At 41.5% G+C, this 144,179-nt stretch overlaps 2 protein-coding genes across 5 annotated transcripts in view; both read right to left on the bottom strand.

The window, feature by feature from the left end:
- Positions 1–6,412: 6,412 nt before the first annotated feature.
- CLCN4 (chloride voltage-gated channel 4) lies at positions 6,413–60,974 on the bottom strand. Of its 4 annotated transcripts, XM_075853966.1 has the most exons (14): positions 60,751–60,974; positions 58,795–58,925; positions 58,394–58,549; positions 56,794–56,945; positions 52,407–52,506; positions 48,991–49,178; positions 46,288–46,410; positions 40,749–40,955; positions 40,581–40,661; positions 36,020–36,565; positions 21,969–22,155; positions 19,217–19,615; positions 11,252–11,468; positions 6,413–9,156 (listed from the first exon to the last, which is right to left on the bottom strand). In XM_075853966.1, the coding sequence occupies exons 4-14, from the start codon at positions 56,935–56,937 to the stop codon at positions 9,066–9,068; spliced, it is 2,283 nt and encodes a 760-aa protein (XP_075710081.1). In that variant the 5' UTR covers positions 56,938–56,945; positions 58,394–58,549; positions 58,795–58,925; positions 60,751–60,974; the 3' UTR covers positions 6,413–9,065. The 4 variants fall into 4 exon arrangements, with proteins under 4 accessions (XP_075710081.1, XP_075710082.1, XP_075710084.1 ...); XM_075853967.1 differs by lacking the exon at positions 58,795–58,925; XM_075853969.1 differs by lacking the exons at positions 58,394–58,549; positions 58,795–58,925.
- Positions 60,975–84,356: 23,382 nt separating this feature from the next.
- WWC3 (WWC family member 3) overlaps positions 84,357–144,179 on the bottom strand; it is a 174,170-nt gene continuing 114,347 nt past the window's right edge. Inside the window, exons 7-23 of the mRNA XM_075853971.1 lie at positions 138,917–139,066; positions 136,485–136,558; positions 117,585–117,827; positions 113,646–113,735; positions 112,665–113,230; positions 108,280–108,397; positions 107,593–107,667; positions 106,297–106,383; positions 102,497–102,689; positions 101,421–101,585; positions 94,845–94,996; positions 92,561–92,723; positions 91,141–91,305; positions 90,162–90,254; positions 86,830–87,060; positions 86,441–86,568; positions 84,357–85,067 (exon numbers count right to left, since the gene is read on the bottom strand). Coding sequence (XP_075710086.1) covers positions 85,001–85,067; positions 86,441–86,568; positions 86,830–87,060; positions 90,162–90,254; positions 91,141–91,305; positions 92,561–92,723; positions 94,845–94,996; positions 101,421–101,585; positions 102,497–102,689; positions 106,297–106,383; positions 107,593–107,667; positions 108,280–108,397; positions 112,665–113,230; positions 113,646–113,735; positions 117,585–117,827; positions 136,485–136,558; positions 138,917–139,066 — 2,760 coding nt within the window. The 3' untranslated portion in view covers positions 84,357–85,000. The remainder of the gene's footprint in view (positions 85,068–86,440; positions 86,569–86,829; positions 87,061–90,161; positions 90,255–91,140; positions 91,306–92,560; positions 92,724–94,844; positions 94,997–101,420; positions 101,586–102,496; positions 102,690–106,296; positions 106,384–107,592; positions 107,668–108,279; positions 108,398–112,664; positions 113,231–113,645; positions 113,736–117,584; positions 117,828–136,484; positions 136,559–138,916; positions 139,067–144,179) is intronic.

Here is a 144,179-nt window from a genome sequence, read left to right on the forward strand (position 1 = left end):
CTGACATCATTGTCGATGTATGGACAGCGATGTCAGAGGCTTCCCCAGAGTCCCAGAGCAGAGCCTATACTAGCGCTCTGCCCGGGACTCCGCTCTGGGGAAGACCCTGACACACTGTCCATATATGGGCAGCGATGTCAGGGAATTCCACAGAGTCCCGGAGCAGAGCCGATACTAGCGCTCTGCACGGGACTCCGGCTCTGGAGGAAGACCCTGCCACACTGTCCATATGTTGACAGTGATGTCAGGGAATTCCACAGAGTCCCGGAGCAGAGCCTGTACTAGCACTCTGCCTGGGACTCCGGCTCTGGGGAAGCCCCAGACATCGCTGTTCATTTGTGGACAGCGATGTCAGGGAATTCCAGAGTCTCGGAGCAGAGCCGATACTAGCGGCTCTGTGTCCCGCGGGCCGCAGATGACAGCGCCAGGGGCCGCATGCGGCTCGCGGGCCGCGTGCTTGAGACCCCTGATATAGAGGATGGGATTAATAGCACTATTTCTATTTTTGCAGATGACACCAAGCTATGTGGCATTGTTCAATCTATGGAAGATGTTCGTAAATTACAAGCTGATTTTGACACACTGTTTGGGCATCCACTTGTCAAATGAGGTTTAATGTAGATAAATGTAAATTTATGCATCTGGGTACCAGCAATCTGCATGCATATTTCCTAGGGGGAGCTATACTGGGGGAGTCACTTGTTGAGAAGGATCTGGGTGTACTTGTAGATCATAAACTAAATAACAGCATGCAATGTCAATCAGCTGCTTCTAAGGCCAGCAGGATATTGTCATGTATTAAAAGAGCCATGGACTTGCGGGACAGGAATATAATTTTAACACTCTACACAGCATTAGTGCGGCCTCATCTAGAATATGCAGTTAAGTTCTGGGCTCCAGTTCATAGAAAGGATGCCCTGGAGTTGGAAAAAATACAAAGAAGAGAAACGAAACTAATAAGGGGCATGGAAAATCTACGTTATGAGGAAAGATTAAAAGAACTAAACTAATTTAGCCTTGAAAAGAGATGACTAAGGGGGGACATCATTAACTTATACAAATATATGAATGGTCCATACAAGAAATATAGTGAAAACCTGTTCCATGTAAAACCCCCTCATAAGACAAGGGGGCACTCCCTCCGTCTGGAGAAAAAAAGGTTCAATCTCCAGAGGCGACAAACCTTCTTAACTGTGAAAAATGTGAATCTGTGGAATAGCCTACCGCAGGAGCTGGTCACAGCAAGAACATTAGATGACTTTAAAAAAGGCTTAGAGAATTTCTTGGTTGAACTTGATGGACATATATCTTTTTTCAACCATATTAACTATATAACTATGATATGAATACTCATATATATGAGTCTGAATCTATGTCCGTAAATTGCTATATTGTATTTTTTGTCTTAAGAGGTGATTTTCCATGTTGTAACAGTATGGAGACGTGCTTATTTAAGTGCCTATAAGTATCAAAAACATATGACCAAACTTATCTCTGAGAAAGAAGACCGTACGGATTTTGAAACACATGGGAGTTTGTACTATTTCACTCTTCTTACTACTGCTGTGACATCACAGCTATAATCTGCACTGACTGCACATGGGACTTCAATGGCCGTGGTGTTTTCCCAAAGCGAATTCTTGCTCTTTCTATCAGGGCCGGCGTCAGCACCCGGCGAACCCAGGCAAGTGCCGGCGCCCACTACCCCTGGGGGGCCCACTCGGCCGCCGGGTGCTGTCGCTGCCGTCGTCACGGCATCACTGTCCATATACACCATCTCCGGGAAAGCCCCTGACATCACTGTCCATATATGGACAGTGATGTCAGAGAGAGAGAAGGAGTCCGATGCATAGAGCTAGCGGCTCTGTTCCGGCAGTCCGTCTCTGGGGAAGCCCCTGACATCACTGTCCATATATGGACGGTGATGTCAGATGGAGAGAAGGAATCCCAGGCAAAGCGCTACAAGGGGCTCTGCTCCGGGACTCCGACTCTGGGGAATCCCGTGACATCACTGTCCACATATGGACAGTAATGTCAGGAGGAGAGAAGGAATCCCAGGCAGTGCACTAGTGGCTCTGCTTTGGGACTCCGTCAATGGGGAAGCCCCTGACATCACTGTCCATATATGGACAGTGTTGTCAGGAGCAGAACAGTGTCCCATTTAGAGTGCTAGTAGCACTCTGCCCGGGACTTTGGCTCTGGGGTAACCCCTGATATCACTAGCAATATATGGACAGAGATGTCAGGGGTTTCTCCTGAAGCGGAATCCCCAGCCAGAGCATTGGCAATGCTCTGGCTGGGGATTCCACTCCTAGAGGGAACCCCAAATCGCTACCTACAGGGGGAGGCTGTGTGGTACTACCAGGGAGTGTGGCTGTGTGTCACTACCAGGGAGGGGGCTGTGTGGCACTACTAGGGAGGGGGGCTGTGTGGCACTACCTGGGAGGAGGAGGCTGTGTGGCACTACCTGGGAGGAAAGGGCTGTGTGACACTGCCTGGGAGGTGGGTGCTGTGTTGCACTACCTGGGAGGTGTGGGCTGTGTGGCACTACCTGGGAGGTGGGGGCTGTGTGGCATTACCTGGGAGAGGGGCTGTGTGGCACTACTTGGGAGGGGGGCTGTGTGGCACTACCTGGGGGGCTGTGTGGCACTACCAGGGAGGGGGCTGTGTGGCACTCTCTAGGAGAGGGGCTGTGTGGCACTATCTACAGAGGACACTAAATTTATGGGGGTACAAACTTGGGGCCTAATTTGTATATGGGGCATAAACAGGGCCTAACGTCTATATGGGGGCACAATGTGATGTTTCCTGCAATTTTACTGCCGCCGTGAGTTCCCCGCAAAGGGGCCTACAAAGTCTGTGTCACCCAAGGGCCCACATAAACCTGGAGCCAGCCCCGGTTTCTATACTCCTCCATTCCTCTGGATTATCCAAGATACACTAGCACCACAACACAAATCGCTTTTTTTTACAGCGAATTTGCCAGTTCAGGTTCTTTCAACCAAGTTCCAAATCACCCAGCTATGAGTACATTAGTTGTTTTTCCCCATTGCTTCAGTTAGGCCCCATGCACACGACCGTGCATGTCCACGATTGACAGCCGCCTGCATTTTTTTACAAAGTATAGGAGCACGGCCCATAAAATACGAAAAATAGGACATGCTCCATAATTCCCGGCATGGTTCTACGGCACGTAGCATCTACGGAAAGGTGTCCGCAACCAATAGAACCGAATGGGCCCGTAAAACCACGGACTGTGGTACGGTCCATGGTTTTACGGTCATGTGCTTGGGGCCATACTGCTTGCTTATTCTGGCTTTTTGTGTCTAGGGACTGGTCTTGTAGCGATGTTGTTTTAAGGCAGCGCAGTACCTGTAGTTGTTCTTAAAAGTAAAATAGACCTTTCACACTGTAAATCATTAAATCCTAAGTTGTAAAAATTTACTAAAATGTACTCCATAAAATAATTGATTCTTATCACCAATAAATAATGAATTAAATGACTCATCTTCTGTCTGTAGGGACTCTAGATTTGTCAACACTAGAAAGTTATAGGCAGGGGCTTGAAAAATAATCAAGGTGCTCCATGGTAAAATATGCATGGGACTGTTCAACATACACATATACATACACACAACACATATATACAGTACATACTCATCATATCCGCACACACATAAATTCACACTATAAATAAACATGATAAAAATAATGTAACAGGATCAGTGCCACAGGATTGGAGGATGGCCGATGTTGTACCAATATTTAAGAAGGGTAAGAAGGTGGAACCGAGTAACTACCATCCAGTAAGTTTGACATCTGTGGTATGTAAAGTATTTGAGGGTATTCGAAGAGATGAACTACAAAAGTATATAGCAGAGAAAAGTCTAATTACTGATAACATTCATGGGTTTATGAAAAACAGGTCATGCCTAACTAACATGCTCGGTTTCTATGAGGAGGTAAGTGCAAATCTGGATGTTGGTCATGTGACTGATGTGATTTATTTGGATTTTGCAAAAGCGTTTGATACTGTTCCACACAACAGTCACAGACATAGGGACTGGGGGAACGTGTATGCAAGTGGGTAAAGAATTGGTTAAGGGACAGAAAACAAAGAGTCGTTATAAATGGAACTTACTCAAAATGGGTTGAAGTCAGCAGCGGGGTACCACAAGTATCGGTGTTAGGCCCAATTCTTTTTAATCTCTTTATTAATGACCTTGTGGATGGGATTGATAGCAAGGTGTTAGTTTTTGCTGACAATACAAAACTTTGTAGAATACTTAAAACTCAGCTTGACTTTAAAATATTACAGAAAGACCTAGATAAGCTGGCAGCAAGGGCAAAAACATGGCAAATGAAATTTAATATTGATAAATGTAAAGTAATGCACTTAGGATGCAATAATAGCATTAATTCATTTAAACTAAATTGAATAAAACTGGGGATAATGAAAGAAGAGAAGGACCTGGGTATTCTGGTAACAAATAAGATAAGCAGCAGCACTCAATGTCAGGCAGCAGCTGCAAAAGCAATTTTTGGGATTTTGGGGTGTATAAAAAGAGAGATAAAAACCTGTGATTCAAATGTAATATTACCACTCTATAAATCCCTTGTAAGGCCACATCTCGAATATGGAATTTAGTTTTGGCCTCCACATTGTAAAAAAGACATAGGAGAACTGTAGATGGCTGAATGGCGGACAACAAGATTATTAGATGGGATGGGAGGTGTCGCTTACAATGAAAGGCTAGAAAAATTGGGCTTGTTCAGCTTGGAAAAAAGACGTCTTAGAGGGGATCTTATTAATATGTATAAGTATATGTGTGGTCAATACAGAGAACTAGCACATGATCTGTTCCTTCCAAGGACTCTACAAAGGACAGGGGGACACCCATTGCGTGTGGAAGAAAGACGTTTCAGACATCAATATATAAATGGCTTCTTTACAGTTATAGTGGTCAAACTATGGAATGCCCTTCCCCAAGAGGTAGTGATGGCAGATACTATGTCAGCATTTAAAAAAGGCAAGATGAATATTTATTTAATTGAGGGTTATAGTTAACCCCTTTGGGACGATACCATTTTTTGATTTTTATTTTCCTTTTTCACTCCCCGCATTCCAAGAGCCATAACTTTTTTATTTTTTCGTCAATAGAGTGGTATGAGGGCTTATTTTTTTGCGGGAGGAGATGTAGTTTTTATTGGTACCATTTATAGTTACATATTTCGTACTGGGAAACTGAAAAAAAAATTATTTGCGGGCTAACGTTGGAAAAAACTGTGATTCCTCAATTGTTTTTTGGGTTTCGTTTCTACGGCTTTCACCATGCGGTAAAAACAACAACTTATCTTTATTCTGTGGCTCAATATGATTACGTTGGTACCAAATTTGTATAGTTTTTTTTTATATTTGACTACTTTTATTGATAACAAACTTTAAAAAAAAAAAAAAAGATTTTTTGTATCGGCACATTCTGAGAGCCATAACTTTTTTCTTTTTTCACCGATTGAGCAGTGTGATGGCTTATTTTTTGCAGGATTACCTGAAGTTTTTATTGGTATCATTTTCAATTTTTTACACAATTTTTACACAATTTTTTACACACTTTATTAGCCCCCCCAGGGGACTTGAACCAGCGATCGTTAGCCACAGGCAGGGCTTAACCGAGGCAGAGTGAAGGCAGCCCTGGTGGCCCTTTATAGGCCCCTGGGCTGCCATAACAGCTGTCGTCACTCCCCAATCTCACAGCGGGGGGGGGGGGGCAATGAGCTGTCGGAGGGGCGCACACCACTTTTCAACGCCCCAGATGCTGCGGTCGCGATTAATCAAACATCACCCCCCCCCCCGCACCAGGACGTAGTGGCACGTCTGGGTGCGCAAAGGGGGTTAATCAAGCAATGAATGACGGGTAATTTATTGAGACAGGTTGATCCTGATGGACCTATGTATTTTTTCAACCTATGTAACTATGTATACGTTACCTGTGGACAAGCACTTACAAGCCTCTCCCGAAGACCACATTCTTAAGTAATTCTAGATTGTCTCGAAAAGATTTCAATGTATACACACACACATAACAGTACTTTTGCAGCAAGTTGGATGATGGCCTGGCTGGTACTAGTGACTTTACCGAAATCACTGATGTCACTTCCTGACCTATGAGATGGTCAGCCAGCCAAGAATCCTGATCAGCTGAACCAGTAGTCAATGACGGCAGAGCAGAAAGTGACCTGCTCCACTGGAAGCTTCAGATGATAGGTCCTCCTGTAGCCACATCACGCTTGAAAGGTGGAGATCAGAGGCGTAACCAAAGTTTCTGGGCCACATGCAAAACCTGTAACAAGGTCACCCACATAATGGGCCATTTATAAAATCTATATTCAGGGTCCAGACATTTCTAGAGCATTAGAGAGTCCAAACTTTTTATGTTTATTGGTGATATTTTAATCATATTTGTCTTAGGAGCTTCTTTTAATTGGGCAGAGCATAGACTATTCGAATTTATGAGCGCCAGGACACAAAACATACAAACGCTTGGTTAGGAAAAGGTGCTTGAAGATGTAGCTCATTTTAAATAATACCAAAAACTAACAGAAAACAAAACAAAATATCAATGTGCAGGAAAAGGGTATAGATAATATATACAAAAAAGTATACATCTACTTCTGTATGCTTATGCCGGAGTCTGGATGTACACAACCATTGGTGTCAACCCCTCCAGCCACAAACATATGCACAGAGAATTTTTTTTATAGAGTGCAGAATACAATGATATTGCCCTGCAGCCTAAACAGTTAATCCCATTTAAGTCAATGTTGCATTAAAGCCTATTACCACTTGCTACATAAAGTCTCCCTGTACAGTTCAGTTAAAAAAACAACACATGACCTAAAAATTTTCTTGTTTGTGAACATTTTACCTTTTGTCTTGTATGTTTTTATCCCAATGATGCATGATTTTTTTGTGTAATCCTCCTCTGCTTTTTCTTCCCTAACTTAATGGGACCAACAGTAAAACAAGACTCCTGTGCATGAAGAGACATTTTTCCCTGACCATTTATGCAGATCTGACCACATATACTCAGATCGCGGTCAACTGGTCACCCAAACAACCTCAATGTTGCCTGGGGCAATGTAAATGATCACAGTCTGCAAAATACTGTGCATTGAATATTTACATAACTTTATATTAGCGCGCTTGTCAAATGTGGTTTACTCTGTTATGTGGGCAGCACTGTGATTGCGGTCATGGGGGCTCTGTGGATATCATTCTAAAAGCTTTGTGACGGTAATTATAGGGGCACACTGGTTGTCATTATAGGTATAATGTGTTTATTATGAAGACACAGTAGATGCTCTTATGAGGGCACTCTGGCTGTCTGTGTTATGGGGTTACTGTGCCTGGTTCAGTTATGGGGGCATTGTGCTTGGTTTAGTTATGGGGCACTGTGCCTGGCTCAGTTATAGGGGCACTGTGCCCGGCTCAGTTATGGAGGAACTTTGTGTGGCTCAGATATGGAGGCACTGTACCTGGCTCAGTTATGGGGGCCTGTGTGTGTCTGGCTGAAATGGGATCACTGAGGCTGGCTCTGTTATAGAGCACTATCACTGACTCTGTTATGAGGGCACTATGGTTGTGATAATGATGGTATTGTGGGTGTTATCTTATGGGGCAATATGACTATTGTTATTGGCGCACCGTGGCAAGACCCCTTTCATTTGCACTGTGGCAGGACCCCTTTTATTTGTTTAAACATTACTTGCTTACTTTACTAGAATGTTTAAAAGACTCCTGAATTAACATAAGAAATTGTCAAGGGTCACCATTGTGTGGATACCATGAAGCCCTACTTTACGTATGTCAGCACTGTTGACTTAGTTCAAGTTTGTCAATAGGCTTGTATTTCTAAGACATGGAATTGTAGAGGCATGGTAAGAATAATTGGGGCAGGACATATGTGTGAAAAATGTGTTCATTTTTGGCACACTGGTTAGAGCCTAACTTGTAGGCAAACTTCTAGGCTATGGCTCACTTGCCTCTATTCAACTGACCTGAGATTGTTTCATCTCCATCTAATTCACAATAGAGATGCAAGAGTGTAAAATCCAGTCAGCTCAATGTGAACATCGCACACAAACTCTGCTCTTCTCTATAAATTTCCCAATGTACAACCTGAAGAAAAGACCAAGCGGTGCCTTCCAAAACATGAACTCTTGAATTACAGACTTGTAGGTTATATAGAGGCTGGTGTTCTCTTGCAATATATTTCACATAATCTGAAGGTTTAAGTGCACATCTAACATCAATATGTCTCGCCATCTTTTTGTAATAGTGTTTTGTTTAATAAAAAATTATTTGAGATCCTCAAAATGTTAGTGAGAAATTCACATCCACTCACATACATGCAATATAATAAAATAAAACGGAGCCTCTTGCGTTACGTGCAGTTGTCAGTGACCATAATTGAATGCATGTTTTATATCATTGTTAGGGCACGTTCAGACGTGGCAGAATTTTTCCACTTCAAATGTTGGTGCAGATTTGGGGCAATTACGCAACGAATCTGCACCAACATTTGCATATTTGACAGGTAGTTCAGACGTTGCAGAAAACACAGCGGACTTGCCACAGATTTCAGTTTTTGCATTGCAAAGGCTGAAATCAGCAGTGAAATTCCGCTTCTTCTCCGCAACAGACAGTGTATACTGCGGAGGGAAAATTACGCACTGCAGCCTATGGTCCGCAGCGAAGTTTTCCGCAATGTCTGCACGAAAATAACTAAAAAGGTGTGGAAACCAATGGACAAACTGTCTGCTAAGGATTTCCACTGGGGACTGTCCGCAGCGGAATTCCAGAGCAATTCCGCCACGTCTGAATGTGCTCTTAGGCTTCCACTCATATATTCATCTTTTATTGAGACCTGGTGAGGGGTGTTATAGTTTTCCAATCTCAGTCTCAGTCCAATTTCTATTTTTGCACCTCTTCATTAGAATGAGAGAAAAGCTTCCAGATTCATCGAGCACTTTGCAGAGCGTTCCTCACATATCCAATATACAGTCTAGTTGAACATGATGGATTCTGGGTCTTGGTTAGCCATCTGAGCCATGTGTCTTAAAACATCCTTTTTCGTTATAATACCCAGAAGCCTCCTGCAGGAAAGAACCAGGAACAAGATATAAAAGATCATTAGAAAACTGTTCTCTACATTTCATTTTACTGCGCACGTGGCCCCAGTAAATCACACAAAATCTGTCTCTGTGCTTCAATAAAACAGTGAGAAACAAGGAGCAATAGACATGATGTGTTATTTGTTCATTCCCATTTAGATTCGGGAAATTTGTGCAGATGTGGTGCTGAAATGACTGAGCGCATTAAAATCGGTGCTTTCTTACAATCAACACTCTTCCACGGCAGGTCATACATCGCGGTTTTTTATAACCTTCTGAAAAACAATATATTTTTTTAATTAAGAGGACTCCCAAGGGCATACGGAAGGGTGGCATGTTTCACAATAACATAGGTGTTAATACTTTATATGAGGAATGTGTTGAAGCATTTAGGAAACTCAGCTGCCTCCTTTTTTAAATGAAGCTTCTTATTAGCATTTTGCCATATAAAATACAAGAACAAGATACTTTTATGAGCAGCTCTGTTATTTCTGGGTATATAGAGGGTTTCCACTTTATAACATCCGCCAGAAGCTCAGAATGTAAGTAAAAGAGATTGTGCTGTCTAATGCGGGTGACATGCAATAAAGTATTACTAGGTATACCCGGAAGAAAGAAAATATATGAGATAAAGGGTTAAGAAACAGGACAATATTCTACATATGTAGAATTGGTTTATGTTCTGTTTTAAATCCATTCATTGATTATGAAAGATTATAAAATATTTATTCATGAAATGATGGATTTATTTCTTGTAATCCGAGATGGAACTATTATTCTCAAGAAACTAATTATTTTTAAAGGGAACCTGTCATGTGGTACATGCTGTCCATTCTATTCCATAGAATTTAATAGATATTGACGTTCGCCAACCCCTTCGCTTTAAACTAACTAGTATAGATAATAGTCACGAGTAAGTGTGGTAAACATATATAATCTTAGACTAAAATTATTAAAGAAAACCTGTTACGTGGTATACGCCTTCCGATCTGCAGGAAGCATGTTATAGAGCAGGAGGAGTTGAGCAGATTGATATAAAACTTTGTGGGGAAAAATCTGGATAACCTGTATTTTTGGTATATAAATCCCTGCTCACTCTGGGATTAAGAGTCCAGTGGGCGGTCCTAGTCAGTGATTGACAGCTGTTTCTGTATGCACATTCATAAAGGGAAGGCTGCCAATCAATGGTTGAGACTGACCAATGGACTCATCAGCAGGGATTTATATTAATAAAATACAGGATAAACTGTAACTAAACACTCAACAAACTTTTGACATGTCATAGTGTCATGTCAGAAGTTTTGATTGGTGGGGGTCCAAGCACTGAGACCCCCTCCACCAATCGCTATAACGAAGTGCTCGGACCCCCACCAATCAAAACTTCTGACATGTCACTATGACATGTCAGAAGTTTGTTAAACATTTAGCTACACTTTAGACTGAATATTTACCCACAAACACACACACACACACACACACACACACACACACACACACGTGTGTATATATATATATATATATATATATATATCTATCTGCTTAACTTCTCCTGCTCTATAACATGCTTCCTGCAGATAGGAAAGCGTATACCACCTAACAGGTTTTCTTTAAAAATTTTAGTCTATGATTATATATGTTTACCACACTTACTCGTGACTATTATCTATACTAGTTAGTTTAAAGCGAAGGGGTTTGCGAAGGTCAATATCTATTGAAATCTATGAAATATACAGAAATACTCAAGAATATGCAACCTAGACATCGCTATTCTTGGGATTAATGGGATTTCCAATCAGGCCCCCCCTGATCAGACATTCATGGCAAATCTAATAGTTATACCATAAATGTCATACGGTTACGCAAGGATACGGTTATTAAAAAAAAAAATAGCAACACATATTAAAACATGCATGCTTGTTCCATCAGAAGGGGGATACAAGCTAAACATTGTGTCACCTTAATTGGACATAAATAAAATTCCATATTGTAAGGACACTTTAGAATTGTAAATATATAATATTGGATCCATATTGTAAATGTCATTCAGAGTTTAAATTCCACTTAAAATGATTCTTACCCACTCCGAGTAACAAGACATTGCCTTAGTCCAAGTTTTCTAAAGATGTCCACCACAGTCTCCATGGGTGTGTGGTCGGTGACAGTGAATGGACTTAAGTTGAGAATGCGTCTCAGTTTAAGGGGATAAGGGCTATTAGCTGGAAGTTCTGGCGGATCTTCTGTGAAATATACAATCGAGTTGCTCACCACTCCTTCTTGCCTCTGTCTGGCATTCTCTAAAAAGTAAACACATTAACCTTTAAGTATCATTTATTGAACATATTAATGAACACACAACCAAGTGAGTAATTTTGTAACTAATTCCTCATGACATGGTAAGAATTTAGATGTAACATCACTAGGTAGTGTCTTTACTTCCAACAGCTATCCGATTAGCTAGAAATGCTGTAATTGTAATAGAATATTTCAGTACTTCTATATTTAAAGAGGTTATCCATCTATTTTTTTTATTTTTTTTAGAAAAATCTCATTAATAAAGCAGTCAGCCTTATTATTCAGATGCTTGTAAATATATGTTTATGTGGAGAACCTCTTTAAATATTATCAATATTTTAATATATGATCTACTGTAATACAAATCTACAACTTACTTTATTCGCTTCATTCAGACGAACGGGAATTACGTCCATGCAACGCGCGTGATTTTCACGCGCGTCGCACGGACCTATATTAGTCTATGGGGCCGTGCGGACATGTGCGTGATTTTTACTCAGCGTGAGTCCGCTGAAAAAAAGTCACGACATGTCCCTTCTTTCTGCGTTTTGCGCGAATCCCGCACCCATTGAAGTCAATGGGTGCGTGAAAACCATGCATGCCGCATGGAAGCACTTCCGTGCGAACTGCGTGATTCGCGCAACAGCTGTCAAAAGGATGAATGTAAACAGAAAAGCACCACGTGCTTTTCTGTTTACAAACATCCAAATGGAGTGTCATAATGATGGCGGCTGCGCGAAAAGCACGCAGCCGCGCATCATATGCTGATGCCCCACGGAGCTGTTAAGTGGCTTTTGCGCACGCAAAACGCTGCGTTTTTGCGTGCGCAAAAACGCCACGCTCGTGTGAACCCAGCCTAAGACTCACTTTAAACTTTAAAGAAAGCCCCAAGGCCTCATGCACACGACCGCATCTGTGTGCACGGTCCGTGATTATGGCACGAACGGGCAGGGGACTGTCATCCACAGGCCGTCCGCAATCACGGACACACAAAATGTGCATTGATTTCAATGAGCCCGGACCACAATTGCGGACCGTATATATTTTGATATGTCCTATTTTCTTTGCGGTCCGGGCTCCGGGCAATGCGCGGACCGTGGAAACCACGGTAGTGTGCATTGGCCCATAGCTTAGCATGTTCTTTTTACTATCAGCAATTTATATTCCACAATTGCGGATAATATACGGCCGCAAATGTACGGTCGTGTGCATGAGGCCTATGAGCTTGGAGAAATTTTCCTTCTTCACATTAACAAATCCTACCTGTATCATGTACACAATCATGTCTACTAACTTATACGATCTGACTGCAGGTAGTCTATGTTAGCCTTCATGAGAAAAGAGTCAATTAATAGTTTGATAGATGAGATTGACCAGGCATATAAATTGGCCTTTTTTCAGCATTGTGATTGATACTGTAGCAGATGTGAATGGCGTCGGAGAATAAACATCAATAACTATATTTTTCTACTTATCAAGACAAAGAAAATAAGGCTGTGAACCTTTTATTCTCACCAGCTGCATGAGATCTTAGTCATTGAGTTTCCTTCTTTACAAGCAACTTTTGGTGGGAGACACGCTATGAATTATTTCATTTCAGAGACCTGTCTGCCTAGTATATGTGGGTAGATTTTAAAGTCTAACACAAGTTAAATACTAAAAACTTTATTTTGGAACATGACTAAGGCCATGTTCAGACGTGGTGGAATTTTTCTGCTGTAAATGTTGGTGCAGATTCGGGGCAATTACGCAACGAATCTGCAGCAACATTTGCATATTTGACAGGTAATTCAGACGTTGCAGATATCACAGCGGGCTTGACACAGATTTCAGTTTTTGCATTGCAAAGGCTGAAATCCGCAGTGAAATTCCGCTACTTCTCAGCATTCTGCACCGCAGCCTAAATTCTGCACAGTTATTTTCTGCAACGTCTGAACTAAGTTTCCTAAAAATGTATAGAAACAAATGTAAAAAATGGCTGCAGCAGAATTCCACTGCGGACTGTCCGCAGCGGAATTAAACAGCAATTCCGCCACGTCTGAATGTGCCCTAAGGGCAAAGCCCCACGTGGCGGAATTGCTCTGGAATTCCACTGCGGACACTCCGCAGCGTTAATCCGCAGCGGACCCATTTCTCCATTGCCTTCCACTTCTTTTTAGTAGGCTTCGTTTAGACGAGGCGGAAAATTCCGCTGCAGAGCATAGGCTGTGGTGCGGAATTTGGTGTCCGCAGCATACAATGGATGTTGCGGACCTGTGGCGGACTCATTACGGAAGTTCTCCATTGACTTCAATGGAGATTCTAAATTCCGCAATGAAGTCCGCAGATGTCATGTATATGTTATGTGCGCTGCGGATGCGTATTGGTTTTTTAACATGACATTTCTTCATTCTGGGTGGACCTATGTATTTCTAGGTCTACAGCCAGACTGAGGAAGTCAATGGTGCACCCGTAATTATGGGAGCGTTGCTAGGCGACGTCAGTAAATAGTCACTTCCAGGGTGTTGAAAGAGTTAAGCGATCGGCAGTAACTGTTTCAGCACCCTGGACAGTGACTACCGATCACAATATACATCAACCTGTAAAAAAAAGAAGTTTATACTTACCGAGAACTCCCTGCTTCTTTCTCCATTCCGGCTTCCCAGGATGACGTTTCAGTCTAAGTGACGGCTGCAGCCAATCACAGGCTGCAGCAGTCACATGGACTGCTGCGTCATCGAGGGAGGTCGGGCTGGATGCCGAAAGAGGGACGCGTCACCAAGACAACGGCCGGTAAGTATGAAATTCTTTTACTTTCACTAGGGAAAGTGCGGTCCCTTCTCTCTATCCTGCACTGATAGAGAGAAGGGAAGTACTTTCACCTCAATACGCAACGGCCAGTCCGCATCAATTTACTGCACATTTTGGGCAGATCCGCCACAGAATCTGCAACGCAGATTCTGTGCGGCATTGATGCGGACAGTTGCGGAAGAAAACCGCCACGTGGGGCAATGCCCTAAATCTCCCATCCCTCTGTCCATATCGGACTAAGAAAGCTGCTGTGAAACATGTTGGGAAATCCCACTAATCAGCTTTTGTTTACCACCCATAAAGGAACTTTGGGGCCAATCAGCAGATGCCCTTGTGCCCACTAGGATGTTTTTACAACATTTTATTAATACCCTAATTTAAATAGTTTGTCTTTGTGGCAGATCCTATTTACCTTTGTACAGAGGTACAACACTGAAGGTCAGAAATGTACTAATTCATTACAGAGGTATACAGCTTAAGGCCCTGTTGCCTGCACTTGTTGCGATTTTTGTGGCGTTTGCCGGCCTTCGCCATTGAGCGCCGCAGGCAAAAAATGCAGTGAAAACTGCTTTCTCTGCCGTCCATTGATGTCAATGGGAGGTCAGAGATGGAAAGGCCTGAAGAAAGGGCATGACGCTTTTTTTTCCAGCGAGCGTGTTATTCCGCTCGCGGGGAAAAGACTCCTCCGTTCTGCGTGAACAAGGGCTAAAGGGGTATTCCCATCCTGGCTATCATAGTTAAATTACAAAATAATGTAAATAGGTGCATTTTTGCAATTACCTTTTTTTTCAAATTTGCAGCACTAGTGAGAAATCTATTCCTGTCCAAACCATGTTCCCACCGCTGTATACCCTGTGTCTCCTATGGTAAAAACCACTACCATGGTCAAGCTGCGATGGCCGCGCGTGCGCAGATGTGCCTGTAAATTTCTTTGTTTCAGGATTACCTGCACATGTAGAGTAGCTCCCAGCCCGGCCACCTTTCTACTCCTTAATGGAAGTGAATAGGACAGTACCCGGGCATGCACAGTAGCCCTGTAGCTGTCCTGTTCTGTGCGTTAGAAACCCGCTGTGCCAGCAACTCTCTTTATAGTTGCTGCCTAAACTCTAGCTACTGCCCCTGACGCTGGTCTTATGTATTCTGCTGGGACTTGATGTGCAGACAGCGCTACAGAAGACAGCTTGGCTGCACATACACTCCAGCTCTTGCTGCAGCTATAAGGCGGTATAGTAATGATATTTTACCTGATCAGGGAAATAGAATCTAACAGCTCTGGGCAATCTAGGTGAAGCTGGGCAGGGAGCTTCTTAGTTTTGTCAACGCGCACTTCGCTGGCTTCCTGGCTTCATCCTCGGCTGTCAAGAATAGCCCTTATAGGGGCGGACACAGGGCTGTCCTCTATTTATTTTTATTTTTTTTATATACAGTAACAATTCAAAAGGAGAGGGCAAGGAGGGACATCGGGGAAACCGGGCTTACTAAAGCAGGGGATGTGGCTAGGATCTGCTATTCATGACACTGATAGTAAAGTGAATACATAGTAGCATCGTGAACTTAGATGACTTGTCACATGATGGGAGGGTATTGGACTGCCCACAAAGCTGGAGAAGCCGGGGAAGCCGGGGAACAAGGAGTGGGGATGGCGTGACACGGACATATAATACAGGGGTAAAAGATTTGATTGGAGACATGTAATACCTTTAAAAAAACGTTAACTTACAGTATTGTAGGGAAAAAAATGAAAGTGTGAAATGGAAAAATCCCTTTAAGGCCTCGTCCACATGTACATGACAGAGCCATGTGCAGGAGGCTTTATGGTGGCACAAGAAGTCCATACCCATGTGCTGCCATATAGTGCTCCATGCGGCTGTGCTTTCTGGGATTATATATGATGGAGCATGACGCAAAATTATTTTTAAGTTCCTCCGTAATAAATTGGAGGCGTATAGAGTTACAGTAAGGCCTCATAGAGGTGTATGGGTGTCAGACTAAGTCTTAGTATAGAGTCCTTAGTTTAATTACCTGAATCTTTGTATTCAATATGTTTTTATGTGGAAAACATATGTGGAACAGTGACTGTGCCCATATTTTTTGTCGCCCAGCTTTATGAGAAGCAGATGAAATGTTTAAAGAGGCTCTATCACCAGTTTCATACTTCCCTATTTCCTACCTAATCTAATAGGCGCTGTAATAAAGATAACTACTGTGTTGTTGTTGTTGTAGTTTTTTTGAAAAAACATTTATTAGTGACAAAGTTATGAGCATTTTAACATTTACGCAAATTTTTTTGTAAAAGCCTAACTGGGACTTTCTTACTTTCTTACTTTAACCAAGTGGGCGTTGTAAAGAAAAGTGTATGACGCTGACCAATCAGCGTCATACACTTCTCTCCATTCATGTCCAGCCTTAGTCACAGCACAGCGTGATATCGCAAGATCACACTGTGCCGTCACTTACTCCCACAGTTCCTTCACCGGAGCGACGGGAGAATGACCAGACATCGCCTCCAGCCAGTAGGCGGCTGGAGGCGATGTCTGGTCATTCTCAGGTAGGAGATAGGGAAGTATGAAACTGGTGACAGAGCCTCTTTTAAAAACAAATTACAGAGTACGAGAAGCAAAATTTTTATATTTACACATGATAGTTTTAAGTCACAGACAACTACTGGTCACTATTAGGGTATGTGCACACGACAAGGCCAAATATGTCTGAAATTACAGAGCTGTTTTCAGGAGAAGACAGCTCCTGAATTTCAGACGTTTTTGCAAGTACACTGTCAATGAAAAACAGCTCTAATTACGTCCCAAGAAGTGTCCTGCACTTCTTTGACGCGGCCGTAATTTTACGCGCCGTCTTTTGACAGCGATGCGTAAAATGACAGCTCGTCTGCACAGAACATCGTAAGACCCATTGCAAGCAATGGGCAGATGTTTGCCGAGGTATTGGAGCAGTCTTTTCAGGCGTATTTCGAGGCGTAAAACGCCTCCATTACGTCTGAAAAGAGGTCGTGTGCACATACCCTTAGAGCCACTGCCTAGTACTGCAAGTAATAAATACTAACAATTTGCTTTAATGGCGTTGAGTTTTTGCACAGGATTTTGAACATTCTAGCAAACATTTGCGGTGCAAGCAATGCTATTCATATGAATTTGATCTACTCTGTAAACACTAAATGTCCTGATTAAAAGAATTTCAGAGAAAAAACTTCCTGGCAGCCACTTCCCAGCAGCCTGTCTGAGATCAAGTGGTTTCTTGTGTATGTTTATAAAATTATGATACATTTGGAGAAAAATGGTTTAAATGTTTTAAATGTTTGGTGCTTTTTCCTCTTTGATTGTGGTATGTTATTGTGAAATGAAACAAGATACCTGGTGTGACCTTATGGGCTTTATATAGTAAATCTGTGGCTAAATTAGAATTTTACGTTTTGCCAGTCTCCTTACAGGAACAGTTTATATTTTTTTCTATGGAATGGGTAGATACTGAAATAACAAGCTTAAATATTTAACCATTTATTACTACAAATGTGTTGTTTAGGATTACAAAAACATGGCTGCTTTCTTCCAAAAACAGTGCCACAACTGTGCACAGGTTGTGTGTGGTATTGCAACTCAGCCCCATTCACTTTATTGGAGCTCAGCTGCAATACCAGACACAACCTATAGACAGCTGTGGTGTTGTTTCTAAAAAAAAAAAAAAAAAAAAAGCAGCCATGTTTGTTTCATCCTGTACAACTTTTTTAACATGATAAGCACAAAAAAATAAAGGATATTATAAGCAGTCTACAAGTCTAAAGCTTGGCATAGACATGAGATATGTGTGGGCTGAGCAACTGTTCTCCCCTCACTCTGCCACTTTATTGGGGTATACAATATGATCAGAAGGATTGGAATGCAATCTATCCAATCACTGTTTCCCAATTGTAGGCTTTAGTAATTACAGCTCTGAAGTCAGCAGGATTGTCAATTCAGCTCTAAGCTATAATACAAACTGTAACTCAGCATCAGTAAAAAATAAGTGACGCAATGTATTAACACAGTTACTAAACAATTTGAGCTGAATTATTTGATATGCAGGGCTGGATCAAGGTTGGTGGACTCCCGTGGGCAAAAGTTTTGGTAGTGTCATATAATGCATGGATAATTTATGCTGTACTTAAACATTAGATTATTGTCGATGCATCCCACTGATGTCAACAGGAACTAACAAAAATCGAATGTGTATAAGAGCCACTATCCCTGATGTCCGCGGTAGGGCAAAATAAGGTTAGGCATGTTACATTTAATGCCTCATCCTTTGTTCAACCAAGGGAGAAGTCCTACTAGAAATGCATGATAGCTGCTAATTCCCTCTCCCCTATTGCAATAAAACATATTATGCTCTGATACTAATCTGTTTAGCTGAATTCCTGCACATCGGTATAGGCTGTGTATAAGGAGCTCAAGACTTTCTGCTTAGTGTTACCTTCTTGTGGCAGAAACCTATCCCCAAGGTTACTGTGTCCCTCAACAAGAAAGAAGCTTATGGCAAGTGCTAAAAATTCCGTTATAATGACATAGAAAGACGTATCTTGACTCGTATCTTGATTTGTTTGGACAACACTCCACAGTCCTGCTATTCCCCTCTATCACCACTTTAAAAAGGCAAAATATGATGCATACCAGCAGATAATGTTGAGGACCCTCTTACAACATTGTTTATTTTCCAATGCAGTGATATATCTGACCCACTGCATTTCTCCACTCAAGTAAAATCTTTCATAATTTAGAAAAGTAATTTGCACTTTTTCTACAACAAATAGAAAAAATTTGAAGAATAATTAAAATGATGCAAATTCCTTAATTTAAATAAATGCTAATGTATTTAATGTTTAAGGAGTAAATTACTCAAGGATAAAAAATAGAGATATAAACAAATAATGAAAAAAACAAACATGCAAGATTATAAATCCCAAACTTACTGATCGCAATTATGAGTTCTCTTCTTTGGGCAAAGCCAATCAGACGTTCTGAGTCTCTGCATACCACAACAGGGAAACCATTATAATCTGTGTCTTTGATTAGAGTTTCCACATCTTCTACTGTCATATTGTCCTGAGTAAGAACAGAGAGCGGCGGCTCACCACGACGAGGTCTCATGACATCTGTTGCTAGAGTTCTGTGGGTGAATTCATCCTTTACATCTAAAAATGGGTATCCATTTAAATGGATGTGTGCTTCATAAATTCCTTCTTTCCCAAATGCATCTGCAACCCATTTACTTGTTACTGCTGCCGCCATTAATGGTACTATGTACTCCAGACCACCTGTCAACTCAAACATGATGACAACCAAGGAAACAGTCATCCTAGTAACACCACCTGTAAATGAAAATAATACTACGATGGATATTGTGATTTTTACAACAAAGACTGATTATTGTTTAACAGCGCAATAACACAACACACAAAGATTTTCTAATTTTGGTCATGGATGAACTCAATAACAATCTATACTTCATTGCATAAGACTAAACAAACATAACTCATGATCTGCATCATTAAAGGCATTTTTTTGGACTTCACGGCAACCCTTAGGGTATGTGCACACGGTAGCAGGCTTTTACGTCTGAAAAGACAGACTGTTTTCAGGAGAAAACAGCTGCCTCGTTTCAGACGTAAATGCTCCTCCTCCTATTTTGCGAGGCTTCTCTGACAGCCGTAAATTTTGAGCTGCTCTTCATTGAGTTCAATGAAGAACGGCTCAAATTACATCTGAAAGAAGTGTCCTGCACTTCTTTTGACGAGGCTGTATTTTTACGCGTCGTCGTTTGACAGCTGTCAAACGACGATGCGTAAATGACAGGTCGTCGGCACAGTACGTCGGCAAACCCATTCAAATGAATGGGCAGATGTTTGCCGACGTATTGTAGCTTTATTTTCAGACGTAAAACGAGGCATAATAGGCCTCGTTTACGTCTGAAAATAGGTCGTGTGAACCCAGCCTCAGGGATAGCGGTCTAATTTTACTGATACTATTAAAACCCCGTCCAGTGCTTTCATTACTTCCCTCTACCTTTTAACACTGAGTGGCATGTCTAAAAAGATCTAATGGTTTTCAATGAACATCCCTTTTGCTTTTGCCTCCCAAAACTGCGCAACACTGAGGTTTTGTGCAGAAAAAACTTGCATGAAAAGTTTATCTGTCCAGCCGTTGTTTTTGATGGGTGGGCTCAAGGGAATGATTTGGAGATGTCGTTCCCATTCGACAAGGCTGTTACAAAGGCAGAATGAACTTATTTAAACGTCTGGCAAGACCTAAGGAACATAGATTTCATTTCGAACCTACTCTTCAGAAAGTATTTGGGAAACTTCTTACAATGATTACCCTATGTACTATAAGCTGCTGTTTACCGACATAAAACAGTCAATAGTCTTTTGCAAGACAGCAATGAAGCCTTACAGAATCATTCACCATACGTATCGCATCTTATCTGGTCTTGCAGCTAAAGGGGGAAATGCTAATAATAACAGGAAATTGGAAAAAACTATTTGTCTTTAATATATTCTGAAGTGGAGGCCCTACGTGAATATATCTTTTCATTAACTCAGTAGAGAATGCTATGTTGTTCATCATATTGCTGCTATTGTTTAGAATTACTGTTGTACTAGCGTCTGGGTATTGATTTCCCATGGTTTACCTCTTTTATTGTTTCACAGTTTCTCTTTTCACCATCTGCAATATCTACTTTACACTTTGGGAGCTGAATTACCAAAACAGAGAAAACCCAGCACGATGTGACATCGTGAATATAGCAAAACTCCAGGAAGAGTCACTTTGTGATTTGGCTTGAAAAAACATGTTCTGCTTCTACAGACATTTCAATATCAGCGTTGAAGCTTATTAGAAGTCACCCCTTGTCTTGAATTTCTAAGACTCAGTTAATACAACCATAGTTATTAAACACCATCATATGTTAAACATCATATATTACAATTATTGGAGTAGTTGGTCCTAATACTGAATGGTAAACTGCTAAATGGCAGGTTCCTGTAACCAATCACATAAATTTACTGATTGAAATACTCATTTAGTAGACATGTTGTAGAAAGGTTGCAATATGGAGGATGGTTATTTGTTTGACTTTTTTTAAAATCAAGACTCAATAAATATATTATTTGCTTAGTTTAACGCCTCATGCACAGGGCCGTATAAAGGCTCTGTGTTGTACGAAGCTGTAATATAGCGTCTTCTGAGGTACATGGGGCCCCACTGTGCCTCAGTATATCTCTGAATTCATATGGAAGCTTTTTTCTGTAGGATTCAATACAAATTTGACAGGGAAAAAAAATCATGGCATGTACCATTGGACGCCATGCTCTTTAGCAATACAGTAACTTGCAGTGTGGTCTAGTCAAAGTCAATGGACCTCATGTATGAAAAGAAGTGCAGGCAAGAAGGTGGGGGTGTTCTCAATAGCAATTAGATTTCAGTTTTTCTTTTTTTAAAGGAGGACAAAAAAATCGGAGCAGTGATCAGATTGATTGTTATGGGATTAACCCAATGTTCTTGTCAGTACTAGTCTTTATACATTTTCATTCTATGAAAATGTGTGTTGTCTTAATAAATTGGTTAGAATATAGAAATGAGCAGGGAAAAGGGAGGTGCACACAATTTTCAGAGTATGCGCAAAATTGTGCAGAAATACAGCAGTAATGCTGTACAGGTCTTTACCTAGGCACGCTGCTGCTCCCACCATGGCATAGAGTCCTGGAGTGACACAATCTGCTCCTGGTCTGCACCAGTTCCTAAAGATAATCCAGTCATGGTGGTGATAGGCCAACTGCTCAACTCCGACACCGACTATGCGACCGGCTATAGCTCCCACTGCTATGCTTGGAATAAATAAACCAGACGGGATCTACACAAATAAAGAAAAACAATTGCTTAGATAAACTACAATGTATGTAACAATAATATAACATGTAAACCAAGGCTGGATAAATCTCAGATGCCAAGTCAACTTTTTGGGTACTTTCCTGTAGCTGTCTATGTAAGTTCTTTATTGCTGGGCCACTAAAAAAAAAGTCACGTTGGCTCCTGAAATGTACAGTACAATATCAGTATTTCACAAGTTACATTGCATTTTATTTAATAAAAATAAAATAAAAAAAATAATAAAAAAACATTATATATATGTATATGTATATATGCACGAGAAAAAAAGATTGCAGATGGAGTTTTGAAATGTTTTTTCTTGTATGGTATTTTGAGCTGTGGATTAAGCTCTAGTTGCTCTGCACCCACCACTTTATTACATGGGTGCTGCTTCATTTGTATATTTCTGGTTTTATATGTATATTTACGGGAAGGTGTCCGGGCCGTAGAAAGCTTCAGTAAAAAATAGGGCATGTCCTACTTTTCAATTTTTACCGTGCTTCCATACTTTATAATGGGAGCATGGCCCGCAAATCGTGCCCATAATCACGGACTGGGATTATGGGCACGGTCGTGTACATGGGGCCTTAGAAGACAATAACTTTGCCAGAAATGAACTTTTTAAGCTGTTTATTTTCAGTAGATTTTGCACATTAGATAGCAGATGTTTGTCATTTATGTACAGTGTTTGTGCTGCATGATCTTTTGTATTCGTAATGTGACTTTTAAAGATGAATTTATGCTCATTTTTGGCAAAATGATAGTAGAGGTAAGCAAAATGATTTCTTGTTAGACACTATGGGGGTGAAACCAGAGATTTAAAGTCTCTCCCTCTCTCTCCACTCTATCAGAAGCAAAGTAGAAGCATATGCCTATGTTCTTAACTAAACTAGCCACATCTTTTCCTAATGTGCTTAAAGACTTCAGAAAACTCTTGGAACTATCCACTTTCAACATTATTTCTAAATCCCGACTATTGAATAGCTTCTTCCTTTCCTGATCCATAATTTAGTTTGTTTTTCCTGTAATCACATGGTTTTCTTCTAGGTTACTCTTGTCCTGCCACACTGACAACTTGAGTAGCCTCATGGACTTCCTACAATATTGGCTCTAGTGTGTGGTTTGATAAAGGGAAACATGGGACACTGATTGGTTTAACCCCATGAAGCAAAAGCCATCTTGTTTTTTTTTTTGTTTTCGTATTTCACTTCCCTCCTTCCAAGAGCCATAACTTTTTTATTTTTCCGTCAATGTGGTGATTTGAAGGTTTATTTTTTTTCGGGAGGAGTTGTAGTATCTATTGCCACTATTTAAAGTATCATATAATGTACTGGTAAACTGAAAACCCCCCCCGCTAAGACAGCATTAGTAACGTCAAAGTGACAGCAACATATATGCCTATGGGTAAACAGATGTTAGCAGGTGGTAATAAACAGCCTGTTTAAAAACATACTGTACTGTCACATTTTTTATGCTTTTTAAAATTAAAAAAACTTTCTAAAAATTATCCCTTTTTGGTGGCAGATGCCTGCCGGGGGTTAATACACACACGGTGGTATTGGAAAAAGCAATAGCTTTTTAAAAAGCGATCCAAAAATGATCTCTTTTGGTGGCAGGATGCCTGCTGATATTTATACACACATGGTGGTATTCGAAGACACAATGGCTTTTTAACATGCGGTCCAAAAATTATTCCCTTTTTTGGAAGCAGTTTCAGGTTTGTTATATTTATCAAGGTCGGGTTCCCAGAAGCAGTGCAGTATGGAACATGATGGACAAGGTAGGAGATGTGTGGCAGTGTAGGGGTAGTACTAGCGGCAGCAGGAGAAGTGCAGTATGAATCATGATGGATAAGGCAGGAGATGTGCAGCGTGTATGGGTAGTAGTAGCGGCAGCTGCACCAGTACATTATGGAACATGATGGACAACGCAGAAGATGTGTGCAGTAGTAGTAGTGGCAGCAGGGGTAGCAGTAGCTGTAGAAGCAGCAGCAGCAGAGCATGATGGACAGGCAAACAGCAGCAGTGGCGTCTTGGACCGATGATAAATAGCCAGTCCCTACTGTCAGCAATGAAAGATCTATTCATTTGCATCAGGCGGGTGTGAAAATCATCACGGATCCATGCCGCATTCATTTTCTCCAATGATATGTTTTCCACCCTGTGAAGGACAATTTTGCCAGCTTCGATGTAACGACACCACCTGTTACGCTGAATACCCTTTCTGACTGCACGCTGGAGGGTGGACAAGACAGTACATGAATTGAAAACTGAGCCAGTTCCTGCCACTAGTCTAATCTGTTGACCCACTAGTACAATCTGCTGGTCACCGCTCCGGGTATCTGCCGGAGAAAGGGCACAGTCCAGGTAAGACTGAACTTGGTTGTTCAGGTGGTCTGTTTCTGTTTGGTGATGTGCGTCAGGTTCGCGCAGCAGATGAAAAAACTATTCCATAATGTTCATCAAACTGTATTGGCTGCTAGTGCTGCTTCTGTCCCCTCTGGCAGCTGCAGGGAATTCCGGCCGAAAAAACTCACCAAATTTTGGTGCAGTTTTCGGACGGAATGTCCGCTGCAAAAAACAAGAGAGAAAAAAAAAAGTGCATACTTACCCTCTGATAACCTGCAGACCGGCTTCCCGGGAAGGCATTTCATTCCAAGTGACCAATAAAGCCTGTGATTGGCTGCAACGGTCACATGGGATGAAACGTGATCCCAGATGGTCAGCCTAGACGAAAAAACACAGAATTCTGGGTAAGTATAAGATTTATTTATTTTTTCTGTGTTGCGATTTTTGCGGGGAATTGCTGCTTCTCCGCCGCAAAAAAAGCAACAGCCGCTATTTATTGCAGGTTTTACCACCCCCCCATTGAATTAAAGGATACCAAAGACTCTACTGTCTACCGACCTGCCTGTGATCGCTTTTTTACCCAAACAGAATAGAGAGTGGATTGTTCCTTATCGAATGGACAAGGAACCAAGTACCACATAAAGCAGATCCAGGAGCGCCACAAGAAGGAGTAATTGTTTTGCATAATCCATTGGATATTATTGAATTAAAGGGGTTGACCACTTTCTGAAAACTGATGACCTATCCACCGGATAGATCATCAGTATATGATCGTTGCTTGTCCGACATCCGGACCCCGCACCGATCCGCAACTCCGGCTGCCTCCGTTCACCAGATGCTTGGAACGGGATGATGTTTGGAACGGGATGCAGTAGTTGGAGCCAGAAGCTCGATCATCTGCTGGTCGTATCGTTTAAAAAAAGTTAAATATTATCGTTGTCGGCAGCACATCTCTCTGTGTAAACAGGGAGACACGCTGCCGACATGATAATAATGTATGGGGATGAGCAGGGGCGTAACTAGGAAAGACTGGGCCCCATAGAAAACTTTTGACTGGGCCCCCCCTCCCCTGGGTGTCACACAATCCCCCCCCCCCTGTAGATAGTGCCTTTTTTACACCCCCCCTGTAGATAACGCCATACAGCGCCCCACCTGTGGATAACGCCATACAGCCCCCCCTGTAGACTGTATGGCATTATCTACAGAGGGGGACTGTATGGCGTTATCTACAGGGGGGACTGTGTGGCGTTATCTACAGGGGGGACTGTGTGGCGTTATCTACAGGGGGGACTGTGTGGCGTTATCTACAGGGGGGACTGTGTGGCGTTATCTACAGGGGGGACTGTGTGGCAATATCTACAGGGGGGACTGTGTGGCGTTATCTACAGGGGGGACTGTGTGGCATTATCTACAGGGGGGACTGTGTGGCGTTATCTACAGGGGGGGCTGTGTGGCGTTATCTACAGGGGGACTGTATGGCGTTATCTACAGTGGGACTGTATGGCGTTATCTACAGAGGGGGCTGTATGGCGCTAACGCCATACAGCCCCCACTGTAGAGAACGCCATACAGCCCCCCCTGTAGAGAACGCCATACAGCCCCCCTGTAGGGAACGCCATACAGCCCCCCCTGTAGGGAACGCCATACAGCCCCCCCTGTAGGGAACGCCATACAGCGCCCCCCTGTGGGGAACGCCATACAGCGCCCCCTGCAGGGAACGCCATACAGCGCCTCCCCCTGCAGGGAACGCCATACAGCGCCCCCCCCTGCAGGAAACGCCATACAGCGCCCCCCCCTGCAGGGAACGCCATACAGCGCCCCCCTGCAGGGAACGCCATACAGCGCCCCCTCCAGTGCAGGGAACGCCATACAGCGCCCCCCCTGCAGGGAACACCATACAGCGCCCCCCCTGTAGGGAACGCCATACAGCCCCCCCCAGAAAAAAAATGCGACCTATAGTGTGACCTACAAATAACATGCATCCCCTATCCACAGGATAGGGGATACATGTGTGATCACTGGCATTGATAGGGAGAACGGGGGACTGAAAGTCCCCTGAAGTTCTCCATGACTAACCTCACCTCTGACTTCCGGCGTCTGTGTCAGCAGCTCAATAAAAATGAAAGGAGCACTGGTCACGCATGCGCACAAGCACGACCAGCGCTCCATTCATTTCTACGGAGCTGCCGACACAGACCCCGGAAGTCCGATGTTGTGAAGTTTGTGATGGAGAACTTCAGGGGACTTTCGGTCCCCCGTTCTCCATATCAATGCCAGCGATCACACATGTATCCCCTATCCTGTGGATAGGGGATACATGTCTTTTGTTTAATGGCAGAGCGGGGAGATGTCTCCCTGCTCTGCCGTAGTGTTCAGTGGCATCCCGCTGTAGCAGCCATAGCGGCTGCTAGGGGAGCCTCCGGCCATGGTGGGGGCCCGTGCCGGTGGGCGACACGGGCCCCCTCATGCCGCGGGCCCCGTAGCAGCCGCTACGGCTGCTACAGCGGTAGTTATGCCACTGGGGATGAGCGATTGGAGTAACGACCGCTCGTTCCCATCCATAGCTCCGTGTGACAGGAGCAAACGAGCGCCGATCAACGATGTCTCGTTGATCGGCGCTCGCTGGACCGGCCGCTTATCGGCTGGTGTAAAAGAGCCTTAACTGACACTAATCCACTATCTATCCGTATTCTGGGTTTTACTATTTCTCACTCTCTGTCTGTCATCCTCTATATCCTATCTGTAACCCCACAAAGCAGCAGCATTCCGTGGTTTGGCTGTTTAAAGGGACTATGACCAATATGTCATCAGTAATTGACTCCCAACTATACCCCTTATGATTGGCTGTGCTAGAGGAAGGCATTATAGGGAAGCATGACAGTCTGCCGTCAGGGATCATGTGACCCTTCTTGTCTTTTTCTGATCTGAGCGAAACGTGCGGACGAATTCCAAAAGTTTGGGATTCGTTAAAATGGGAAATTCGTGCTTCCCTGTATAACAGAATGCTGAACAGAGAATATTTATGCGCAAAATGACTTTTAGTGAAAGACTTTCTGTATTATGGATTTTTTATAATTATTGTAGATTCTTTAAATATTTAGAGAAGTGCTTCTAGGAGACCTTCTAGAGCAGAGATTCTTGGTGGTCTCTCTTATTAAAACAACTGGTAAATATTCATGAAGCAGGAAAGACACCTGCAAAAACTCTACCGGCTAACATAAAGGAGAACGTGTTTCTGATGGGAAAACAGGCTGCATAATTGATCTGCTTGCACTAAAAAGCTAATTTATTAGCAGTATAGCAGTAACATCAAGGCTGACAGGATTATTGTTGGTGATATCACTACATAGTTCATACTTTATATTTAGAGAGGATCCTGAGAAAAACACAAAAAATGACAGTAGATGGAATTATAGGAATGATTTACTTTTTTATATATATATATATATATATATATATATATATATATATATATATATATATATATACAGGGGTGGGATCCGGTCAGCCGGTTCGCTCCGGTTCTCCCAAACCAGTTGTTAAAATGACAGCTGGTTCGCAGAACTGGGTGAAGCGGGAAGCCGGAACCGGTCCCCTGCACTCAATTGTATCCACATCCTTGGGACGCGGACACAATTGAGTTGACTAGCGCTGCCCTGATGGGGCATATGATGCCTCGCCATTCGGCGCTTTAGTGATGATGCAGTCGGCGCGATGACGTCATTGCGCTGCTGCATCGTTCCGATGGAGGAGGACTGGCGCCTCTGGAGGATGGCGCAGCAACGGGACAGGTAAGAAAATATGTTTTTTTCCTTCTACTGTGGGCACTATAGGGCACTACATAGGGAACAAGAACTGCAGAAGACTATATAGGGAACTAACTACAGGGAACTATATAGGGGACTAATTACAGGGGACTATATAGGGAACACTAACTACAGAGGACTATATAGGAAACTAACTACAGGGGTCTGTAGGGAACTAACTACAGGGGACTATATAGGGGACTAATTACAGGGGACTATATAGGGACAACTAACTACAGGGGACTATATATGGTACAGTAACTACAAGTGACTATATAGGGGACAATAACTACATGGGACTATAGGGAACAGTAACTACAGGGGACTATAGGGAGAACAGTAACTACAGGGGACTATATAGGGGACAGTAACTACAGGGGACTATATAGGGAACACTAACTACAGGGGACTATATAGGGAACAGTAACTACAGGGGACTATATAGGGAACACTAACTACAGGGGACTACATAGGGGCCCTTATCTACAGGGAATGCCTCAGGGGGCCCTTATCTACAGGGAAATCCTCAGGGGGCCCTTATTTACAGGGAACGCCACAGGGGGCCCTATCTACAGGTTAATGCCACATAGGTCCCCATGTGGCATTCCCTGTAGATAGAGGCCGCTGTGGCGTTTCCTGTAGATAGAGCCCCTTGTGGCGTTCCCTGTAGATAGAGCCACCTGTGGCGTTCCCTGTAGATAGGGCCCCATCTACAGGGAACACCACATGGGGCCCTATCTACAGGGACCACCACAGGGGCACAGGGGGCTCTATCTACAGGGAACGCCACAGGGGGCTCTATCTACAGGGAATGCCACAGGGGGCTCTATCTACAGGAAACGCCACACGGGGCTCTATCTACAGGGAACGCTACAGGGGGCTCTATCCACAGGGAATGCCACCGTGAATGCCACAGGGGGCACTATCTACAGGGAATGCTACAGGAGGCCCTGTCTGCAGGGAACGCTACAGGGGGCACTATCTACATGGAACGCTACTACCTACAGAGGGCTCTATGGGGAGAACTATCTATAGACGGCTTTACTCCACGGAAGACTCGGAGGTACCTATGCAACTCGGGGCCTCCGTGTCCCCCCAACAACGTAGATATTTCCGCAGGAAGAATGGTCTCTGCTTCTACTGTGGGCATGACAAGCATCAAGTGAACAACTGTCCTAAGCGTAAGAATGCAGCCGGAGAACTTCCGCGCCTAAGTGATCATCGGGGAGGTCACTTGGGCACACAGGTATTTCCCGTAAATATGAAACGTAATAAAATCTTGCTTCCCTTTCAGGTCTCTTTTGGTGGTAGGTCTGCTTCCAGCAGTGCCTTCATGGATTCAGGGTCTTCTGCTAATATCATGTCTGTGGAATTTGCTATGTCTCTAGCTATGCCTTTGATTGATTTGCCTAAACCTGTCCCGGTAGTGGGTATCGACTCCACTCCTCTTGCTAATGGTTATTTTACACAGCATACCCCTGTTTTTGAACTCCTTGTTGGCTCCATGCATTTGGAGCAGTGCTCTGTACTGTTAATGCAGGGATTATCGTCCGATATGGTTTAAGGCCTTCCCTGGTTGCAGTTGCATAATCCCACGTTTGACTGGAATTCTGGGGACCTTACCAAGTGGGGTAATGAATGCTTGACGTCATGTTTTTCTGTTAATTCTATTTCTCCCCGTGAGGTGGTGAACACGCTACCTGAGTTTGTTCAGGACTTCGCCGATGTTTTCTCTATGGAGGCCTCCGAAGTGTTACCTCCTCATAGAGAATATGATTGCGCAATCAATTTGGTACCAGGAGCTAAGCTCCCTAAGGGTAGGATATTTAATCTCTCTTGTCCCGAACGTGAAGCCATGAGAGAGTATATCCAGGAATACCTGGCCAAGGGTTACATTCGCCCCTCTACTTCTCCGGTAGGTGCTGGCTTCTTCTTAGTAGGGAAGAAGGATGGTGGTCTTAGGCCATGCATTGACTACCGAAGCTTGAATAAGGTCACTGTAAGGAACCAGTATCCCCTTCCTCTGATTCCTGATCTCTTTAATAAGGTTCAGGGGGCCCAATGGTTCTCTAAGTTTGATCTACGGGGGGGCGTATAACCTTATCCGCATCAAAGAGGGGGATGAGTGGAAGACTGCGTTTAACACGCCCGAAGGTCATTTCGAATACCTCGTCATGCCCTTTGGGTTGTGTAATGCTCCCGCGGTCTTCCAGAATTTCATAAATGAGATTTTAAGAGACTACCTGGGGTTATTTCATGTAGTGTACCTTGATGACATACTTGTGTTTTCCAAGGACTGGTCCTCCCACATTGAGCATGTCAGGAAGGTGCTCCAGGTCCTTCGAGAAAACAAACTGTTTGCAAAGACCGAAAAATGTGTGTTTGGGGTGCAGGAGAAACCATTTTTGGGCCAAATCCTCACTCCTCATGAATTCCGCATGGACCCCGCCAAAGTCCAGGCTGTGGCGGAATGGGTCCAACCTGCCTCCCTGAAGGTGTTACAGTGCTTCCTGGGGTTCGCTAATTATTACAGGAGGCTTATTGCTAACTTCTCGGTCATCGCTAAGCCTCTTATGGATCTCACTTGCAAAGGTGCTGATCTCCTCTACTGGCCTCCTGAGGCTGTCCAGGCTTTTGAGGTCCTTAAGAAGTGCTTTATCTCGGCCCCGGTGCTGGTCCAGCCCAACCAAATGGAGCCATTTATCGTGGAGGTTGACGCGTCCGAGGTGGGAGTGGGGGCTGTCTTGTCCCAGGGTACCAGGTTCCTCACCCATCTCCATCCCTGTGCCTACTTCTCCAGGAAGTTTTCACCCACTGAGAGTAACTATGATATTGGCAACCGCGAACTCTTAGCCATTAAATGGGCATTTGAAGAGTGGCGCCACTTCCTGGAGGGGGCTAGGCACCAGGTAACGGTCCTTACCGACCACAAGAATCTGGTTTTCCTAGAATCTGCCCGGACGCTAAACCCGAGACAAGCTCGTTGGGCGTTAATTTTTACCAGATTCAACTTTGTGGTTGCCTATAGGGCTGGGTCTAAAAATGTTAAGGCTGATGCACTGTCACGTAGCTTCATGGCCAGCCCTCCTTCGGAGGAAGATCCTGCTTGTATTTTGCCTCCAGGTATAATAATTTCCGCTATTGATTCTGATTTAGTCTCTGAAATTGCGGCTGATCAAGGTTCAGCTCCCGGGAGCCTTCCTGAGAACAAGCTGTTTGTTCCCCTGCAATTCCGGCTAAGGGTACTTAGGGAAAATCATGACTCTGCACTATCTGGCCATCCAGGCATCCTGGGTACCAAGCACCTCATTGCCAGAAACTATTGGTGGCCTGGGTTGCCTAAAGACGTTAAAGGAACAGTGTCATCACAAATTTATTTTTCATATGTTAAAGATGTTAGTGCTTTATTAAAAACGTTTATATTTATTTGTGTGTTTGTGTTTTACTTTTTCTTATTTTTACACTTTTTCTTCCCTATGGGGGCTGCCATTTTTTGTTCCATTTCTTTATGTGTCGATTAACGACACATACAGACATGGAATACGGCAGCCACAGTCCCATAGGGACTGCGAACGGCTCCCGTCCCATCCACTTCTGTGTACGCCGTCTGTGTGGGAACTGCGCATGCGCCGCTCCCACACAGTCAAATTTGAAATTGGCGCCGTCCGGCGCCATTTTCCTGTGGACCGGAAGTCGCGGCGGGACAGTAAGATTACTACTTCCGGTCGCGGCTTCCGGACTTGTGCACTTGGACCAGCGGCAGCAGACGGAGCGGACGGGCCGGAGGGAGCCGCGGCGGCAGGAGCAGGTAAGAGATTTCAATGTATGTTCGTGTTTGTGTACGTTTACTATTGTATGTTAACCTTCTACACTGTGTGTTAGCTCAAAAAATGGCGACACACAGTGTAGGAGGTTAGACCGTTCAAACCCCTCGTTTATCCCGGCACTAGCCAGGGTAAAGGAGGGGGGGATGCTGAGAGCTCACTAGAGCGAGGGCTTTTTACCCAATTTTGCAATGCTGCAATTTTGGGAATAGCTCCATCTAGTGACCAGCAATGGGAAATATTATAAATTAGAATCTAATTTATAATATTTCCTGACTCGTGAAAAAAATAAAAAAAATGTGAACAATGTTTAATCACCTACACACTAAATATTTAATTAAAAAAAACAAAACATGTTTTTCTGGCAACACATTCCCTTTAAGGCCTACGTCGCCGCTTGTGAAGTTTGTGCTAGGTCCAAGACTCCCAGGTCCCGACCAGCGGGCTTACTATGTTCTTTGCCCATTCCCTAGAGACCTTGGACCCATATCTCCATGGATTTTATCACCGATTTGCCTCCATCTCAAGGCAAGTCGGTGGTGTGGGTTGTAGTAGACCGCTTCAGTAAGATGTGCCACTTTGTGCCCCTCAAAAAACTACCCAATGCTAAGACGTTAGCTATCTTGTTTGTCAAACACATCCTGCGTCTCCATGGGGTCCCTGTCAATATTGTTTCTGATAGAGGGGTACAATTTGTTTCATTGTTTTGGAGAGCCTTCTGTAAAAAGTTGGAGATTGATCTGTCCTTCTCCTCTGCCTTCCATCCTGAAACTTATGGCCAAACTGAGAGGACTAATGAGTCTCTAGAACAATATTTAAGGTGTTTTATCTCTGACTATCAATATGATTGGGTCTCATTCATTCCCCTCGCCGAATTTTCCCTTAATAACCGGGTCAGTAACTCGTCAGGGGTCTCCCCCTTTTTCTGTAATTTTGGGTTTAATCCACGGTTCTCTTCCGTTTCACCTGGTAGTTCCAACAATCCCGAGGTAGAGGTCGTTCATCGAGAACTGTGCACAGTCTGGGCTCAGGTTCAGAAGAACCTAGAGGCGTCCCAGAGCATACAAAAAACTCAAGCAGATAGAAAACGTTCTGCTAACCCCTTGTTTATGGTCGGGGATCTGGTGTGGCTATCGTCTAAAAATTTGCGCCTTAAGGTCCCGTCCAAGAAGTTTGCTCCCCGGTTTATAGGGTCGTACAAGGTCATTGAAGTCCTCAATCCTGTCTCCTTCCGACTGGAGTTGCCCCCATTTTTTTGAGTACACGACGTGTTCCATTCCTCCCTCCTTAAACGCTGCTCCCCATCCTTGGCTCCCTCGAGGAAACCTCCAGTCCCTGTTCTCACCCCTGAGGGGGCAGAATTCGAGGTGGCCAAGATTGTGGACAGCAGGATGGTCCAAGGCTCCCTCCAGTACCTGGTCCATTGGAGAGGATACGGGCCTGAGGAGAGGACTTGGGTACCCGCTCGGGATGTTCACGCTCGGATATTGGTCAGGAGGTCCACTTAGAAAGGGTCCGGTGGCCCCTCATAAAAGGGGGGGGTACTGTAAAGGATCTGCCAGGCACAGCTTCGGGGTTAACGTCCATAGATAATCAGTCTGCACCTGCTTCTGTGTCTGTGAGACTGACTCCATCTTCCACCACTCAGGGTGGCAGGCTTAGGAGTGGGAGAACCTATCACAGCCTGGCCAGACGGAGCTAGCTCCCGCCCTCTGTCTATTTATACCTGCCTTTCCTGTTCCTCCTTTGCTGGTGATTCTTCTCGTTTGGTTTCCTGGCCCTGCTGCAGCTTCTTGTACCATTGTCCTTGCTTCATATTGATCCCGGCTTGCTGACTACTCTCCTGCTCTGCGTTTGGTACCTCGTACACTCCTGGTTTGACTCGGCTTGTTTACTACTCTTCTGCTCTGCGTTTGGCACCTCGTACTCTCCTGGTTTGACTCGGCTTGTTCTCTTCTCTTGTTGCTCATGGTGTTGCCGTGGGCAACTGCCCCTTCCTCCCCCTAGCTCTGTGTACCCTTGTCTGTTTGTCTGTCGTGCACTTATTGAGCGTAGGGACCGTCACCCAGTTGTACCCCGTCGCCTAGGGCGGGTCGTTGCAAGTAGGCAGGGACTGAGTGGTGGGTAGATTAGGGCTCACTTATCTGTCTCCCCACCCCCATCATTACAGGTCCTGGGCTGTTTCCTGTCTTGTAACCCACCATACCCATGATCCCCTGCTGCATCTGAGGAGGCAGCTTACATCCACCCTTCCTTCAAAGCATTTCAGCTAATTGCATACTGCCACGCCCCTCTATGTTCACAGGATGTTGCAGACAGTAATTAGGCTAATAGATAAAAAAAAAGGGCCATTAGCAATAGGAGGACAATAGAGGAGGAGGAGGAAGCGTGGAGGACAAGATAAAAGGAGGAGGGGGTGTGTTAGGGAAGAGACAAGGCGGCCAGGCAGTGCGGGAACTACGAGTGTGAAGAGGTCTGAGGAGGCGTGGACGACAAGATAGAAGGAGGGGGCGTGTACTAAGATTGATGACGCTCCGTGTCTTTGCTCAGCCAGCACTTCCTGCTGTGTAAAGACACGGCGCGTCATCAACTACATCTACAGGCGGCGGGACCAGATGAGGCGGAGCTCTGAAGAGCTCATGAAACATCCGCCCGGCCCACCTCCTGTAAATGTAGTTGATGACGCGTCGTGCCTTTCTCAGCCGGAAGTGCTGGCTGAGCAAAGACACGGTACCTCACAGGAAATTAAAAATTAACCCTTGGTGCGGTCACGTGACGGCAGATCAGAACAGGAACGCTGGCACAGGTAAGTAGATACTATATTAGAAATGTTTTAAAATATGACTAATTAAGTTAAAATTAAAATTAAATGTATTCCCGGATAATCCCTTTAAAGCAAGCGTTTTTGATGCCTTTTTTTTTAGCGTGTAAAACGCAGCAAAAACGCATTGAATTCACGCTGTGTGAACAAGCCCTAAATGGTTAATCTGCTATAGGAACAGGAAGAGAGAGACATCTGCTTGTAAAGGGTTAACAACAAAAAAGTTAAAATGTGAAAAAGGATCTACTGAGAATAATTCATGCACAGCTTAAATGGGAATACCACTTTAAACAATGTTGTAACATGGCTTAAGATGCATGGGTAAGGGTTCTTGAAATGAGGACCGTGGCTTTTACTAAATTACTAAACTCCATCAGACATTTTACTTGGCTTATTAGGTTGAACAGCTAATGATGTGTTTCTTGTCCAAATTATATTATTTATATATTATACATTTGAGTTGACATTATTAATTGATTGTTATCTCCAGAGAATGTTTGAGAATATCTTTAAGAGTTTGATGTATTTTTCATTGCAGAGTGATATTTGCCATGGCCAGATCTGAACATGAGACATCATTAAAAAGACTTTAGTGATCGTATTAATTCTCCTAGACTGTCATTTATGTTCACAAAATGCTAATGAGCAATAAAGCTTTTTTGTCTTTTATATAAAGCTGCTGCATTTGTGCTGTATGAAAGCCATTTTGGGGTCGAGACTAAATCCAAGCAGACATTAGTTTAATTTATTAATATTTAAGGGTATGGTTCTTCATTGGTTTCATATCAAGCTCCGAATGACTCATGTTCCTTGCCATGCCTTACAGTAAATGTACAAATCCCAGCGCCCCCACAATTTATTAATATTTAAGGGGATGGTGCTTCATTGGTTTCATATCAAGCGCTGAATCCTCCATGTTCCTCAACATGCCTTACAGTAAATGTACAAATTCCCAGACAGCCTTATTGAGTTCAAAACCCTAGAATTATCATAAGAGTAAAAGCAATTTATTATATTAGTTTATAATAACCTTATATAGTGCACTTACCTTCATGCCAAATGTAAAAATAGTGATTATAATTTTAAAAATAAGAGCTAAGGCCAATTGCCACATTGCAGTGTAAACTCCTGGGCCAGCTGGTCGATCCGGGATGTCATCCACAGGTCTTGTCATGTTGATATCATTAATGTAGTCACAGAGTTGAGAAGACTCTAGAGCTCCACAGTCATTGAAGAGCTCAGAGATGAGTTCACTTGTGCTCCTTCGCGTATATGGGTTTGGGTAAGCTATAATGGCCGTGATTGCTGTGACCACAATAACTTCCAGTACTGGGTACTTGCCAAGTCTGGTGGTCTTACGCCTGCGACACCAAGCAATGTTACAACGAATGAAGAGGGTTCCCCAAAGTCCTCCAAAAACACCAAGAAGAATGAAAGGAAATAGCTCAGCCATGTACCAAGGTGTATGATATTCCACGTAAAAGAGAACCAGACGACTGTTTCCAAATGGGTTAATTGATCTCAGAGTAAATGCAGCCACAAGAGCAGCGAAAAAGGAACGCCACAGGGTCTTTAGAGGAAAATAGTAACTGACCTACAAAAAAAAGCTAATTTTAATAATGAGCAAATATAGGCAAACATTCTCCTAGACATTTAAGAAATTATATATATATATATATATATATATTTACTTATGTCTTCTAATTAAAAACTAGATGAGCCACCATTATTTCAGTATATTGTTTTCCACATATTTATTTTCAAATTTGTATTAAATTTTTATTCAGGTATAGTTTGAGTGATCATATACCTACCTAAGGTGGCCAAGCAGACATACCATCTGTCTGCTTGGTATGTCTGCCATACCAATAGATGGACCATACCATCTACGTAAAAACAGTATGTAACTGCATATCATTATTTCCATTTTACATAAATTTGTTCTATAATTTTGATTCAAAATAGGAGTTCGCAAAATTCAATTTTGAGAACCAAAACGATTGAGTGTTTCCTTATTTCCTAATACATGCTCTCTGAAGTACTGAGACCAGTGGCGTAACTACCGCCGTAGCAGCGGCAGCGACTGCTACGGGGCCCGCGGCATGAGGGGGCCCGTGTCGCCCGCCGGCACGGGCCCCAACCATGGCCGCAGGCACCGCTAGCAGCCGCTATGGCTGCTACAGCGGGACGCCACTGAACACTACGGCAGAGCAGGGAGGTATCTCCCCGCTCTGCCATTAAACAAAAGACATGTATCCCCCTATCCACAGGACAGGGGATACATGTGTGATCGCTGGCATTGATAGGGAGAACGGGGGACTGAAAGTGCCCTGAAGTTCTCCATCACAAACCTCGGACTTCCGGGGTCTGTGTCGGCAGCTCCGTAGAAATGAATGGAGCGCCGGTCGCGCTTGTGCGCATGCGTGACCAGTGCTCCTTTCATTTTTATTGAGCTGCCGACACAGACGCCGGAAGTCAGAGGTTAGTGATGGAGAACTTCAGGGGACTTTCAGTCCCCCATTCTCCCTATCAATGCCAGCGATCACACATGCACCCCCTATCCTGTGGATAGGGGATACATGTCTTGTTTAATGGTAGAGCGGGGAGATACCTCCCTGCTCTGCCGTAGTCGTGTTCAGTGGCGTCCCGCTGTAGCAGCCATAGTGGCTGCTAGCGGAGCCTCCGGCCATGGTGGGGGCCCGTGTTGCCCGTCGGTACTGCTGCTACGGCGGTAGTTACGCCACTGGTGACATTCATCTTATGACTGACAGCTAGGACTTGTAGTGTGTGTCCTATACGTATGTACTACTTAGAAGAAAAAACACCATACCATGAAATGCATGTTATTTGTAGGACACACTATAGGTCGCATTTTTGGGGGGGGGGGCGCTGTATGGCGTTCCCTACAGGGGGGTGCTGTATGGCGTTCCCTACAGGGGGGCGCGCTGTATGGCGTTCCCTGCAGGGGGGGGGCTGTATGACGTTCCCTGCAGGGGGGGGCTGTATGGCGTTCCCTGCAGGGGGGGCTGTATGGCGTTCCCTGCAGGGGGGGGCTGTATGGCGTTCCCTGCAGGGGGGGGCACTGTATGGTGTTATCTACAGGGGGGACTGTGTGGCGTTATCTACAGGGTGGGCTGTGTGGCGTTATCTACAGGGGGTTTGTATGGCGTTATCTACAGAGGGGGCTGTATGGCGCTATCTACAGAGGGGGCTGTATGGCGTTCCCTACAAAAAAGCAACAATGAGACATTTATATTGTGAATATACAATTTTAAATATATGATAAATATATATATTTTTTCTATATTTTCATTTCCTTTCACCGGTTGAAGGTAGAATTTCCAGCTATAAAAGGTCTTCTATTTTTGCTAGCTGTTATTTTTAGTTGCTGTGGAATAACAATTGATAATTGCTGGACTGGCACTGACAGCTTAAGATCAACTTTTTTAATCGACTGAAGTGATAGACCAACAATAATTACTTTCTAATGTATTCAAAATTTTCCAATGTGACTTCTATATGATACTTCCCGGTCATTCATTTTCCTGATACTTGTAAAATAATGTTTAGTGTGTGAGCAACGTTATTGACAATAACAAATATTACTATTTTACATTATACACAACGGGTTTAGTATGCATTGTCTTCATCAATGTCATCAATGGCATCAATGTTAGCTGAATTCAACACCAGTCAACCTCCCTCCCCCCCATCCCCTCCTCTGGTTATTCCCCCTCCTTCCATAGCCCTGACCTACCTCCCTGCCTCCCTTTTTTCCCCTTCCCTTCTTGTTTTCAAAAGATATGTAAATCAGTATGTGTTCCACATTCTTAATGGAACTTACATTGCTGGAGCTATGTTATTACACTTATTGTCTACAATACCAAAAATCCAAATGTGATTCCTGATAAATGTGAATTTTATATAACATGTTATCATTTTGAATGACACATCTTTGTACGTGTTTTTGGAGAAAATTAATAAAAACATTTTTGAAATAACAAATATTACTTTCTAAGTTTCTACTTTAAGAGCATTTCCACCTATATTAATACTCAATAAGGCCTCATGCACACGACCGTGTTTTTGCGTCCGCAATTCAACCGCAAATCCACGGGTTAATTGCGGACCCATTCATTTCTATGTGGCCATACCCACTATCCGTGTTTTCACGGCTCTCCGCATGTCCGCACATCCGTGCCGCAGAAACTCCGGACATGTCTTATTATGGGCCGCAAATGCGGTGCGGACATGCCAATAGAAGTCAATGGGCCCGTGGAAATTGCGGATACACCGCCGTGTGTCATCCGCAGTTTGCGGATTTGCGGATCATGTGACCTTCTAAAGGGGGTTTGACCAAGCTTTTGGCATCCTGTTTAAAAGTCCTTTTTTTTTTTTTTTTTTTTCATCCGCATTTTTGCGGATTACATACGGATGAACTGCGGATTACATACGGATGAACTGCGGATGACATTCCACGGAACACGGTCCTGGAATTTGCGGACCAGAAAAACACCACGGTCGTGTGCATGAGGCCTAAGAGATAATTTTCTGGTAAATCAGGACCATAGTGTTATCACCTGTGGCCAAATTGCAAACAGTATTATTAGGGTATTAGACAGCCTATTGTTTTATGCCTGTTCTACACATGTAAGATTGTAGTCTCGTATGGGCAGGGCTCCTACCTAATGTATCTTAATGTATAGAAATAAATAGTGAAAAAGTGAAGAAAACAGAGGGGATCCCTCGATCAGGACCCATTTTCTCTATTAGCCAAAGTGACATACAGGATTTGACAGTGAAGTACTGTACCACAAGATCCATTAACCCCTTCCCGACACCTGCCATTTCTATACGTCGGAGGTCGGGTGGGGAGAGTATGGAGCGGGCACACAGGCTGAGCCTGCTCCATCGAATGAGCGTGTCGGCTGTATCTTACAGTGTAAAATGCCCAAATTACTGCTTTTTGGTTAGTTAATCACCAACAAAAAAAATGGACTAAAAAGTGATAAAAAATGTACCCTAAAATGGTAACAATACAAACTACAGCTCGCCCCGCAAAAAATAAGCATACCACTCAATCAATGGAAAAATAAAAAAGTTATGGCTCTCAGAATTTGGAGACACAACATTTTTATCACATGCTGAACGCCCTAAAAACGAAACCCAAAAAAACAATGGAGGAATCGCTGTTTTTTTCCCATTTTACCCCACATTTTTTTTCCAGTCTTACAGTACATTATATGGTACAATAATTGGTGCTGTAAAAAACTACGACTCATCTCACAAAAACAAGCCTTCGTATGGCTATATAGACGGAAAAAAGTCATGGCTTTGGAAGATGGAGAGGAATAACCAAAAATAAAAATCCGAAAAAAAGGCTGCGGTGGGAAGAGGTTAAAAGTAATTGTTGGCCATTAATTTAAATGAGCCCTCTTTAATGCTTCTTATGTCATTCAGTAGATAGTCAACATAATAAATGATTGTGGTCAGACCGCATCTTGTAATCTAAGTGAATTAAGAATTTATATTGTCACAATGGTTTCAACTTTTATTGTAAAATCTGTGCTGCAAGGTACGGAGGAATAACATATTCTAGAGAAGAGTACCTCTTCCAAACTGAAAAGCACTCCACCAATTGGGGCTCCAAAAGCAACAGAGACTCCTACTGCCGCTGCTGCTGAGAGCACCTGTAACATAAAGAGTGTAGGGTTAATTTTTTTTTACATATTTGTTAATTAAGTAGTCTGTTTTATTTTTTAGCCTACTTTACTTACTTCCCTCCTCTTTCCTTCATTCTGGCTGTACTTGGACAACAGGCTGCTGAATAGGTTCCCACAGCAACATGCGACATGCACTGAAGGTCCTTCTTTTCCGAGACTCAATCCTGAAGACACCACTAGCACTAAAGTCACTGTTTTTATCAACAGTGTCCACTTTCCTAGGTATCCCCTTATTATGAAACCACTGAGAATGGTTTTTATCTAGAGCAAAAGAAAAGGAAAACTGCATTGTATTTAATAGTGCATAGAACTACACATGTATATGGCAGACTTATAGAAAACAATGCCCCATTTGGTCAAACACTTGGATCTTCAATCTTTTTGTAAGATGACAACATACACGACCCCACAGGATCATTATTTGTCATATACTTAGCACATTTACAGCTACAAATTGTGTTGAGTACCTGTGCTAATTATTTGTTTTACACAAACAAACTTCTATAGGTTGCCACTTGGAACCCATCAGAATCACATTTGCGACAGCTGAGCAGAGGTCCTATTATAGCTCACAGCAGGAAATTTGTTTCACTACATTAGATTATTGTATAATGATGTAATCTCCTAGAAGGCGCCAAAGCAGAGCATGCTTTATACAGATTCATAACCAGCAGGAGGCTGTTGGGATATGTGATGTCATGCAGACTTGTGCACTAAGGGCTCATACACATGGTCCTATTACAGATCCATGTTTTACAGATCCATATTATACCTGCTATGGGTCTATACTTTATAGCTGTTTGCTTCTAAGGCCTCATGCACACGACCGTAGTGGTGTGCACGGGCCGTGATTTGCAGCTTGCGGATGGCCGAGGAGTGTCTCCCGCAGCTGCCCGCAAATCACGGGCCTTACACATTGCCGTGTACATTCATTTGCCAGCAAAATGCGGCCTTAATAAGACATGTACTATCTTTTTGCGGTCCAGGCTCCCGGGCAATGCACGGACCGTGGAAACCACGGTCGTGTGCATGGGCCCATTGAAATGAATGGGGCCGCAATTCACCCGCAATTCACCCGCTCTGAACCTAGTCCCATTCTAACTAGATTCTTCTACCAATTTGCCCCAATCTAGTCTCTGAAGCTCTCTTACCCCTGTTAGAGGACTTTGTGAAACCTGGAGTGCACGTTATTGCTTTTGGGCAAACCGTGTCTCAATATATATAACACTCTGAGGTCCCGATACCCTCCGCTACCTTGACACTGTTCAAGCCGCTCTAGGTGCCATTACAGCTGCATGTAAACATTTGGACACAGACGATGGCCATTTTGTTGGGCGCGGTGATACAGACTTTCTCACTATCCTTTGAAGAAAAGATTAGCCCTGAAGGCTACTATGCGATACAGGAACTGCCATACTCGGGTAAGAGGCCTGGGGGTGGATTTTTGCCTGGACTAGTCTTGGAACTACACTTCCCGAGGAATTCTCTGGGAAGCACACAAATCGGTTATAGCGTTGGCGCCCATGTCAAAAAACATAGACAAGCACTTTAAGTTGAGCTACAAGACAAAATAGAACTGAAATACAAAAAAAAAAAACCTGACTCCAGAACTTCTAGAACAAGTGGAACACGCTAGAACGGAGTTAAAAAACCTCTTAAATGTCTAATCAGCCAAGATATATTTGTCGGCCCAATACACAGGGATAAAGTGTAAAAATGTATGATGTCTCAACTTAAAAAACGGAAGTCTCTTAGCTTTATACAATCTATTAAATCTACGTCTGGCCGAATGGTACGTACTTTGGCCCAAATAGCTGCCCAATTTAGCGATTATTATACACAATTGTACAACTTTAGTGGGTCACCTTCTCCTCAGGAACAAGACATTAAAACTGGGGAAATAAATGGATAGCTTAGTTCTCTAAAACGTCCCAAATTAACAAACAAACAAACCTCTACACTTCTGTCTCCTTTTACATACCATGAGCTAGAATATGCCTTAAAGAGTACCCCTCCTCATAAAAGCCCTGGTCTAGATGGTTTTCCAGCCTTTTATTACAACTCTTTTAAAGAGACCCTCCTACCAAGATTCTTTAATGTCTGTAATCGGGCTTTGTTATGAGACCCATTACCAAAACAAATGCTAGCTGCACAAATAACTGTTATCCACAAAGAAGGAAAAGCACTAGCTGTAGACCGATTTCGTTATTAAACAACGATCTGAAATTGTGTGCTAAATTACTTAGAACATAGACTCAAACCACTTCTTCCATCCTTAATACATCCAGAACAATCAGGTTTTGTACTGGGCAGAGAAGGGAGGCAAAATACGATCTGTCTTCTGCACCTGATTCAATATGCTAGACTTCATTCCCTGCCTTTAGTCCTTCTCGGTACTGATGCTGAGAAGGCATTTGATAGAATTGATTGGCTAATATTTTCTTTTCAATTTTCTTTTTATTGTTTTAAACAAAATTAAATCATACAACTGAATTGCAAAAAGTTGTTTTGACAGCATATGAATGTACAATCAAACAGATGAGAAGTGTCAAAAGATACAATGTAGCATTGCATATGCAGCTATGTCTTAACATTCAGGTTAAGATGCAAAAATTAGAGCAATACATTAGAAAGATATAATGTAAGTACACAAGTAGGAAGGGGAACTGGAGGGGAGAGGATAGGGGAAGAAGGAGTGAGGGGGAGGAGGAGAGTGGGGGGGAGGGGTTGAGAGAGATTTACAGGATACTTTTATCTGAGACAAGAAGTGTCGATTACAGTTAAACAACTTAATCGCGAACTAACAGTTCCTACAATGTGGCCCATCGAATCTGGCTAATGTGTACTCAAGGCTACGTCGAATTGATTGGCTATTCATGTCTAAAGCTTTGGAGAAATTTGGCATCCCTTCTGATTTTGTGAGAGCAGTTATAGTAATGTACAATGCCCCTACAGCCAGAGTTCTAGTCAATGGCACCTTGTCCCCATCCTTTCCCATTACAAATGGAACCCGACAGGGATGCCCACTCTCACCATTACTTTTTATTATTACAGTTGAAACCCTATTCCAGACCTAGATCTACAATTTTCTCTATCATTGGCTTCATCCACTCCATACCAATGGTCCTCAGAGTTTATGACATTTCTGGGAGTAAACATTACTCCTGGCCATCATTCCTTGTATAATGCTAATTATAGGAATCTCCCTCAAAAAAATAAAACATTTATTGGATTCATGAGACCTGCCTCTCACATCATGGTTCAGACGTAGATCCCTAGTAAAATCTATAGTTCTTCCCAAAATATTGTACTATTTCCGGACACTCCCGATCTTACTCCGATGCTCTTTCTTTCTCCAACTGAGAAAGGTCCTCTCAGGCTTTCTTTGGAAAGAATATAGACCAAGACTTCCTCATGGACTATTGGTATTTGCCATGAAACAAAGAGTTATACGCATGCCTGTATTACAAAGCAGTATAAGGGGTGAGATCTCTGGAGTGGCTGAGAATGCCTTTAGATCATCTAGATTTAGAAATTGAAAACTTCATGTCAAATGTCCCCTTTAAGAGCCCTGTTATTTATGGACAATGCCCTTTTGAAACAAATCACAGCTCCTCAAAATGTATTTACGAAGGCCACCCTCCACACTTGGCATAACTCTGATATCCGGGAAATTCTGGCTCCTTCGCCATCTCCATTGCTACAGGTAAGAGACATTTTGATAAAATCAAACAGATTTTAGAGCCACCTTGACAAACTCTGTTAAAAAATATATCTGTACCTATTACAGATCTTTGTCCAGACGAGTTATTCCCTCTACTACCTCAGCTCCTAACGGATCCCCGTCTGACTACTCTAATTTATATGCAATTACACTTTCTCTGGAAGTCTATTATGCCTTTACCCCAGAAATCATTTATGTTTAGAAAGCACACAGAATTTGATAAACTTGTACTAACTAAGGACCCACGTAGGAAATTTTCCCTTCTATATAATCTCTTAGTATTTAATCCTAAAACACCAGACCTCTCATATCTTGTAACATGGGAAAAGGATTTACAAATAAAATTTACAAATAAGGAAAAAATGGCTATGAGGACTCCGACTCCCAGAGTTTCCCGCTGTGTCAGGAGACTAGAAAATTCTTACAAACTCCTTACAAGATGGTATTACACCACCACTAGGTTACATAAAATGTTTTCTACTGTTAGCCCGTTGCGCTGGAAATGTAACTGTGATGCTGGATCTCTGTACCATATCTTGTGGGCTCTAAGATTAAACCATTTTGGGAACCGATGTGCGAGGAAATCTCAAAAATTACCCAAATAATTATGCCAATCTCCACTCAAATTTGCCTGTTAGGCCTACTCACAGAAATCAAATGTTCATCTAATGTTAAAAAAACTATTAGCTGCAGCCGGCTTATTAATTCTATTATATAGGAAGCAAACAACACCCACTACCCTGTCACACTGGATTAATAAATGTGACCAAATCTATAGATAAGAACAATTTGCCCACTGGGAAACGTGCACTCATTCTAAATTTACCCAAACTTGGGAACTACGGAGTAAATATAAACACTTTGATGTGGTATAGACGTCAAGCAAGATATTTTGTATCTTTTTTTCCCCTTTTTACAAAGAATGGAACACCCCCTAACCCCCCGCCTTTCTCCCTATGTTCTCTCCATTCCCTCAACATATTCTTAACCTCCCCCCATACAATACTTTACAAAATGGTAAAATGTAGACTTCAGTTTTGTATTCTTATTGCTTTTTCTCAACATTAGTACTTAGATGTTTATTTTAATGACTTATTTTATATAGTACTTCTGCAATATTGAAGACTGATTGTCTATAATTATCTGTATTCTTATGTAAAGTTTACAACCAATAAAAATCTGTTAAACATAAAGACAAGACGCATGTGTGAAATAAACCAAGGAATCTGCTTCAAGTATAATAGGCAAAACATTGTAAAGCTGAGTTTTATTTTGCTATAAAACTGGAATTTTGTAGCACACACGACACCATTTAAAGTTACATTTTCTTTTTAGTTAACTTCTTCATATACACAGGTGTCAAGCTTCCTATCTTCCTTTAAAGTTTCATGGTCCTTAAATAAAATGTAATTTCCATGCCTGGCTGGAAAGAGAAAGCAAGCAGTAGACTGGCCTGTCTAATATAACACAGAACTTCATTTGCTCACATATTTTGGGCCATAATTATATATAAAATTTGGTCTTGTTTGACCTTGCACACCATGGTTTTTCCGGGTTTGGAATGCATGCATATATGGTACCCATAGTACAAATAAATGTACCACTGGTTTATAGAAGGGACTTATAAGATAAACCCTACTATTTAGCAACATCAGCACTAGACACTGCTCACCTTTGCATTGAATCCCAGGTTGATTACCCAAAAACCTGGCAGCAGTCCTGGCTGCTGTCATCACAACAGTGTTATTCCGGCAAAACCAGGCCTGTTGATTTAATCCTTATCATGAAAAATTCTGGGTACCCCACTGCCACCAACTTACTACATATTACAAGGGAGATGAAGAATGCGAAAACATTGTGTCCTCTTACCTCAGGAATTCCTGATCCACATGCGTAAGGAGCAAAGACTCTAACCAAGGAAACGGCCAAAAAGGAAAAAGTCAAAGCCCACATAGTATAGAGGAAATAATTTAAAATATATGCACTGGCACCCTGAAAAAAAAAAAAAAAATTCTAAAATAACTCAAGAAGCAAAAGAATAACATAAATGAATCGTACACCTTGATGTAAGTACAGAAATAGGAAAAGCATAGAAATTATGATTAGAAATTGCATACAAAACCTTCAGGAGATGGTTTTAGAGTAGGGAAGTTAATATGTAAAAAAAACATACAGAGTTCTGGTGTCATTGAGTATTAATATCCTTCTCTCTATATAGTCAGTATGAAATGTCCATATGTTGATTGAAGATCAAACAGATACAATAACATCCCAGCATGCCCGTGTTCATAGGTTTGTGGTCGACTATTAAAACTGTTAGGGTATGTTCACACGCAGTGGTTTCAGACGTAATTCGGGCTGTTTACACCTCAATTTACGCCTGAAAAAAACGGCACCATTACGCCTCCAAACATCTGCCCATTGCTTGCAATAGGATTTACGGTGTTCTGTTCCCACGAGGCTTAATTTTACGCTTCGCTGTCAAAATACGGCGCGTAAAAAAACACCTGCGAAAAAGAAGTGCATGTCACTTTTTGGTACGTTTTTGGAGGCGTTTTTCATTGACTCCATTGAAAAACAGCTCCAATAACGGCCGTAAAATACGCTGCGAAAAACGCGAGTTGTTAGAAAAACGTCTGAAAATCAGGAGCTGTTTTCGCTTGAAAACAGCTCTGGATTTTCAGACGTATTTTGCTAAGCGTGTGAACATACCCTTAATGAATCCCTGCCTCTTCAATCAGACTCTGCATAATGTGACACTTGAGTCTGTGAGTACTGTGGGTGTTGGGTTTTGAACGTTAAATGAAGATGTATGTTTGTTAATAAGAGTGTTCATTTACATAGTATACACACAATTCTCATATTTACTTTTGTGCAGTAATTAAAGATAATGAGAAATGTTTTGCGATAACTGGCACGTCAACGAACAGGAGGCATCGCACAATCATCCCACACCATTTGAGCCGAGGTTTTGTGTAGCTAAAAAACTTTGCTTTCAATCTAGCTTTTATGCCCCTCCCACATGCCACAGATTGGAGCGAGGTGCTTGAAAATGTGATGATTTGCAGATTTTAGCGACACTTGCTACTTCCTCGATATACATAACCTTACGGCTTGCTCCTCTTGGTGTTGCAATTTCAATGTTGAGGAGTGTATTATAGCTGATTTGGCCAGACTGAACCTTTGACTATTTCTAATATTGTTTACTCTGATAACAGCCACATTCTTGTGGACTCATACGAGTACCAACTGATGTTATGAAACATGGACATTAGATCTATACAAATTCTCCTATTATTCCCGTCTTATACTGCCTGTTGTTATTTTCTGCTGGTATTTGTACAAAACTCTTTTTTAATAAAAAAAGATTTTAAAAGAATGAAATCAGCGGGGGAGATTTCTATGCTATCCAATAGCTTGCATGTAGGTTGTCTTAAATGTGTTTCTCCCTTTGTGTAGGCATATCTTCCCCTTGTGTATTAATACAAGTAGGCACAGTCAGCACAGGTACACTTGGAGTAATATACACAAGATAAATACAGAAGAAAAAAAGATGGAGGGATGGGAGAGAAAAGAAGTGCCAGTGTAATCCTGTAGACATTATGGGTGACTGGATGACCAAAGACAGGACTCCATTGCATCCAAAATGGCCGACTATGGTTGCAACTTCTGCTCAGGATAACATTTAAGTTTTCATCATTGGTGCTCATTTGAAGAATAACAATCTTCCAGGTCATCAGTAGTATCTATATCATCAAAAACTAGATGCTCTGCAAGGAGCCCCTTTTATCGATTTTACTGCAGACTAAATACTTTGTGAATGTATATATGAACCCAGACTATATGTTTTGTCATTTCACTTGCTAATAAATCAGCATAGTTTTTGCTAGCAGAATCACTTTTTAAATGTCCGTCATGGAGTCTGGCGTTTATAAATTCTGTATACCAGAGGCATAGCCAACAGTTTTCATGGCATAAAGTGAACTGAATTATTATACACTATGGCAGGAATGCATAAACTTTCCAAGGGGAATTAAGAAGATCTAGTGTTATTTTGCCAGGGCCTTCAGAGAGGAGAACATATTGGCTAAAAAAAAAAACAACCTAATTCTGTTTACTCTATATCAAGCCAAGTACTTTACACTTCTCCTTCTCATCTGCATACAACATGCATTTCAATCTGAAACAGATTATCAGTGCAGACCTTTAGTTGGAATTCTCAATATCCTGACCTCGGTAGACGGCATTCATGTATGTGAAGTTATTTATATTATTTATAATCTGCCACTTGATGGTCCGGTTCCGCTGATAAAGAACACAACAAAAACAGTCCCTCTTTATTTGATGGTCTGGAATAGTTGAATGAAGTCAAGAATGACTTTGAAAGTTCCCTGGTGAAGCTGGAGATGAACTGTGGAGGCCATAATCTTTCAGATTATATTTTCCAAAACACTGAATGAATGTTAAAAATGTCTGATACAAATCAATTAGTCCAGTATTAAGTTGTACATGTGTTTCCTAATAATAGCAAATGAGTAGAAGACTTCAAACAAGACTAGAATAGAATGTTACCTCTGATTTATCGATCATCAGTTCAGACCACTTCTGCCACAGAGGACACTTATCCCGGTCCTCAAAGGTTGTTTCATTTGATGTCCAGCAGCACTGTTCATGACTATACCAGAACCCTTTAAGACATATTCCCTCTTTTAGGTCGGTCATCCAATCCACTGCCAAGTCTATAACACCTGCTAAAGTACCTACAAAGATCAAGAATAATATACGCTATGTACCACTAAAATAAACAATACGTTTTGAAGATGAAATAAAAAATAGATCCGCTGTTTGAATTCTTTTCCATTTACATTCTAGGAGGACAAGTCCCACACAGTCACCCTACAATTTTAGCAGTAGTCTGGAGATGATCCAATGACTTCTATGGGAGAGTGTTCTAGGCATGCTCTGTAACCTGTGCAGAGAGCAGGAGTAGGGGAGCTTTGTACATCACCTATTGTCAATGTGATATCTGTCTCCAGCTTTGTAGTAGCATTTTTACCTTTCATTTTACTCCTGCTGAGAAGTAATCTCTACAGAACAGGAAGTGTCAGTCTATTATGAGGCTCAGTGGCCAGAGTGAGAACTGCAATACTTCAGAATTTATATTTTACAGAGATAATGACATGGAAAATTGATGTGGACAAAAAAAAAAAAAAAAAAAAATCTTAAAAAATACGTTTACCATAAAAACTCAATTTAAACGATAGGTAATTTTTCTGAAAACACATTCCCTTTAAAAAGCCAGGCAAAGATAACAAAGTACAACATTAAAATTAGAGAACTTTTGTGCTCAATATGCTGTTCAGCTAAACCAGAAAGATTTTGGAAACTGCTTAATAACCTTCTTATTGGCAAAACTGGTCAGTATGACAGCCTCTGGGCAAACTCAATTACATAAGTAGAGCAGCATATTTAAAGAAGTGCTGGAAGAAAACAACATATATTCCTTATCTGTCTACATTTTTAGGCAACTCTACGAGACATTAGCCTCCAGCCTACTCCAGACAGTATTTGTTAAACTTACAATAATTGACTGGGACAGGCAAAGTAAAGCTTTATAGGAGACTATATCAGGACTATATGTTGCTACTCAATAGACAAGCACATCAAGAATTAGCGGATATTACTATATGTACACTATACAAACAGACAGACACAACTCACATCAGGTAATAAATTCACTTTAACCCCTTAATACCGCATATATTTTTCTACTTAATGACCAGACACTTTTTAGCGATTTTCTGCTTGTGCTGGTTTAATGGTCATCATTTTTTTTTATGCTATTAAAGGGATTTTTGTGTCTTTTCTTTTTTGGATGACAGGTAAAGCTTTGTTTGTTGACATTTTTACACACATGGGGCAGAGTTACTAATACTGTCTAAGTTTGAGACAGTGACAGGGATGTCAGACGATATGCCAAATTTAGTGGTGCATGCTGTATGATAAATTTGGCACATCTAGCTAAACTTGTTAGACACTTTTCTTTTCCTTATACCACCTCTTAGTTGGCTTAATTTAGGCCAGTGTTTTGCGCCAAAAAAGCTATGCCATTTTGCCGCTAAGTCACGCCCCTTGGCGAGCATGATGCTGAAAGTGTTTAATACAGTTAATAAATGTGACGCACAGCATTAATGCCACAATTCTGGTTAAAAAAAATTTTTTTTAATGATTGCTTATTATTACTATAATTTGTTTTTCCATTTTTGTTTACAAGTTGTCCCCCAGAAGGTCAGAAAAGACCTTTGGAGGAAATGGTTTTTTTTTTCAGTTTTTACACTAGATAGTTCCCCTGTAACTGGGGCCGTCATCACAGTATAAACAGGGCAACGATCAGCATGGGAAAGCAGGTCTAATAATGTGACAGTTGTGCCAATCATGGCTGTATGGGGTCTAGTTAGTTGTCCCAGTGATCACGTGATCATTGGGACCAATAGTGGCAGTGGAACTCCCACTGACTATTGTATAGTGCTCCATACTACACTCTGTGTGCCTCTGCGTGACATCATATTACAGAGGTGTTATCTTCTAGAAGCAATGCTACAAGGAGTAATATTTCCACAATACGGCATCTGATGGAGCATGGCACTTTTTTTGGGGGGGATTCCGCATGAATCTTACAGAAAAAAAAATAAAATCGGAGGCATATGGAAGCATAAACTTCTATGGATTCCTTATTACAGATCTCTAAAACTCAGAACCTTTAATAAGCCATAAACCAGCCAGGTGAATGAGCCCTAATGCTTTATTTCTGTCTCACATACATTGATTAGAGCATTGCGGAGCTAGTGGGAAATTGCGATTTATTATGACGTCTTACAGATGCCTGGTCCTTGATAAAGTTTTTCAAGCTTTGCTCAAATTTAACCAGCAAAGGAAAATAATCTAGAAAAGAAAAGAGCGGACTTGTAAGCTTTGTATTAAGGTTTGGAGAACTGCGGTTTCCTCTTGTACACATTTATATGCCCTATCTATCTGTCAGGTTGCGTATTGATCATAAAATGTGTACCCTGTAGACCCATTGTATGCTTTATTAAAAACAGAATTTAGAAAGAACAGCAATCTGATTATATGTTAATATTTCAGCTGATAAAGCATTTACACGTCCTGTATAATAAAACACAGTGAAATGCTTGGTAGAATGGCTAATAGCATGAACAACACTGACATCTTGAGGTGATTTGGAGTAATAGTCAAAATACAAATTCTGCTTAAAGGGATATTTCCAGTATAGACATTTGGTTTGCAGTGGGGAGGAATGGGGGGGCTCGGCACTCAAATTCTAGTAATAAATGGGGGTACCAGCGGTGAGGGTCAGAGCGATCAGACACTAATCACCTATCCTATGCGTAGGTGTTAAATGTCTATTCTGGGAATACCCCTTTAAATGTATTAAAAATTTATGATATAGTGAATTAAAACATTAGTATGCTAATACAATATGCTGAATTTGTCCTTTAAATGTTTATGGTTGTGTAAAGGTAATGCAGTAGGTAGAGGTGTACCTTGAAGCTCCTCTGTCCAGCCCAAGATCTGATCTAGGTCTTAGCACATGTACATGTCATGTACATTTAGTGCTACTTATTTAAACTAGTAGGAACCTATTAAACACAATGTGTACAGATCCCACATGATATTGACACTCTCTGGCTAGTTACACCCTCGGGAACCAGACCTTACCCTACATGGCACCCTGTGTGAACCGGTACTTCGGTGCCCCCCCATGTCTCCATATAGCACTTACAGAGTACACGCACAGAAAACCTTAAAAAAGTACACATATAGTTGTATGTTTATAGACAAGATGAACCAGTGTATTGTTGTAGACGTGCCACTGAAGAACATGTTTACTAAAGAAGCGATGTCTGTCTCCAGCAGTACATGGTTTATAATCTCAGTACTCACTTATATCCAATGAGAACTACCCATACCTGCCAGTAGTCCAATAAGAAGCATGACAGACCATCCTGACCAGGCATCTAGGAGTCCTTTGATGAATTCCCAAATAGATTCCTTGCTTTTACTGGTAATCTGTTGGGGAAATGTGATCAAATATGACATTTGTATATACCCATTTAATAATTATTTAATCTGGGGTGAAATTATATTAACTCACTTTACTTAGTCTTACCTATCGATTTGTTTTTTATTTAATCTAAATAGGTAAATTTATGCTATAACATATTTTTATACTGTAGGGGTCAGAGCTCTGCTCTAGCTCTAAATCCCAGCCATAGAATCTGACTACAAGCTGCCACTTTCTTGCTGGGTTATGTATTGTAGTCTGTAGTCAGGTTCTGAGCTCCAATTGTATGAAATTTAATTCAAAACTCATCAAAAGTGGACTTGCAATGCCTGCAGCCACCACTACAGGGAATTTAGGAACTTACGGAATACATATTTATCATTGAGTTCAATGGAAGCTGTAGAAATATGTATGCAGCGAGCTTCCCTTATTGGTGGCTGCAGGTAGCCAGCATTTTATCACATTGCTATTAAAAGACAATCCATTTATAAAAAGTAGCTCCAAAAAATTATGCAAGCAAATAACTGGTGTTAAATGGAGGATGGCTTTATTTCACTGTTCCCTTGACTTAAATCTACAAAAATATCTAAATATGGCTAAATGTAGCTAAAACTGAGCACAACTAAGCACTTATTGTATTCTGACTTCGTTACATAACCTTAGTTAATATTTAAAGGCCCTTTTACACTGGCCAATTATCTGGCAAACGAGCGTTCAAAGAACTAGTATGGGGACGAATTTTCTGCCTGCAAAAAAACTCTGTGTGAACAGGGCCTATGACTGTATTATTTGGCACACCAGTAGGGGACGCCCCTTGTGAGAGGTAGATACTGCACAGGGCACTGTCCAACCTCTGGACATACTGTATGCTACCTCTACTCAGCTGTTTCCGTCAGTCTCACGGACCTTGAATGGAGAGGCAGCACACAAGTTCGACCACTACTCCATTCAATGTCCCACGATCGGTGGGTGTCTCAGTGGTGGGGCCCCAAGCTTCAGAAAATTATCACCTGTCCTGTGCACATGTGATAACATAAAGGGGTGTTCCTAGAATCATAAATTAACAGACTTATTGTCCTTAATGCAAATGGATAAAATGCCTCATAAGTGTCAAAAAACACGAGGGATAGGGCATGATGTAGTTAGACAAAACCAAACTATGTTATACTGGATAGTGTTATGAAGACTTTAACCCCTTCCCGCCGCAGCCCTTTTTCCGATTTTCATTTTCGTTTTTTCCTCCCCACCTTCCAAAAGCAATAACTTTTTTATTTTTCCGTCTATATAGTCCTAAGCAGACTTGATTTTTGCGGGACGAGTTGTAGGTTTCCATAGCACCATCTCTTTTTCCATATAATGTACTAGGAAATGGGAAAAACAATTATTTGTGGGGTAGAAAAAAAAAACTGCGATTCCACCATTGTTTTTTGCGTGTCGTTTTTACGGAATTCACTGTGCAATTAAAACAACATGTTAACTTTATTCTGTGGGTCAATACAATTACGGCGATACTAAATATATATATGTATATATATATATATATGTATATATATATATATACAGTGAAGGAAATAAGTATTTGATCCCTTGCTGATTTTGTAAGTTTGCCCACTGTCAAAGACATGAACAGTCTAGAATTTTTAGGCTAGGTTAATTTTACCAGTGAGAGATAGATTATATATATATATATATATATATATATATATATATATATATATATATATATATATATATATATATATATATATATATATATATATATATATATATATATATATATATATATTAAAAAAAAAAAAAAATCACATTGTCAAAATTATATATATTTATTTGCATTGTGCACAGAGAAATAAGTATTTGATCCCTTTGGCAAACAAGACTTAATACTTGGTGGCAAAACCCTTGTTGGCAAGCACAGCAGTCAGACGTTTTTGGTAGTTGATGATGAGGTTTGCACACATGTTAGATGGAATTTTAGCCCACTCCTCTTTGCAGATCACCTGTAAATCATTAAGATTTCGAGGCTGTCGCTTGGCAACTCGGATCTTCAGCTCCCTCCATAAGTTTTCGATGGGATTAAGGTCTGGAGACTGGCTAGGCCACTCCATGACCTTAATGTGCTTCTTTTTGAGCCACTCCTTTGTTGCCTTGGCTGTATGTTTCGGGTCATTGTCGTGTTGGAAGACCCAGCCACGAGCCATTTTTAATGTCCTGGTGGAGGGAAGGAGGTTGTCACTCAGGATTTGACGGTACATGGCTCCATCCATTCTCCCATTGATGCGGTGAAGTAGTCCTGTGCCCTTAGCAGAGAAACACCCCCAAAACATAATGTTTCCACCTCCATGCTTGACAGTGGGGACAGTGTTCTTTGGGTCATAGGCAGCATTTCTTTTCCTCCAAACACGGCGAGTTGCGTTAATGCCAAAGAGCTCAATTTTAGTCTCATCTGACCACAGCACCTTCTCCCAATCACTCTCAAAATCATCCAGATGTTCATTTGCAAACTTCAGATGGGCCTGTACATGTGCTTTCTTGAGCAGGGGGACCTTGCGGGCACTGCAGGATTTTAATCCATTACGGCGTAATGTGTTACCAATGGTTTTCTTGGTGACTGTGGTCCCAGCTGCCTTGAGATCATTAACAAGTTCCCCCCGTGTAGTTTTCGGCTGAGCTCTCACCTTCCTCAGGATCAAGGATACCCCACGAGGTGAGATTTTGCATGGAGCCCCAGATCGATGTCGATTGACAGTCATTTTGTATGTCTTCCATTTTCTTACTATTACACCAACAGTTGTCTCCTTCTCACCCAGCGTCTTACTTATGGTTTTGTAGCCCATTCCAGCCTTGTGCAGGTCTATGATCTTGTCCCTGACATCCTTAGAAAGCTCTTTGGTCTTGCCCATGTTGTAGAGGTTAGAGTCAGACTGATTAATTGAGTCTGTGGACAGGAGTCTTTTATACAGATGACCATGTAAGACAGCTGTCTTTAATGCAGGCACCAAGTTGATTTGGAGCGTGTAACTGGTCTGGAGGAGGCTGAACTCTTAATGGTTGGTAGGGGATCAAATACTTATTTCTCTGTGCACAATGCAAATAAATATATATAATTTTGACAATGTGATTTTCTTTTTTTATATATATATATATATATATATATATATATATATATATATATATATATATATATATATATATATAATCTATCTCTCACTGGTAAAATTAACCTAGCCTAAAAATTCTAGACTGTTCATGTCTTTGACAGTGGGCAAACTTACAAAATAAGCAAGGGATCAAATACTTATTTCCTTCACTGTATATATATATATTTTCTATATTTTACAAGTAAAAACCTAAGTGTAAAAAAGAAAATGTATTTTGTGTCGCCAAATTCCGAGAGCCATAACTTTTTAATTTTCCGTTGATTAAGTGGTATGAGGGCTTATTTTTTGCGGGATAAGCTGTAGTTTTTAATAATACCATTCTGGTGTACATGCGACATTTTGATCACTTTTTTTTTTATTTTTTGTGGGAGATTCTGGCATTTACAATTTTATTTATTTTACGGCGTTCACCGTATATATTGTAATAGTTCAGACTTTTACGGACGCGGGGATACCAATTATGTTTATTTTTTACTATGCTCTAGGGGGAAAATGGGAAAAGAGGGGTTTATTGAACATTTAATTTGAATTATTTTTTTTAACATAAAAAAAACAACTTTGTTTTACTCATTTTTACTTTTTTTATTAGTCCCCCTAGGGGACTTCAACCACCGATCCTTAGATCACTTGCACGTTATATTGCAATACTAATGTATTGCAGTATATCGTGATTCTGAAAGGCTTCTATTAAGCCCTGCCGGAGGCAGGGCTTAATAGGAGCACAAAGATGGCGCACCTGGGGGCCTTCATTACCTTTACATACAGCCGTCACCGGCATCGTATGGAGCGGGTTCACTCCATGAGCCGATTCCATACTTCCCTACCCGACTTTGGCGTATGGATACGTCAAATGTCGGGAAGGGGTTAAAAACCCCAATTCACTACTATATGACGTATTTCTCCTGTGACTTTTCTTGAAGAAAAAAAACATGCCCATCTGAAGATGCCACACAGCAAAGGAATGAAACAATGTGCACTTATCAGTCTTCTATCACTTCTAGCTACATTCTTGCTGAAGCTAGAGGTTCCCTATAATGGATAGTTTCATAGCGGTATAGACCACCATGAGTTTTATGCATTGATATTGTGCATGCAAGTAATTCATCACACACATGCATACTGCATTCTTACCTTTCTATGTCGGTCTGTATCCCGTGACTTCTCCCTTAACCAGTCAATGGTGTGGAAATCCTCATATGTCCCAACATCTGGAATAGGTTCATCAAGGAAATCCATAAGGTTACTGGAACCATTTATCTCTCCAATATTAACCATGCTGGCTTCTATAACGAAACAAGATTTACATGATTAAATATTCCCATATAAACAACACTCTTCCTGACTGTGCTGTAATTTTAGTTTATTATTATTGTTTGTTATACAGTATATACACATATTTTGATGTGATATACATTCCAGCCTTACATAAAACATTGTGTTAATTGAACTTAAGGACATGAAATGCATTATTCACATATAATAAACCAGCAGGTTACCCTAAAAGTCTTTCCTTTGACATTTTGTTAGAATAAGTATTCTATCACATGGAGTTTCCTTCCAGAATTACACCAAAAGGAGACCTACCACAAAAAATGGATAAAATGCCCTTTAGTACAGCTGGGCTGGGAGACTAGACAAAATTGTTCCCTGTGTGTTGAGTGGAGGAATTGAGAAAGTTATGCTGTCAGCAGGGACTTATTTTCCAATAGTCTTCCTAATATGCTGGGCTCTGATAGACGTTCCGAGTACCAATATGTTTCCATTGTCCATCTGTGTGCACCTTCAGCATCATATTCTGTTAGGTGAGATCAATTCACAAACTGGATAGGGTAATGGGGAACAGGCTGCTCATATGTAGCTTTCTGCCAGCAGAGTGTGAATTGTGGGGGCATTTTGGGATTAGTATCAGTGGGAGGGGCACTGATGTGAATACTTGAGCCTAGGGCAGGCACTGCTGTGACTAAAGGTATAAAGGGGATTAGTACTGTGACTACTAGGAGACGGCACTGGAGTAAGTCAGATTGGCAGTGCTATGACTACTGTGGGAAGAGGAAAATGCACTGAGGGGGGAACTGCTATTAATACTAAGGAGGGAGGGGTATACTGCTAAAATTACTGTTGGACACCATGTTTAAAACTGTGACTGCAGTGACTACTGGAAATGGGACGGGGATACTGCTGTAATGATCGGAAATTAGAGTGGGATACTGCTGGGGCTACTGGAAGTGAAAGGGGAATACTACTGCGATCACTGGAAGGGAGGGGTGTCAGGAAAGACATTTTTTATAGACGCCATTGATGTCAAAATCTGACATTTATACAGAGTTGAGTGTCGTTACATAGATACTACTTATCTCTCTCTCTCTTCCAAAGCAGTCTGTCTTAGACCACTTTTGCAGTAAGTACCTAGTACTGTGACAACCACTGACTGACTGACTTACATGTTGTGCATCTTCTGCAGCAGCTGTGTGTATTATACAGTTTTGTACCTCTTACTATAAATTATAAACAATATTAGTAGTCAATCCGGACCTGTATAAATGCACTTGACCTGTGGCTTTTTAGTTTTTACATGGTTACGGAATTACTCATTGACTGCTAATGTTCTTATAATTTACAGTAGAGGGTACAGTATGCCACATATAATCTATCCATACACAGATGGTCAAGCAAAATAGAGGTCTCTTTAATCTCCTATAAACTTTGTAAATGCTGAGGAGAAAGACTTTACCTCTTTTCTTGGTGACCTGAAGTAATGTTTTCTTATTGCTAATGGTTGGTGATGTAAAGTCACTGTGGCTAAGCAGAGGCTACCACCATGTATAAACCAGTCCGAGTGAGCATCAGCATAGATATGGCCAGTGTCCCCATATCACGACAGACTGGGCTGTGAACAAACAAAACAAGAATGCGCAACATACAGTAGTGTTCAAAAAAATAGCAGTCCAACACCATTAACCTGATAAATCAATGTTTTTGGTAGAAGTGATATTTCTATATAGCAAATAATTTACTTGTAAGTATAGTAGAAAAAACCAGAGCCAACAATCAGGACATGCGTGCCGCTCATTCTAAATAGTTGAATCATTCATTGAAAGGGGCTTGTTCAGAATAATAGCAGTGAGGACTTACATTTCTGAAGTCCTTCATTCTGTGGAATAACAGGTGTCAATTTTGGCCCTTAATGTAGGAGTGTGGCAAATGTCGCACATGTTGGTTATAGTGCATTTCCTTCTGAAATACTGGGGGATCCAGACATTGTTCTGATGAAAAATGTACTTTGGTTAAAAAGTTGATTAAAGAGGGAAAAACATATGGAGAGGGGGAGCAAATTATAGGCTGTTCAGCTAAAATGATCTCAAATGCCTTGAAGTGGCAACCAAAACCTGAAAGACGTGTAAGGAAGCGGGGAACTACTGTTCAAATGTATCCAAGAATAGCCAAAATGGCAAAGGTCATTGATCACCTCCAGAAAGATCAAAGAAGATCAGTGAGTACTGCTACAATCAGAAAACGATTGTGATACCAAATAAGAAATCCCCGCAAAGTCCCGTTGTTGAAAAAAAAATGTTCTGAATAGGTTAAAATTTGCCAAGGAACACGTTGACTGGCCCAAAGAGAAATGGCGCAACATTTTGTGGACTGATGAAAGCAAAATTGTTCTTTTTGAGTCAAGTGGTCGCAGACAGTATGTCAGACGACCCCCTGAGCACTGAATTCAAGCCACAGTACACTGTGTAGTAAAGCACGGTGCTGCAAAAATCATGATATGGGGATGTTTCTCATGCCATGGTGTTGGGCCTATTTATCGCATACAAGGGATCATGGATCAGTTTGAATATATCAAAATACCTGAGGAGATCATGTTACCCTATGCCAAAGAATAAATGCCCTTGAAATGGGTGTTTCAACACGACAATGACTCAAAATACACCAGTAAGCGAACAACATCTTGGTTACAGACAAACAAGTTTGTGGTAATGGAGTGGCCAGCCCAATCCCCTGACCTAAATCCCATAGAAAACTTGTGGGGTGACATAAAAATTGCGGTTTATGAAGCAAAACCCAAAAATGCAGAAGAGCAAAAAATGTTAACATGTAGCGGTGCTGTCTCTTCGGACTTCGATTTGATTTTTAAATACATACAGCAGTTTAAAAGCCTTATTAAATAAGAAGGCTCACTAAAAAAATATTATCTTGGACAAGTCTATTCTAAAGTCACAATGTAGTCAAAAGGGCAAGATCACACACACAGTTTTGATGCAGTTTTTGGTGCAGTTTTTTTTTTTTTTTTAAACCAAAGCCAGAAGTGGATCCAAAAGGAAGGAAAAGTATAAAAATAAGACTTTTTTTGTGTCCACTTCTGTGTTTGGCTCAGAAAACGAAGCCAAAAACTGCATCAAAACTGTGCGTGTGATCCTGGCCTAAATGTTATTGGTGCCTTTGTCTCTTCTCTTATGCACATTATTGAGGGCTGCATGTTGCCGTACCTTATGTGTCTACCACAGAGAAATACGTTTATCATTTGTAAGGTACAGGGACTAAATATTTTGTTTGTACAAGGCAACATAGTTATAGCAATATTCTGTATTGGCATTTTCTCCACCACATAGTTGATACAGAGTAAATATATGTGTGTATATATATATATATATATATATATATATATATATATATATATATAGAGTGACATTCTCAGCATCCCTGCTTACATACATGAAATGCATGTGTACTCTGCAGTATGTTTACAAGACTGATTCGCATTCTGTATCTGACATATCGCATATTCGCATTCTAACACTAATCCCAGATTAAAAAGGGACTATTTCTATTTACCGGACATTTGTATCTGTCCATTTCTTTGCTGTATTCTAATGACATAAATTATGTATGCAGCTAACCATTCAGTAACAAAAGAGCTTTTATCCTCACACTTGGACAATAGGCCTTCAGCCTCCCAGCTCCATATGGCAGCATTTGTGCGAAGATGTCAGCTGCTTGCAGAAATGCAGTAGTTATTATTAGAAATATCAGCCCTTCTTCCCTACCAATGATTTTATATGCAAGATGCAGTCACCATGCACTTACCTGCAAAGCCCGCAGTGCAACATCACTCAGCCAAGGCCCATAGAAGAGCACAGCATCCTTCCTGTAGGTACTAAAGCTGCGGAGGCAATGATGTCAGACAGAGGAAGCAGAAATCATGTGACCTAAATCTCCTTTTTCAGAAAGTTAACCTGCCTCCATCCATCAAGGGCTCATTAAGAGGGACAATGTCCTATTCTCCGTGGAATATCAATATGTGCTCTTGTTCATGTTCTCGTGTGATTGTTAGTAAAGCCTTTCTTGAAGTGAAATACCAGTTGGGCTTTGCATATAAAAAGCAGATTAGCAGTTTAACATGTTTTGACAACAACAGTATGGTTCGTAACCAGAACCGGAAAATTTGTTAGTATCGTCGCCTTATTTCTAGTATATCTAAGAGAGTGTTCATACTATGTGTTCTCATCAGTACAATTATTGACGAGATAAGCTATTTTGTTTGTTAAAGACAGTCGTCAAAGAAGTTATAACAACTGGGGGTTGTGAGTTCGCCTGCAAAGAACCAGATTATTTTTTTAAAGGATAGATGATAGATAGATAGATAGATAGATAGATAGATAGATAGATAGATAGACAGACAGACAGACAGACAGACAGACAGACAGATAGATAGATAGATAGATAGATAGATAGATAGATAGATAGATAGATAGATAGATAGATAGAAAAAAAAGAGAGAGATACACATTATTGTATTTAGATTATTAGAATTTATTATATCTTTATATTATGTGATCTATATAAAAAAAATAAAAATTTGCCACTTGTTTTGGCTTTTTAGTTATGGGTTTGCAATTCAATTATCTGCACATTTTAGTTCATGGGAACAATAAAACATAATATAGTTACCCTTTTTCATTTTAGAATGGTTGGCATATTGTATTTTGAGGCCCCTTAAAATGATTGCAAAATCATGACGAAAAAAAAAAAAACCCAATCAGTATCATAAACAGTAATGTTGGTAAATGTTAAACTAGGGATCAGAACAATGTTAAAAATATCAGACCTTTGTTATTACTTTTTTGTTGCTGTAATAAATGATCATTACAAAGCACAACAGAACAATTAAACAGAAACCTATACATGATTATTGCAGGTCAGCAAAAAAAGATAAAAATTAAATGGAGAAAACATATAATAGCAGAACCTAGCCAAGATCTCCTAGAGATCTTGGCTGATATTAGGCATGCAAGTCCAGAACCAGCATCACTACAGCAGGGCATTGCTTCTAGCAACCAGAGAATGACTGTTGTAGGAAGAATGGTCAAAGGTCAATGGTCAGACAGATGCTGGGGATTCTATTATTAGGTGGACAGATAGGGTTATCTGTCGCTGAGACCATGAATAGTGTGTTGTCTGCCTTGGGTACAGCATATTGCCGATCGGATAGACAGATTGCTGGGTGGAGCTAGGGAAGACCCGGCGGTCATGGTACACATCGGTACCAATGTCAGTCAGTGGAAGATGAAAGGTCCTTAAAAGTTATTCTAGGGAGCTCTAGAGAAGCTCAAGTCCATGGTATTCAAGGTAATGTTTTCAGAAATACTACCAGTGCCATGAGCATCACTAGGACGAGAGCAGGAGATTAGGGAGTTAAATAAGTGGCTTAGAAATTGGTGCAGGAAGGAAGGGTTTAGGTTCAAGGAGAACTGGGCTGACTTCTCTCTTGGCTACAGGCTCTACGGTAGGGACGGGCTGCTTCTAAATGGGGAGGGTGCAGCTGTGCTGGGGAAAGAATGGTTAGATGGTTAGAGGAGCTTTTAGACTAGGATCTGTGGGGTTGGAGGGTGGGGATACAAAAACGGGGTAAGATAAAGTAGATTTGGAGTGTGATACAGCAGGGGTTAATGAAGAATTAGCGGGACTGGGATTAGGAAGCCAAGTAGGGAGGAGACTAGGAATAAATATGGACCTAATAAAAATAAAGGTTGGTAAGATGAAATGTATGCTGGCGAATGCAAGAATACGTACAAATAAAATGAACGAGTTAGGGCATGATCAGACGTGGCAGAATTTTTCCGCTGCAAATTTGTGCCAATTACGCAAACGAATCCGCAACAACATTTGCATATTTGACAGGTAAATCAGATGTTGCGGATATCACAGTGGACTTGCCGCAGATTTCAGCCTTTGCATTGCAAATGAATGTGCATGCTGCTTAGTGAAAATTCTGCATCGCAGCCTCAATTCCGCACAGTTATTTTCCGCAATGTCTGAACTAAGTTACCTAAAAAGGTATAGAAACCAATGAAATATAAAGACTGCTGCAGATTTCCGCTGCGGACTGTTTTCAGCAGAATTCAACAGCAATTCCGCCATGTCTGAACATGGCCTTAGAGATCCTAATGCCCGACATAGATTATGATGTAGTGGTCATAGCAGAAACCTGGCTAGATGAGAGCCATGATTGGGTAACTAATGTGGAGAGTTACACAGTATTTAGAAGGGATAGATCAGATAAAAAAGGTGGAGGGGTTTGTCTGCTTATAAAATCCAGCCTTAGACCTGTGCTGAATGAAGACATTGGGAGAGACTGTGACAGTGTGGAGTTTTTATGGTGAATATTCATGGAGCAATTAATAAGGATAAACTGCTAATTGTAGATTGTTAGAAGCCACCGAACATAGCAGAAGAGAGGATGAAATGCTGCAACAAATAGAAAAGGCAGCAAATAATATTGAGGTCCTTATTATTGGCAAGTTTACCTATTATAACCTTAACCCCTTCCTGACATCTGTCGTATATATAAGGCGCACGTCGGGTGGGGGAGTATGGAGCGGGCTCACAGGCTGAGCCCGCTCCATAGAGCAAACGTGTCGGCTGTGTGTTAGGCCTCATTTACACGAGCGTAATATACGCGCGTGCGACGCGCGTGCTTTTCACGCGTGTCGTACGCACCTATATTACTCTATGGGGCAGTGCAGACGATGCGTGAATTTTGCGCAGCGCAAGTGCGTTGCATAAAACTCACGACATGTTCTATAATCGTGCGTTTTTCGCGCATCACGCACCCATTGAAGTCAATGGGTGCGTGAACACCACGCATGCCGCACGGAAGCACTTCCGTGCGAACTGCGTGATTCGCGCAAGAGCTGTCAAACTGAATGTAAACAGAAAAGCACCACGTGCTTTTCTGTTTACAAACATCCGAACGGAGTGTCTTTGACATGAGCGAACCGAACTTTACCGGGTTCGGCCGAACTCGTTTTGACCGAACCCGGCAGGAGACAGTCACTGTGCAGGGTGCTGAAAGAGTTAAACTGGTTCAGCACCCTGGACAGTGACTTCCGATTCCAATATACGTGAACGTGTAAAAAAAAAAAAAAGTTCTGACTTACCGATAACTCCCGGCTTCTTCCTCCAGTCTGACCTCCCGGGATGACAATTCAGTCCAAGTGACAGCTGCAGCCAATCACAAGCCAAGCACAGGCTGCAGCAGTCACATGGACTGCCGCGTCATCCAGGGAGGTGGGGCCCGATGTCAAGAGAGGCGCGTCACCAAGGACGCGTCACCAAGGATGCGTCACCAAGGCAACGGCCGGGAAGTTCTCGGTAAGTACGAACCTCTTTTTTTTTAAACAGGTTACTCGATATGGTGATCGGAATGCACTGCCGAGGGTGCTGAAAGAGTTACTGCCAATCAGTTAACTCTTTCAGCACCATGGACAGTGACTGACGTCGACTAGCCTCATCTCTATGATGGCGGCTGTGCGAAAATCACGCAGCCGCGCATCATACACGGATGACACACGGAGCTGTCAAGTGCCTTTTGCGCACGCAAAACGCTGCGTTTTTTGCGTGCGCAAAACGCACACGCTCGTGTAAATTAGGCCTTACAGTCGACACTTCAGGGTTACGAGCGGGATACCGCTCAAGCGCGATCCTGCTTGTTTGTCAATAGCGACCGCAGCATTTTAACCCTTAAGGACCAAGCCTGTTTTGGCCTTCAGGACCCAGCCGACTTTTTCAAACCTGACATGTGTTAATTTATGTGGTAATAACTCTGGAATGCTTTTACCTATCCAAGCGATTCTGAGATTGTTTTCTCATGACATGTTGTACTTTATGTTAGTGGAAAAATTTGGTCGATAAATTCGGTATTTATTTCTGAAAAACCCCAAAATTTAGAGAAAATTTGCAAAAATTAGCATTTTTCTAAATTTAAACGTATCTGCTTGTAAAACAGATAGTAATACCACACAAAATATTAACTATTTAACATTTCACATATGTCTACTTTATGTTGCATCGTTTTTTGAATGTCCTTTTATTTTTATTTTAAACAAGTTTTATTGAGTTTTTACAACAAAGTAAGGAAATATATTGCATGAACACAAAAAAAAAAAGGGGGAAATGCACAATATATAATATATCGCAACTGATACAGCAATGCACTAGACAGTATGTCAAACAGTCAAGGCGGTAATGATAAGAGCATGTAAAAAGAGGAAACAAAATTAAGAAGTGGAAAGAGGGAATAGAGAAAGGGGAACAGAAAGACAGGGAAAGGTAAAGGTGTGGTCGGCCAGAGATCTAGAGAAAAATGATTAGCAAATTGTCAAAAGGCGGTGATCATGGCACCAGGTAGGTGAGAGTAGGCGTAATTGATCCAGGGCAGCCAAAGCAACTCGAATCTGGCAATCCTATCCAATAAAATACTTGTGAGTTTTTCGTTTACAAATATTTGGTCCATTCTGGTTTTGACACCTGCAAAAATTACAGACTGCTTTTTCCAGGAGTGGGCAATAGTCATTTTGGCAGCCAATAGGATGTAAGAGAACAATTTAAATTGTGCATGCGTTAGTTCAGAGGGTTTGAGGTGTAGGAGAGCTAACTTAGGGTCTTTATGTAAAATTATACCAAACAGACTCTGAGCGAGACCAAAGACTCTGCTCTAGAATCTAACGAGTTTAGGACAGGACCACCATATGTGGAGCATGTCACCAGGCGCGGGGCATCCCCTAAAGCATGAAGCAGGGTAAGAGGGAAATGCATGTGCAATTCGGCTGGGGACCAAGTACCACCGCATCATGACTTTATATGCGGATTCTAAGATATTCGTATTGATAGAACAATGTATAACTGTGCTCCAAATACTACGCCACTCAGCCAGTTCCAGCGTCATCCCCAAGTCCCGGTGCCATCGGTCCACATATGTATGAGGGGTGGGGGATGGATTGTTGAGGAGCCATTTGTATAAGAGGGATATAATCCCTCTCGAGGTTGGGCAGGTGCTGCAGATTCTCTCGAACTGTGAGCAAGAGTCAGATGTATCCCTGTTGTTAAGAAGAGAAGTAATCCAGTTCTTAAGTTGTAGATATCTGAATATCTCGCCACTGGGGATCTGCTTAGAGGTCTGGAGTTCACAGAACGAGAGAATCCGAGAGTGAGTGGGCGTGAGGAGTTGGTGAACTCTAAGTATGTCATTCGACCACCACCATTTAAAGGCATAATAGTTGTCTGCGCCAGGAGAGAACAAAGGGTTGTGCCATATAGAAATAAGGGGAAGATGTGGAGAAATCAATCTACTGGAATATTTGATAGAGTCCCAGACCGTTAAAATGTGTGTAAGAGAAGGGGAGAGAAGGGTAGGACGTAAGGATGGGGGCATCCAGGGCAGAGATTGTATCGGGGTGGGCGACACCTCCGGAACATCCAGGTACACCCATAGAGGCATATTTACCGAAACGTGTAATTTAGGCAAGGATGCTATCATGGCTGCTTGATAATATTTAGAGATATTAGGAACACCCAATCCCCCGTCTGTTTTCAGCGAGCAGAGAGTAGAACTGGATATTCTAGGACGTGCGCCACGCCAGATAAACGAGGATATACGGTTCTGAAGGAGACGTAACATGTGCGGTGGGACTTTTATCGGCAGGGTTTGAAATAGGTAAGGAAGCCTGGGAAGGATGGTCATTTTAACCGCAGAAATCCATCCAACCCAAGAGAGATAAGTGTGTTGCCATGATGTCAGAGAAGAGGTGAGGGAGCGGATCAGGGAGGGATAATTGGCAGAATATAGCTGAGCATATGAGGGGGTCAGGTGAATACCCAGGTAATTTAATGAGTGTCTGGCCCATTGAAAAGGAAAATGGCTACGTATGGAGTGCAGGACTTGTTGGGAGAGATTAATATTTAATGCGATTGATTTTGTAGGGTTAATTGCTAGCCCGGAAATTGAGGCAAAATCGGATAAAGTTTTCATTAGGTTGGGAAGGGAAACAGTAGGTTGGGAGAGCATTAGTAGCATGTCATCAACAAAAAGGGACATTTTATGTTGCATGCCCGCCACTTCCAACCCTTTGATGTTCTGATTTTGGCGTATCATCATAGCCAAGGGCTCAAGAGCCAAAATAAATAGAATGGGACATAGCGGACATCCTTGTCTAGTGCCCCGTTCAATAGGAAAAGGAGCAGACTGATAACCAGCATAGCAAACTTTGGCTGTAGGGTTGGAATAGAGGGCATGCACCCAGGACATAAAGTGACGCTGGAAGCCCCACTTCCCCAAGGCAAAATCCATGTACGACCAGGATATTGTGTCGAAGGCTTTTTGAATATCGAGCGAGAGAAGCATTGAGGCCACATTTCTCCTACGAGCTACATGAATCAGAGATATAACTCTCTTGGTACAATCACTTGTCTGTCTGCCTGGGACAAAGCCAGCCTGGTCCCCATGGATAATAACGTCAAGGAAGCAGTTAATCCTAGTCGCCATAATCTTGGCCAGGATTTTAATATCTGTGTTCAAGAGTGATATTGGTCTGTAGTTGGTAATTTGGAGAGAGTCTTTTTGCGGTTTGGGGATCATAGCGATATGAGCATGAAGGGTTGATGGGAGAGGGGTTGTACCAGTTCTGAGGGCATTAAAGAGTTGGGTTAAATACGGGACCAGTAGTGGGGAGAGTTTTTTATAATATAAAGGAGAAAAACCGTCAGGACCAGGTGATTTGGAGGGTTTCAACTCCTTGATAGCCGCCTGAACCTCTGCTTCGGATATCTCAGCCTCCAAGGCTTCAAGGTTGGAAGGAGTGATATCCGGAAAAGTCAGGTCTGCAAATAAGCCTTCAGCCCTCAAGGAGTCAAATAATGGGGGGGAGGAGTATAAGTTGGAGAGGAAATTTTGAAATAGGGAAGTGATTTTATTGGGGTCCGCTGTTACATTACCTGTGGAAGTTCGTAATCTAATAGGCTCCCTTGGCGACACAGGGACCCTCAATTGACAGGCCAGGAGTTTACCCGGTTTATTACTTTGCGAGTAATATCGCTGTTTGGACCATCTGAGTTTGCGTTCTACCTGTTCCGTCAATAGAAGGTCCAGTTCCAACCTAGTAGCATCTACCGAGGTTTTATTAGCGATTGAGGGGTTCTGTTTCCAAGTATGTTCCTTTTGTTCTAACACGCGGTATAAATCCACGATTTTTCTTTCTCTATTTTTCTTTTTAAATGAGCCTAGTCGAATGAGGGCTCCCCGCAATGTGGCTTTATGCGCCTCCCACAATATAATCGGGGAGGACGTGGAACCCACATTCAGGTCAAAATAGTCCTTTACCGCCGCTTCCACTTGCGCGAAAGTATCTTTAGAGGACAAAAGGGAGTCATTCAGACGCCAGTTAAAGGAGAGCCCCCGTGGGACTAGGGAAGAAAAGGAAACTTCCACTGGGTTATGATCAGACCAAGGTGTGCTTAATATCTTAGCTGAGGAGCTTAGTGGTAGAGATCTTTGAGATGTAAATATGTGGTCAATACGGCTAAACGAGGAATGAGGGCAGGAATAGAAAGTAAAGTCTTTTGTGGTGGGGTGGAGTTCACGCCAGAGATCTTGAATGTCATGTAGGTGCAACATATCTCTGAACTCAGAGGAAGATGTGTGGGATGTGGATGGATTGGGGGTCGGGGATTTATCCACTGAAGGATTGATTACCAGATTCGAGTCACCCATAACCACCAGAAGACCCCGTCGGTTAGCGTCGACCAGCTTAAATAGGTGGGAAAAAAACCCTGTTTGAAAGTCATTAGGACCATAATAACCTACTAAGGTCACTTCTACATGAAATAGTGTGCCAACTAAAATCACATTACGTCCAGTGGGATCAATAATTTCCGTGTTGCAAATAAAAGGGAGATTCTTTCTGAAGGCAATAACTACTCCTTGCCGTTTTTCGTGAGCGTATGCGCCATAAAAAATGGGGAAGTGTGCGCTTAGATATTGTGGTTTAGACGTGGCAGAAAATCTAGTTTCCTGGAGGCAAACTATATCGGCATGGCTAGCTTTGTAGAAATGAAAAGCCTTCGAGCGTTTATGTGGGGAGTTGAAACCCTGGACATTGTGAGAGATTATTTTCAAAGCAGGAGGGGCCATGAGAGTGGTTTAATGATCCGACGAAGAGTTCTGACCGACAGGGGGAGAAGGAGAGAGGGGAAGGTGAGAAAGGGGAGGGAGAGACAGACTAAATAAAAAGGGATATAGAAAAAACTATGCACATAGACATCGAGAAGTGGAAAATGCCCAAAACACGGCATAGAGAAGTGGACAGCAGTACAGGTAATACTACTTGTAGAACCAGGGGGTCGCCAGCACCTGGGCACAAAGGTGTGGTAACAACATTTTGTTGGGGTGAACTCAAAAATTTAGCAGAGGTAAAGTAAGGGGAATAAAACGTAAGTATATTGACAGCAAATGTAAAGCAGAGTTAACCGATCATACACAAAATGGAACGGCGGCAGGTTTGGTGTGCCCCATTACTTGTATACAAAAACAAAGACAGTGTTGTGAAGCGGCATATTAAAGCACAGTGTATGAAACAACATCTCGAGCCGGGAAACAGCATGCCCGACACCCGCCACCTCCATTGAGAGGCAGGGGGCACCCGGCAGGCCGGTCCACGGCCCGAGAGAAGTATGCCGCAACACCCGGCTTCAATACAGAATAGGAGGCAGTTGAAATGTATGTCCAGCAGGCCATGCATGCAGTGCCGCCATGAGGTAAGGCAAAACATGCATAGCAGGCTAGACCAAAAATCCATAAATGTGTAAGTGGAAAATGAGTGCGGGCAATGCCAGAAATACTTTGTATGTAGTGAACAGCAGAGAAATCAAACACAACAAGACAAAACGTCTAATGAGTTTAACTGCCCGTTGCAGAGATCAGTCCCCATCATAGGCAGACCATTGCAAGTGAGGCAGAGTAACAATCCAAGGTTATTGGAAACAAAAAGGTGGTCGGTCAGACCACTACACAGGAGGATTCCAAGCAAAAAGTGCTCATCCATCAGGCGGGGTCGTCACGAACATCGGGTATGGCACCAGATCTCCCAGGTGGTCTGCGTGGAGGAACTTTCTCCCAGATGGGGCGAAGGGGAGGTCTGTTGCGGCGCGCCTGAGACAGTTGACTCGGTCTGTCAGCCTCCACAGGTAAAAGTTGCAGGGTGACCAAAAGTTGCTTGAGGTCGTCGGCTGAGTTGGCGGAGTAGAACTTATTATCCACAGAAAATTGGAGTTTGAAAGGGTATCCCCAGCGGTATCTAATCTGACGATGTTGTAAGACGGCCAGCAGGGGTTTCATGTTCCGCCGCTTTTGGATGGTGATCGGGGAAAGATCGGCGAAGATTTGGTATTCGTGACCCTGGAACAGCAGGGATGAAGCAGCTCTGGCTTTTTGAGACAGGGTTTCTTTAGCAGCATAATAGGTAAGTTTCACCACTATATCCCGTGGCCTACCATCTTGACGTTTGGGACCGAGCGATCTGTGGACCCGATCCATCTCCAATCTGTCTATAGGGAGGCCTGGCGCCAATTCCTGGAACAGGGCAGTAACCGAGGAGTTAAGATCTTCGTAGGTTTCAGGTAAACCTCTAATTCGAAGGTTTCCCCGCCGCGCACGCTTTTCAAAATCCTCTAGTCGGAGCATAGTGGAATCCAAATCTGCCCTCAGGGAATCGAATTCAGCATCGTGCGCATTTAAGACTTCTATGGTGTCATCCATTTTAGTCTCCAGGACATTTGTCCGGGCTCCCAGCTCCCGTATCTCCCGAGTAAGATCCCTGGACAGCTTAGAAGTTGTAAGTTGTAGTTCCTGCTGTAGAAGCTGCTTAAATTTTAGAAGCAGGGAGGCATCTCTGGTAGTGAATTGTGGATGGGGTTGCTGGGACCCGTCCTCTTGCGAGTCTGCAATGAGCTCGGGCGAGGCCCGTATCTCATCCTCGGAGACTGCCGACATGGCGGGAGAAGTTGCGCTCTCAGGCGTGGGGGCAGGGACGGAGGACTCCGGCGGTTTTAAGTCCTTTCGCCCCACTAAATTCTTCCGGACCATGAACAAACTGAGCAGGGGGTCGTCTGGGGGAGAAAGTGGGGTGCGATAGCGAGATAGTTCACCTCAAAAGTTAGCGTCTGATAGCTGTTGTGCCCAGGAGTCGCGGAGCTACCTCAGCATGCGGCCATCTTGGTTAGCAGCTCGCGAGCGCCCCCCCCCGTCCTTTTATTTTTCTAGGACCTTACAAGGCTTAGAACTTTAGCAGCAATTTCTCATATTTTAAAGAAAACGTCAAAAAGCTATTTTTACAGGGGGCAGTTCAGTTCTGAAGTGGCTTTGAGTGCCTTACATATTAGAAAGTCCCCATAAATCACCCCATTTTGAAAACTGCACCGATCAAGGTATTCGAATCAGCATTTACAAAGTGTTTTAACCTTTTAGGCGTTTCACAGGAATTAAAGCAATGTAGAGGTGAAATTGACAAATGTTATTTTTTTTGGCGAAATTCATTTCTAATAAAAAAAAAATTGTACCACAAAAGGTTTTACCCGAGAAACGCAACTCAATATTTTATTGCCCAAATTCTGCAGTTTTTAGAATATTCCACATGTGGCCGTAGTGTGCTAATGGACTGAAACACAGGCCTCAGAAGCAAAGGAGCACCTGGTGGATTTTGGGCCCCCTTTTTTTAAGAATATATTTTAGGCACCTTGTCAGGTTTGAAGAGGTCTTGTGGTGCCAAAACAGTAGAAACACCCCAAAAGTGACCCCATTTTGGAAACTACACCTCTCAAGGAATTTAGCTAGGGGTATAGTTAGCATTTTGACCACACAGGTTTTTCGCTAAATATAATGGAAATAGTCTGTAAAAATTAAAATCAATTTTTTTTCTGAAACAACATAGAAACTTTTAATATTTACAAGGAATAACGAAGAATATGCACCCCAACATTTGTAAATCAATGTTGCCCGATTACGACAATACCCCATATGTTGTAATAAACTGCTGTTTGGACCCACAGCAGGGCTCAGAAGGGAAGGAGTGCAATTTGGATTTTGGATTTCTGATTTTGCTGGAATGGTTTTCGGTGCCATGTCGCATTTGCAAACGCCCTAGAGGGACTAAAACAGTGGAAACCCCCCCAAAAGTGACCCCATTTTGGAAAAACCCTCAAGGAATTATTCTAGGGGTATAGTGAGTATTTAGACCCCACGGGTCATTTGCAGAGTTTATTAGAATTAGGCCGCGAAAATGAATATCAACATTTTTTCCACTAAAATGTTGCATTTTCTCATTTTCACAAGGGATGAAGAAGAGAAAAAAACATTTTTTATAAAGCAATCTCTCCCGAGTACAGAAATACCCCACATGTGGTCACATTTTTTTTTCATTAGAAATGAATTAACCCTTGCAGGACTGATCCATTTTTTGCTCTCTTATTTTAGTTTTTCACTCCCCACCTTCCAAGAGCCATAACTTTTTTATTTTTCCATCAATAGAGTGGTGTGAGGGCTTATTTCTTGCGGGAGGAGCTGTAGTTTTTATTGGTACAATTTTTTGGTACATAAAAAGTGATTAAAAAGTTGTATTAAATTTTTTTTTTTAGAGCTAAGGTGACAAAAAAAAACAGCGATTTTGGCGGTTTCAATTATTACATCTTTTTACGTGCGAATTAAATAATGGTGTATTGTAATAGGTCAGACTTTTACGGACGTAGTGAAACCAATTTTGTTAATTTTTTTTACATTACTTTAGAAGAAAAATGGGAAAAGGTTTTTTTTTAACTTTAAAAAAACAACCTATCTCACTACTAATAACTTCTTCTACACATTTTATTAATCCCCTTAGGGGACTTGATCCAGCGATCATTGGATCGCTGGTACAATACACTGCAATACTAATGTATTGCAGTATATTGTTATTTTTACAGACTTCTGTAACAGAGCGATCACTGTACCTGTCCGTTAGTCCCGGGTGTCAGCTGTAATACACAGCTGACACCTGCAGCGTATGGAGCGGGCTCAGCACGTGAGCCGGCTCCATACATCAACCCCCGCACCATGACGTGCTATTAAGTCATAGTGTACAAAGGGGTTAATGCACAGCGGATGGTTCAAAGTGAAAATTGCAATTTTCCACTGATATGCAATTTTAGTTTGTGCCACAAAACACAAATACCTCATAAAACGTTAAGCGGGTTCTGCCGGGTATGGCAATGCCATATATGTGGGCGCAACCTGCTTTTTGGGTACGCTGCAGGGGTCAGAATGGAGAGATGCCATTTTGCTTTTGGAGTGCAGATTTTGCTTGGTAGTAGTTGTTTGGGGTTTTACTGGTATTTCAGTTTATATTGTGGGGGCATATGTAAGCTGTGCAGAGTAGATCAGGGCATAATAAGAGGGTATATTAATCGGGTAAATAAATAATAATTCATAGATATGTGGCCGGTGTCACACTGATAAATGGCGCCCGATCTTATCCGCTTTTGGAACACTCTGCACATTTTGCGGTGCCATATTCTGAGAGCCAGAACTTTTTTATTTTTTCTTCACCGGAGCTGTCTGAGGGCTTATTTGTTGCGGGACAATCTGTAGTTTTCATTGGTGCCATTTTGGGGTACATGCGTCAGGAATTCAGACAACGTTTTTTAGTTTCTTTTTTTGCGGTGTTCACAGTATGCTATAAATGACATTTTTGCTTTATTCTGCGAGTCGGTACGATTACGGCGATACTATATGTATATAGTTTTTTTTTACGTTTTGCAGCGTTTGCACAATAAAATCACTTATTTCTAAAAAAAAAACATTTTCTGTGTTACCATATTCTGAGAGCCATAATTTTTTTATTGGTACTATTTTTGGGTACATGTGACTTTTTGATCACTTTTTATTCTTTATTTTGGGAAGGGTGGTGACCAAAAAAATAGTGATTCTGTCGCAGTTTTTATTGTTTTTTTTGGGGTGTTCATCGTGCGGGAAAAATAACAGTTCTATAGTTGGGGTCGTTACGAACGCGGTGATACCAAATATGTGTACTTTAACGTGTTCATTTTTTTCCTATAATAAAAGTCTTATTATAGGAAAAAAAAAGCATTTTGTGTTTATATAACTTATAACTCATTTTTACACTTTTTTTAAAAACATTTTTATTACTTATTTTAACTTTTTTTTTTACTTGTCCCACTAGGGGACTACGAGACTTGCAGATTTGATCGCTGTTAGAGTACATTACATTACACTACACACGTAGTGTAATGTGTTCTAACTGTCATTGTGACGGGACAGTCACTCTGACAGGAAGCCGAGGAGGACCGGCCGGAGGCTGCTGCTCCTCCGAGGCTACCGTACATGGCAACCCGGTGGCCATTGTCTGGCCTCCGATTGCCACAACAAGCATCGGCAGCCCCCACAATCACTTTGTGGGGGCTGCCGATGTGCTTCAAACCACTTAAATGCGGCGACCGCAATCCATCGCCGCATTTAAGGGGTTAATTGCCGAAAGCAGCGGCGATGGTCCGCTGACCGGCAAGACTGATGTGTCAGCTGTCTAGGACAGCTGTCAGCGCGGGCTTGTCACTCTGTGTTTACACAGAGTGACAGTTTGAAATACTGACGAAAATGAACGTCATGATGCGCGATCTAGCAGCCGACTATGATATATATATATATACCGTATTTATCAGACTATAAGATGCAATTTTTTAGCAAGAATAAATCTTGCTATAAAGTCCCTGCATCTTATAGTCCACAGTCAAGGGACCTGGCATCGCCGGGCCCCATGACCGCTTCATTACTTAACCCCTTCCCGACCCATGACGTGCCGGCACATCATGGAGCTGGAGGGGGATGAGGTACGGAGCGGGTTCACGCACTGAGTACGCTCCATACACTGCAGGTGTTAGCTTCTGACATGCTGCTATAACGGCCAGGAACAGTAATTTAGCTGTTCCTGGCAGTTTAACGCCTTCCCTCTTTAGCCACTTTTGACCTTCCTGACTCATTTTTCAAATTTGACCTGTTTCACTTTATGTGGTAATAACGTTGGAATGCTTTTACCTATCCAAGCGATTCTGAGATTGTTTTCTCGTGATACATTTGACTTTGTTACTGGCAAAATTTGCTTGATATGTTTAGTATTTAATTGTGAAAAACACAAAAATTTTGCGAAAAATTGCAAAAATTTGCATTTTTGGCAACTTAAATGTATCTGCTTGTAAGACAGGCAGTTATAACACACAAAATTGTTGCTAACTAACATCCCCCATATGTCTACTTTAGATTGGCATCGTTTTTTGAACATCCTTTTATTTTTCTAGGACGTTACAAGGCTTTGAACTTTAGCAGCAATTTCTCACATTTTCAAGAAAATTTTAAAAGGCTATTTTTACAGGAGCAAGTTCAGTTGTGAAGTGGCTTTGAGGGCCTTATATATTAGAAACCCCCAAAAAGTCACCCCATTTTAAAAACTTCACCCCTCAAAGTATTCAAAACAGCATTTAGAAAATGCCTTAACCCTTTAGACTTTTCACAGGAATTAAAGCAAAGTAGAGGTGAAATTTACAAATCTCATATTCTTTTGTAGAAATTAATATTTAATCCAATTTTCTTTATAACACAGAAAGTTTTACCAGAGAAATTCCACTCAATATTTATTGCCCTGGTTCTGCAGTTTTAGGAAATATTCCACATGTGGCCGTAGCGTGCTACTGGACTGAAGCACCGGCCTCAGAAGCAAAGGAGCACCAAATGGATTTTGTGGCCTTATTTTTATTACAATATATTTTAGGCACCATGTCAGGTTTGAAGGGCTCTTGCAGTGCCAAAACAGTGGAAATCCCCCAAAAGTGACCCCATTTGGGAAACTACACACCTCAAGGAAATTATCTAGGGGTATAGTGAGCATTTTGACCATGCAGGTTTTTTGCAGAAATTATTGGAAGTAGGCCGTGAAAATTAAAATCTACATTTTTTCAAAGAAAATGTAGGTTTAGCGATTTTTTTTCTCATTTCCACAAGGACTAAAGGAGAAAAAGCACCACAAAATTTGTAAAGCAATTTCTCCCGAGTAAAACAATACCCCACATGTGGTAATAAACGGCTGTTTGGACACACAGCAGGGCTTAGCATGGAAAGAGCGCTATTTGGCTTTTGGAGATCACATTTAGAAGAAATGGTTTGCGGAGGCCATGTCGCATTTGCAATGCCCCTTAGGGTACAAAACAATGAAAACGCCCAAAAAGTGACTCCATTTAGAAAACTACACCCCTTGAGGAATTCATCTAGGGGTCTAGAAAGCATTTTAACCCCATAGATGTTTCATCGAATTTATTAGAATTGGGCAGTGAAAATAAAAACAATCCTTTTTCTTCAAAATAAGACGTAGCTTTAGCGCTAAATTTTTACGGCAATACCCCGTATGTGGTCATAAACTGCTGTTTGGGCACACGGCAGGGCTCAGAAGGGACGGAGCGCCATTTGGAGTGCAGATTTTGTTGCATTGGTTTCTGGGCGCCTGTCGTACCAAAACTGTTGGTAAAGTGGGAGATTTGTACAAGTTAAAAGGGATTTTGAATAAGGAAGGCTATCACTCTATTTTGCAACGCCATGCCATACCCTGTGGACAGCGCTTGATTGGAGCCAATTTCATCCTACAACAGGACAATGACCCAAAGCACACCTCCAAATTATGCAAGAACTATTTAGGGAAGATGCAGGCAGCTGGTATTCTATCTGTAATGGAGTGGCCAGCGCAGTCACCAGATCTCAACCCCATAGAGCTGTTGTGGGAGCAGCTTGACCGTATGGTACGCAAGAAGTGCCCATCAAGCCAATCCAACTTTTGGGAGGGCCTTCTGGAAGCATGGCGTGAAATGTCTCCCGATTACTTCAGCAAATTAACAGCTAGAATGCCAAAGGTCTGCAATGCTGCAATTGCTGCAAATGGAGCATTCTTTGACGAAAGCAGAATTTGAAGGAGAAAATTATTATTTAAAATAAAAATCATTATTTCTAACCTTGTCAATGTCTTGACTATATTTTCTAGTCATTTTGCAACTCATTTGATAAATATAAGTGTGAGTTTTCATGGAAAACACAAAATTGTCTGGGTGACCCCAAATTTTTGAACGGTAGTGTATTTTCTATATTTTACAAGTAAAAACCTAAGTGTAAAAAAGAAAATGTATTTTGTGTCGCCAAATTCTGAGAGCCATAACTTTTTATTTTTCCGTTGATTAAGTGGTATGAGGGCTTATTTTTTGCAGCTTGACCGTATGGTACGCAAGAAGTGCCCCCTTGTCAATGTCTTGACTATATTTTCTAGTCATTTTGCAACTCATTTGATAAATATAAGTGTGAGTTTTCATGGAAAACACAAAATTGTCTGGGTGACCCCAAATTTTTGAACGGTAGTGTATTTTCTATATTTTACAAGTAAAAACCTAAGTGTAAAAAAGAAAATGTATTTTGTGTCGCCAAATTCTGAGAGCCATAACTTTTTATTTTTCCGTTGATTAAGTGGTATGAGGGCTTATTTTTTGCAGCTTGACCGTATGGTACGCAAGAAGTGCCCCCTTGTCAATGTCTTGACTATATTTTCTAGTCATTTTGCAACTCATTTGATAAATATAAGTGTGAGTTTTCATGGAAAACACAAAATTGTCTGGGTGACCCCAAACTTTTGAACGGTAGTGTATTTTATAGAACTTTTTTATGTTTTACAACTTTTTGCACAATAAAATTACTTTTGTAGAAAGAATGTATTATTTCTGTCGCCAAGTTGTGAGAACCATAACTTTTAATTTTTTTTGTCGACGGAGCTATATGAGGGCTTGTTTTTTGTGAAACAAGCTATAATTTTTATAGGTACCATTTTTGGATACGTGCGACTTTTTGATCACTTTTTATTCTAATATTTGTAGGGCAAAGTGACCAAAAAACAGAAACTCTGGTATAGTTTTTTACGGATTTTTTTTATGCTGTTCACCGCGTGCAATAAATAATATAATATTTTGATACCTCAGGTCATTACGGTCGCGGCGATACCAAATACGTATGGTTTATTATTATTTTTCAATAATAAAGGACTTGATAAGAGAAAAAGGGCGATTGTGTTTTATTTTAACCCCTTCCCGACATTTGACGTACATGTACGTCATGGAAAGCATTGACTTCCCGCAAAATGCCGTACATGTACGTCAAACGTTTGGCACCGGCTCAGAAGCTGAGCCGGTGCCATCATCACCGGATCTCAGCTGTATCTTACAGCTGACATCCGACTGTAACGGCGGGGACCGAAATTAGCTTCGATCCCCGCCATTAACCCCTTAAGTGCAGCGCTCAAACGCGATCGCTGCACTTAAGGTGTTTGCAGCTCATCGGAGCCCCAGCAATGAAATTGCCGGGGTTCCGGTGGCTGCAATGGCAACCGGAGGCCTAATACTGGCCTCCCGGTCTGCCTAGCACCGAAGCCGGTCAAGATCCGCCCGGCGGCGGAGCCTGATCGGCTTCCGTAGCTGCCGGCAAGATGGCGCCGGGTCAGGAGCTGATCCGGCGTCATCAGCGGTGGAGGTCAGCTGTACTGTACAGCTGACATCCACCTGTAACGGCAGGAACCGGAGCTAGCTCCGATCCCTGCCATTAACTCCTTCGATGCAGCAATCGAAAGCGATTGCTGCATCGTAGCGGTTACTAGCAGATCGCCAGCCCTGACAGGCAATCGGGACTGGCGACTGCTGTTATGGCAACAGGAGACACAACGGCTTGCTGTCAGTGAATGACTGACAGATCTAATACATTGCACTACCTAGGTAGTGCAATGTATTAGAAAAAAAAATATCTGACCGTTGGACCTTCAAGTCCCCTAGTGGGACTTGAGAAAAAGTGTAAAAAAAGTATAAAAAAGTGTAAAAAAAAGTGCAAAAAATAAAAGTTTGAAAACAATAAAAGTTTCAAGTAATCAAATAAAACACAATCCCCCTTTTACTCTTATCAAGTCCTTTACTATTGAAAAATAATAATAAACCATATGTATTTAGTATCGCCACGACCGTAACGACCGGAGGTATCAAAATATTATATTATTTATTGCACGCGGTGAACAGCGTAAAAAAAACCCGTAAAAAACGTTACCAGAGTTTCTGTTTTTTGGTCACTTTGCCCTACAAATATTACAATAAAAAGTGATCAAAAAGTCGCACGTATCCAAAAATGGTACCTATAAAAACTATAGCTCGTCCCGCAAAAAACAAGCCCTCATACACGTCCGTCGACAAAAAAATTAAAAAGTTATGGTTCTCACAACTTGGCGACAGAAAAAATACATTCTTTTTACAAAAGTAATTTTATTGTGAAAAAAGTTGTAAAACATAAAAAAGTGCTATAAATTAGGTATCGCCGGAATCGTACTGACCCGCAGAATAAAGTTAACATGTAGTTTATAATGCGTGGTGAACGCTGTATAAAAAAAACAAAAAAAGCTGTGCCAGAATTGCGTTTTTTTGTTTACCTGGCATCCCAAAAAATAGGATAAAAGGTGATCAAAAAGTCACATGTACCCCAAAATGGTACCAATAATAACTACAGCTCGTCCCGCAACAAACCAGCCCTCATACCGCTACGTCTATGAAAAATAAAATTAGTTATGGCTCCAATAAGTCAGGAAATAAAAAAATATGCAGTTGTGCCCGAGGGGAACATTTCTTCTGTTTCAAGAGGCGATTTATCAAGGACCTAAAATTAGGGAACCAGGAAGGGGAGGGCCCAAACATATCCGCTGGAAGCGAGGGTGCCCGTATTATACCAGGACAACACTTCCCAGCAAAATTCCCCAAACTACAAAGGTGCGGAGTGTGGACCAAAAGGGGGATAAGAAATGACACCATTTATCAGTGCGACACCGGCCTGTGCAGAAAGGATTGCTTCACAGCGTAACACACATCTATGGATTATTTTTTTTTTTTTATACCACCTGACTATGCCCCTTATATACTCCGCCCCGCTTACATGTACCCCCACATTATAAAACACCAGCAATACTCAAACAAATATAGTACCAAGCAAAATCCGCTCTCCAAAAGCCAAATGGTGCTCCCTCGGCCCTGAACCCTGCAGCGTCCCCAAACAGCAGTTTCCTTCAACATATATGGCATCGTCATACCCGGGAGAACCCTTTTAACAATTTTTGGGGTGTGTGTCTCCAGCGTCATAAGCTGGGCATGACATATTTGCCACTGAATGGCATATCTAGGGAAAAATATACATTTTTAATTTGCACCATCCACAGCGCATTCATTTATGGAAAAGACCTGTGGGGTGAAAATGCTCACTACACCCCTTAATAAATGCCTTGAGGGGTGCAGTTCCATAGTGGGGGTCACTTATCAGGGGTTTCTTTTTATTATTTCACATCTGAGCCTCTGCAGTTGTGAACCAATACTTTGTAAATCGCCAAATTAGGCCTCCACTCCGCATGGTACTCTTCACTTCTGAGCCCTGTCATATGTCCAGACAAAAGATTAGTGCCCCATGTAGGGTGTTTCTAAAACCGGGAAACACCGCATAATAATTAGAGAGCTGTCTTGTTATGGTGGCACAAGCCGGGCACCACATATTGGCATATCTATGGAAAAAAATCCCATTTTCACTCTGCAACATTGAGCGCACACTAATTTCTACAAAACACCTGCAGGGTTAAAATGCTTACTACACCCCTTGGTAAATGCATTGAGGGGTGTAGTTTCCAAAATGGGGTCACTTCTGGGGGGTTTCCACTGTTTTGGGCCCACAGGTGCCCAGAAACCAATCCAGCAACATCTGCACTCCAAATGGCGGTCCTTCCCATCTGAGCCCTGCGGTTTGCCCAAACAGCAGTTTATGACCACATATAGGGTATTGCCGTACTCGGGAGAAATAGCTTTACAAATGTTGGGTTCTTTTTTTCCTTTATTTGTTGAGAAAATGAAAAAATTTGCGCTAAAGCTACGTCTTATTGAAGAAAAAGGATTGTTTTTATTTTCACTGCCTAATTCTAATAAATTCTATGAAACATCTGTGGGGTCAAAATGCTCACTACACCCCTAGATGCATTCCTCAAGAGGTGTAGTTTCCTAAATGGAGTCCCTTTTTGGGCGTTTTCATTGTTTTGTTCTCTCAGGGGCTTTGCAAATGTGACCTGGCCTCCGCAAATCATTCCTGCTTAATGTGATCTCAAAAAGCCAAATAGTGCTCTTTCCCTTCTAAGCCCTGCCGTGTGTCTAAACAGCCGTTTATTACCACATGTGGGGTATTGTTTTACTCGGGAGAAATTGCTTTACAAATTTTGTGGTGCTTTTTCTCCTTCAGTCCTTCTGGAAATGAGAAAAAATTAGCTAAACCTACATTTTCTTTGAAAAAATGTAGATTATTATTTTCAGGGCCTACTTCCAATAATTTCTGCAAAAAAACTGTGGTGTCAAATCGCTCACTATACCCCTAGATAATTTCCTCAATGGGTGTAGTTTCCAAAATGGGGTCACTTGTGGGAGGTTTCCACTGTTTTGTCCCCTCAGGGGTTTAGTAAATGTGACATGGCCTCCGAAAACCATTCCTGCTAAATGTGAACTCCAAAAGCCAAATAGCGCTCTTTCCCTTCTCAGCCTCGCCGTGTGTCCAAACAGCCGTTTATTACCACATGTGGGGTATTGTTTTACTCGGGAGAAATTTCTTTACAAATTTTATGGTGCTTTTTCTCCTTTAGTCCTTGTGGAAATGAAAAAAAATTAGCTAAACCTACATTTTATTTGAAAAAATGTAGATTTTCATTTTCACAGCCTACTTGCAAAAATTTCTGCAAAAAACCTGTGGGGTCAAAATGCTCACTATACCCCTAGATAATTTCCTCAAGGGGTATAGTTTCCAAAATGGGGTCACTTGTTTGGGGTTTCCACTGTTTTGTCACCTCAGGGGCTTTGTAAATGTGACATGGCCTCCGCAAACCATTCCTGCTAAATGTGAACTCCAAAAGCCAAATAGCGCTCTTTCCCTTCTCAGCCACGCCGTGTCTCCAAACAACCGTTTATTACCACATGTGAGGTATTGTTTTACTCGGGAGAAATTGCTTTACAAATTTTGCGGTGCTTTTTCTCCTTTAGTCCTTGTGGAAATGAGAAAAAAAATCGCTAAACCTACATTTTCTTTGAAGAAATGTTGATTTTAATTTTCACGGCCTACTTCCAATAATTTCTGTAAAAAACCTGTGCGGTCAAAATGCTCACTACACCCCTAGATAATTTCCTTGAGGTGTCTAGTTTCCCAGATGGGGTCACTTTTGGTTGATTTTGACTGTTTTGGCACCGCAAGAGCCCTTCAAACCTGACATGGTGCCTAAAATATATTGTAATAAAAATAAGGCCCCAAAATCCACCAGGTGCTCCTTTGCTTCTGAGGCCGGTGCTTCAGTCCAGTAGCACGCTACGGCCACATGTGGGATATTTCCTAAAACTGCAGAAACTGGGCAACAAATATTGAGTTGCATTTCTCTGGTAAAACCTTCTGTTTTATAAAAAAAATTGTATTAAAAATGTATTTCTGCAGAAAAATATGAAATTTGTAAATTTCACCTCTACTTTGCTTTAATTCCTGTGAAATGTGTAAAGGGTTAAGACATTTTCTAAATGCTGTTTTGAATACTTTGAGGGGTGAAGTTTTTAAAATGGGGTGACTTTTTTGGGGTTTCTAATATATAAGGCCCTCAAAACCACTTCACAACTGAACTGGCCCCTGTAAAAATAGCCTTTTGAAATTTTCTTGAAAATGTGAGAAATTGCTGCTAAAGTTCTAAGCCTTGTGAGGTCATAGAAAAATAAAAGGATGTTCAAAAAACGATGCCAATCTAAAGTAGACATATGGGTGATGTTAATTAGCAACAATTTTGTGTGGTATAACTGCATGTCTTACAAGCAGATACATTTAAATTGAGAAAAATGCTAATTTTTGCAATTTTTCGCTAATTTTTGGTGTTTTTCACAATTAAATACTGAACATATCGAGCAAATTTTGCCAGTAACATAAAGTCCAATGTGTCACGAGAAAACAATCTCAGAATCGCTTGGATAGGTGAAAGCATTCCGGAGTTATTACCACATAAAGTGACACATGTCAGATTTGAAAAATGAGGCTCTGTCAGGAAGGTCAAAAGTGGCTAAAGAGGGAAGGGGTTAATACTTGAAACTTTTATTGTTTTCAAACTTTTATTCTTTTCACTTTTTTTTACACTTTTTTCAAGTCCCACTAGGGGACTTGAAGGTCCAACTGTCTGATGTTTTTTTTTTTTAATACATTGCACTACCTACGTAGTGCAATGTATTAGATCTGTCAGTTATTCGCTGACAGCAAGCCGATTAGTCTTCGCCTGCCGGCGGGGCCTGATCAGCTTCCGTAATGGCAGAGCAGGAGGCCATTGTGTCTCCTGTTGCCATAGCAGCAGTCGCCAGTCCTTATTGTCTGTCAGGGCTGGCAATCTGCTAGCAACCGCTAAGATGCAGCAATCGCTTTCGATTGCTGCATCGAAGGGGTTAATGGCAGGGATCGGAGCTAGCTTCGGTTCCTGCCGTTACAGGTGGATGTCAGCTGTAACATACAGCTGACATCCACCGCTGATGACGCCGGCTCATCTCCTGAGCCGGTGCCGTCGGCTACGGAAGCCGATTAGGGTCTTGACCGGCTTCCGTGCTAGGCAGACCAGGAAGCCAGTATTAGGCCTTCGGTTGCCATTGCAGCCACCGGAACCCCAGCAATTTCATTGCTGGGGTTCCGATGAGCTGCAAACACCTTAAGTGCAGCACTCGCGTTTGAGCGCTGCACTTAAGGGGTTAATGGCGGGGATCTAAGCTAATTTCAGTCTCCACAATTACAGCCGGATGTCAACTGTAAGACACTGCTGAGATCCGGCGATGATGGCCTCGCTGAGCTTCTGTGCCTGTGCTAAACATTTGGCGTATGGATACGGCAATTTGCGGGTAGTCATGGCTTTCCATGGCGTACCCATACGGCAAATGTCGGGAAGGGGTTCAAAAATATATTAAAAAGTTTTGCCTCTCAGAATGTGGTGAAACAGAATTATTTTTTAACAATTTTTTTTTCCTATTCTCTGTTGTCTAAAACCTGGGTGCGTCTTATGGTCTGAAAAAAAAAATAAAAAAAATATATATATATATATATATATATAAACACACACACACCCCTGTCTATAAACACACACACACACACACACACACACACACACACACACACACAGTATATATGTAATTTGTGTAACTTTTACAAATAAACACAGGATTTCTGAAAAATGCAATGCCATCTTTAATCAGTATGAAAAACCTTGCAGTGATAATATTTCAGTACAGAATGTAGATGGTGTAGAAGAAAAAGATATACATTATGCAGAAAGAATTAAAAAGAAACAAAAAGTAACAAAAAGCTACTAAAAGGTGACAGTTTGCAAATAGTATTTTCATTTCAGGTAACAGAAAGAAAGCGAGTTCACACGTTCAATTCAGCTGTATGACACTTGGAAGCACAAATTCAGTCTAAACATCTTAAAAGCGTGTATTTTCCCTCAAGGAAAATAAGGACCTATAAATAAATTACAATACAGTGAATTGCCTGAACTTGCTTTATTTCTGATCTCCAGCCTTTTATTAAAGTCACATAAAACAGCATGAAAACTGTACACATTTCGTCTGAACAGAGTAGATGATCTATAAAATAGGTTGCCTTCAAGGATGTCAGTGTAACAGCAAGGAAAAACCAAGCCTCGCTGCAGTCATATTATAAAATATATAATTATAGATATTTATATATGCATATATACTTCTGTTTTTATTTTATTTTTTACAAAATAATGAATAGCTTTGAAAACATAATATTAAACTTCACTAGTTTAATAACTTCATGGAGATACGAACAGAATTAGGGCTGATACTTCTTGTGCTGGAAGACACATCATACGTCATCAGCCGGAAGAGGAGGTATGTTAATTCTTGGTCTAGTGAAGAATGCAATCTTCTCCCTGTTGACAAAAAAGAAGAATTTGATTCCATTTAGAGAAGGCAAAAATATTTACAAAATAAATGTTATATCCCCAAAAATGTGTTCAAATTCAAGAATATATAGCATTTCTATTTGAATAGGATTTATATTGGGATACAACATTTCTAAATGGCATTTCTAAAGGTCTTGACCTAGAACCAAGATTCAGTTAAGCATAGTCCCAAAATCACATATCTACTAAACTTCGAAGAATTAAATTTTTAAGATAGAGCTACACAAGTTCTGCACAGAATGTGGACAGGTGGACTGATCAGGATGGCCCTTGGACAGTAGAGGCATAGTGGACTCCTGTCTACCACACCCTAAAATTGACAAGCATAGAGTAGGTTTACCCAGATCAAAAGGGTCCCCTAAGCTAAGCGGGCCTTTGTATCTGTTTAGGTGGTGCGGATGCCTGTCCTGGGACTGATGGAAGTATTATACTAGTGCAGGCATCTATAGAGAAGGATGTTCTGTAGAAAACCTTTATCCAAATGGTTACAAATATTATTTTCTATAAAAAGTGTAATGGTAGACAAGTCCTATAACCTGTGCTGCCACGTGCTCCTTACTGCAGGACATAACCTGTATTTTGTAGATTTTACAAGATTATTAAAATGTTAAAAAAGCACAAGCGTCTGCAAATTTAAGTTGTGCTTCAGTTACATGCACATTAACCGGTTCGCGGACACAAGAAGAGTTTGTGTATTGTCCATACATGTCTTTTATGTCTATGTCTTCATGCGTATACAGTATCTTCCCATATTCACCAGAATTAAAGACGCCAACAATTTCAGATGCTTGTAAATATCTGAGTCACAATTGGTTTAATTGGGTGCAGGGGGTTATTAGATGTGCAACTGCTCATCTTCTCACTCTTTCAGCAGAAAAAAAATAGAGCCCCCTAAATGGGACATATAACCTCTCTCATTGGCAAGGGGCAGCGATAACAAAGAAAAGTCCATATATCACCCCAAGTTATCACTGGAAGGCTGTAAGGGGGAGAGAAGACAGTAACAGGCTGTGATCTTTCCCCTTGCTCTCATTTGCAGCTTCTCCCCTCACAACCCTCCCTTAGCGAGACACAGAAGCAGGAAGTAAATCTTTTTATCCCACCTTCTGCCCTCAAACAAGTGCTGCTCCCTTAATATTGTACCTAGAGCTTTCACCATGGTATCATTTGAAAGCTAAAATACTGGGCTTTAAGATCCAGCCCTTACATTCTGGTCGTGGCAAGCGCTTAAAGTTATGACATATTAAATATGACATTGTCAAAGGGATAAAATTGGATTTTTAGCTGAGAGAAAGACTGTTCTCTACATTGTTAGTGCTTGATTCCATACTTTATCTTACCTGAAGGTCTGCACCTGCAAAGGTTCCTTCTGGTTTCGACCACGCAGCTGGAATACTTCTTTAGAGGCTTTCTTAAGCATTTTCTCTGCAGCTTGTTCTTGGTGCAGCTCAAGTTTGGTCTGTCGTGTCTGGACATTGGATACAAGAATACAGAATCTATTGTCAATTAAAATGTGTGATAGCTCAGTAAGGGGCTTGCTTAAACAATGAAAGCAGAGAAATAATTGGATATAGGAAAGGTGACGTAATTCCAATCTGCACTAGATTGGAGATAGTTTTGTATTTTGTGCTTACTATATAGTTTTAATTAAATAAATTACATAGTTCTAGTAATATATATTTAAATCTAAAGTTCACATATGCCAAACAGATGATCAAATAAGATGTACCTGTCTTTCTGCCTCTAAGAGCAAACTGCGGAATCGGTCATCACGTAAAACCCACTGGGGAAGTTCACTCTGGCCTCGAATCTGCACCTCTTCCAGACGTTGCTTAAGCTCTTTAAGCGCATTTATTTCCTCATTTAATTGTCTCTGCTTTGTTCTGGAAGCCTGGAGATCCAGCTCCAGGTCAAGAGACGTCCTCGCCATGATCTCTGCCATGGAAGACTGGCAGGATTGCTGAAATAAGGAAATGCAAATGAGTATTATGTTTGAAAGTATGCAATATGAGAAACAACACTGTAAAAAAATAGTCTCTTATAGTGACCCTCGGCCTCTGGGGAAAAAGCAAAAAATGCTTCTCCGAGGTAATGGAGCCCACTGCCCCTCAAATGTTATACTTACCTGGTCCCCACTGTTCAGGAGTTCCATGGGGATCTTCATACAGGTGGCTCCCACATTACAGCTCCACTGTCTTATGTGGTGCTTATTTTGAGCCAACCAGGAACCTGTACAGGAAATATTCACCCATATGAAGACCCCATAGAGTTCTAGAATGACAGGGATAAGGTAAATATAACTTTAGGGGTGGGGGCGGCTTTCATTCGGGAATATGCTGCATCTTCAGCTTTTTTCCGGAAGGTCACTTTAACGACAAAAAATCACCTACTGTGGAATACTAAAAATTATTCTTTTGGATGTATCATCAAGTACCCAGTACTACCCAGATATCAGGGAAACTGTAGATCCAATGTTATTGCAGCCCTATTTTTTAATGTGTGGCTGAAGTCCATTAACATCAATCAGTCTATCGATCTATTGCTTATATTAGTATTTTACTAGAATGCAGCCGGGGAACCAACAACAACTTAGACGGTATCCATCAAACTTCCAATGGAAGACATAGCTAAAAGTAAAATATGCTTTATTTCCTTTAGAACTTAAAGCTGGAGATACTATTTAACCCTTTAATGACCAGGACTGAAAGGGCCTTAATAAAAACTAATTTTTAAAATGTTTGCCTCTCCACATTTCAGCAGCCATTACTTTTTTATTTTTTGATTGATCTGGCTGTGTTTAATGTAGAAGAAATTATTATTTTTTTCGGCACAGTTTGGGTGTACAAATAAATTACTGTGCAATTTTTTCACTGTTCACGTTTTACACTAAATAACCTGGCAAATGAATGCGGATACTTAATGAGTAGATTTTTTTTGTTGCTATGTATGGTATTCACAATAAAATGTATTTTATACTAAATAATCACTTTTTTCATTTAATTTCAGACTTTTTTTTAATTAATGTTTTTATATAAAAAAAAAAAAGTACTGTAAATCCCATAAAGGGATTAATATTTTACCAACTTTTTTTTATACTCAAGTCTGCTTATACATTCTAAGTATGCTAATACATTATCTTCTGTGTCACTATAACACAGGCTTACTGTGTCCTAAAAGCAGGCTTACTGAACAGACAAAGGGGAAAAATTAAAGAGGATAAAATTAAAGGGGATAACGTCCAGTACTCTATCCAATACAAAAACAAAAATTTTTTATTTCATCTGGTTAGAACAAGAGTAAAGCTTTTCTAGGAAGGACACTTACATGTTTCGAACTGGAGGTTCTTAGTCATAGCACTGACTAAAAACCTCCAGTTTGAAACATGTATGCGTCCTTCCTAGGAAAGTTTTACTCTTGTTCTAACCAGATGAAATAAAAATTTTTTTTGTTTTTATACTGTATCGAGTACTGGACGTTATCCCCTTTAATTTTTCCCCGTTGATGTGCCTGTTGCCGACGTGGAGTCTTAGTACAGGCATCGAATTTGATTTCAAGACTGGTGTCTATGATACTTCAGGTGCATGGTGAGCATACCAACATTTTGTCTATTACTGAACAGTCTGCCTAAGGGCCCTCTGTAGTTCCTCAGGCCTGACTGCAGAGACATAGTGACGCAATTGAAGCCCCCCTCTAATCCACTTTTATCATGTCGTGGTCACAGACCGCGACGATCAAAGGGTTAAACGGTCGCGATCCTGGCTGTACTCAGAAGGCTGCTCTAATTATAGGAGCTGTTATTAACAGCTTCTGCTTAGAGAATGAGCGCCCATTATCCTCTACTATAGCGACACCGCTCTAGACTGAAGACCTGCAAAAGACAGTGGGCGATCAATAAAGAGTTAGAGATTGTATAGGATTAGAATAAAATGTCTGCTTTTGTTTCCAGAAACAGTGCCATGCTTGTCTATGGGCTGCTTATGATATTGCAGCTCAGCTACATTTACAAATCTCAGAAAACCTCCCTAAATTCAAAGAAAGGCTCTGCATGTGTGAGAATAGTTTTTGCCGTGCCACCTTCATTTAGTTTTTTACAGATAAACATATGCTCCTCATGTATCTTCACTATGTGAGCGCTGCTTAAGGGCATGCCCCCACGTGGCGGATTTCCTCCGCAACTGTCCGCATCAATGCCGCACCTAATCCGGGTTGCGGATTACGGCTGCGGATCTGCCCAAAATGTGCAGTAAATTGATGCGGACTAGCTGCTGCGGACTGCGGGAAAAGTGCTTCCCTTCTCCCTATCAGTGCAGGATAGAGAGAAGGGACAGCACTTTCCCTAGTGAAAGTAAACGAATTTCATACTTACCGGCCGTTGTCTTGGTGACGCGTCCCTCTTTCGGCATCCAGCCCTACCTCCCTGGATGACGCGGCAGTCCATGTGACCGCTGCAGCCTGTGATTGGCTGCAGCCGTCACTTAGACTGAAACGTCATGATGGGAAGCTGGACTGGAGACAGAAGCAGGGAGTTCTCGGTAAGTATGAACTTCTATTTTTTTACAGGTTGCTGTATATTGGGATCGGTAGTCACTATCCAGGGTGCAGAAACAGTTACTGCCGATCGCTTAACTCTTTCAGCACCCTGGACAGTGACTATTTACTGACGTCTCCTAGCAACGCTCCCGTAATTCCGGGAGCCCCATTGACTTCCTCAGTCTGGCTGTAGACCTAGAAATACATAGGTCCAGCCAGAATGAAGAAATGTCATGTTAAAAAAGCAAGACGCATCCGCAGCACACATAACATGTGCATGACAGCTGCGGACTTCATTGCGGAATTTAGAATCTCCATTGAAGTCAATGGAGAAATTCCGCAATGAGTCCGCAACCAGTCCGCCACTGCTCCGCAACAGACAGAGCATGCTGTAAGACAGATTGGACAGGTCATGGATTAGAAAGCTCCCATCTGCACAAGGCATATGTTTCTCCAGTAAATAATATACAATATGACTGTAATATTAGTAGTACAAGAATCAAAACAAATTATTTTAAATTATCTGAATACCTGTTTATAGCGTAATGTTCGCCTTTCCAGTGTATTTCGGACGAAAGGAGATTTTCTTGGTAATGTTGAACTATCGCTGTCACTTCGATATAGCTGAAAAGCAAAAAGAATTAACATTACACAAGGCTTGTTATCATGCCCAGTGATTTCAGGCTGAGCAGATGAGTGCAATGGGAATGATGGACAGATTTGATTTAAGATCCTTGGTGGAAACAGTTAAGGATACAATGCTCATGAGACATATTCCATCATGAAAATTCCATAATTGCCAATCAAAGTCTTCAGAGTGACCATAAAAATATAGTGAGGGTCACCTCCAGCTGTGTGCCTAAAGTTGGTGGCTTGTGTCAAAAATATCAACCGAATAGTGAAATTTATGACCAGATAAAACAGAATAAAGGGATTCTGAGATACATGCCATAGAAGAGCACAAAGAGAATGGAAACCATGGCAGTACCTGTCCAACTATGGGCCTAATGGTACCTAGGGCTCTATGCCGCCATGTGGTGCCGTATTGCCAGGTAATCTTTCTCTAGAATCAATACTTCTAAGGGAGAATAGCTCCATAGTACAGCAACCATAATTTTTTTGCCAGGTTCCGTAAAACCCTCTTTATGCTTCTGTATGAAATTGGAGGAATAAGGGGGTACAGTTGGACTCCATACACCTATATTGGTGCAGGTGGTTGCATAGAGCCATTGTACAGCCGTGGCCTGAGGCCTAAGTAGCAGGATAAACTATAGGCCAGAGAGAGTAACACAGCACATGCAACGTTCAAGTGCTCAGCAGAGGAATGTTCCAAAGACCACAGAAATTAGGACTCACCCTAGGAACTCGAATGGTTAACTTTCACATTATAAAAATGATACATGCAGAAGACTTCTCAAAAAATAATTTTTAATTAAATATTTTTATTGAAAGATTTACTGAAAATGAAATTTACTGCAAACTTGTATCTGCAATGTTATGTTAGACTTACTCTGCAAACATACTGATTCCGTGCTCCTGGAGAAAAGGTCTGTGAGCGGACAATTGTACTGCTACGGACAAAGGAAGACCCGCGAGACCTGCGGCAGGATCTCTCCTTTTTCAGAATAGTAACATCTTCTGGAAAGACATCTTCTGTGTTGGTCTCTTTATCTACCTGCAAGATGTACAAAGAAAATACGTTTAGTGTCTCATGGAGTGTCATTTGCTATAATCCAAAGAATCAGTTGCAAATTTCTATGCACCTCCAAAGTTTACATGTACATTATATCGTATGTATTTAGTCAAAGACATCTGAAATGTTGTAATGAAGCAAACATCACAGTCCAATCATTTCTAACAACTTTGAGATATCACATCAACTCTAAATCTTTAGTCCATTTATTATAATCTATGTTGAATGCCTAGTTTATATTGTACTGTATGTTGTAGGCTATGTTCACATCTGTCAGATCCCCATGTTGCCTGACGGTCCCATTGACTTACAATGAATCAGTTCCATTCCTCTGAATGTGGTGGTTTCTGCAGCATGTGGATGGAGTTTCATTTAGATGAATGGAATTGATTTTCAGTCGCAGAAATTTCTGAAACTAAATCTGCCATATAGGACTGCACCGTGTATATGCTGCGGTTTTAGGAGCTCTGTGCAGTATTATCAGTACAGTCACACAGAGCCTTTCGTTAAGGGCTCATGCACACCACTATGTTACGACTCCTTACACCCTCAAGTTGTATGGACCAATATACATTGTCTATAAACTTCTATTGTGTCATTACTGCACTTCCATATGCCTCCGATTTCATACAGAGGCATACAGAGTTTCTCTCTGCCGGAACCACATGGAATAAAACAGCATGCTCCATTATATGCCGTATTCCTAAGCTATTCTTAACATGTAAGCAATATGGCAGCACATGAATACTGAGCCATGGGGACTTTGTGTGCACATAGCCTGTAGGGAGGCAGATCCCGCAGTGTGCATGAGGCCTAAAGCTGGTCACTGGTGTTAGATTTTTGTTCGTGGATCCTGACGATTTCAACAGGATCTATGGCACCCAGCCATGGGGGAAAACAAGGATCTAATAAGATAGACTGTTCATGTCCAATTTTTTTTTTCCTACCAGAAAAAAGCAAAGCAAGTGTCTATCAGATGCTTATCTCCCATTTGCTCTATTAAATGCTAAGCATGTTCAGTCGAGCAATATGTGCAGGGTCAAGGGGGAAATTAGGACTAATAACTGTCCATTTGGTATGCAGTCATCCTATGTTTTTTGACCAACTTAATAAACAATCAGACAACTTATACAGAAAACCGGAATCAACAAATTTACAATATCTTTCAATCCGCAGGTGTTAGTTTTTGATATTTTAATATTAGTATTACATATTTTCTGTGTTTACTGATTTTTACCTTCAAAGGTTCACTATCAGTCTTTACTGAATCATACAAGGTTGCCTGCCCTGTACATATAGGCCCATGTATGGCGTCGCCATATAGAGTCTCTGAATAATGGGGCCTCAACGGTGTACTGTTACTGTGACAACCACTGTCGACAGAGTCAGCTTGCCAGCTCCTGGTCCAATAAGAGACACAAATAAACAACAGATAATGAACTTTTACATTTAAAGTATTTAAACTCCTGTAGTATAAACTATAAGCAATGGTTACTCCTGCTTATTATTAAATTCAACGTATACATTTCTATGAAACAGTTTCTGGTTCCAGTACTTTAAGGGCATGTTCACACATGGCAGATTTGTTGCAGAGATTTCCACGTCAAACTACATCCCATACATCAGAATGGGACTGTTTCTGAAGCATGTGGATGGATTTCTGCAAAACGTAAATCCGATGAATGTGATTCACAGAAATGTTTGCAACAAATCTGGTGAGTATGAACATACCCTTACACTGGCATGTCATCTAATATCCCAATCCTCAACTGTGACAAAATGAGAAATATAGTGAAGGTAACTACAGTATGTGCCATGTATTATTTTGTAAGTAAAGGACACTGGGTAGAATGTTGACTTAAAATATTGATTGCTGCATTCCTGATGGGTTTGATCATACTGGTATTAATATAAAAGAAGACAAAAATAGTCAGAATATATATAGCACCGACACATACACCAATAATATGACTCTATTGTCTGATTATTCTTGTATTATCACATGACTTTATATTTTCATTGTAGAAGTTGAGTTGGACATGGCTTTAATACCACTTCTAAATTGTGTAGTAATCCAACAATCAACTGGAACAGCGTACTGTCTGTACTGAGATGGCGGTCAGGGAGCTGAGGTTCTTAAGCTTTTTTTCTAAAATCATGGCAAAAACATTATATGACTGTAACATGTGAACACAGCCTTATCAGAAATTGCACATGTGAAAGCAGTTTTTGTTTTGCAAGAGTCACAGCTGTATTAAGAAATTAGTAAAAAAAAGAACATAGTAAAAAAAAAAAAAAAAAAAGGGGGCCTGCCAGCTCTCTGCCTCACTCTCTCTCTCTGCCTCTCTCTCTATTGATATGCATGGGGAGTGAAGGCTAGCCCATCTGGTCTAGCCCATCTGTTGATCTCACAGAAGAGCTACCGTACCACAAATTACTGAAAAAAGTTAATGCTGGCTATGATAGAAAGGTGTCAGAATACACAGTGCATTGTAGCTTGCTTAATTTGGAAATAGCCGCAGACCGGTCATAGCGCCCAAGCTGACCCCTGTCCACCAGCAAAAGCGTCTACAATGAGCATATATGCATTAGAAATGTACCAATGAGATAGGAAGGAAGGCATGGTCTGATGAACCATGTTTTATTTCATATCATGTGGACAATCGGGTGAATGTGTGTCGCTCACCTGGGGAACAAATGGCAGCAAGATCGACTATGGAAAGAAGGTGAGACAGTGGAGGCAGTGATGCTCTTGGCAATGTTCTGCTGGGAAACCTAGGGTCTGGCATTCATGTGGATGTTACTTTGACACTTACCACCTACCTAATTATTATTGCAGACCAAGTACACCCCTTCGTGGCAATGGTGTTCTCGAATGTCAATGGCCTGTTTCAGCAGGATAATATACACAAAATTGTTCAGGAATGGTTTGAGGAATATGATAAAGAGCTCAAAGTGTTGACTTGGCCTCCAAATTCCCCAAGTCTCAATCTGTTAAAGCATCTGTGGGATGTGCTGGAAAAACAAGTCTGCTCCATAGAGGGCCCACCTCGCAACTTATATGACTTAAAGAATCTGGGGCTAACGTTTTGGTGCCAGATAGCACAGGACACCTTCAGGGATCTTGTGGAGTCCCTACCTCAACCTGTTTTGGCCCCACGAGTGGGATCTCTGCAATTTTAGGCAGGTGGTAGTGGTTTGAAGGGATATTCCCCACTTATTAATTTTTGAGTTATCCACAGGATATTGGTAGGGGCCCCTGTGGGGTGGGTGTATTAGAGGTGGTGAGCAGATTGATTAGCGGGGACCACTGCAAGCTTTGAGTGACCACTGAGGCAGCTTCTTAAAGGGTACCTCCAGTTTTGCAGCAGACCACATCTCTCACTAGAAGTTTTAATGTGATGGTTGGAGATATGGCTTGGAGAGTCCTGGAAGTCTCTCTTGCACCATAATCTTTAACATTATTTAAAATGTCTTCAAATATCTTTTCTTTTATAGCAGTAACATTAGGTCAGACGTACCTCTCGGAGGTGGCCTCCACTTGGTCCTCTTTCCGCTCCATCTCAAGGATCTCTTCCTCTGTATATTCCAGCTTCACCCTCTCCTCTTCCAGTTCACGCTCCACTGCTTCTAGCTGAGCTGTTGTTCGAGCCAACAGAGCCGACACAGCATCCTAAGGGAAGGAATAAAAAATAATTCAGAAGGCCAATAAAATAAAAGATGAAAAGTTGAAATGGAGACAAGCAGTTTTCTCATCAAAATATCTGTACAGGTCATCCATTTATCATGTTCTACAACAAGGTTCACTTGAGCAGATTTAATAACCTGTTGACTGTCAGATTTCCGTCATAGTATCATTTGTTTTAATGGACAAAATAGCGTAGCATGCTGCGCTATTTTGTTCGGCATTTCTCACCGGATCTGCAATAGAAGCTCCTAACAGAGCCTCCGATGCAGAGGTTAACAGAGCCTTACTCGGGCAGCACTTTATAACCTAAAATATTGCTGGTCAAAGCTGTAGAGATACACATGTACAGATGTGTCCTTTCTTAACTTCTCTCTAAATCCAACATATCTAGAGATTTATGGCAAGATGCAAGCTGTCAGTCATTCAGCGCCCACAGACTCCCATGTTAAAAAAAATCATATACATTTAACTTATACGTTTTATTACTGGAGGGCTGTGATGGATGCCTCTGGTAGATGCCATCTATTGGATTTTGGTCACGCATAGACTCCCATGTTAAAAAAACAAAACATACGTTTAACATAGACGTGTTTTAACTGGATGGCGCGAGATTGTTTTGAATATGTATTATGACAAATTTAATAATTAAAAGGGAACCTGTCACTAGGTTTTAGGCCACTAAACCACCAGTATGCCGTTATACTGTTGAGGTTTAGCGTCCTAAACATGTCTGTTTTAGCATTTTGTCTAAAAAGAGGTCATAATACAGCATACACAGTATGTAAATTACCAGAGAAGAGTCCTGAGATGAGTCCAAAAGCATCCTGCACATTCTCAGTGCTGAAATGAAGCAGAGGACAGTACACCTGGACTTATCTCAGACCTCTTCTCTGGTAATTTACATACAGCGCACACTGTATTACCACTACTTCGTAGATAAACCGCTAAAAGCAACAGTTTTGAGAAGGGCATGTTTAGGACACTAAAATAAAAAGTATATTGGAAAATCGTATAACTTTTAAATATACAAAAATAACATTAATTTGCTGAAACCGGACAACTCCTATAAATAACATGTGTAGCACTGAAGGGGTTGTGCTACAAAACACATGTATCCCCTATCCACAGGATAGGGGATACATGTGTGATTGCTGGGGGTGCGACTGCTGGGATCCCCAGCGATAAGGAGAATGAGGCACCGAAATTCCCCTGAAGTGCTCCATGAGAAGCTTGGGACTTCCGGGTTCTGTGTCTGGCTTGTGCGCATGCGTGACCGGCCCTTCATTCATTTCTATGGAGCTGCTGGACACACAAGTCGGACACAGAACCCGGAAGTCTCAAGCTTCTCATCGGGGACCTCCAGGTTCCCCGTTCTTAACTCTGGGGGTCCTAGCAGTCAGACCCCCAGCGATCACTCATGTATCCCCTATCCTGTGGATAGGGCATACATGTGTTTTGTGGCACAATCCCATACAGGAGCTGAATTTATACTGGACACAATTAACTAGAGAATGGTTCAGCCCATACAAAAAGATTTTAAGGATTGCAGTTGTCATTCTCTCTTCATCTACACAACAGCAAGAGGAACATTGATCTCGTAAATGTGTCAGCTTTCACAATTGCACAAACTATGAGGGAAGGCTGAGATGACAGGCCTTTGTAGAAAGGTAGAGGTTTGGGACAAGCAGGAAGAGAATTAGGAGGAGATGAGCCATTGCTTCCAGGGGCTAGTGGGAAAGTAGTGGCATAGTGGCAGCACAGAGATCAGTCTGACCTCCGTATATTTGTTTTGGCTGGCACATTGTTACTATCTGTTTGTTGTAGAACACTGGTATATGGCATTATTTATTATGTTTATTGTGGTTTCTTAATAAAATGGCTAATATGGCCAATTTAATCCAAACAATTGTTTTTGTGTTTTATTTGAACAGAAACCTGGGGGAAAATAGAGCATAAGTAGTATTGTGGAGTTGGGTATCAACATACAGAACGCTACAATACCGAAGTCAAGTAACTTACAGAGAGTGCCAATACTGTGGAGGAAAGCCCATTGCTAAAAAGGGAGGTCAGTGGAAAATGGCCGATAGAGTTTAACCCCTTCCCGCTTTGGCCACTTTTGACCTTCCTGACAGAGCCTCATTTTTCAAATCTGACATGTTTCACTTTATGTGGTAATAACTTTGGAATGCTTTTACCTATCCAAGCGATTCTGAGATTGTTTTCCCGTGACACATTGGACTTTATGTTACTGGCAAAATTTGCTCGATACATTCAGTATTTAATTGTGAAAAACACCAAAATTTAGCAAAAAATTGCAAAAATTAGCAGGTTTAAATGGATCTGCTTGTAAGACAGGCAGTTATACCACACTAAATTGTTGCTAATTAACATCCCCCATATGTCTACTTTAGATTTTTTGAACATTCTTTTATTTTTCTAGGATATTACGAGGCTTAGAACTTTAGCAGCAATTTCTCACATTTTCAAGAAAATTTCAAAAGGCTATTTTTACAGGGGCCAGTTCAGTTATGAAGTGGCTTTGAGGGCCTTATATATTAGAAACCCCCAATAAGACACACCATTATAAAAACTTAACCCATCAAAGTGTTCAAAACAGCATTTAGAAAGTTTCTTAACCCTTTAGACGTTTCACAGGAATTAAAGCAAAGTAGAGGTGAAATTTACAAATGTAATTTTTTTTGCAGAAATGTATTTTTAATCGATTTTTTTTGTAACACAGAAAGTTTTACCAGAGAAATGCAACTCAATATTTATTGTACAGGTTCTGCAGTTTTAGGAAATATCCCACATGTGGCCCTAGCATGCTAATGGACTGAAGCACCGGACTCAGAACCAAAGGCGCACCTAGTGGATTTTGGGGCCTTCTTTTTATTCGAATGTACTTTAGGCACCATGTCAGGTTTGACAACAAGTAAAGGAAAAAAGAACCCCAACATTTGTAAAGCAATTTCTCGGGAGTTCGACAATACCCCATATGTGGTCAGAAACTGCTGTTTTGGCACACAGTAGGGCTCAGAAGAGAAGGTGTGCCATTTGTCTTTTGGAGTGTAGATATTGCTGGATTGGTTTCTGGTCACTATGTCGCATTTGCAAAGCCCTTGTGGGACCAAAACAGTGGAAAACTCCCAGAAGTTACACAATTTTGAAAACTACACCACTCAAGGTATTCAATGACTATGCTCAGCGAGCGTAGTTCGAGCATCCTACTGAACCAATAATCCTGGTAATATATACTTATACCTCTTGGCCTTTTAGATGGGACCTATAAGAAATAGGTAGGGCTTGATGTTCGTCTGCCGGTCTTTCAATATGGCTCTCTGCGCCTGCGCTGTTTCCCTGGTGACGCGTCCCGGGACTCGCGCATGCGCAGTGGGTCACTGATGTCCGGCGGCGATACCCAAGTTCCGTCACAGTCAGGCGCCGCTTAGATCGGCTCCTGATTGGCAGAGGGGAGATCAGATGTCTCTATCGATTCACATATAAACAGGGCACCAAAATAACATCTGCACCCCTTGAGAAAGCTACGGGCGAAACGCGCGTCGGGGCGCTATCCTACACTGCTGGGTCACATTCCACCTCCCATACATGGGTAAGTGCATACTCTGGAATTACACTTTGGCTCTCTGTGCCATCTGTCTTTAGGCAATAACTACTCACTTTCTAGTCACTATAGACTTTTTTCAGAGTTAGGCATATTGCCTTTTTTACACAAATTCATACTTTGATACCATTTTCATGTTTATGCACCCCATGTTGGAGTCATATTGAGTCATAGTAACTATGCATACCATCAGGGTTTTCTAATATATATATATATATATAGACTCAATATACACTTCTGTGATCCGTTTTAGGACTATTTTTGGATTCTCTGTCTATGTCATTTTATGTATTTTATTCTTGTTCTTCAATAAAGATATTTAGTTTCATACATTGATATATATGGACTCTGTTTCTCCGGTTTATTATATATTGTTAGAGTCTTTATCTCTAATTTTCCATATGGGTGGTTGAGTGCTTCTCCCACCTTTATATGCATTTGTCCTGTGAGACATCCTGTTTAACCACTCAAGGTATTCACCTAGGGGTGTAGTGAGCATGTTAACCCCGCAGGTGTTTTACAGAAATTAGTGTGCACTCGAGGTTGCAGAGTGAAAATGGCACCATAACAAGACAGCTCTCTAATTATTATGCTGTGATTCCCGGTTTTAGAAACAACCTACATGTGGCCATAATGTTTTGCCTGGACATTTGACAGGGCTCAGGGGTGAAAGAGTACCATGTAAAATTGAGGCCTAATTTGGCGATTTATAAAGTACTGGTTCACAATTGCAGGGCTCTGATGTGAAACAATAAAAGAAACCCCTGACAAGTGACTTCATTTTGGAAACTGCACCCCTCAAGGCATTTATTAAGGGGTGTAGTGAGCATTTTCACCCCACAGGTCTTTTCCATAAATGATTGTGCTGTGGATGGTGCAAAGTAAAAATAAAAATTTTTCCCTAGATATGCCATTTCAGTGGCAAATATGTCGTGTCCAACTTGTGCCACTGAAAACACACGCCCCAAAAATTGTTAAAAGGGTTCTCCCGGGTATGACGACGCCATATATGTGGATGTAAACTGCTGTTTGGGCACGCTGTAGGATTCAGAGAGGAGGGATCGCCATTTGGCTTTTGGAGCGTGGATTTTGCTTGGTAGTAGTTTTGTTTGGAGTTTTACTGGTATTTCAGTTTGTAGCGTGGGGGTACGTGTAAGCCGGGCAGAGTACATCAGGGGCATAGTCGGGTTGTATAATAATTGGGTAAAAAAAACGAAATAATCCATAGATGTGTGTTATGCTGTGAAGCAATCCTTCGTGCACAGGCCAGTATCGCACTGATAAATGGCGTTATTTCTTATCCCCCTTTTGGTCCACACTCCTCACCTTAGCAGTTTGGGGAATTTTGCTGGGAAAGTGTTGTTCTGGTATAATATGGGCACCCTCACTTCCAGCAGATATGTTTGGGCCCTACCGTTCCTGGTTCCCTAATTTTAGGGCCTTGATAAATCGCCGCTTGAAACAGGAGAAATGTTGCCCTCGGGCCGGCACAACTGCATATTTTTCTTTTCCTGACTTATTGGAGCCTTAACTAATTTTATTTTTTTGATAGATGTAGTGGTATAAGGGCTGCTTTTTTGCGGGACAATCTGTAGTTTTTATTGGTACCATTTTGGGGTACATACTTTTTAATCACTTTTTATCCTATTTTTTGGGAGGCCAGGTGACCAAAAAACTGCAATTCTGGCATAGTTTTTATTTTATACAGTGGTCACCATGAGTTATAAATTACATGTTAACTTTATTCTGTGGGTCAGTCTGATTCTGGCGATACCAAATTTATAGCACTTTTTTATGTTTTACAACTTTTTGCATAATAAAATTACTTTTGTAAAAAGAATGTATTTTTTCTGTCGCCAAGTTGTGAGAACGATAACGTTTTCATTTTTAAGTCGACGGAGCTGTATGAGGGCTTGTTTTTTTCGAGATGAGCTATAGTTTTTCTAGGTACCATTTTTGGATACATCCGACTTTTTGATTACTTTTTATTCCAATATTTGTAGGGCAAAGTGACCAAAAATCAGAAATGCTGGTATAGTTTATTAAAAAAAATTTACGCCGTTCGCCGCGTGGAATAAATAACATTATATTTTTAGAGTTCAGGCCCTTTACGTTCGCGGCAATACCAAATATGTATGGTTTATTAATTTTTTTCAATAATAAAGGACTTGATAAGAGAAAAGGGCGATTGTATTTTATTTTAATACTTGAAACTTTTATTATATGTTTTAAAACTTTAAAAAAAAAATTAAAAAAAATTAAGTCCCACTAGGGAACTTGAAGGTCCAACTGTCTGATGATTTTTTTTTTTCTAATACATTGCACTACCTATGTAGTGCAATGTATTAGATCTGTCAGTCATTCACGGACAGCAAGCCAATTAGGCTTCGCCTCCTGGCGGGGCCTAATCGGCTTGCGTAATGGCAGAGCAGGAGGCCATTGTTAGGCCTCCTGTTGCCATAGCAGCAGTCGGCAGCCCTGCTATCGCCTGGCAGGGCTGCCGATCTTCTAGCAACCTCTACGATGCAGCGATCGCTGCATTTAAGGGGTTAATGGCGGGGATCGAGGCTAATTTCGGTCCCCGCCATTACAGGGTTTTTATATCTCCTATTTAAATTTGCTCATTGCAGCAAACTGAATCCCTAATCAATACGCTTTATTAAAAAGTTCTGTACCAGGCCCCTAGTCTGCCCCCCCCCCCCCCCGCTCTGTGCCTCACGGCCATGGATGAAGTGTGGACTAGGTCACCTGATCACATCATCCATTGGCTCTGTACAGGGTACTTACTGTGTTTGTTGGGTTAGTGATTTCAGACTTTCGAGTGCAGTCTCTAATGTAACTGCCATCGTTAACCCTTTGTGGCACAGCACTGCTGTAGATCTGGACAGGATACCACTGAATATGCATCTCTTTGGCACCTTCAAAGCCAGCCAAGCTGATCTGAGCAATCCCCTGCAAGGATAGAGAAGTATAATACCGCTTATTAAACATAACTGTGAACGCAATGCACATGGACAGAAAATTATCCAAATGATGGGCTTCACCTGCAGCTCTCAAAAAAACCTTCTCCATTTTCATTATAAACAGCAGTATCCAGGTTTGAAACACAAAAAAATCAAATACTAAAGTAAAGGAAACAAATGAGACATCAAGTGCACCCTGTGTGACTACACGGAGCTGCACATCTGAACATATGCACTACGCCTGCATTGACTGGTAACAAGCTGAACAAAACCGAGGATTTATTCTGATTGCCATATTGAACTCAACGTTGTTTTTTCCATAGCAACTACTTCATAGAGGTAGCTTTGCCTTCCTCTGTGTGACATTAGGCTGAACTTGCAGTCGTCTTTTTTTCAACCTCACTATTTATGACCTAAATGGCAAAAATATGCATCACATCAACAACTCAGGCCAAGTCTTCAGCAGTTACAAAGAATTATCGGTATGCTGTAAATCTAGAAGTGGCAACACGGCTGTATGATCGTATGATTTGCATGGAGTTTGCATGTTCTTCCCGTTGTTGCATAAGTTTCCTCCAGGTTCTCCGGTCTCCTCCTTTACTCCAAAAACATACTGATAAGTATTTGGCTTCCGTGCATGTGTGCGTGTGTGTCTCTAACATAGGGAAATTAGACTGGGCATAGGAATTGATGTAAAAGTTGGCAATCTCTGTAGAGCACTGAGGAATATGTTGATGCTTTATAAGCAACAGCAAATACATACAGTATCTGTGCAGCTCATATCATTGAGATCTCAGCTTAAAGACAGAACAAGAAAAGGACTACATTGCAAAACTGACTAATACTTAGAGGCCACTAAGTTATATGCCATGACTGAAGAAGTATAGAATCCCTTCTCACCAGCAGCTCTTCCTGTTGTTCAGGGCACACAGAGCATATGTACAACTGTAAGGAGCTCAATTTTAAGACAGTGGATTGCATAGGAATTTGAAAAATTTCATTAAACATCAGAGGCATTTGGAAGTCCGAAGGTTTTGAGCAGTAAGTGCTTGGTGTGCTGGAATCCAGGGAAGGCAGGTAAACGCGAATATGTCTACAATAGGAAAAAATGCCTTATCGTTAGTAAAATAAAAGCATATACCAAATAAACATAACAAATAAACACAAACATAGTTGTGTTACAACTGAATATTATAAGCAGAATGATTCATTTTTAAATAAATAAATAAATAATAAATAAATATAAATAATAAATAAATAATTTAAAGCGCAAAATAATAATATAAAAAAAATAATAAATAAAAGTGTATTGTCCAGTTGCATTGCTAGTACCTGGCAAGTGCCATGGGTTTTATGCCAGTACGCCAGGTCTCTTCCCACCAGCGATCACCAATGTATCTGTGTCCTTTCATTATGTTAGTGCCCCATGATGCCCCTAGTTTGTTCATAGCCTACCAACACCCCTGGTGTTATTACTGACATTGTTAAGCACAGGAACCACGGGCACATGCCACAGGTCTTTTGCCTGGTGCCTTTGATGTCTCAGCCAGTGATCATCACTTCCAATACTACCAGAATTCTCAAGACATGGACACAATTGAACATTAAGGGTATGTGCACACGGTAGCAGGCTTTTACGGCTGAAATGACAGACTGTTTTCAAGAGAAAACAGCTGCCTCGTTTCAGACGTAATTGCTCCTCCTCGCATTTTGCGAGGCTTCTCTGATAGCCGTAAATTTTGAGCTGTGCTTCATTGAGTTCAATGAAGAACGGCTCAAATTACGTCTGAAAGAAGTGTCCTGCACTTCTTTTGACGAGGCTGTATTTTTACGCGTCGTCGTTTGACAGCTGTCAAACGACGACGCGTAAATGACAGGTTGTCTGCACAGTACGTCGGCAAACCCATTCAAATGAATGGGCAGATGTTTGCCGACGTATTGTAGCCCTATTTTCAGACGTAAAACGAGGCATAATACGCCTCGTTTATGTCTGAAAATAGGTCGTGTGAAACCAGCCGAACATGGAAGCAGCTGCAACCATTAGGTCACAAGTGATTTCCTGCCTCTTCAAAGTAACTGATTTCAGAGCCAAAATCAGTTACCATGTCTGATGCGCAGATGTGAGCACCACACACAAGAAGAAGCCCAGCACAGGAGCTAAGGATGAGCTTTGCTGAACGGGGACATATATGGTTGGATCTTGGGGGGGTGGCATTGTGGCTGGTGTAAAGGGGCATTGTGGATGTCATGGGGGACATTGTGGATGTCATGGGGGACATTGTGGCTGCCATAAGGGGCAATAAGGATATCATAAAGGAATTGTAGATGCCCTATTCAGTGCGTTGCAAAAGTATTTACCCCTCTTGGTGTTTTTCCTGCTTAGTTGAATTATGATCATTTGATTAACACAAAAAGCCTACCACTTTGAAGGTGCAAAATATTTTTAATTGTAACAAAAACAATAATTTAGACAAAAAAAAAACTGATAATGTGTCTAAGTATTCACCCCCTAAAAGTCAATACTTTGTGGAGCCACCTTCTGCTGCAATTACAGATGAAATTCTATTGAGATATGTCTCTATTACCTTAGTACATCTAGACACTGGGATATTTTCCCATTCTTCGAGGAAAAACTTCTCCAACTCCTTCAAGTTAGATGGTTGCGTTAGTGTAGTTTAGTCTTTAAGTCATGCCACAAATTCTCATTTGGATTGACATCTGGGCTTTGCCATTCTGAGACATTTAAAGGTTTCCCCTTAAACTACTCCAGTGTAGCTTTAGCAGTCTGTTTAGGGTCATTGTCCTGCTGGAAGGCGAACCTCCGCCCCAGTCTTATTCTCTGTCAGACTGAGTCAGGTTTTTTTTCTCAAGAATTGCCTTGTATTTACTGGCATCCATCTTTACTCCAATCCTGAAGAGTTTTCCAGTCCATATTGATTAAAAGCATCCCTACAGCATGACCTGCCGCCACCACCATGCTTCACTGTGGGAATGGTGCTCTTGCTGTGATGGGAATTGTTGGGTTTGCGCCACACATAGCGTTTCCTATGATGGCCAATAAGTTACATTTTAATCTCATCTGACCAGAGAACCTTCTTCCATGTGTTTGGGGAGTCTGTAACATGCAGTTTAAGAAACTCAAAACAAATTTTCTTATAGTTTTTTTTCATCAATGGCTTTTATTTCTGGCCACTCTTCCATAAAACCCCATTCTGTGGAGTGTACGGCTGCTGTGGATCTTTGGAGCTCCTTCCATGTGATTGTTGGTGTCTTTGTTGAATCTCTTTTCAATACCCTCCTATCCCGGTATGTTAGTTTTGGTGGACGGCCTTCTCTTGTCAGGTTTGTAATTGTGACATATTCTTTCCATTTTGTTATAGTGGATTTAATGGTGCTCCGGAGGTGGTTCAAAGTTTGGTAATTTTATTTATAACCCAGCCCTGATCTATACTTCTCCACAACTTTGTATCTGACCTGTTTGGAGAGTTGCTTGGTCTTCATATCACTTGCTTAGTGATGTTGTAGACCCTGGGGCCTTTCAGAACAGGTGTATTTACACTGATATCATGTGACAGATCATGTGATACTTTGATTGCACACAGGGGGTTTTATTCAACCCATCATATAGCTTTTGAAGTTAATTGGTTTGACCAGACCTTATTTATGGGTTTCATAGGAAAGACGGTGAATACATATGCACTCACAGCTTTTCAAGTTGTTTTTTTTCAACAAGGTATTTTTATTATTCCACTCTAACAATTTGGACAATTTTCTTAGGTCAATTAATCAAAATGTAAAATCTATTTTAATTCCAAATTGTAATCCTACAAACCAAGGAAAACACCAAGGGGTGAATAACTTTGAAAGGCAATGTAGAGTCATTGAGCCTGACATGAGGAGCACTTTGGCTGTCAAAGGGGACATTGTGGCTATCCTAAGGGTCAATATGGCCCGTGGCTGTTGTAGTGATATTATCACATAGTTTGAGGTTCAGACGCTTTCTCTTCTAGGTTATGTAACTCACATTGATTATATGCGAATTGTCTGCTAACAACCTGACCTGCTCAATTAGTACAATGGCAGGGACAATGGCCCAACTTTCTGACTATTTATCAATGTAATCTTCTTATATGGCTGATGGACATCTCAGAACATCCTTTAAAGTCCTTAGGTTACCAAAATAACTGCACAGACCTCACGGATTAAATAATTTTTTGGCTCTCATAATAATAAGTCTAAATAGTATACAATTACCTCACTGGGGAAGATTTATTATTAATGTATTGAATTAAGACAGCTTAAAACTACACCAGGAAGCCAGATGATGCGCCAAACTTATCTCAGTGGCACAAGTTGTGTGAGAGATTAGGCGCACTTTTCTCTTCTTTATGCCACCTTTTGGCTGGTTTACTTTACTCCAGTATTTTTTGCCAGAATTGTGGAGCATGCCATTAATAAATCTGGCACATTTTAGGATTTCACTTAAATCACTCCCCCTTTACTAGGCATTTTTAAAAACGGTCTAGTGAGGTGCAAAAACTGTCTAAAACACTTAATAAATCTATCGCACGGCATGTGCAACAGACTTTTGTCGCAATTTGTGCCAGAATTATGGCGCATTTAGATTAGTAATTCTGCCCCACTCTGTAGTAGTAACAATCACAGTGTACATAACAGTGTACATAACCATTTATACTTACATTTTGTATCCTTGCTTGACAGAGAGCCCATTAAAATTTTTAAGCTGTAAAACATGTACGAAAAGACATTCGCTTCCACAATCATACCTACAATAAAATGCATGGTGTGTGTAACTGGTGCGGATTAAGACAGTGAAAAGGCAAATAAACTTATAGTACTTTAACAGTTTGGCAAACATTTGGGTTTGCTGGAAGTAGTCACATTAGGATGACATACAAAAGAAGGTATATTTGTATGCATTTTAAATGAACCTTCTATGATTTTAAAGCAAGTTTGTCAGGTCTCCTATACTACCCTATATGAGGGCAGCATTACATAAAAATGGAATTAAAATCATAGAAAACTAAATATCCCCAAGCTCAGCCTCTCCCTTCTATCTCAGATAGGGTAACATGGAAAACCTGACAAATCTCATTTAAGGTCCCTTTCACATAATGTTTGGCAAGGTAGGTTAAAAAAAAAACGAAAAAAAAACATAACACAAAATTGTGTCTAAAGAGAACGTATGGACTATGTTGGCATATGTTTCACACAAAAAAAAAAGTATACTTGTGTGTTCACAGCTGGCAAAATTGTTGTGTGCCAAAAGATAAATGCAACTGTATGCCATAGTAAAGCATACATGTGCATATATCGCCCAATTGCCCTTTATTTTTTGCGTAAACTATAGCCCTAGACTTTTGCCTATGCTAAAAAAAAACCAGCATCCTTGACTTAAGGTTTCTTCACACCTTGGTCGGTGTGTTCCGATGTTCTGCTCCGTCAGAGGAGCAGAACAAGGGAATAACGAAAGCAATGGTTCCCTTGCACAACAGACAGCGCCAGGGTGTCCGTGAATTTACCTGGAGACAATAAAGCAGCATGCTGCGATATTGTCTCTGATAATCTCGGCCGGATTGCGACGGAGGCCCCTATCGGAGCCTCAACACAGATGTGAACGAGGCCATACTCTACAAAAATTTATGCTAAACTGACACATTTTGGCATTTGTTGGACCCACAAACAAGAATGAGAGACTTTCAGTATGCCTTTGGTACATTTACAAAGTTTTGAACAACTGTTACTACTCTATATAGAAGAATAGGCAATGTAATAAATGTATGGAATTTCATACACATAAACATTCTTCTGCTATGTCTTGGTTCATGGAAGCAGCGCTGATGTGGCCTAATAAATTGCTATATATACACAATGGAGGATTTGTGTTTAAAATCATAGAAAAAATAATAGCTGAGTGATAAGACATGGATATAAGTGACAGAGAATGTATACACTTATAGGAAAGCTTTACTCACACTACTCCAACATGTACTTGAGGCTCTTCCCTTTTCTCAGAGTCTTTAGATGCAGAATCCTCAACATTCTCATTCCTGTATAGAGATTATGAAAAAAAGAGTAAATTGCGCACAAATAAGATTTCCTAGTCTGTGTATATGAATAGAGGCAAATTTTTTTATGGATTACATATGTTATAGACAGAGAGAGCAGCACACGGCACTCTACAATTCCTCATACAGGAGATGGACACCCACCGTCCACACAGCACAGACATACAAACACAGTGGGCTCTCCCAATATTGTAGTGTGTGTGTGTGTGTGTGTGTGTGTGTGTGTGTGTGTGTGTGTGTGTGTGTGTGTGTGTCTGTATGTGTCTGTGTGTGTCTGTGTGTGTGTATGTGTCTGTATGTGTCTGTACGTGTCTGTATGTGACTGTATGTGTCTGTATGTGTCTGTGTGTGTCTGTGTGTGTCTGTATGTGTCTGTATGTGTCTGTATGTGTCTGTATGTGTCTGTGTGTGTCTGTGTGTTTATCTTCTCTTTACTGTGCTTGATCTCTGCCATGTGTCAGATATGCGTATTGGTGTCTTTCTCACCCCACATATAAATGCAATATGATAGAGTGGGGGAGGGGTTCATCGGTATCCACATATACTGCCATTCCAAACTATTCGGTGAAGATGCGGAATAGCAAAGTAGCAAACCTTCTACATAAAGCTTCAAAAACACCACTGTCACTTGCAAGAGAGTCATCTGATAATCCAGCAGATACTCCTTTGGCGGTCTCTAAACTTAATCCACAGTCTTCATGGATTGCAGTTTCTGGAAAGGATACAAAAGAAATATACATATATTGGTTTTATATCTAGCCTTATACAAGTCATTTGCACTGTAAACACTAGCCTAACTACGTCCTGAATTTCTAAGAAGGCTGAAGCCAAAAGAATGAAAAAAGGGGTAGGATCAAATATTTTCTATTATCTTAATGTCACAACATTTACTACCTGGTTATTTAGCTATTAGTATGAAAGTCAATTGGTAGCCTACATTTTATAAAAAATCCTGTCTTTCTAAATTCAACCACAAGGTGGCGGAATGTCACTTTGAATAGTTCAGAATTATTCATCAAAGGGGTTTTCCCACCAACACAATTTATTACCTATTTACAAGATAGTAATAAATGTTATTAGTGGGGGAAAAAAAATTCCTTACGTCATATTATATCAAATACCACCACCTAGTGGTTGAATTAGGAAGTAGCATATTTAAAAGGGATACATTTAGGATATCTAACTTCTCCAAATGATGTATATTCTTGCAATTTTTAAAGACTTTATCAATACGGTAATGAGCAAATGAAAGTTTATGTAGGACCCCCAGCAATCAAACGCTTCTCACCTATCCAATGGAATCCTATCCAATTCTAGGTCTATGCAGGGCATTGAGAGCTCTGTTTTAGAAAAACAATGCTCTGAACCCTATACAGATACATTAAGGAAAATAATCAGCAGAGAATTTTTCATCTAAAAATGACATGGTATTAAAAGGTGGACATTCATATAAAGGCCTTATTAACACTTTGCAGTTTTGATGCAGTTCATTCAGTTTGCTTTTTATTTTGTTTTTCGATGCTTTTCAAATTTTGGCTGCAAAAATGGCATACCAAAACTTCTCCAATATGCAAACTAGTGTGAACTAGGCCTTAGAAGGAGTTCACACAATGTTTTTTGTCAGGCAGAAAAAAATCTCTAACTTTTTTTAGCCTTTGAATCTAATTAAAAAAACTCTGCAAAAAAATGCTCAAAACGAGCGGCGCAATGGGAGGGTCAGAGGCAGAAACCACTCAAAGAAAGAGCATGCTGGTTTTTTTTCTTGCAAGGGGCCAAAAGCTGCTTGAGGAAAAAAAAAAGCCTCTGCCTCCCATTGAAATAAATGGGGGGAAATTTGGTGCGTCTCTTGGCGCTGATTCAGACGTGGTTTACACATCGGAATCAGCACCAGAAAATGCCATGTGGACTCACATCTCCCAACTTTCAAGTATCACAAAGAGGGACAATTTTTTTTTCTTTTAAGCCACGCCTCTAATCTCACCCAATCCCCGCCCATGCACACCCGATTCAGCCCACACAGTATCATGCTCCTATAATGCCTCCCACACAGTATAATACCAAATAGCTGCCACCATACAGTATAATGCCCCATAGATGCCCCCATACAGTATAATGCCCATACAGAAGCCCCCATGGAGTCTAATGCCCAAACAAATTCCCCCATACAGCATAATGCACCCATAGCTTCCCCCATACAGCATAATGCCCCCATACAGTATAATGCCCCCTATCTGCCCTTATACAGTATAATACCCCCCAAAGCTGCCCCTAATGCCAGTGCCCTTGTAGATAGTGACACAGTGCCCATGTAGGAAGGGCCAAAGTATATTTCCCTCTTGCTGCCACAATACAGTATAATGCCCCCATACAGTATAAGGCCAACACAAATGCCCCCATACAGTATAATGCCCCCATAGATTCACCCATGCTGTATAATGCCCACACAGATGCCACCATGCAGTATAATGGGCAAACAAATTCCCCCATACAGCATAATGCCCCATAGCTGCCCCCATACATCATAATGCCCCCATAGCTGCTCCATACAGTATAATGCCCCATACAGTATAAAGCCCCATAGCTGCCCCATACAGTATAATGCGCCCTAGCTGTCCTTATACAGTAGAATAGCCCCAAAGCTGCCCCTAGTGCCAGTGCCCATATATAAAGTGCCAATGCCCTCTCGATAGTGCCACAGTGCCCATGTAGATAGTGCCCCTATATAGTGCCACAGTTTCTATGTTAATAGTGCCAGCCCCCTGTAGATAGCGCTACCCCTGCAATGTAGATAGCGTCATTGGGACTCCCTCCAGGAGCGGAATCCCCAGCCAGAGCATAGGCCGGTGATTCCGCTCCTAGAGGGAAGCCCTGATGTCACTGTCCATATATGAGTATAAAAGAGTATCCAGCACACCAATTTGGAAACAAAGGTATTTTTATTTTGTTTTTAATGCCAGTTGTAGAGTGCGACGTTTCGGTCTAAGTGACCTTCCTCAGGCGCCATGACACAGCGGCCAGCCGCTATCAGCACCACTAGTCTATGCAGTTTTCCAGCATGGCTCAATGCCTGATGAAGGTCACTTAGACCGAAACGTTGCACTCTTCCACTGGCATTAAAAACAAAATAAAAATACCTTTGTTTAAAAATTGGTGTGCCGGATACTCTTTTATACTCATATTTGGGTTGGGCCCCTATCCGTGCAAAATCCCATCCTTCCACGTATCTGGTGCTGTCTGAACCTATACACAAACTGTCCATATATGGACAGTGACGTCAGTGGTTACTCCTTGAGCGAATACCCGTTGCCGACTCTATCCAGATCATAGGCAATGGGGATTCCGCTAAATGAGTAGCCACTAATTCTGAAGCAGGGAACTATCAGCTCCCTGCTACAGAATTAGTTCAGAGCGGAGAGAGCTCCTCCGCTCACCGAAGACTCCCCGGACACAGCGCTATTTTTAGTACTGTGCTCGGGGAAGCCCTTGACGGTACTGTCCATATATGGACAGTACCGCGGGAGGATGGGTCGCGAGGGGGGGGGGGCGGGAGCCGCAAATAGAATGTGCCTGGAGACACAAGAGTTTCTAAAATCATAAAATAATGTCATTTATTTTATGATTTTAGAAACACTAGTGTTCCCAGGCACTAAATTGTTTAAACTGTCCTGTGGCTTCTTTTCCTCTACAGTGCTACGCTCCGGTGTGTTTGCTACACTCTGCTCCCTCTCTCCAGGCAGACTGCTGCGCAGGCAGTGTCAATGCAGGGGGCGTGGCTGGCAACAGGGACGGTCCGGGGCAGGGCAGGACATTGCTCAGACCACCCGGGACAGCGGTGAAAAACACCGGGACTGTCCCGCCGGATCCGGGACGGTTGGAAGCTATGGACCCCTAAACCAATGGTTATATTAAGAACACTCTTTGGGTGCTGTGATTCAGATACCAAATCTTCCTGAGCATTTTGCAATTTTTAATAATAAGCATGTGCAAATATTAAGTTGATAAATTCAAGAAAATGTGTCTGTTCAAGGATATGTTCACGCCGGGTATACTACGTAAAATCACAAACAGTATCCACCCTGGGCGCAGTGAATTCCGTCCGAAACATCGCACCAAATTGTTGTGCAGTTTTTGGCAGCAGGAATGTCCGCTGTGGAAAACTGCACGTAGAAAAATAAAAAAAAGTTTGATACTTACGTAGCCATGGCGACGTGTCCATCCTGCAGACTGGCTTCCTGGGATGACGTTTCATCCCATGGGACCGCTACAGCCTGTGATTGGCTGCAGCGATCACATGGGATGAAACATCATCCCAGGAGGACGGCCCGGACGAAGAAACCCCGAATTCGGGGTAAGTATAAGATAATTTTTCCCACGTTCCGTTGTTTTGTGGTGGAATCACTGCTTTTCCGCCTCAAAAAATGCAACATCCGCTATTTGTTGCAGCTTTTACCTTCCCATTGAATTCAATGGGGAAAACCTGAAACAAATAAGCGATTACGCAAATACAATTCAGATGCTGCGGATTAAAAAAAAACGCACGGCAGGTCAATTTCTGAGAGTTTTTCCGCTCAGCATTTACGCAGCGTGTGGATGAGATTTGTTCAAATCTCATCCTCTTTGCTGCTACTGTATTATGGTGCGGATTTTCCACAACTAAATCCGTTGCGGAAAATCTGCAGTATTTACGCTACATGTGAACTGACCCTAAAGGTAGGTACTTGCAAGCATCACAATATAAAACATCTTTACCTTACCCATTGCAAAACACTGATCTTTGTGGAAGTGTGAGAAACGTAAGGGAATGTGGTTAGATGGTTTCCATAAGGAGGGGTATTGACCCAGCAAGTTGAGAGCACATGCTATAATAGATCAAATAACGGTTGGTACTGTATGGTTTTTGTGATGGATCTCATAACTGAAATGCAAACAATATTTGGAAATGACATAAATATACATCATTGTGTGACACAATCACATACCTGCTCTCATTTGAAGGCCTGAAAACTGTCCTGCTCCTTCTCTGAGACTTCTACTTTCTGTATGACAGCATAGCAAATGGGAAGATGTCCCCTGCGTCTCTTCATCAGCTAGTGAAGAACCGTGTCCCCTTATGATTTCCAAAGCCCCCATTATTTCCTCCAAACCCTCTGACATTTGGGCCAGTGGAGAGTCACGAGAAGCAGAAAGAAAGGGAGTGTCCAAGGGGGAGCTTGGAGGTGACAATGAAGACAATGATGAACGTGACGACAGAGAGGCCAATGACTGAGGGGTGTCCATTGACATCTTTTGTTTACGGAGGTTGGAGAGGCCGGCTGTTTCAGAGTATTGACCATCTCTGCCAACAGCATCTAATGGAATCATATCTAAGCGCATATGCTGAGAAAACTCAGAGTGAGATTCAGGCATCTCGTAATGTGGAAGGCCGTAAATGTCTGTAAAGCTTATAGAGCTGAGAGAACCTCGACTTGATGCTAGAGATCCTCGACTCGAGGCCAAGGAACCACGACTGCTGCCAGAAGACACGGTAAGGTTGCTGGCAGACAAGCTACAACAAACAAACATACAAGAAAAAAAACGTATTAAAAGTACATCATAGAAAAGTGAGGTAAAAATCGATAAATCCAGAAAACAACAAAAAACACAAACGATGACAAATATATAGGACCATTTCTAACATATATTGACGTGTACAAAAATGAAAAACTTAACAAGTTTGTATAAATATTCACACAAACATTGCCCTACTACCGCACATGCAACATGCATTTTGACCATGGTTTTGGAACGATTTACTGCATTTTTTAGGAAGCAGTTTAAGGACATGTTTCTGCAACTACTTCTATAGAAATCATACATATGGTATGCGGTTAAAAGCACACAATATCTGTACAATGCAGAAAATAGAAATATATCAGATTTGTTCATAAACCTTATTGCAAAGTAACAAGAGTCTGTCCTACCTTTTAAGTTGAGTATGAAGGTAGGAAGTCAGACGAGTAGCCTCTTCTAAATGCTTTAAAAGACAGTTTCTTTTCTCTTGCAGCAGCAGCCTTCAATAAAAACACAGTATTGTGATCAAAGATCATGTATTATTTGGTCTCCTATGGCCTTCTGCACACGGCTGTATGGCAGCACACAGTCCCTTGTTGCTGGTGCGTTTTTTTTTTTTTTGGCTGGTGTATGATGATTTGTCAGGCGCTGCATGCTTCTAGATAAGGATACCTTCGTGATACAACATGCGATGATGCATACCATATTTTTTTTCTGTCATATTCGTACACAATTTCTCTGTATGCATACCACATTTTTTTTCTGTCATATTCGTACAAAACTTCTCCGTATAAAGTATCGGATGCACACAGAGGCACAGTAAAGCCCCATGCACCTCTATGGGTGGCCTAGTAAATCTCCATATGACAACGACCGGTAATACGGCTGTGCGCATGAGGCCTAAATGTCTATTTTGTGCCCCCTGATCCAAGGTCCCACTCCTTATAGAGTACTGTTAGATGTTGGCCCCACAGCCCATACAGCCCTACTATAGGTGTGACCTGTCTCTTAGCTTCCCACCCCTTTGCCCAATCCAATAGAACCTTCAGCTCACTCCCAATTGTAGGTATTAGTTGTTATACGCATGTACCAAGTTTTAGAAAATTTGCAATCATACCATTTGCAAAAAAGTCATTAGGACACTATGTTTTTAGTGAAAACTAAAAAAATAGGATTTCAATGAAACAATAAAAACATTATATCCCCTCAACCGGCGGACCGCAAATGCGAGTTGTCCAAACCAGTGGCGCATTTAGTCCCAGGCAATCGGGGACAGAAGCCCCGGATTTTCGGCCTGGTGCTCCATTCAGTTGTATCGGCGATCTCAGAATGCGCGATAACGTCAGTGCATTGCATCGGCCTATGCAAAGGTCCCGTCTCGATGTCTCATAGGCTGCAGGCTTAACGTGGCTGAGGAGGCCTGCAGATCAGCTCCGCCCGTCGCACAGTGCGGGGCCTTATCTACAGGCGGCATGGTGCGTGGCCCGATCTACAGGAGCACGGTGCGTTGCCCTATTTACAGGGGCATGGTGCGTGGCCCTATTTACAGGGGCACGGTGTGTGGTCCTATCTACAGGGTGCACGGTGCGTGGCCCTATCTACAGGGTGCATGGTGCGTGGCCCTATCTACAGGGTGCACGGTGCGTGGCCCTATCTACAGGGGGCACGGTGCGTGGCACTATCTACAAATCTTTACTTCCAGTATCCAGCTCGGACCTTCACCTGACGACAGACCCCGGTAAGTGGACCTTTGCTAAAAGTAGTTGAGTACCCCTGTCCTATAGTATAATTATTTAAGGAAATTAATCTTTCACCCCCTTTAATATATGTAACAGACCTACAGTAAGCTGCTGTTACAGCAAAGTAAGGGTTCCAAATCATTTTAGTGACTAAAAAAGTTTTGCTTTGTGACAGAGGAACTATATTTGCTATTCATCATATGAATGCAGAGGATATACGTGGATGGCATCTTACTAAGCTTGTGTGACAAGAACCATGGACACTCTAGAGCAGGGGTACTCAACTACTTTTAGCAAAGGTCCACTTACCGGGGTCTGTCCGAGCTGAATACGAGCAGTAAAGTTTTTTTTATAGTGCCACACACAGTGCCTTCTGTAGACAGTGCCACACACAGTCCCCCTGTAAATAGTACCACAAAGTTCCCCTGTAGATATTGCCACATACCCCCTGTAGATACTACCACATACCCCTGTAGATACTGCCACACACAGTCCCCCTGTACATAGTACCACACAATCCCCCTGCAGATAGTGCCTCACCCACTGTAGATAGTGCCACACAGCCCCTCCTTGTAGATAGTGCCACACAGCCCCTCCTTGTAGATAGTGCCACACAATCCCCCTTGTAGAGTACCACACAACCCCCTTGTAAATAGTGCCACACAGCCCCCCTTGTAGATAGTGCCACACAGCCCCCCTTGTAGATAGTGCCACACAGCCCCCTGCCATTAAGCTACTAGCACACAGTTTTTGTGCGGATGTTAATGCCTGAGGTTTGGTACCTTGCAGTTATTGAGTCAGCAGAATGTTGCCAACTTTTATGTACTATGTCCTTCAGCACTCTGTGACCCCGCTCTATAAAATTCTGCGTTTGCCACTTCATGGCTGAGTTGCTGTGGTTCATAAAAACTTCCACTTTCCAATAATACCACTCACAGTTGATCCTGAAATATCTAGGAGGGAAGAAATTTCACTAACTGACATGGTGCAGCGGTGGCATCTTATTGCAGTACCTAGCTGGAGGTGAGCTCTTTAGAATGACCCATTCTTTCACAAATGTTAGTAAAGGCGACTGCCTGGCTAGGTGCTTAATTTTATACACCTGTGGCAATGGGACTGAATAAAACACCTGAATTCAATAACTAAGGCCCCATGCACACGACCGTGCCCGCAATCACGGCCCGCGATTGCGGGCACGGCCGGCCGCTGACTGACAGCCGCATTTTCGGGCCGTGCTCCCATACAAAGTATGGGAGCACGGCCCGCAAAATGCGAAAGAACGGACATGTTCCATAATTCCATAAAAACGGAGGTTTTTTGCTGTCGTGTGCATGGGGCCTAAGACGTGTGTTCCAATACTTTTGTCCATATAGTGTAGGTATTTTCTACATTTGCACACTATAGCTATGAATGATATGTTACACAGCATCATTTTCATACAATCTTTCAGCAGCTTGTTAACTTGTAAACAGGGTAGCATCCAAACTTATACCCCGGAGAGAGATGATGCATTTCTTTCTGAGCATGGTGAGAAGGAACTGATGACAGAACTCCCTGGCCATGCAGAGAGGCACAAGAAAGGTCAGCCTAGCAACAGACTGTTTTGGATCGTCCTTTCAGAACACACATTGTACATTATGGGATTCAACTCTTGCTGCCAATCCTGCAATTTCACATAACACATGTCCAGAAAACAATTTGTTCTCCTAAACCAACAATTCAAAACTCTTGTACGTACGATAAGTCGCCTACTTTTTTTTTCGAACCAGTGTTATTCTATTTAGGAAAACATTTCAGTACCAGGATCTTTGGCTTGATAATTCCCAATGAAAGCTTATGCTTAAGACAAGTATTCAAAACCTTAATGTCAGGAAGTTTGACAAAATGATCCCAAAGTTTCTTTTTGGGATTTTCCAGTCCATTCTTATTACTTTCTATAAGGTAAACAGCAGCAGAGGTGTCTTGCAACTACCACAAAATCCATTTAAGTGACAGATTAGTTTTTTCTTCTAATATCTAAAGTCAATCTAAATCGATTAATTCCAAAAGGTTATGTAAGGCCATGACTCGGTGACAGATACATTGTATAATGGATCCAAATAGTCATCGATGGACCGTGTTCAGTTATAATAGGGTCCATCAGGGTTCCAAAAAGGTTTTTTTCTCACCTCCAACGTTTATTATCTGTTTTATCATCTATAAACTGTGGGTCCTTATTTTGAATATTAGCTATAAATTCTTTTTCCCTTTTGCTAATTTTCACTCTTACTTTTTTCAAAAGAGCTTCTCTAAGGAAGGCTCATACGAAAGACCGGCAGATGTTAGCCTTTTTATGATTTCCACAAACGGCAATCTTTTTACTTTTTATTTTGAGTCTCCACTGAATAATCCGGTACCCATCATTTTGATGGCAAAACTATGGCTGCATGCTGTGCCATTCTTGCTATTTGAGTGGCGGAAACTCCAACAGAATGCATATGTGATCAGAATCTAAATTAAGCATTTTGCAGCATATCGCAAGCTACTGTAAAAGGTAAATAGTATGATCGAGAACAAAACACTTGATAAATAATGAAATCAAAGCGCTCATCTAGCAAGAAAGCTACAAACCTTTCAGTAACTCCTTGGGCAGTAGTGGAGCAGGCAATCTGTATGTCTTCAGCCAATCGTCTTTTCTCCTCTTCTAATCTTGCTAATTCTTCAGGCGATCGCCTTTGCTGGCTGATGAGCTGCAGGTCTTGAAGGAGGGCTTCCTTCTCCTTGATGAGCTGGAGATGATCACGGTCTACTTCAGCCATTCCTGGCCATGTTTCATTATCCAACAGAGCCAGTTGGTGCTGTATGCTGGAAACTCTGATAAATAAAATAGTAAGTAATTAGAAATACATTGTAAAATGACCTGTAACATTCTTATAGAAATACATAACAAGAGAACCCACAAGTCTCCATTACAGCTGGTCTGATTTGTAACCTTAGAATGACTAACTTCAAATGTGGCTCTTCATATTATTGCTGCAGTAAATGCTTTAGCAGAAGGATAAGATTTCTCTTCTCACTTCCGTCCTGGGTTTAATCACAAAAGAAAAACATTTCATCGGCTTAGAGCAGGACTGGTAGCCATATCCCGTTGAAATAGGCAGGAGGTGGATGTGTTGTTGGCATGTCATCTGTAGCACAGTAGGTGACTTCATTGGTCTCCATAGAAGGCAGGAAAACCATTGTAGTCAGCCTCTGACTGTGTAGTCATACTGCAGGTCGGCAAAGGCCGGAAAATATATAGACACTGGTCAGAATACAGAACGCATGAAAAAAAAAGTTATCCGAAAGTCCATAATTACACTGAAAACTTTAATGGGGTTTTCGTACAATAATCTTATAGCATATCGATAAGCTCTGTTCCCACTGAGGGAGGTTTTGGAGCCTTTGGCAGCAGTTCCGACACATTTGACAGCAAGAATAGCACAGCATGCAGCACTGTTCTTGCCATCAAAACAAAGGAAACTCCAATGGACCACATTATTAGTCAATGGCACAGCGTCGTGGCTTCCATTATAAACAGGAGTCATGACGAAAATGTGAACAGAGACTTACAGCCCTACACTAACTTCCAAGCAACAGAAAGCTGACAGAATGGAACCGAACATTAACACCTGATTTTACATTATTAAATAGCATTGCAGAATAACAAATTAATGGTAAATTGACGAATAAAATAATATTATACAGGAGGGATTTTATAGCAGCTGCCATGTTAAAGTGGACGCATTAGATTAGAGAAAAGGGTATACTTTATTTCAGAAACTCTTGTCCATGGACTGTGCCTTGTATTGCAGCTCACTAACTTGAATAGGGCTGAGCTGTAAAGCTGCAATACCGGACACAGTTCATGGACAAGAGTGGCACCGTTTCAGAAAAAAGACCACCTCTCACACAACCTCCTTAACCCTTTGAGCACCGGGCCAATTTTGGCCCGGAGGACGGAAAATGTTTAGATTTTGCCTCTTTGCATTACGACAGTCATAACTTTTTTCATTTTTGTTCTACATAGCAGTATGGGCTCTATTATTTTTAGGACACGTTGCACTTTATGTATGTCATTTTTATTATATACATACTGTATGTATGTGCGCTTAATTAATATTCTTTTACACCATGCACCTATTATTATAAATATTATACATTTGTTTTACAGGTTGTTACAGTTGTGAGGATACTAAATAAGAGGATATTAGGTCTTCAGACTTAAAGAGGCTCGGTCACCAGATTTTCAAATCCCTATCTCCTATTGCAGCAGATCGGCGCTGCAATGTAGATAACAGTAACGTTTTGTTTTTTTTAAAAACGAGCATTTTTGGCCAAGTTATGACCATTTTTATATTTATGCAAATGAGCCTTTCTTAAGTACAACTGGGCGTGTTTAAAGTTATGTCCAACTGGGCGTGTGTTGTGTATGTACATCTGGGCGTTTTTACTTGTTTTACTAGCTGGGCGTTGTGAATAGAAGTGTATGATGCTGACGAATCAGCATCATCCACTTCTCTTCGTTACCACCCAGCTTCTGGCAGTTCACATACACACATCGTGTCCTCGCTCATCCGACGCGATGAAGTTCCTGTGGGAGGAAGTGAGTGATGTTACAGCGTGATCTCGCGAGGACACGCTGTGTGTCTGTGAACTGCCAGAAGCTGGGTGGTAACGAAGAGGAGTGGATGATGCTGATTCGTCAGCATCATACACTTCCATTCACAACGCCCAGCTAGTAAAACAAGTAAACACACCCAGATGTAACTAACACAATACACGCCCAGTTGGACATAACTTTAAACACGCCCAGTTGTACTTAAGAAAGGCTCATTTGCATAAATATAAAAATGGTCATAACTTGGCCAAAAATACTCGTTTTTGAAAGAAAAAAAAAAACGTTACTGTTATCTACATTGCAGCGCCGATCTGCTGCAATAGGAGATAGGGGTTTGAAAATCTGGTGACAGAGCTTCTTTAAATTTCATTAAAATTATTGTAAAGAAATGCATGTTTATGTGCATTAGTTTTTTCCATATAAACTCTTTTTTTTTAACCTTATTAAAGGGATTTTCCCATAAGAGACATTTATGACATATCCACAGGATATGTCATACAGAGGCGTAGCTAGGTTCTCCAGCACCCGGGGCAAAGATTCAGATTGGCACCTCCCCCCCCAACTTTTTTTCCTGACATATCCTTCCCCCTCGACATGTTTGTTTTCTCTACGAATCAATGAGGTGTCATTTTTTTTTCACAATTTTTTTATTGTAACTCGAGCATAAAACCATGTCTACATTTTACAAGCAGTATAGTTATATAAGGGAGTTACCATAACAAGTTTTAAAAAAATAAATGAAAGAGACAACACACAGCCCACTTGTAGATAGTGCCACACACAGCCCCCTTGTAGACCGTACCACACACAGCATCCTTGTAGATAGCGCCACACACAACCCCCTTGTAGACACCGCCACACACAGCCCCCCTTGTAGACACCGTCACACACAGCCCCTTTGTAGACCGCGCCACACACAGCCCCCTTGTAGATCGCGCCACACACAGCCCCCTTGTAGACAGCGCCACACACAGCCCCCTTGTAGATCGTGCCACACACAGCCCCCCTCGTAGACAGCGCCACACACAGCCCCCTCTTGCAGATAGTGTCACACACAGCCCCCTCTTGCAGATAGTGTCACACACAGCCCCCTCTTGCAGATAGTTTCACACACAGCACCCTCTTGCAGATATTGTGCACAGCCCTCCCTTGTACTTAGTGGCACCATTCCCCGTTGTACTTCGTGAAACATCCGCCTTGTACTTCGTGCCACACTGCTCCCCATGTACTTAGTGCCACACTGCCCCCCTTCCCTTGTACATAGTGCCACACAACCCCCCTCCCCCTTATACTTAGTGCCACACAACCCCTCCCCCTTGTAATTAGCACCACACAACCCCCCTCTCCCCTTGTACTTAGTGCTGCACAACCCCTTTCCCCCTTCTACTTCGTGCCACACCACTACCCTTCCCCCTTGTTCTTAGTGCCACACAACCACTGTCCCCCCTTATACTTAGTGCCACTGCACCCCCTAACCCTTGGGGTTAGTGCCACTGAACCCCCTTCACCCTTGTACTTCGTGCAGCACAACCCCCATCACCCCTTGTATTAGTGCCACTGAACCGCCCTCCCCCTTGTACTTGGTGCCACACTGCCGTCAGAGTGGGGAGCGGTAGCATAGCCTACCACTACCACTCTCCGCTCTGCCTGGCGTGACTCTCCCTTAGGAGGAGACAGGAGGTCTTGTGGCAGCGTTCTGACTGGGGTCTGTGCCGGCCCGGGGGTGGACTAATCCAGCCACCTGACCTGATTCACCTGACCTCATGTCCCAGACGTGAGGTCAGGTGATAGGTCAGGTGACTGGACTGGTCCACTCCAGGGCCAGCACTGACCCCAGTCAGAACGCCGTCGCAAGACCTCCTGTCTCCTCCTAACGCTGATCACTGCTGCAGTCGCCTGGCATACAAGATGCCTGTCAGCAGTGATCAGCTGTTTGGTACGGCTGCTCTGTGGCACACCCTTTCCTTACCTCAGAGTTGCGCCCAAGGCACATGCCCCGTCTGCCCCCACTAGCGATGCCACTGATGTCATAAATTTCAGATAGATATGGGTCCAAGCTCTGGGATCCGCACCTGTCTCTAAAACAGGGCCCCTAAACACCATTCTGCCGCTGTTTGGTGACTGAATTCCGACCATGAAAAAGGTTACATGGTTGGGAGTTATGAAAACCGCGTATCTCGCGGTTTTCGTAAGTCCCATAGAACTGAATGGTAGTTACGGAAACAACATAGCTAGCATGCTACGCTGCTTCGTAATTGCCATTCACTACTATGGGAGTTACGGAAAAAGCGTAGCTCCGTGAGCTACGCTGTTTTTGTGATACCCGACCATATAACAAGGAAGTGGCCAGGAGGCAGCGAGAACAGACAAAGCTAGAACGGGGTTTAGGGGGCCTGACATATCCTGTGGATATGTCATAAATGTCTTCTATGGGAAAACCCGTTTAAATTTAAGGGTCCCTTAAAAAGATCCTGAGCGGTCTGGCCATACAAGGTTTTGGTCCTAATTGTGTTGCAGGACTTGTCATCACACTCTTTCCTTTTGTATGCCACGATCAGCGTTGATAGCGGCATACAAAGGGTTAAACTACAGAGAACAGATGTAACTGTGCCCGTACAATAAGCATAGGACATCAACAGGCTAAATAATATAATTGTAATTTAATTAATATCTGATTAGTGATGTCATTTGCCTTCTATGAAAGTAGAAGCATAGCCTTCAGATATATCACAAAATACATCTATTCCCATTTGGCTCTTAAGTATGAGACAAGCAGCCAAAAGTAAAGCAAAGTATGCTGATACTTCTCAATTTCCACAGGAGAAATGACATTACATATGGCCAGGAAAAAAAAACCTCTCCCAAAAGAAAAGAAATCTAACACAGTTTATTTCCTAATAGCATCTGGAAAGAATTGACATCACGTGGCCTTGAAGGCAAATATTTTTCTTAAAACAATGTTTTAAAAATGAAGGAAAAAAAAAAAAAGACTAAAAAGAAAAGCACAAGTATACAAGCGTTTGAGGTTTGAAGGGGGAATTCAGCATTTCACACACACAGTACAAAAAGGCATTAATATAAGTCAGGGCATAATGACCGGAGAAATGCTGATTTTCCAATGCAAAATCACGAGTACGGACATAACATGTGACATGAAAAGTGTACACAGATAGGATAGGAGACAGTCTATAAACACATGATCTTCATAGCATATAGCTATGGCTATGGGTCAGCTGCCAAATACAGATGTAGCCATCTTGACTTTTAACCCATTAAAAACACAGTGGCAAGAAATTTTAACATGAAGTTTTCAATGGCTTTTATTGTGTGATATCACACTGCAGCAACTTATCAGAGTCAAGATAAACTTGCCTACATCTGTAGCAGTAGACAATGTATCTAGGTATATATAAAGGATTTCCAGCAGCAGTGAACTTGAAGAACGTTCTCTGTACTGTCAATCCTCTTTAGCCCTTGTTTGATCTCATTGGCAGAGGAAATTCAGCCTTAAAAAAAAAAAAAGCAAAAACCTTATTATATGGTTGCTATGGACATACTAGTTGATAACCCCACTGTACGGACTGTGGTTGTTAAGCAGTGTATCCCAAGCAACCTGTCGACATAACAGTTTAGACCAAAGTTGAACCGGCACTCCCTTGGGGATGTGGTTTCACAACAGCGAAAGTTGGAGACCACTGCCTAAGGATGGATTCACACATACTAATTTATTTTTTTTACAAACCTAGGAGTGGATCAAAACACAAGAAAAATTATAAAGGAAGGACCTAAACTTGTTCTTCCTTTTGTATTCACTCCTTTGTATGTATTAACACCTGAACCAAAAACTGCATTAAAAAAAATGCATGTGTCATTCCAGCCTAAAGCTAATAACATGCAGCATGATTTAAAATACTAGTAAAATTAGGTAATTGTTCAAGGTAACGGCTTGACTGGAGAAATAGGACCAGAATTCACAGGGTGATGTGTAAATGTGATGCTCCTGTGAAGCGAAAACAAATTTGTTGAAATTTGTGTAATTTTACAAAAGTATTACATAAGTATTCAGACTCAATACTTTATGGAGGCGCATATTGCAGCAATTACAGCCTCAAGTCTTTGGTGTGATACTATAAGCTTTGGCACACCTGTATTTGGGGACATGCAGACTCGTCGCTACTCCTGTATTGTCCTGTCTGTGTGTTTAGGGTCGTTGTCCTGTTGGAATGTGACTCTTCGCCCCAGTCTGAGGTCGCGAGTGCAGTTTTCCATCAAGGAGCTTTTCTCCGTTCATCTTCGAGAGGCTAGGTGATAAGCGGTGCCAGGCTTCCTCTAGACTAGACGCTTTTGATTCAGTTCAATATTGTTTTTTGTTTTGTTTTGTTTTTTTAAGAGAATATTGTTTCTCATTATTCGAGAGCCCTTCAAGTACCTTTTGACAACTCCAAGTGGTTCATGTATCATTTGCTTATGTCTGGCCAACCTACCATGAAGGTCTGATTGGTGTAGATATGGTTGCCTTTCTCGAAGGTTCTCCCATCTCCACATCTCCTTTCACTTCTTGGCTTTGTTTTTTTTTTTTTATCTTACTTGCACTGTAGGATCTTCTATAGAGAGATGTGTGCCTTTCTAAATCATGTCTAGTCAATTGACTTTAACACAAATGGACTCCAAATCAAGCTGTAAAACATCAAGGGTGATCAATGGAAATAGGATGCACCTGAACTTTGAGTGTCACAGCAAAGTGTCTGAATACTTATGTAAATGTGATTATTATTATTATTATTATTTTTAAATAAATGTACATATATTTCAACAGACCAGACTTCACTTTGTCAATATGGGGTATTGTGAAGAAGAAAACTTTACATTTTCCACTTTAGAATAAAGCTGTAACGTAACAAAATGTAAAAAATAGTGAAGTGGTCTGAATACTTTCTGAATGCACTGTATTTGTTTGGCAAAGTATTAAAGACAACAATGTAGATTTCCTGTGAAAATGCATCCTTTCAGGGCTGACCTCAACATGGCTGCTGTAGAGGTAAAGTAGTAAAAATGTGACCATAACCCTTCATGTCAGTGTATGAAGACCAAGTAATTCACATTAAATACCAATAAATCTACTATGAATTTCTGTGAGTCATTTGTTATTGGATTTCATTGCTGAGGAACTTCAAACTATAAAAAATATATTAACGTCATGTCCTCACTCTACCAGGAATGTAATCTGTTGAAAAATGAGTCCTTGCGTTCCCCAACTAGACTCATAAAAGTTACACTACTGTGAGCAATACCATCAAGGCTGACATGACTCTCACAACACAAGCCTGCTTTGAGGTTATATTTAATTCTCTTTACTTTCTCCTGCTTCACTAATGGCATCAATTAAACATTTATCATCACCCTCATTATTTCCTGCTGGAACTTATATGGGCTTCATAGCTGTAAGATATGGTCGTATTTTAGCGTTCAATTTACAAACAGGACATCTTAGCCCACACAATTCTACTGAACCGAACTGAGATCACAATAGGGTTCTATAGTGCCATGTGGGCAGCACGGTGGCTCAGTGGTTAGCAGTGTTGCCTTGTAGCACTGGAGTCCAGGGTTTATATGCGAACAAGGACAACATTGGCCTGGCGATTTTCAGGCTTTCCTTCCAGTGCTCTGGTTTCCTCCCACACTCCAAAAACATAGGTAAATTGGCTATACAATTGCATGTATCTGCGATAGGGAAATTAATGGTGAGCCTCACTGGGGACAATCTCTCTACAGCGCTGTGGAATATGTTTCTGCTATATAAAAAAATAAAATAATAAATAAATATGGTGATCTAAGTTCAGTAGAACCACAGGTATTGCAGAAATAAAACTGTTAAAATACAGTTATACTACACCTGTCTGAACCCGACTTAACTTTCACATGAACTGGCCTGTGGGTTGAAGATACGCAGCATCCCTTCAAACAGTTACAAACCCTATTCACTTGAATGGTACTGCACTTTTACATATATACGCTATGCGTGAACGTCTTGAATGTAGCTATCAGTCTCATTGTTTGTGGTTTAAGGTGCATCTTCCATTTTGTTTGAACTAATGAAAAGTTTAGGAGATTTGCACACTTTATTAATTATTTAATTAGCAATTGGAACGTTTTTCATTTGCTTTGATCCAGTTTCCCCCAGTCACTGCTGCTAGGAGGTGGGAGCTGTATACTGTATTGGCTTCTGTTGAGGTCAATATTTTTAGGCTTTGTTCACATTTGTGTTCAGAGTTCCATTCGTGGGTTTTGTCAAGGTTTTCATCACTTTTGACGGAAAGCAAAATAGCACAGAATGAAGTGCGGTTGACAAGATCACTAGCAGATTCTGAGTCCAGTGGCTGAAAAAAAAAATCTGACAGGGGGGTGATAATAGCAAGAGTAGTCAAGTAACAGTCCAAGTACGGTACACGGATAAGCACCAACTGATTGTAGCGTGAGCCAGAGATGTGTATAGGAAACAATCCAAGTTCGGTACATAAACGAGCAGCAACAGTTTGAAGAGTAAGGCAGAAAGGAACTAGACTATAGGCAGGAAGTTCAAAAGTCTGGCAATCAGAAAGTACAAGTAAGCCAAAAGGGTGAGACCAATCCGGCAAGGAATGCAGAGGCGCAAAGTTCAGAGAAACTAGACAAGAGGTTTAGCAGTGGAGCTGTCGAGTAGCACCAGTTAGCTTAGTGAGAAGAACTGGGACACAGGAGTTTATGGGTTCTAATCCTGACAGTACTCTCCTGTTTCCAGGATGTCCTCTGGACAATCTAGGGACTGGCTTGTTAGGATATCTCTGATGAAATTCTTCTGTAAGTCTAGAAGCATAAACATTTTCTTCTGGTTCCCAAAAATTCTCCTCAGTCATACCACTTCCACTGGATCAAGTACTGTAGCTTATTCTGATAGATTCCGAAGTCCGAGATCTTGTCAACAATACATTCATCTTTAACTTGCACATATACTGGTGGTGGAGACAAATTGAGGCCCCGAAAAATGATTTTACTTAAATTACTTAGAGAGCTTAAAAAACAGGATGCACTTTCATAGATTCAGGAAGTTTTAAACAAACAGTAACTTTATTAATTTGAGCAGAAAATTGAAATAGTCCAATATATTTCTGGCACAATTTTAGAAACGTTATTTTCAAATAATTTTTTGGGGTGAAAAACGCCACACTTTTTCCCCTACATGAAAAACAGGAGTTGCAAACTCTGTTATCTTTTCTTTAACCTTTTGTACATAGTGTTGTCAAAAGTTCAGTAGCTGCAAATCAGGAATAAAGACTGGATGAAGGCCTGTATTTGCATAGAAAGGACTTTGTGATGTTGAACTATGCTCAGAGTTATTATATGCAAATTCAGATGTGGGTAAGTAATCCAATTGAACATCCTGATGATAACTAAAGTAGCATTGTAGGTACTGTTCAAGAGTTTGATTAGTTCTGTTTATCCTTTTAATTGGGAGTGAAAGGCATAAGCAAAATTCACTCTTATCCCAAGGCCCGAACATACCAGGATTTGGAACTGAACTATACCCCTCGATCAGAAACCACATTATCTGGAACTCCATATAATTTGAATACTTTGATGTAATTGGGAGTGGTTGTAGCAAACCTAAAGGAAAAACCACACATGTGGAAAATTTTACTTAAATATTGGCCACCAAAAGGAATGGGAAAGAAGTTCTAGAGTCTTTTTAATAACAAGATGTCCAGCAAACTTAGAATCATGGACTCATTTTTAGAACATCAAGTTCTCCTGTATCTGGTACATACAAACAATGAAGTTGCAACCAATATTTATCTTTGAAGAAGAGATTGACATTGCTAGGAGGATTACTGAGAGGAGAGTTATTTTCATATCCTTAACTTTTTAATAAAGCCTTAGGTTTCCAATAAAGCGAACATTCTTCTTTGTGAGTGAGTGATTGGTGCGAAGATCTTGTAGATGTCTCAAAAGACCTTTCTGTAGAGGTTAGCAAACCCAATAAATATCTGAACTTTTTCATCTTTTGGGGTTGGCCAACAACAGTCGTGATTTTACTAGAAATTTAATTGAATTGTATTGTAGTCTTTTCAAACTCACATTTCTCAAGTTTAATGTATAAGCAGTATTCTTGTAGTCTTTGTAGTACATGCAGATATGTTTGTGATGCTTCTCAAGACTGACTGAAAAAATTAAGATATCATCAACATAGGCTATTACAAATTGATTCAATAAGTCCCTGAAAACATAATTGATAAAATGTTGGAAAGTGGTTAGGGCACTACAAAGTCCAAAAGTCATTACAAGATACTCAGTGTCAATACCATGTCCTCAAGACAGTCTTGAATTCATCTCCAGGATGGGTTCCAACAAGGTTATATGTTCCTCTTAGATCAAACTTAGTAAATATTTAAATTGTAGTAAGCCTTTCAAGTAATTTTGGAAATAGAGGAAGAGGATATAATTTTTTCACTGTGATTTTATTAAGCTCCCTATAGTCAATGCAGGAACATAAGGTGGAATCTTTTTTTCTCAACAAAAAAACAAAAGGTGCTCTAGCAGGAGATGTAGATGGACAGATAGAGCTTTATTTTAAATTCTCATTCAAATATCCCCATAAGACTTTTAGTTTTGGTTCACAAAGAGAGTAAATACAACCAAGGGATATTTTAGCTCCAGGTAACAGTTCTATTGGGCATTAATATGAAATATGTGGAGGAATCTTGTCTGCATACTTTTTTATTACAGACATCCTGAAATTCTTCATAATACGAAAATTAGTCTTTACCAGGAAGTACAGAATTTGATGTGCTCTCAGGTAGTGAAGAAATAGGTTTAGACAATTTAGCTGACGATATTCAGAGAGAAAATGTACACAATGTGTTGCCCAATTGATGGATGGATTGTGAGAAGAGACGAAAGCTAAGGAATTGCTAAATTAAGTGGAAACTTTGTAGAAGCAAACAGTTATTGATGATCAGGGTTGATGAAAGCTTGAAGCTGCATAGTCTCATGAGTAACAGGCCCTGATAATAGGGTTGACCCGTCAACTGTTTCCAGGTCTACTGGTGCTGACTGTTAACAATGCCATATTATTATCATGAGCAAAGGTTATGTCCATGAAATTTCCACCAGCAGAATCAAGCATAGCGGGACAAGAAACCTCACATGTTTTAGTGCAGATGTGTATTGGCACTATAAAATGAAACTCTGGTACCAGCAACTTGTCTTCATCCTGTGTCAGAGGAGAAACTAAACGTATTTTTGAATCCAACAGATCAGACTTCTCCATTTTCATCTGTTCTTTATATCAGTGATATCAATTGTCCTACAGGTCTTATTTGGGCAGTAAAAACAGCATAGTTCTCTGAAATTCCCCCTTCCTCAAATAAAGTCAAGAATTTTCTATACTGTATGTTGTCTCGCTTCTTCTGCTGTAGAAAGGGTTTTTCGAATAATATCGATTTGCATAGATTCAGATATAGATTCAGTATTTTGCTGTGTCTTCAGAGTTGATTGACCTAAAAGAAGGCAGGATTATTTCCAAATCCCTGCAGGCTTTCCCTTCCCTATCAGTAAGTCGCTGATCAGTTTGAATGCACAATTTAATTAAGCTCTCCAATATATCTGTGGTTTCCACTCTCTAAACTTCATCCTTCACTTGTTCTGAAAGCCCTCCCAGAAATTGGCTCTTCTGGACCGCTAGATTCCAGGTGGCATCAACTACCCAGCAGCAAAATATGCTCTACGTTCAGCAACAGAGCTTTTCCCTTGTCGCAGTTTAGCTTCAGCTGTGGCGCAACTATTAGAATAATCAAAGACTTAATCAATCTGACTTTATCAGTGTTATGAATCATCTAACAATATCGTTTTCCTTTCACTGGTAAACGGTACAGGTTGCATTTGAAAATACACTCCTGAACATTGAAATTGCAACACCAAGAAGGGTAAGCTGTAAGGTTACGCAAATCGAGGAAGTAGCAGGTGTCGCTAAGATCTGCAAATGATCAATTTTCAAGCACCTAGCTCCAAATTGTGGCATGCGGGAGGGGAATAAAAGCCAGAAGATTGAAAGCAACGTTTTTTTAGCCACATGAAACCATGCAAATCGGATCAAGTGGTGTGGGATGATTGTGCGATGCCTTCTGTTTGTCGACGTGCCAGTAATCGCCACTTGTCGCAAACTGAGAGGGACAAAATCCATGAACTAAGAGACCTTGGTTTATCACTCTGACAGATCGCTACAAGTTTAGACCAAGATGTCAGAACTGTTCAACTTTGCATGTCCCGGAGGTTGTGTGGAGGCGAACCTCTGCACGGACGGATCATCTCATTGGAAGAATGGCGCGTAGTCATCCATTTCGTACTGCAAGTGAAATTGGACGTCCCATCCCAAGCCTAGGGAAGCAACCAGTGTCAACACAAACCATCAGAAGGCGTTTGCACAATATTAGGCTACAAGCCAGACGTCCAGATACAGGTGATCCACTGACCACACGCCACTGCTCTCAAAAACTATCATGGTGCACAGCAAGGAGGCAATGGAGACTACAATGGAGGTTTATCCTCTTCAGCGATGAGTCCCGCTTTTGTTTTGGACGCAATGATAGCCGGAGATTGGACTGGAGGCCATGTGGGCAACGCCATGAAGAGGCCTTCACAGCGAACGTTACACCAGTCCTAGTCCCAGGATTATGGTGTATGGTGGCATAATGTACGATAGCCGGACCCATCTAGTTTTCATTTCAGGTACACTAACAGCTCAGCGTTAAATTGATTTGGTTGTGGACCAGTGGTACGGCCATTTCTCCAAAGTTCCCCAGAAGCCGTTTTTCAACAGGATACCAGGCCACGTATTGCTCATGCTACTGTGAGCAGCCTGCATGGTCTGAACATGCTACCATGGCCTGCAGGGTCTCCGGACTTGTCTCTTATCGAGCACATCTGGGACGTCATTTGTCAGCAATTGCAAAGGGAGCTGCCAGCAGCCTATCCTGATGATTTGCGGACTCAAGTGCATTCAGCGTGGCATAACATTCCTCAGAAAACCATTAATAACCGCATTGATAGCATGCCAAGACGTATAAGTGCGTGTATTTCTGTGCGTGGAGTTCAAACTCGATACTGAATAAAATCAAGATGTTTCGAATATTATGTTTACATTTTTTTACCATTTGCATATCATTAACATGTCTATCAATCCTGTGATTTCCACAATTCCAAAACCTTTCCTTCTTGGTGCTGCGTTTATACGGTAATGTTATTGAGTGTATATGCGGCATTGCTTAAGGAAACCTTGGAAACTGTGATAATTACCACTAAACTTTGATGGCAGTGGCATATGGGAGTCTGCGGCAGTGCCATGTAGAAGGTTTTTTTTTGCAATTCAATAAACACTGTTAATTGTGCCCTAGATTTTGCAGCGGAGACCATTTTTCTTCATAGGTGGCGCCAAATGCTTGTAGATGGCAATTTGTTGCCTCATAGTCGTTAAAGGACTTGTTACAGCAAACTCCCTATTGGAGCAAAACTAGACTCAGATTTGTAGTGCAATGGCTGAAACAATCTGGCAGGGGGGGGGGGGTGATAATAGCAAGAGTAGTCAAGTAACAGACCAGGTTCAGTACACAAATACTGTAAGAGGGAACAGGTTGTAGCATGAGGCAGAGACATGGTCAGGAAAACAATTCAGTTCCGTACACAAATGAGCAGCAACAGTTTGTAGAGTAAGGCAAAAAGGAGCTATACTACAGGCAGGAAGCTAAATATTCTGGCGATCAGAAAGTGCAAATGTCAGACTTTTATAGTAAGGGTATGTTCAAACGCAGTGGTTTCAGACGTAATTTGGGCATTTTACACCTCGAATTACGACTGAAAAAATGCCCCTAATATGCCTACAAACACCTGCCCATTACTTTCAATGGGAATTAGGATGTTCTGTTCCCACGAGCCTTTATTTTACGCGTCGCTGTCAAAATACGGCACGTAAAATGATGGCTCGACAAAAGAAGTGCAGGACACTTCTTGGGACGTTTTTTAGAGGCGTTTTTCATTGACTCCATTGAAAAACAGCTCCAAAAACGGCCGTAAAAAACGCAGCGAATAAACGCGAGTTGTTAAAAAAACGTCTGAAAATCAGGAGCTGTTTTCGCCTAAAAACAGCTCCGTATTTTCAGACGTAGTTTGCTAAGCCGTGTGAACATACCCTAAGCCAAAAGGGTGAGACCTATCAAGCAATCAAGGCCAGGAATCCATAGAGGCAAAAGTCGAGAGAAACTAGACAACAGATCTAGCATTGGAGCTGTCCAGCAGCACCAGTTAGGTCAGTGAGAAGAGCTGCTGTTTGGGACACAGGAGTTTCTGGATTCAAATCCTGACAGCTGTTCTTGCCATCAAAGTGACAGGAACCTGACAGAACACAGACAGACCTCATTATAAGTCAGTGGGTTTTGAAATATTATGGTTTCCATTTAACACAGTCTTAACCCCTTCCCGACATCCAGCGCATATATACGGCGCACATCGGGTGGGAGAGTATGGAGCGGGCTCATGGGCTGAGATCGCTCCATAGGACGAGTGTGTCGGCTGTGTGTTACAGCCGACACTTCCGGGTAACCAGAGGGTTCCCGCTCAACCCGTTAAATGCTGCGGTCAATAGCGACCGCGGCATTTAACTCACTGAAAATAGGGGGCGGCCCCCTGTAACATTCCAAAGCCCCACCCCCGCAGTGAGATCGGGGGGTGCTGCTGGTTGGCATGGCAGCCTGATTAAGGCCCGCAGTTCCGCCATATTTGTACTCCTATGAAGCCCTGCCTCCGGGCTGTAACTCCCATTCACTTCTTTTGGAGTTACCGAAACAACGTAGTTTAGCTGTATCCATACTCCTGACCACATGGTCAGACAAAGGCCGGAGAGCAGCGAGAACAGGACTGCATAGAACAGGGTTAGGGAACCCCCATTCTAGAGATATGTGCAAGCCCCAGAGGTGTGACCCGCATCTATCGGACATTTATGCCATATCCTGTGGATTGCTAGTGACAAAATTTTTTTTTAATGTTTATCAAAAAATAGATTAAAAGTTAAAAAAACTTCCCTTTATCCAATTTTTTTCTTAAAGTAAATCGCAAAACTGGTATCATCGCATCTTTAAAAGTCTGAACTATTACAATATAATCATCTTAGCACCCCAAAAAAATGGAATGAAAAATTATCAAAAAGTGGCATGTACCCCAAAATGGTAACAATAAAAACTACAGCTAGCCCTGGAAAAAAAATAAGCCCTCACATCGCTCAATCGAATTAGAACACTCAGAATGCGGATAATTGTATCAACCTGTAGGATAAAGTGAACATGTAGTTTTTACCACCTGATGGATGCCATAAAAACGATCCACCCCAAAAATTGCATAATTGCTGTTTTTTGCCAATTTCACCCCACAAATATATTTTTTTCAGTTTCCCTGTACATTATGTGGTACATTTGATGGAGCCATGAAAAACTACAAATCTGTCAGCATGCGTAATGCCCAAAGACTACTATATTTACAGAATAGCTAAAAATATGCTGAATCCAAATATATAATCCAAATATATAATTTTTATGTTTGAACTCACCTGCTTGCCCCTGTGTAGAATATACTAATATGATCTAATCATTGCCCACATTTCCCCTCATCTCTGACCTACCTGTTTAATATTCATATATTATTTTTTTTATTGGTGACGTCAGTGGTCAGTCTTCTATCAATCAAAGAGAATGGCCAGCAAATCGCTAGGGCTTTTGCATACGCAGAACTTAAACTTTGCGATATAATAGAGAGAACTCCTAAGTGGTTCAGCGCACAGGTCAATTGCCACGTTACACCAGGGGGAATGCGAGTAAAATACATATTCTAAATCAGCATGTTTTCACCTATACAGCAGTGATATTAGTTGTGGGGTGTTAAACTTGTCGATAGATTGTCTTTAATCTGTGGCCTACTTGATGGACGGAGTCTAGAGCACCAGGCAATCTATGCCTACCGGCTGCTGTCATACAAATCCGGTACTGCCTACTAGTACTGGAGTGGTGTTGCTGCCACCTGGGTTATAGGTGACAGAATGAAACCATGAATGGGTCAAATATCCAGTTTATAGGAGACAAATCATACCTTAGGTTTAGGCCTTTATACCGGTTATCTAGATCAACTTTTGATATAGCTGGACATGTCTCAAATATGTCACATTTAGTGTCTGCTGAATATAAACCGTATTGTAATGAACAGCTATCCCTTCATGAGCTGTTTCCATTAATCTAGTTATCTTAACATAAACCTAGTTACATGCTGCTTATGAAGCCATCTGTATAAATGATCAGCAGATGACCTTTACTACTACCATGCACAGCTCCCACTGAGCTCTGCAATTATGCAGGAAAGCTAGCCTTTCCCTAGCAATTTCCTCTGCCCCACCCTGACCATCAAGCCTTTTTAAATCAGGAATTCCTGCAAGAAACGAAAAAAAATCAGCTACATTAAATGCTATAGAAGAGGACAGACTGTTAATAACAATGCTACCCAAAAAAATGTAAGTATGCAAAGAAGTTTGTGTGTGAGGGTATGGGTATTGTGCAAGCTTGAAATAGACTGTCAGACGCTGACCCCAATTGCTTGCAATATTGCTGAAGAGAACCCATTGATTACAGTGTAGTTCCCTAGATTAGAGAGCTTCACGTAAGAGTTCATGTCCCGGCCGTATTACGGATCCATGTTGACCGGATCTATTATACAGCATCCATAGAAATGTATGGGCCCATATTGTACTATATGGCATACCAAGGTTTTTTGTCATGGATTGTATTCCATTCCATTGTGTGACAGCGGAGAATTCGGTGTCATATCGAGGCACTATATGGAATCATAAGTTCTCTGTTTGCACGACAGCTCTACCCCGTGTGCATGTACTCTGAAATGTTTATTTTGCACCATGCAGATGGCAAGCTAAGTAGGATTGTAGCAATATGACATCAGAGGTAGCAGTCACAACCAGACCTTGGTGCCTGAGGGGGGCCAAAGGCCCCTCTGTCAAATAATAACACGCTAGCGTTCTAAATGGCACATGGTAGGTTGTGGACCCTGTTACAGATTTTATATTGGGGCCAGGAGCTTTAAATTACCTCTGTGAGGTTAAAGGGTTATTTCGGTTATAACAAGTTATCACCAATCCACTGAATTGGTGAGAACTGTTAGATCGGTGGAGGGAAACCGCCACTCCATTCAACTGATATGGCACTGAAGAAAACTGCCGAGCACACTGTGACACTGACGGAACACTATGGCACTGAGGAAACTGCCGAGCGGCATCTAAGCATACGTTCTGCTGCTCTCTTCAAATTCTATGGCACTTGGAACCTGCCGCGCATGCTGCATGTCAGTTTCTGTCAGTGCCATAGCGTTTGAATGGAGCGGCAGGACGCATGCACGGCCGTTGCTCCATTTAACTCATCCCGGCAAACGGTCGTGTGGTTAGTGGGGGGAATGGAGGACACAGGACCCCCGTTCTGGCGATCGGTGGGGGTCCCAGTGGTCGGACCCCCACCAACTGCAATCCCTTATAAGAATTTGGTTGACACATTGATAATTTGTGACTACCACATTGATTCCTTATGCCTTGTGTCAACAATACAGGCTGATGGCGAAATTATGTGTGAAACGTATTCTTGACACATTTTAGGCCAGTGAATTCTATTTTAAATGTCACAGCCTGAGTGTTTTTGTTGACCTTGTCATTCCATCATGGCCACAGTCTTTTGTGATGGTGATTTCCAGTAAGGTAATGTGCCACGTCACAAATCCCATTTATTCTCACAAACATGGCAAAAAGTATGATGTGCTCCAATAACCTATGCAATCATTCAATCTCAACACAATACAGAGCTGTATTGTATACTGTAATATATACTGTATATTCATAGGTCAATTCCAGTATTTGAAGACAAACAATACAAATCAACAAATGCTCTTACTTTGATACTTTACAAATGATTTATTGGAAGGGCTTGAAATAACCTGAACATTCTAAGACATTTATTTCCACTGTATTTTGCTGTACTCATATGGTTAGTAAATATTTCCAGGTAAAGGCTTTCAGAGCAAAATGTTTACACCTATATGATTTATATTCATTCATTAAAGTCACTAACATTATTCTTCAGAACAAGTAGCGTTGGATAATTAGACAATTTGTACAAAGAGAAACACTCGAAAATGCTTTATATAAATTTCGAAATAGCACATTCTCCCTCCTACGCAACACCATAATAAGGAAAGTGTTGCCAGACATTCAATGTCTAGAATGAACATATACATGGGATCAGGCACGAGACGCGCAGAACACTGGAAGCCATTGTGTAAAAAGTGCATACTAAATGAAGAATGTGAAAGAATAGTTTACACAAAATAAAATATTCAATAAAACGGATGACCCAGTTAACTCTTTCTCTGTCACACACGGTTATGAATATTCTTTAAAAAGTCATGTGGCATCACTTATTTTATGGTGTGATCCCATATTATCGGCTTCGAGCTTTATAATAGAGGTTTTAGCTATTACAGTAATCTTGAACTTCGATGATAATGGGATCACTACAGAAAAATGACCTCTATAAATCGAGGAATTCTCAGTGCTCAGTGTGAAAACTGCAATATTTTAGGACTTTAGAAATATAGATAGTGGCATTGCAAAACAAAAAATATACTTTTTTTTAAATTGTATGATTTGACAATGGATTTCATTTAACCTGACCTCTCTTCTTTTTTTTTTTGTCGAGTTGGAGATTTCATTAGAATAGTCGATTATTTCAATTTTCAGCATTACCCACCTTTTCTTTGCTTCCTCATACTGCCAATTAAGTCTTACTCTGTCTACCAGTCTTGATTTGTCATCAAAGCCAAACTATAAGAAGTAAAAAGAAAATTATTTCAATTAAAGATGAATACAAATATAATAACTAAGATTCTTTCAGGTCAAGACAATCACATAGGATATATATATATATATATATATATATATATATATATATACATATATATACACACACACATATATATATATATATATATATATATATATATATATATATCTATATCTCCACCGGACACGGGAACAGCACCAGGACAATGAAGATGAAAAACTGTTGCTTTATTCACCTCAAGTGGGTGACGTTTCGGTTCACCGCAGAACCTTGCTCAATCTACGAGAAAGGTTCTGTGGTGATCCGAAACGTCGCTCACTTGAGGTGAATAAAGCAAACATTTTTCATCTTCATTGAAGTCCTGGTGCCGTTCCCCTGTCCTATGTTTCTTTCTTCAAATTTATTGGGGAAGGGATTCATCCTCTGGTAACGTGCACATGGCCTAATATTTAGCTGTGACTGTATAGGATGGTGCTATGCGAACCTGACCTTAATCCAAAACGATCCTATAGACATGTGAAGAATTGATCGCAGCACTCCAATAGGTTGAATTCAAACAAAAATGTGGCTTATTGTTCCATGTTTCAAAGGATAAGCTACAGTGAAGGAAATAAGTATTTGATCCCTTGCTGATTTTGTAAGTTTGCCCACTGTCAAAGTCATGAACAGTCTAGAATTTTTAGGCTAGGTTAATTTTACCAGTGAGAGATAGATTATATAAAAAAAAAAAAAGAAAATCACATTATCAAAATGATATATATTTATTTGCATTGTGCACAGAGAAATAAGTATTTGATCCCCTACCAACCATTAAGAGTTCAGCCTCCTCCAGACCAGTTACACGCTCCAAATCAACTTGGTGCCTGCATTAAAAAGACAGCTGTCTTAAATGGTCACCTGTATAAAAGACTCCTGTCCACAGACTCAATTAATCAGTCTGACTCTAACCTCTACAACATGGGCAAGACCAAAGAGCTTTCTAAGGATGTCAGGGACAGGATCATAGAACTGCACAAGGCTGGAATGGGCTACAAAACCATAAGTAAGACGCTGGGTGAGAAGGAGACAACTGTTGGTGCAATAGTAAGAAAATGGAAGACATACAAAATGACTGTCAACCGACATCGATCTGGGGCTCCATGCAAAATCTCACCTCGTGGGGTATCCTTGATCCTGAGGAAGGTGAGAGCTCAGCCGAAAACTACACGGGGGGAACTTGTTAATGATCTCAAGGCAGCTGGGACCACAGTCACCAAGAAAACCATTGGTAACACATTACGCCGTAATGGATTAAAATCCTGCAGTGCCCACAAGGTCCCCCTGCTCAAGAAGGCACATGTACAGGCCCATCTGAAGTTTGCAAATGAACATCTGGATGATTCTGAGAGTGATTGGGAGAAGGTGCTGTGGTCAGATGAGACTAAAATTGAGCTCTTTGGCATTAACTCAACTCGCCGTGTTTGGAGGAAGAGAAATGCTGCCTATGACCCAAAGAACACCATCCCCACTGTCAAGCATAGAGGTGGAAACATTATGTTTTGGGGGTGTTTCTCTGCTAAGGGCATAGGACTACTTCACCACATCCATGGGAGAATGGATGGAGCCATGTACTGTCAAATCCTGAGTGACAACCTCCTTCCCTCCACCAGGACATTAAAAATGGCTCGTGGCTGGGTCTTCCAGCACGACAATGAACCGAAACATACAGCCAAGGCAACAAAGGAATGGCTCAAAAAGAAGCACATTAAGGTCATGGAGTGGCCTAGCCAGTCTCCAGACCTTAATCCCATCGAAAACTTATGGAGGGAGCTGAAGATCCGAGTTGCCAAGCGACAGCCTCAAAATCTTAATGATTTACAGATGATCTGCAAAGAGGAGTGGGCCAAAATTCCATCTAACATGTGTGCAAACCTCATCATCAACTATAAAAAATGTCTGACTGCTGTGCTTGCCAACAAGGGTTTTGCCACCAAGTATTAAGTCTTGTTTGCCAAAGGGATCAAATACTTATTTCTCTGTGCACAATGCAAATAAATAAATATAATTTTGACAATGTGATTTTCTGTTTTTTTTTTTTTAAATATAATCTATCTCTCACTGGTAAAATTAACCTAGCCTAAAAATTCTAGACTGTTCATGTCTTTGAAAGTGGGCAAACTTACAAAATCAGCAAGGGATCAAATATTATTTCCTTCACTGTATGTTTCAGTCCTCTCACAAGACCTTTTTCAAGCTTGACATCAACCTATTGGAGTGCTGCGATCATTTCTTCACATATATATATATATATATATATATATATATATATATATATATCTCAAAAGCCGGATTTACTATACCTCTCCAAAGTTATCAGTTTGTGAGCAGGCATCACAGTATTTCAGAGGTAAACACGATTCATTGAGTGAGCTCGAATTATGACGAATGTTGTGCACGGTGTCGGAGATGCAGCAGCTGTTTCTGAATCCATCAGTCAGCTTAGCCAGGCTCTGTATGAAAGGAAAACATGGTTGTTAGTCCTAACCGCAACATTAGAAATTTTAAAAATTTAGAAAATCCAATCATACAGTGCCCCAGTAACTATGCTATAGTAATATACTACAAAATTGTACACAGTAGCTACTGAGGATGAGCACACTGTACAAGTGTTCCAGTCATCAGCAGTACAACTTATTACTGAACTAAAATACACAAACAGGCCTGTCATCACATTTTTAATGGCCATGACTAAATGAGAGAAACACATTTTAGACTTAATTTATTTACAGTACTTTGCTACACATAAATCATCGACTTAGAGCTCTACTCAGTGTGCAAATATACCGTACATGTATTTATGGGATACGTTGTTCACATCATTGTAAAAAAGACAAATAACACTAATATGGTGTCAAATTATCTGTATATTAAATAAAAAAATATAAAAAAAAATTCCTCTAAAATGAGGCAACTGACAAGTACTTTTTAGGGGTTAGTTGGTCTTCCTCTGGATCAACGCTGCAGTAAAATAAAATAACTAGATATTTTTTAGGAAATTTAAAAAATGTGGAGTTCAAATAGAAGAAAATTAAATGTGCCTGCATTTAATGAGCTCTGGCCACTGAAGACCCTTGTAAAATAAATAACTAGAGCAAACCATTTTTCCCCCTCTGGACATTTATGAAGGGACTTTATATGCATTTTTAAGTGACCGTTTATCATTCCCAAGAAAGAACAATCTGAGTCATAGTCCCCAATAAACTAAAGATACATCAATGTCTACGTCATCAATCATGTATATATCAGCCAGTGCCACTTTCCCCATCAATTTTTGCTAAGGCACAGTGTTCGTGGTTACTAAACATGCAAAGTGAATGGTAAAAGTGAAGGCTGTAGTCCCAATACCGAATTAACAGAAAGCTTCCTGTTAAAATCTTTTATTTTCAAAGTGAAACGTGGGAAAACAAAGCCCAAGAGGGTCAGCTCAGTATTGGGAGCGGTCAATGCAGCACTTGGTCAAAGATTGCTTGCAGGGGCTGGAGACAACTATCTTTAACGCTCTAAACAGAAAATGGATTTAGAATGGGGTGTCGTAAACTTGATTCAATGGCATGTTAAAAAAAAGTGTGTTATTTAATGAGACCTACAAGGTTGCCCCGGCCTTCTTATGATAACAAGTCTCTAAACAGCTATTTAACAGACGAATAGTCTGTTTTATAAAGAGAAAATGTCCCAAATGGGCCTTACCACCTGCAGCTGATGTCACGTCAAAGAACAGGTCTTATACAGACAATTTTAGTATTAGGCACCTGGCATGGAGGCCCCCCTTTAGACTCAACTTATTTACATTTATAATGAACATGTGCGAAACTGACAAAAATCAATCGGAAACTTGTCAAAAGTAATATTTCATAACAAGATCTCAAAAAAGAAACATTTATTAGTCCCTGGGTAGAAGTAATGCTGGCATCTCTATCCCCAATAAAGATAACTTCACACTTTTCGATCCATTATGGTTTATGATTAAAGGGGCTTTCTGGAAATACAGTATACATTCATGGCCTAACAATGTGTTTATTGGTGGGGGTCCAGTCAACAGAATGGAGCGGAGCTGCAGCGCAAGGACAATCCGCTGTAGCTGTATAAACAATGAAGGGGCCACGGTACTCCTGGCCTCTTCGTACTGCTATCCTAAAGATAGGCCATATTTTATTTTTATTTTTTTCTTTCACAACGTAGCTCCTCAATGGCCAATATTAGTGTTGGTTCAGTTTTGTTGACCCGAAGATGATCCTACACATATATTAGGGATTTAGATATAGATTGTTTGAAAGAACCATTTTTGATGGACCTTGAAAATTTGGATGGAGACATCTTAATAACACATAAGATGCTAAAAGTTAGAACTCTGAAAATGGCCTCACTGCCATTTATTAAACACACGGCAGTATTTGGGCTGTATTTTGCATCTGTATTTTGCATCCGAAACCAAGAGTGGGTCTAAAACACAAAAGAAGTGCAAATCTTTCCACCATACTTTTCCTCTCTATAGATCCACTCCTGGTTTTGACCAAGACACTGAAGTGTAAAAGTGGCTTTACAGGGATTGCGATGTGAAAAACAGTTATTCTTTTCATAAGAAGGCAAACTATAGAATGCACATGTAGTAGACGTAGAAGCTGCTTTGGGGACTGGAAATAAAGGGGGTGCATCTGCACTGGGGGGCCGATAGTGATCACTGTGGACGATGGAAAGAAAAAGTGGGAAAATAAATGCAGATCACTGGGAGAACAAGTAAAGGAGGGAAAAAAACAGGGGACAGAGTGCAACCACGGCAATTTACAGAATTTGGATTACATTAAATGCCGTGATTTTTTACCCAACCAGACCAATATGAATATAGCGGAAACCGATGCTTTAACTAGTTGGATGCTGTAACTTGATTTCCTCTTTCTAAGAAATGGTTTAAGCAGGTCAGATGAATTTTCTAGCAAATTGCACGGATTTGAATTAAATTATAAACCTGTTCTTTTGTTTAGACTGATTTAGGTATCAGACCGATTAAAATCAGTGTTTATAAACCTTGCAATAGGGCTCATGGATACAAACGGATTACTGCTCTGTACAACCTTGTTACACGGAGAATAATAATACAACATTGGCAGAAGTCTATGCTGCTTCTCTGTACCTGACATTAGAAGACAGACTAGTTATATATGGAACACCATTTATAAGGCCATGTGAACAAGATAACCCAACAGCACATCAGATGTTATCATCTGTTTGAGTTGGACAATAGGGCAATAAACGCCCTAACTTTTGTGAATATTACTGTCATTGTTTAGAAAAAAAAAATACAAAAAAAAAAATTTAAATAGATGAAAAAGGAATGATGTATGATACCATATATAACCGTACCATATATAGTACCAGATATAACACATGGCAGGAAAAAAAAAAACAGTCACTTTTGATATTACCATTTTATGTATGTAACTTGCAAGCATTACTTAATAGATTGTCTCAACCTCTGTCCATATGCCGCTCTATTAACCAGAGAACAGAGCCGCAATAATACATGGCACCCACTCGAGGGAAGTTGGTGTGATGAGGATAAATGCACCTAAACCCTGTGATATCGGTTGCCCAAGCCAATGAACATTTGTGACTGTTAGGGGCATAACCCAGAAATCAGTACTACATTCAGTGAGAGCAAAAAATAAATAAATCCTGACCTACCTAATTTTCACACTATATGTGTAAAGGATCTGCCGGGCACAACTTCTGTGTATACGCCCATAGGTAATCAGTCTGCACCTGAGTCTATGTCTCTGAGACTGACTCCATCTTCCACCACTCAGGATGGCAGGCTTAGGAGTGGGAGAGCCTATCGCAGCCTGGCCAGACGGAGCTAGCTCCCGCCCTCTGTCTATTTATACCTGCCTTTCCTGTTCCTCCTTTGCTTGTGATTCTTCTCGTGTGGTTTCCTGGCCCAGCTACAGCTTCTGACTATTTGATCCTGCTCCATACTGACCCCGGCTTGCTGACTACTCTCCAGCTCTGCGTTTGGTACCTCGTTCTCTGCTGGTTTTACTCGGCTCGTTCACCACTCTTGTTGCTCACGGTGTTGCCGTGGGCAACTGCCCCTTTTCCCTTAGCTTTGTGTACCCTTGTCTGTTTGTCTCGTGCACTTACTGAGCGTAGGGACCGCCGCCCAGTTGTACCCCATCGCCTAGGGCGGGTCGTTGCAAGTAGTCAGGGACAGAGTGGCGGGTAGATTAGGGCTCACTTGTCCGTTTCCCTACCCCCGTCATTATATAGGAGTATTGCTCTGACTTTAGGAAGTGGTGCGTAGCTTCTCGGTGGAATGACCCTGCCTTAAGGTGCCAGTTTAGGTTGGGTCTGTCGAACGCCCTGAAAAACCTGCTAGTTAGCTATCCCTGTTCTGACTCCTTAGACCAGGTTATGGCTTTAGCGGTATGACTTGACCGACGTCTCAGGGAACGACAACTTGAACGGTTTTGTGTTTTCCCCTCTGACTCCCCCATGATGCCTCCCGAGGTCCCGTTGCTTCGCTCTTCCACGAAAGACTCAGAGGTACCCATACAACTCGGGGCCTCCGTGTCCCCCCGACAACGTAGAGAGTTCCGCAGGAAGAATGGTCTCTGCTTCTATTGTGGGGATGACAAGCATCAAGTGAATACCTGTCCTAGGTAGAAGAATCACAAGCAAAGGAGGAATAGCAAAGGCAGGTATAAATAGACAGAGGGCGGGAGCTAGCTCCGTCTGGCCAGGCTGCGATAGGCTCTCCCACTCCTAAGCCTGCCATCCTGAGTGGTGGAAGATGGAGTCAGTCTCAGAGACATAGACTCAGGTGCAGACTGATTACCTATGGGCGTATACACAGAAGTTGTGCCCGGCAGCTCCTTTACAATATGAGCCAGGAATCGTCCATTGTGAACATTTGCAAGCACCCATTAGCCAAACCAGATGAAAGCCGCCATTAAGTGTATGGCTAAAGTGTCTAGAAAAAAGGGGTTGTGGCCTTCAAGTCGTACACTGTGCAAGTTATTCGCAAAAGCCATACAAAAAATGTCTATGAGCTATACCTGGTACAAAGTGATGTAGCGCAGTAGATGAACCGCATTCTTCAGTTGGTGTTTGCGGTGTTGATGAATACGGAGCATGCTATACTTACTATACTCCCATTACGTTTTTGCAAATATGCCACAAAGTGTTGGCTGGAAAGCCCAAAAAAATAAAAAGTAGCAATAACCAGAGTCAAAGTAAACACTCTGGGGCAGATTGATTAAAACGGTCTTACATTCAGCCATCTAAAAACTAGACCAGGCAGGCAGAAGATGCACCAAATTTATCACAGTGGTTCACGCGGTGTGATAGATTTGGGGCATTTGCTAGGCATGTTATACATTTCTCTCTTTTTAGGCCACCTCTTGGCTGTCTTACTTTACTCTATTATTTTGGGCATAAATTGTGCTGAACGTAATTAATAAATCTGGTGCATTTTAGGACTCCACTTAAACACATCCTTTTATAGACACTTTTTAAAACAGTTGAGTGAAGCGCAACAAGTATTTAAACACATAATAAATCTGGTGCGCG

The sequence above is a fragment of the Rhinoderma darwinii genome, chromosome 2 (genome assembly GCF_050947455.1).
Source record: "Rhinoderma darwinii isolate aRhiDar2 chromosome 2, aRhiDar2.hap1, whole genome shotgun sequence".
Classification (NCBI taxonomy): domain Eukaryota; kingdom Metazoa; phylum Chordata; class Amphibia; order Anura; family Rhinodermatidae; genus Rhinoderma; species Rhinoderma darwinii.

Coding starts and splice junctions, on each gene's coding strand:
- CLCN4 (XM_075853969.1), bottom strand. CDS start 56,937: ATGGTTAATATTGGAGAGATAAATGGTTCCAGTAACCTTATGGATTTC. Junction 52,507..56,793: donor ATACAGACCGACATAGAAAG/GTAAGAATGCAG, acceptor TTTCCCCAACAG/ATTACCAGTAAAAGCAAGGA. Junction 46,411..48,990: donor TGATGATCGATAAATCAGAG/GTAACATTCTAT, acceptor TTTTTTTTTCAG/GGTGCCAGTGCATATATTTT.